The sequence below is a fragment of the Bos javanicus genome, chromosome 6 (assembly GCF_032452875.1).
Source record: "Bos javanicus breed banteng chromosome 6, ARS-OSU_banteng_1.0, whole genome shotgun sequence".
NCBI classification, from domain to species: Eukaryota; Metazoa; Chordata; class Mammalia; order Artiodactyla; family Bovidae; genus Bos; species Bos javanicus.
The window spans coordinates 74,745,545-74,889,723 of record NC_083873.1 but is presented as its reverse complement, the minus strand read 5'-3'; positions in this window follow the sequence as shown (position 1 = coordinate 74,889,723).

Here is a 144,179-nt window from a genome sequence, read left to right as displayed (position 1 = left end):
AGCATAAAGGTTTCTCAGGGACAGGTAAGATGGTCTGGTTTTCCCATCTCTTTTAAGAGCTTTACACAGTTTTTTTTTTTTTTTTTTTTATGATTTAACAGTAAAGATTTAGTGCAGTCGATGAAACAGAGGTAGATGCTTTTTTGGAATTCCCTTGCTTTCTCTATGATCCAGCAAATGTTGGCACTTTGATCTCTGTTTCCTCTTCCTTTTCTAAACTCAGCTTGGACATCTGGGCATTCTTGGTTCACATAATCCTGAAGCCTAGAGTGCAAGATTTTAAGCACAACCTTATTAGCATGGGAGAAGAGTGCAATGGGAGTTAACACATTCTTTAGTACTACTCTTCATCGGAATTGAGATGCGAATTGACCTTTTCCAGTCCTGTGACCACTGCTGGGTCTTCCAGATTTGCTGACATATTGAATGCAACACCTTGATGTCATTATTCTTTAGGGTTTTGATTAGCTCTACTGGAATTCCATTGCATCCACTAGCTTTATTAACAGCAGTGCTTCCTGAGGCTCACTTGACTTCGCTGTCCAGAATATCTGGCTCTAGGTAACTGACCACACCATAGTAGTAATCCAGTCCTTTAAGATCTTTGTTGTGCAGTTCTTCCATTTATTCTTTCCATCTCTTCTTATTCTCTTCAGAATCTACTAGATCTCTACCATTTCTGTTCTTTATTGTTTCCATCTTTGGGCCAAATATTCCCTTGATATTTCCCATTTCCCCGAAGACATCTCCAGTCTTTCCTCTTCTGTTGTTTTCTTCTAGTTTTAGGTACTGTTCATTGAAGAAGACCTTCTTGTCTCTCCATGCTTTTCTTTGGAACTCTCCTTTTAGTTGGATGCAGCTTTCCCTTTCTCCCTTGCTTTTTGCTTCTCTTCTTTCTTCAGCTATTCGTAAAGCCTTCTCAGATAACTACTTTGTCTTATTGCTTTTCTTCTCCTTTGGGATAGTTTTGTTCTCTGCCTCCTGTACAATATTATGGACCTCTGTTCATAGTTCTTCAGGCACACTGTTAACTAGATCTAATCCCTTGAATCTATTCATTGCCTCCACCATATTCATAAGGGACTTGATTTAAGTTGTACCTGGCTGGCCTAGTGGTTTTCCCTACTTTCTTTAGTTTAAGCCTACCTTTTGCTATGAGAAGCTGATGATCTGAATCACAGTAACTATAGGTCTTATTTTTGCTGACTGCATATAGCTTCTCCATCTTCAGCTACAAAGAATCTAATCAATTTGATTTCAGTATTGACCATTTGGTGATGTCCATGTGTAAAGTGGTCTCTTGTGTTGTTGAAAAAAATTATTTGCTATGACCAGTGCATTTTCTTGGCAGAATTCAGTTGGCCTTCACAGATCACTGCCTCATCATGGTGAATGCATTTGCATATCTCAATGAAGCTACGAACCATGCCATGCCATGTAGGGCTACCCAAGAGACAGACGGGTCACAGCAGAGAGTTCTGACAAAACGTGGTCCACTGGAGGAGGGAATGGCAAACTACATCAATAATCTACCTGTGAGAACCTCATGAACCGTATAATATACAAGTTATACAGAATCAAACATTACTAAACTCGAAAAAAATGAAATTTTGCAATTTGCAACAACATGGAGGGACTTGGAGGGTATTATGCTAAGTGAAATAAGTCAGAGAAAGACAAATACTGTATAATATCACTTATATGTGGACCTTAAAAGATACAACAGATAGTAAATACAACAAAAAAGAAACTCACTCAACATAGATATCAAAGTAGTGGGGAGAGAAAAGAGGAGAGGAGAAACAACATAGGAATAGAGTACAAACTGTTGAAGTACAAACTGTTATGTATAAAATAAGCTGTAAGGATATATTGTATAAAATAGGGAATACAGCCAATAAGAAATAACCACTATTTTATAATAAACATAAATGGAGTATAAACTTTGTGAGTCACTATATTGTATACCTATAATTTATATAATATTGTACATCAACTATATTTGAATAATAAAAATAATAATAATGCTACTATAATAATGATAATATATTCCATTTATTAAATATTTCTTCATCTAAGTTGGCAGATATTTTCTTGTTAATTCATCAAAAAATCATCTGATAAAAATAATTTCCTACTTTATAGATAAAAGTTAAAGTTTAGAAATGCTAAGCAAATTGCCCAAAGTTACATGATAAACTAGAAATTCAAACCTATGTATATCTACCTTAAAATTTAATTCCTCCATCCAAAGAGCTGTATTCAGTCTTTAAAGAAAACTCTGAATATTAATAAAGGATCAAAACAAATAACAACTGGATAACTGTCAGAATGCATTAAGTATAGTATAGATAAAGGAACACAATGCTAATTCAAAAGAAAGGTGAATATGAATGGAATTTGATGATAGTTCCTGCACAAAGCCAAATTTTAAATTCATTTATTTAACTGAAAATATTCATTAAATACCCTGTGTACTGTTTTTGGCACTCAGGATTTACAAAGGAACAAAATTTTAAAAAGTACCTCAGTTCAGTTCAGTTCAGTCGCTCAGTCATGTCCATGTCCACTCTTTGCGATCCCATGAATCGCAGCATGCCAGGCCTCCCTATCCATCACCAACTCCCAGAGTTTACCCAAACTCATGTTCTACAACTGGAAGAATAGAACTGCTATTTACTGAAATGAGAAGACTGTTTCACATTACATGTGGAATAAAGGCTTCATTTTCACCATGGCCTCCAAAAACCTCAAGGATATGTCCTGGTCTGCCCATCTTTGCACCCTCAACATATGCCTTTATCTTCCCTTGTTTTCAGCCACAGTGACCTTTGCCTCATATCCTCAAAAGTGCAATGCTCTTGTCTGTCTTTAGGGTGAAACCAACATTCTGTTCCCTCCACCTGGCGTATCATTTCTTTTCTTTTTTAAAAATATCTTTAAGGACACAGTATAGATATTCCTTGTGCTTCCCTGGTGGTTCAGACAGTAAAGAATCTCCTGCAGTGCAGGAGACCTAGGTTCAATCCCTGGGTTGGGAAGATTCCCTGGAGGAGGGCTTGGCAACCCACTCTAGTACTCTTGCCTGGAGACAGAGAAGCTTGCTGGGCTACAGTCCATGGGGTTGCAAAGAGTTGGCCATGGCTGAGCAACAAAGCACAGCACAGCATAGCATAGATATTTCTTATCATTACAAATTTGATTTTTTAAAATAGATGTAAGACTACTCTGGTTATCTATTTCTTATCAGGTAAATTTGGTTTGAGTTTTCTAAGGAATCGTCCCACTTTTGAGTTTGTGGATATAAGTTTTGAATATATAATTATCATTGTAAGGTCTTAAGGTCTATTGAAATTTCCTCTCTTCTATTTCGTATATTGGTAATATATGTATTCTCTTTCCTTGGTAAGTCGTCCTAGGAGTTTATACATTTTATACATCTTTGATTGTCTGTTTATAATGCCATTGGTTTTTGTTCTTAAGCAATTTTTTCTGTTTGCTTTGGTTTTAATTTTTTCTCTAGTTTTATGTTTGTTTCTGTTTAAGTTTTTAAGATGAAATTTTAGCACATTTATTTGAGCCAATATAGCTTCACTGGTGAATTCAATCACACATTTAGCAAAGAAGTAATACCAATTCATTACACATTCTTCCAGGAAATACTAGAGAAGGAAGTAACCCCTGATTCATTTTATAAGGTGTCATTACCTTGATTCTAAAATCAGAATCATTTCACTAGATAAAACCATATATATATATATATATATATATATATATATATATATATATATATATATATATATATATATATTTTTTTTTTTTGGTGGTGATATTTAGTAGCTCAGTCTTGTTTGACTCTTTTGTGGCCCCCATGGACTGTAGCCTTCAAGGCACCTCTGTCCATGGGATTTTCTGGGCAAGATTATTAGAGCAGGGTGCCATTTCCTTTTCCAGGGGATCTTCATGACCCAGGGATGAAACACATGTCTCCATGTTTCCTGCATCGCAGAAAGATTCTTTATTGCTAAAGTCACTAGGAAATCTTTAAACCTTGCATAACCACAAGCCTAAACAAACCAGAAATGAGTAGAGAGGTAGGAGTCTACCTGGGTTGAACTTCTGGAAAAAAAGAAAAAAAAAGCATAAAGAAACAGTTTGTGAAAAAATCATCTACAGGTAACATAACACTCTAATGTTAAAGACTGAATGGCTTCCCCCTAATTGCAAGAATAAGAGCATCCACTCCAACCACTTTTAATCAGCATAGTACTGGAAGTTCTAAGCAGTTCAATAAGGCAAGGAAATAAATAAATAAAATGCATACAGTTTGGAAAGAAAGAAATAAAAGTGTCTTTAACTACAGATGACATGACTGTCTATATAGAAACCTCAAAGATTGTTTACATAAAAACCATTTTTATTCAACAATTATTTGTAGACTAGCTTCTATATTTAAGAGCTTGTTAAGCTGGAGTTTTAGTAGTTAGTCCTCATGCCCATGGAAATTGTATCCTAAAGGAAAGGATAAAGACAATTATCAAGAAATTAGAAGTGTTTTTTTTTTTTTTTAAGAAAAATAAGTTGGAGAATACACATAGCAGAGAATTGGAAGGCGGAAAAAGTTCTGAATGTAGTGGTAAAGTAAATTTCTCATTGAGAGGAAAATATTGAAACATGGAGATGAAAAAGGAGAGGGAGCAGACTAGGCACTTATTTGAAAGAGGCACTTCCCATATAATGGGACCAGAACTTGTAAAGGCACGGAGGTGAGAATAAGTCTTATAGACAGATCAGTGGGAGTCCCCACATTCTATTTCTTATTCTCAGTAAGATGACTGCCCTCAGGATTGATGATGATCAAACAGGATTATGAGGGACTCCAAGTAACTAATACTGTTCCTAAGAGAGAGGAAGGGAAGAGTCACAGTGAAAACCAGAGGACAAAATAGAAGCCTACAGTCTCATGACTCAGACCAACTTTAACCCTATTCCCTTGCCTTGTCTCAGAAATGCCTGCAGCCAGGAATATGTTTATTAGGCAGAATAGGAGAACTATTTGTTGAAAGAAATTAAGAGTCATAGAGTAAAATCTTCAAAACATTGACATTAGAGTCCATAATAAAAGAGTTTATTACTATTTTCTCATATTACAGTGTAGCCCACATGTAAATTTTCTCTACTTAGACATGCAGAACTGTCAATCAATCATTAGTGTCACACCCTTAATGATGAATTGACCATAACAAATGCCAGTCATGCAAACAAAGTCTCCAACTCAAAACACAATGATAAGGGAAGGGCTCTATCCCAAATGAAACAAAGGTAATGAAAAGGGAAAAATCTACAAATTTTATCTAGGGATAAAGGAAATGAAATATTACATTTATAAAGCAATAATAAGAATACATGAAAAGTGACCAATCACTAAAGAATAATGAGATCTGAGAATTTAAATTTTAATAGCACAAAACTATTGAACAATAGAATTAGAAATAATGTATAAAGAATCTGAGAAAATTTTTAAAAAATCAAAATGAAAAGAAGACTAAGAAATTTAAAGAATCAACTTAAAAATTTTCATTTGTGACAGAGAAATTTAACAAAGTAAGAACAAATGACAAACACTGAAATTGTTATAAAAGGCAACATTTTCAAGTTGCCAATCAAAGAAATTCTTATATAGAAAGGTATATTAAATTGTGTACCTAACTGCCCAACACAATGCATAAAATAATATGCAGGACATACTCTACCTAAAGAATCTGATCATGAAATGTACACAACAAAGCATAAGGAAAACACCAGCGAAAAAATAATATTGCAACGATACAAAGAGAATTGAAATTATAACAGGTTTCTTACTAGAAACATGGCTAAAATTTTTGAAGGAAAGCAATTTTCAGCTTAAAGTTATATGCCAAACCATTTATCAGTCAAGTGTATGAGTTAAAAAGAAGACATTTTCTCTAAAACAATATTCCTGATATGTATTTACTTTCCATACTTTGATTTGGAGCTATAACACGTAATGTCTAGAAAAGAGGAAGAAACCCAATGATAAAAAGAAGCAAAAGATGACCTAGAATCAGATAAGGAAAGTAAATTAGCTCATTAACTGTGCCATCAGCTTTGAGAACAGCCAGAACTTCATGTAGCAGGATTAAGGGAGCTTCCATGGGAAAAAAACAAAAATAAGAAACTTCTGATTGATAATCTCACATGTTTAGACATCTTTAAAATGACATTGGTAAGTATCATATCTAATGGAATATGCAGAAGCAATGAGATTAAAGTACAAAAAAAGAACACATCATGACACAAGCTAGTATTTAATTTCAGAAAATCTAGTGGTTTTTATATCACAGAAGCACAAATATGCTTTAACACTGCTGTAGAAATAAAAAACTTAAATATATAGGCAATATAATAAAAAACATAGCTGTATTTTAAACAAAAATTCTAATATAACTATATATTGTAATACATAGGGAGCAGAAATTGAGGGAATAGAGAGATAGTAAAAATGTAACTTCCTTAAAAGGATATTGATAGCTCATGTAAAATATTGTTACATCAAATTGCTAATAGAGTGTGGTGGTGTTGGTTTAGTAGCTAAATCATGTCCAACACTTGTCACTTCATGGACTGAAGCCCAGCAGGCTCCTCTATCCATAGGATCTTCCACCAAGAATACTGGAGTGGGTTGCCATTTCCTTGTCCACTACTATAGTGTGGGTACTATAGTTCAGTGTGTGTTCAGTTCAGTTCAGTTCAGTTGCTCAGTCGTGTCCAACTCTTTGCGACTCCATGAATTGTACCACGCCAGGCCTCCCTGTCCATCATCAACTCCCAGAGTTCACTCAAACTCATGTCAGTCGAGTTGGTGATGCCATCCAGCCATCTCATCCTCTGTCATCCCCTTCTCCTCCTGCTCCGAATCCCTCCCAGCATCAGAGTCTTTTCCAATGAGTCAACTCTTTGCATCAGGTGGCCAAAGTACTGGAGTTTCAGCTTTAGCATCATTCCTTCCAAAGAACACCCAGGACCAATCTCTTTTAGAATGGACTGGTTGGATCTCCTTGCAGTCTAAGGGACTCTCAAGAGTCTTCTCCAACACCACAGTTCAAAAACATCAATACTTCGGCTCTCACTTTCTTCACAGTCGAACTCTCACGTCCATATATGACTACTGGAAAAACCATAGCCTTGACTAGACAGGCCTTTGTTGGCAAAGTAATGTCTCTGCTTTTGAATATTCTATTTAGGTTGGTCATAACTTTCCTTCCAAGGAGTAAGTGTCTTTTAGTTTCATGGCGCAATCACCATCTGCAGTGATTTTGGAGCCCAAAAAATAGTCTGACACTATTTCTACAGTTTCCCTATCTATTTGCCATGAAGTGATGGGACCAGATTCCATGATCTTCATTCTCTGAATGTTGAGCTTTAAGCCAACTTTTTCACTCTCCTCTTTCACTTTCATCAAGAGGCTTTTTAATTCCTCTTCAATTTCTGCCATAAGGGTGGTGTCATCTTCATATCTGAGGTTATTGATATTTCTCCCGGCAATCTTGATTCTAGCTTGTGTTTCTTCTAGCCCAGCGTTCTCATGATGTACTCTGCATATAAGTTAAATAAGCAGGGTGACAATAGACAGTCTTGATGTACTCCTTTTCCTATTTGGAACCAATCTGTTGTTCCATGTCCAGTTCTAACTGTTGCTTCCTGACCTGCATATATATTTCTGAAGAGGCAGGTCAGGTGGTCTGGTATTCCCATCTCTTTCAGAATTTTCCACAGTTTATTGTGATCCACACAGTCAAAGGCTTTGGAATAGTCAATAAAGCAGAAATAGATATTTTTCTGGATCTCTCTTGCTTTTTCAATGATCCTGTGGATGTTGGCAATTTATCTCTGGTTCCTCTGCCTTTTCTAAAAGAAGCTTGAACGTCTGGAATTCCACGGTTCACATATTGCTGAAGCTTGTGTGTACTGTAGTTCAATATAAAAGTAAACACCATGAGTAATAATTAATATTTGAAAATAGTTAGCCCTAGTTTGTGGGAGTAGGGACTAGGGAAGGATGATGCAAAGTAACACTATTTTCACTTGAGCACCTCATATATATTTTAATTTATTTTTTCAACTCAATTGCTTCTATTTCTTCAACACAATTATGACTTAAAGTGCTATATATAATAAAATAATGACTTGCATTATCCTGAAAGCAGCTCATTGAAAGAAAATAAATATTTTAAATGAAAAATTTAAAAGCAGAAATCAAAAGCCTGTGATTGTCAGAAGACAGAATGAGGGAAAGTAGGCAAAGACAGGCACAAAATGTTTTTAAATATAAAAATAATTGCATATGAATGAATCCAAGTATCATATTTATGCCCTGCCATAAACATTTCAATTTTTATTTCTCTAAGTGCTCACATTTTTGGTAGAAATATTTTGAGTAAGTATAATATAGAAATTTCTTCCTCTAAAGCTTCTTTGCAAACTGTTTATGTAAGTATTACAACCCTATGCTAAAATAATCAGTATTAGTACCCTTCAACATGCTTTTACAATTTCCCACAAATTAGTTGTCTAGTTTTCTTAAGAATGACTTTATTAACCTTGAAGAAATCTTATTGTCAGAATAAACTGTCTATATTTCAACAAATTGGCAGGAGATTTACAAAAGGCAAAGGAAGCAGAAGTTGAATTGCCAATATCTGTTGAATTACCAAAAAAGCAAGAGAGTTCCAGAAATATATCGACTTTTGCTTTATTGAGTACGCCAAAGCCTTTGACTGTGTGGATCACAACAAACTGTGGAAAATTCTGAAAAAGATGGGAATACCAGACCATCTGACCCGTCTACTGAGAAATCTGTATGCAGGTCAAAAACCAACAGTTAGAACTGGATATGGAACAACAGACTGGTTGTAAATCAGGAAAGGAGTACGTAAAGCCTATATATTGTCACCCTGCTTATTTAAGTTATATGCAGAGTACATCATGAGAAATTCTGGGTTGAATGAACCACAAGCTGGAACCAAGATTGCTGGGAGAAGTATCAATAATCTCAGATAAGCGGATGACACCACCCTCATGGCAGAAAGCAAAGAGGAACTCAACAGCCTCTTGATGAAATTGAAAGACAGTGAAAAAGTTGGCTTAAAACTCAACATTCAGAAAACTAAGATCATGACATCTGGTCCTATCACTTCATGGCAAATAGATGGGGAAACACTGGATACAGTGAGAGTCTATTTTGGGGGGCTCCAAAAATCACTGCAGATGGTGACTGAAGCCATGAAATTAAAAGATGCTTGCTCCTTGGAAGAAAAGATATGACCAACCTATACAGCATATTAAAAAGCAGAGACATTACCAACAAACGTCCGTCTGGTCAAAGCTATTGTTTTTCTTGAAGTCATGTATGGATGTGAGAGTTGGACTACAAAGAAAGCTGAGTACCAAAGAACTGATGCTTTTGAACTGTGGTGTTGGAAAAAGCTCTTGAGAGTCTCTTGGACTGCAAGGAGATACAACCAGTCCATCCTAAAGGAAATCAGTCCTAAATATTCATTGGAAGGACTGATGCTGAAGCTGAAACTCCAGTACTTTGGCCACCTAATGGGAAGAACTGACTCACTGGAAAAGACCCTGATGCTGTAAAAGATTGAAGGCAGGAGTATAAGGGGATGGCTGAGGATGAAATGGTTGGATGGCCTCACCAACCCAATGGACATGAGTTTGAGTAGGCTCCGGATTTGGTGATGGACAGGGAAGCCTGGTGTGCTGAAGTCCATGGGGTTGCAAAGAGTTGGATACAACTGAGCAATTGAACTGACTGACTGTCTAATAGGCAAATAAACTACAATCAAAGAGTAAAGAACCCGATAAGTAATCATTACTTGTTTGCTAAATGAACAAATGAATAAGTTTTCCATAGCAACTTAAAAAACAAAAGCAAACAAAACAGAGCATGAATTGCATTGCACTCTATGATCCAATTCTAGCATTTTCGTTTGGAAACTTGGCAACCAGTTCAGCAAGTTATCTTAAGAGCAGAGGCTGCTTTTGAGGGAGATAATTGCCAAACCTAGTATAGAGTGCCAAAAAGGGAGCCATTTGGTTTTCAGTGGCTGAATAAAAAAATCATGACCATAAGAAAATTTTGCCAACTTTCCAGAAGACAAGTTGCTTTGGAAGAAAGAATATAAAATTAACTCTTTTGTCTACCACTGTGTTATATTCAGTTTTCCAATAATACAATGATTTTTTGACTGTATTACCTTTTAATGGTATGGTCAAGATGGCACAGTAGAAAGAAACTGAGCTCATCTCCACCCATGGGCACACCAAAATTATAACTATTTATGGAATAACTATCAGTGAGAATGACCTGAAGACTAGCAGAAAATGCTTTCCACAACTAAAGATATAAAGAATAAACCACAATGAGATGGATGTCGGTTTGTGCTCCTGTGTGTGCTCAGTCATGTCCAACTCTTTGTGACCCCATGGACTATAGCCTGCCAGGCTCTCCTGTTCATGGAATTTTCCAGGCAAGAATATTGGAGTGTGTTGCCATTTTCTTCTTTAGGATATCTTCCTAACTTAGGGATCAAACTCATGTCTCTTGCATATTCTGCATTTTCAGGCAGATTCTTTACCACTGAGCCAACTGGGAAGCCCTTGTGGGATATGGAGGAAGCTATGTAGTCAAGATGCACAACTCCAGGTCAGTGATCTGAAAATAAGAGGATAATTACAACTGCAAAAGTTCTCCACAATGAGGGAGGGATTTTAGCCCCAAGTAAGACTCCCCCACCTAAGGAATATGTGCCAGGAAGATGAGCCCCCAGAACATCTGCTTTGATGGCCAGCAGGGCTTGGATATGCTTCCCTGGTGACTCAGCAGTAAAGAATCTGCCTGAAGTTCAGAAGACATGGAGATGTGGGTTCAAACCCTGGATCTGGAAGATCCCCTTGAGAAGGAAATGGGAACCCACTCCAGTTTCTTGTTTGGCAAATCCCATGGACAGAGGATCCTGGTGGACTACAGTCCATGGAGTCACAAAGTGTCAGACATAACTTAGTGAATAAACAGCAGGGCTTGCACATGGGACAGCTGAAGAGCTAGAGTAAACAAAGATGCTGCTCTCACAGGGTAGGACACAGAATCTACATGCTCCAAATCTCAGCAGAGTAGCAGTAATTTGAAAGGAAACTGGGTTAGATGGACTTGCTGATCTTGGAGAGCATCCCAGAGACACCAGAGGCAACTGGAATTCGTTCTAAGGACACAGACACAGACACAGAGCAGTCGTTTTGGGGAATTCATTCTACCATGAGGACACTGATGCTGGCAAATATGATATTGCAATCCTCCAGCCTATCAGTGTCAGGGGCTTATGTAGTCAACAGTGTGCATGCACAAGACCCAGAATCCCCAGAGCCACACAGCCAGTCACCCTAGGAGGCAATTCAACCCACTAGCAGGCTGCAGTCACTGCACAAGCCAAGGCCTGGTAACAAACCAGATTAGAGCCAGTTGCAACTACCAGAGTGGCCAGAATAGTCAGTCCTGCCACAATAGAAGGGCCCATTCAGCCCACATAAGGAGCTTTGGTGACCAGAAGGGAGAATGTTGCCGAATCCCATAGGATGCCTTCTCTATAAGGCCATTTTTCCAACATTAGGAAAAGCATCCGACCTACCTAATACATAGAGAATGCACACACACACACACACAATGGAACATTATTCAGCCACAAAAAAGTAAATCATGCCACTTGTGACAACATGAGTAGATCTAGATGATATTATGTTAGCCATAACAGATCAGACAAAGACAAATACCACATAATTTTACTTACATGTAGAATCTAAAAAATAAAACAAACTAAAGAAACAAAATAAAATGAAATAAAATAAAAACAGACTCATAGATGCAGAGAACAAGCAGATGATTATTAGAAAAGAGGGGTTGGAGGGTGAGCAAATAGGAAAAGAAAATTAGTAGGTATATACATACTTTACATAAATAATGTCACACATATTATTCAGCATGAGGAATATGATCAATAATAGTATAGTAATTTTTCATGATGATATATTTTCATAAACTTATTGTGATCGTTTCACAATGTTTGCAATATCAAATCATTATGTAGTAAACCTAAAACTAACATAATATTTTATGTCAACTATATCTCAGTTAAAAACAAATATATTTTCTTCAAATATATTTACCTTAACCTCCCATGGACAGAGGAGAGTGGAGGACTATAGTCCTTGGGGTCGCAAGAATCAGACAGGACAGGGACTTCCACAAAATTAGGAGTAGAAATTCTCATTGTTCTCTTCTGGACCGTATTTTACCTATAGGTTTAATGTGAACCCTCACAACTTATCTGAATTTAATTTTTACTTCTCTGTGCATGACTGTCAAATCTTTGTTTCTAGCCTTGCTTTAACTGTTTTCCAGTCCTAAATTTTCGGTCCCTTCTTCTAGATAGCTTTAGATATCCTATGACTCTATAAAATATGAAGCCTTTTTCATCTCAAGTTTCTGTAGTTTCATATTTTCTTATCTTTACATCTGTCCAGTCACCTCAACTCAAAATCTCAGGATCATCCTGTTTGACACTACTTTGTGTTCTCATATTTTATATCCCCTCAACAACATTTTCACATATTTCCTCATATTGTTCCCATTCCTTCTCTCCTAGTTCACACATTACCCTTCATTTTGAAGTTAACAGTTGTCATCTAACAAGTCTCCAATGACTTAATTATCATCTTATCAAAAATACCAATGCTTCTTCAGAATTTAAAGAATAAACACTGTTTCCTTGCTTGTAATTCAAAATTTTCTAGGTCTTGATTCTAATTATACTCAATATCGATGCTTACCCTGGTGGTTCAGAGGGTAAAATATCTGCATGCGATGTGGGAGACCTGGGTTCAATCCCTGGGTGGGGAAGATCCCCTGGAGAAGGAAATGGCAACCCACTCCAGTACTCTTGCCTGGAAAATTCCGTGGACAGAGGACCCTTGTAGGCTATAGTCCATGGGGTTGCAAAGAGTCAGACACAACTGAGCCATTTCACTTCACTTCACTTCACTTATACTCAATATCATTCATTGCTTATCTGCTAGCATGATTTTTCCCTGTAAATACTTTAAATACTTGTACCTGCTGGATGCATTTCAATCACATATTCATATTGATATTCTGTTTACTATTGTCTTTCACCTTTAACTGCAGCTGGTGGGGGTGGTTCACTAGCTAAGTCATGTCCAACTCTTTGCAACCCCATGGACTGTAACCCTCCCAGGCTCTTCTGTTTGTGGGATTTCCCGGGAAAGAATACTAGAGTGGGCTGCCATTTCTTTCGCCAGGGGATCTTCCTTACCCAAGAACTGAACATGTGCCAGGTTCAATTGGCATTGCAAGTAGATTCTTTACCACTGAGTCACCAGGGAAGCCCTAACTGCAACTAGACAAACTCATTACATCTTTTCATAAACATTATGATATCAACTGTAACGAAGATTTTCAAGTTCACCACCAAGAAATAATTTCACGCACATTTTAGTTCTCACAATAATGTTGTGTGCCTACACTTATTGCATAAGGGTATAAAAGACCCTGATGCTGGGAAAGATTGAGGGCAGGAGGAGAAGGGGACAACAGAGGATGAGATGGTTGGATGGCATCACCGACTCAATGGACATGGGATTGGGTAAACCCCAAGGAGTTGGTGATGGACAGGGAGGCCTGGTGTGCTGCAGTCCATGGGGTCGCAAAGAGTTGGACAAGACTGAGCAACTGAACTGAACTGACACTTATTGCCCAATGTAAAAAAAAAAAAAACTCTGAAGGTCATGATTTATACTAATCTTCCTTGTATTATTTATTTATATAGAAAGCACCTGTTAAATATCTGATATTGTTCTTGGTATTATGAATACAGAGATTGATAAGACAAGATCCCTAATATCATAAGCTTTTATCTTTATGATGAAGATGAAAGAATGAGAGAAACAGATATTAAATAAGAATGTGAATACAAATAAAGTAATTTAGGAGATTGAGCAGCATTCTGAGGAAAATAATGCAGATTGATAGAGAGTATGTATAGGCATCTGTTATGGAAAAGTTGGCTAGCATAATTAATATGATAATATAATATAACTTTCCTGGTGGTTCCGATGGTAAAGAACCTGCCTGCATTGCAGGAGACCTGGGTTTGATCCCCAGATCTGAAGATTCCCTGGAGAAGGGTTTGGCAACCCACTCCAGTATTCTTGCCTGGAGAATTCCACAAGCAGAGGAGCCTGGTAGGCTACAGTCCATATGTTTGCAAATAATCAACAAACACTTTCACTTTCACTTTCATGAAAGTGATAGAAGGGGACAAAAAAAGAAAGGACAGATGCAAAAACTGTACTTATATCAAACAATGTGTAGGATAGTTAATTTACTTATTCAAAAATGTACAATGGGTAGATAAAATGTGCCTGACCTACTATAACCCTTGGATGAAAAAGACATGATACAGACTCACATAGCTCATGTTGTGAGGAGGCAGGTACCTAAGATTGCATGCTGTGTGTGTATGAGTGCTCAGTCGCTCAGTCATGTCCGACTCTTCGCAACCCTAAGGACTGTAGCCCACCAGACTCCTCTAACCATGGGATTCTTTGGGCAAGAATAATGGAGTGAGTTGTTGTGCCCTCCTCCAGGGGAACTTCAAGAACCAGAAATTGAACCTGAGTCTCCTGCATTGAAGGTGGATTCTTTACCACTGAGTGACAAAGGAAGCCCCAGATTGTATGATGCTATGTGATAATTTTGATAATGGCATTTTGAGTATGAATGAATTTCTATATGGAACATGAAGCAAGTAATAATTAATGCAGTTTTGAAAAGTCTGATGAACATGGTTTTAATTGCAGACCTTAAAAAAAATTAATGCTCACAACTTTTCCCTCCTTTCCAGTTAATGAGAATGCCCTCCTTCCAACAACTTAATGATTATGGCAACTTCAGTATTTTTTTGTATTTTTTAAAAAAATCTATGCTTTCCTATCCTCAATGGATGCCCTACAAATTGGCTTGTATCCCATACCCTTAGGTCATAATGGATTAGTTTAAGGCTGGACACCTAACCAAATTTGAACCTTGTTTATAGAAACCCTAAATTTGGGGTAAAAGATAAGAATACATAGTTTCCTTTAATTATAAAGCTGTCAGGAATTCATCAAATGCTGCAATTTATTTTCAGATGCAGGGAGAAGGCCAATTAGAAAAATGAAAAAGACATGAAGAAAGAAATAGATAGTCATCCAAAGAAAATCAAATTTTTCCAAGATTCTGTTCATTCCTGAAATCTAGTTTAATTCTTAACCTTTCACTGGTTTTTATTTATTTATTTTAAATTAAATTTATTTATTTTAATTATAGGCTAATTACTTTACAATATGGCTTTTTAAATTTATATTTTAGCAGGTGCTAATTAGAATCTTAGTTGAGCTATTTCAAATCCTAAAAGATGATGCTGTTAAAGTGCTGCACTCAATATGCCAGCAAATTTGGAAAACTCAGCAGTGGCCACAGGATTGGAAAGGGACAGTTTTCATTTCAATCCCAAAGAAGAATGATGCCAAAGTAAAACTACCACACAATTGCACTCATCTTATGTACTAACAAAGTAATGCTCAAAATTCTCCAAGCTAGGGTTCAACAGTACATGAACTGTGAACTTCCAGATGTTCAGGTAGGATTTAGAAAAGGCAAAGGAACCAGAGACCATGTTGCCAACATCCATTGGATCATTGAAAAAGAAAGAGAATTCCAGAAAAAAAAATCTACTTTTGCTTTATTGATTACACCAAAGCCTTTGACCATATAGTTCACAACAAACTACACAAAATTCTTCAAGAGATGGGAATACCAGATCACCTGACCTGCCTCCTGAGAAATCTGTATGCAGGTCAAGAAGCAACAGTTAGAATTGGACATGGAACAACAGATATTCCAAATTGAAAAGGAGTATGTCAAGGCTGTATATTGTCACCCTGCTTATTTAATTTATATGCAGAGTACATCATAAGAAACACTGGGCTGGATGAAGCACAAGCTAGAATCAAGACTGCCAGGAGAAATATCAATACCCGGTATACACAGATGACACCACCCTCATGGCAGAAAGCAAAGAAGAACTACAGAGACTCTTGATGAAAGTGAAAGACAGTGAAAAAGCCGGATTAAAACTCAACATTCAAAAAACTAAGATCATGACATACGCTCCCATCACTTCATGGTGAATAGATGGGGAAACAATGGAAACAGTGAGAGACTTTAAATGTTTGGGCTCCAAAATCACTGCAGATGGTGACTGCATCCATGAAATTAAAAGACACTTGCTCCCTGGAAAATCCCATGGATGGAGGAGCCTGGTAGGCTGCAGTCCATGGGGTCACTAGGAGTCGGACACAACTGAGCAAGTTCACTTTCACTTTTTTTTATTTTTTATTCTTTAACTTTACAATATTGTATTGGTTTTGCCAAATATCAACATGAATCCGCCACGGGTATACACATGTTCCCCGTCCTGAACCCTCCTCCCTCCTCCCTCCCCGTAACAACCCTCTGGGTCATCCCAGTGCACCAGCCCCAAGCATCCAGTATCGTGTATCGAACCTGGACTGGCAACTCATTTCATATATATTATCGAACCTGGACTGGCAACTCGCTTCATATATATTATACATGTTTCAATGTCATTCTCCCAAATCATCCCACCCTCTTCCTCTCCCACAGAGTCCAAAAGACTGTTCTATACATCAGTGTCTCTTTTGCTGTCTCTTATACAGGGTTATTGTTACCATCTTTCTAAATTTCATATATATGCGTTAGTATACTGTATTGGTGTTTTTCTTTCTGGCTTACTTCACTCAGTATAATAGGCTCCAGTTTCATCCACCTCATTAGAACTGATTCAAATGTATTCTTTTTAATGGCTGAGTAATACTCCATTGTGTATATGTACCACTGCTTTCTTATCCATTCATCTGCTGATGGACATCTAGGTTGCTTCCGCATGCCGGCTATTATAAACAGTGCTGCAATGAACATTGGGGTACATGTGTCTCTTTCCCTTCTGGTTTCCTCAGTGTGTATGCCCAGCAGTGGGATTGCTTGATCATAAGGCAGTTCAATTTCCAGTTTTTTAAGGAATCTCCACACTGTTCTCCATAGTGGCTGTACTAGTTTGCATTCCCACCAACAGTGTAAGAGAGTTCCCTTTTCTCCACATTCTCTCCAGCATTTATTGCTTGTAGACTTTTGGATCACACCATTCTGACTGGTGTGAAATGGTACCTCATAGTGGTTTTGATTTGCATTTCTCTGATAATGAGTGATGTTGAGCATCTTTTCACGTGTTTGTTAGCCATCTGTATGTCTTCTTTGGAGAAATGTCTAGTTCTTTGGCCCATTTTTTGATTGGGTCATTTATTTTTTTGGAATTGAGCTGTAGGAGTTGCTTGTATATTTTTGAGATTAGTTGTTTGTCGGTTGCTTCATTTGCTATTATTTTCTCCCATTCTGAAGGCTGTCTTTTCACCTTGTTTATAGTTTCCTTTGTTGTACAGAAACTTTTAAATTTAATTAGGTCCCACTTGTTTAATTTTGCTTTTATTTCCAATATTCTGGGAGGTGGGTCATAGAGGATCCTGCTGTGACATCAGGAAGTTTACGGTTCACGTATTGCTGAAGCCTGGCTTGGAGAATTTTGAGCATTACTTTACTAGCGTGTGAGATGAGTGCAATTGTGCAGTAATTTGAGCATTCTTGGATTTGCCTTTCTTTGGGATTGGAATGAAAACTGACCTTTTCCAGTCCTGTGGCTTCTGCTGAGTTTTCCAAATTTGCTGGCATATTGAGTGCAGCACTTTCACAGCATCATCTTTCAGGATTTGAAATAGCTCAACTGGAATTCCATCACCTCCACTTGCTTTGTTTGTAGTGATGCTTTCTAAGGCCCACTTGACTTCACATTCCAGGATATCTGGCTCTAGGTCAGTGATCACACCATCGTGATTATCTGGGTCATGAAGATCTTTTTTGTACAGTTCTTCTGTGTATTCTTGCCACCTTTTCTTAATATCTTCTGCTTCTGTTAGGTCCATACCATTTCTGTCCTTTATTGAGCCCATCTTTGCATGAAATGTTCCCTTGGTATCTCTAATTTTCTTTAAGAGATCTCTAGTCTTTCCCATTCTGTCATTTTCCTCTATTTCTTTGCATTGATCGCTGAGGAAGGCTTTCTTATCTCTTCTTGCTCTTCTTTGGAACTCTGCATTCAGATGGTTATATCTTTCCTTTTCTCCTTTGCTTTCACTTCTCTTCTTTTCACAGCTATTTGTAAGGCCTCCCCAGAAAGCCATTTTACTTTTTAAATTTATTTTCCTTGTGGATGATCTTGATCATTGTCTTCTGACAATGTCATGAACCTCAGTCCATAGTTCATCAGGCCCTCTATCTATCAGATCTAGTCCCTTAAATCTATTTCTCACTTCCACTGTATACTCATAAAGGATTTGATTTAGGTCATACCTGAATGGTCTAGTGGTTTTCCCTACTTTCTTCAATTCAGTCTGAATTTGGCAATAAGGAGTTCATGATCTGAGCCACAGTCAGTTCCCGGTCTTGTTTTTGTTGACTGTACAGAGCTTGTCCATCTTTGGCTGCAAAGAATATAATAAATACAGCATATTATAAAGCAGAGACATTACTTTACTGACAAAGGTCTGTCTAGTCACATCTACGGATTTTCCTGTAGTCATGTATGGATGTGATTTTTGGACTACAAAGAAAGCTGAGTGCCAATGAATTGATGCTTTTGAACTGTGGTATTGGAGAAGACCCTAGAGAGTCCCTTGGACTGCAAGGAGATCAAATCAATCAATCCTAAAGGAAATCAGTCCGGAATATTCTTTGGAAAGACTAATGCTGAAGCTGAAACTGCAATACTTTGGGAACCTGATGCAAAGAACTGACTCATTTGGAAAGACCCTGATGCTGGGAAAGGTTGAAGGCATGAGGAGATGGGGATGACCTAGGATGAGATGGTTGGATGTCATCAATGACTCTATGGTCATGAGTTTGAGCAAGCTTTGGGAGTTGGTGATGGACAGGGAAACCTGGCACGCTGCAGTCCTTGGGGTCGTGAATAGTCTGACATGACTGAGCGACTGAACTGAACTGAATTACAATTTTGTTGCTTAAAGCCAAACCATTTCCAAATTAATAGAGCATTCTAGTAGAGAAGGTGACAATATACAGTTTTGACATACTCTTTTTCCTATTTGGAACCAGTCTGTAGTTCCATGTCCAGTTCTAACTGTAGCTTCCTGACCTGCATACAGATTTCTCAAGAGGCAGATCAGGTGGTCTGGTATACCCATCTCTTTCAGAATTTTCCACAGTTTATTGTGATCCACACAGTCAAAGGCTTTGGCATAGTCAATAAAGCAGAAATAGATGTTTTTCTGGAACTCTCTTGCTTTTTTGATGATCCAGTGGATGCTGGCAATTTGATCTTTGGTTCCTCTGCTTTTTCTAAACCAGCTTGAACATCAGGAAGTTCATGGTTCACGTATTGCTGAAGCCTGGCTTGGAGAATTTTGAGCATTACTTTACTAGCATGTGAGATGAGTGCAACCGTGCAGTAGTTTGAGAATTCTTTGGCACTGCCTTTCTTTAGGGTTGGAATGAAAACTGACCTTTTCCAGTCCTGTGGCCACTGCTGAGTTTTCAAAATTTGCTGGCATATTGAGTGCAGCATGGGCTATGGCTTTTCCAGTGGTCATGTATAGATGTGAGAACTGGACTGTGAAGAAGGGTGAGCACCGAAGAAACAATGCTTTTGAACTGTGCTGTTGGAGAAGACTCTTGAGAGTCCCTTGGACTGCAAGGAGATCCAACCAATCCATTCTGAAGGAGATAAGCCCTGGGAATACTTTGGAAGGAATTATGCTAAATCTGAAACTCCAGTACTTTGGCCGCCTCATGTGAAGAGTTGACTCATTGGAAAAGACTCTGATGCTGGGAGGTATTGGGGGCATGAGGAAAAGGGGACAACAGAGGATGAGATGGCTGGATGGCATCACTGACTCGATGGACATGAGTCTGAGTGAACTCTGGGTTCTGGTGATGGACAGGGAGGCCTGGCGTGCTGTAATTCATGGGGTCGCAAAGAGTCAGACACAAATGAAGGACTGAACTGAACTGAACTGAACTGAGTAGAGAAGGTAAAATGAGCAAAGACAAAAACTAAGACACTTTCATGAGTTTTATTTGTTTAGAAAGTATAATATCAATATGCTTATACTAGAGATTTTAAGACTAGTCAGGACAAGGAAGGTAGTAAATGATTAAAAATAAGACGTCATGTGTCTATATTTTAATGATCATGATAAGAAAATTTGTATAAATTAGCAACACTAAATTATATTTGCTGTCTGGGTTTGACAATACAATATGCTTTGTTAAACTTACTAAAACTCTTTCATGATTCTCTTTTACTCATTTCAGACACATTTTCAAAAATATTACCAATACCAAAGGAAAAGTATTAACATCCAATTGATTTCTGGAAAAAGAAAGGGAGAAATGCTGAATTCCAACAAGAAAAGCAAAAATATTTTCTCCATTACAATGTTAAGACATTGATTATAAAGTAAAAGGTAAGGAAAATACTGGCAAAGAAAACCCATTTCTACAGAGGTCAGTCTATGGGTGGATGTGTTGGGTTGGAATGTAAAAGCACATTTTATTTACATTAGAGTCAGTATGAAGTGATAGTAATAATTTTTCAACTAATTGCAACTTGTAGAACTTAAAAAATTAAGAATCATTCTTATGTATGATGAGAGTCAAAGACATCACATTATTTTTTGCTTTTTTTTTTTTAATTTCACAAACATAAAGCAGAGTCATGAGATATCCATAATAAGCAGTCTAACAAAATTTTGAGTTGAATTTAAATTCAAATTGAGCATAATGCCAAGATGCCAATACTGATCCTTCAGTTTTATTCTATTGTTATCTGACTAATGGAAAACTGTTATCTGTCTGTTTTGTCTTGAACAATAGATGTCAAATAGAATTGTTGAAAAATAAAGACTACTGAAGCTTTTGCTTGAACATAAATTGTTAAAAAAATTTTTAAATTATCATTAAGGTACATTTTCATAGTTTTGTACAATATAAAAAAATGTAATACTTCTGGAAATCTCAAACATTGAAGAAATAAGTTTGCTTTCAGTAATTAGTAATTAGTGATTAGTAATTGATAATTAGAAATACTTATGGAAATAAAGCAGTTTAAGTGCAGAGAAGAAATATTTCCAGGAATGGAAAGATGAAACAAAAGATATTGGAATCTAATGTAAGAACCCTTTATTTTACCAATGCACATGAAGGTACACATCATTATTACCTTCCATTTATAGCTGGAAAAGCTGTGGATCTGAATATATGAGTAACTTTCTCAAAGCTGCACAAAATGTAAGTGATGAAATAGGGTTCAAAGCCAGACCCCTGAACTCCACAGAGACTATATTCTTAAGCACAATTGTATTATACTATTATCCAAAAATGAAACTGGGGCAAACAATATATCTTATTGAATAGGAAGAACAGAGATAACAATAATACCTAAGTATAAAAGGAATATTTTCCTGAAGTGTTTATCTTCGACTGTTACAGATTCATTAGCAAATCGAATTAAAACTTAGAACACTGTCTAAAGGAAATATAATTATTTCTATAAGGTAGTATGTATAGTCTCCTTAAAGAAAAAAAAAATGAAACATTTATCAAAATTATAGGCACATAGAAAAAACTATGCAATTTGAAACATTTGGACAAAATACTTAATACTTTGCAACACAGGAGATTTGTCTATGAATCTACTTACATTTTTTATAGTCACTTTGGGCTTTAAAGATTTTAAAATATAGTTGTGATAAGAATTAATGAGCCCCAGTTGACAGAGTCATCCATAGCATTATGATATTTTTTTATGTGAGACATGAAAATTCTAAACATCCTGTACTTTACTAAGGTTCTGTCTGGCAAGGGATTACCATGAGACACCTTTATGAGTTGTTTGAAAATTTCTTTGCAAAGGTCAGTTCCCTACAGGATTGATATTGGTAATTGGTTCAAAAGCAAACCACCTCTTCAAAATGTACCGCTTTCAGTCTGATTAGAGCTTAGAGGCCAAAACAAAAGAGGGTTTTAAATTATCTTTGTTTCTAAAGCAGACTTTTTCAGAGTCGGTTTCAAGGGCATAGGAATCCACACTCCTCAGCATATTGTTACGAATTCTGTGGTGAGGCAGGCTTGTGAGAATTACAGATTTCTTTTTAGATAAAATTGGCATTTTTAGAGCTTATTATTTGCTTCCCTCTGGCAGCTGCCATATTGTTGTGAACATTTCTGTGTCTGCCATCATTTGTGACACACTCCGTAGGAGACCCGTCAGGAAACTTTGCTCTTGCACTCTATCCTAATGCAGATTCATCAGTCATAAGAATTCTATACTTTAAAAAAACATTAAAAATATTCTTGGGAGCATGAGGACTGAAAGCAAGACAGTGGTAAACTCTGAGCTGTCTGTGGCATTCCGAGAGGATCAAGACGAGAACACTCCACTGATTTTGTAGCCCCAGATATGCTCACATCTTTGTGTAACTGATTTGTGAAAATATAGAATGACCAAAATGGTTCATGTATTTAAAATAAATCATAGATAAAAACTGTAAGGAAGAGGTCAATCCTCCTGTCATTTGTTCCCGAAGAATAAAAGAAAGGGAAATAATAGAAATACGTTCTCCTACTTCTTTTTGTATTCTATAAATTATACAATTTTTCCTGGAAAGTAGTACATTCCTGTCTTATCTTCAAAAAGTTTCTGGGGAAATCATAAGAAGAAGAAAATAAAATGGATAGAACCAGATTTGAACATGAGAACAAAGAAACTAAGCCCTAGAGAAGGGCTGAATCAGAAACAAATTGGTCATCTACTTGTACACAATACAACACAGCATTACTAGCTGTGTAGTTTACTGTGGAGTCCCCTAAGAATGTGAAAAATATAGGAACTAAACTAGTTTTTAAGAATGAAACCAGCCAAGTTTATTTATTCATTCAGTTATAAGCAACAAGTGAAAATAGAATAATTTAGCCTAAGTATCTTTTTAAGACATTTATTAAAAAAAAAAAAAAAAAAACAACAGGCTATATGGAACTATTACCTGAAATTATAATTTAAAGTAATTATTGTACTTCAGAGTAATAGTAATTAAGTATCAGAAATTTAATCATTGATATGGACTCTATTTAGGGAAACTCCAATAATTTGGCCACCTGATGCGAAGAGCTGATTCACTGGAAAAGAACCTGATGGTGGGAAACATTGAAGGCAAGAGAAGAAGGGGGTGACAGAGAATGCAATGGTTGGGTGGCATCATTGACTCAATGGACTTGAGCCTAAGCAAACTCAGGGAAATGGTCAAGGGAAACCTGGTGTGCTGCAGTTCATAGGGTCATGAAGACTCGGACATGACTTAGCGACTAAAATATAGGGAAATACTAGGTCAGGAGTTGGTAACATGGTCTTATACAAAAGGATAATTCAGCCACCCAGAGATTTCATTATCCTCATTCATGGATTTTCAAAACTCAAGTGACCTGGCCTGAAAATATGAAAGCTTTGTTCCTTAGGTGGGTTATGATATTATTATTGCTTATACTGGGTTACTCTATTAACTTCTGTTGCTTTATTTATATGTTCAAGTTCTGATTATAATAAGCATGACTGTGAAGCTTTCCTTGGGTAGGTAATGTACTGATCTCATTATTCAAACATTTTTAGTGTCCTAGGCTAAGATGGGAGAAAGCAATGGCACCCCACTCCAGTACTGTTGCCTGGAAAATCCCATGGATGGAGGAGCCTGGTGGGCTGCAGTCCATGGGGTCGCTAAGAGTCAGACACGACTGAATGACTTCACTTTCACTTTCCACTTTCATGCATTGGAGAAGGAAATGGCAACCCACTCCAGTGTTCTTGCCTGGAAGATCCCATGGACAGAGAAGCCTGGTAGGCTGCAGTCTATGGAGTCGCACAGAGTCGGACACGACTGAAGCTACTTGGCAGCAGGCTAAGATGAGATTGTTGATTTTTCTCACTGCAAATTACTGGATTATAATTCTGTCTAGATTACAATATCATTTTATTTGAAATTGGGTAGTATGATTTTGCTCTTTTAGAATCATTTACAATTTCCATTTCTGGAAAAAAGAATGGAAAAAGATAATGTTTTGTGCTTAGAGGGTTCAAGTCAGATTCCTGGAATATGGTTAATTTAATAAGGTATACCCCTTGTTGAGAGGTACATGGCCAGGAAGCCTAGAAAGTCTGTTGATATCATATTTCCTTCATGGCACTCAGCCTTTGTGAACTAAACTAAGTCAGTTTATTAGTGGCTCAGTAACCAAGTCATGTCTGACTCTTACCCGTTTACAATATTAGGTTCTTTTGGTAGCTAGTCATAGGCTTCAGAAGTTATATGGGAGGGCTCTAACTCAACTCTATTACAAATTTGCTACCAGATGAGAGTAAGTTTGCAAATGAATTCTATACCAACAAGCAGGCAAAAATTAAGTCACATAACGTATTCTCATGAGTTCAGCAAAGCTGCAGACACTCCTGAGTACTCTGTATGATTGATTCAAGGCACGTGCAATGATATTTTAGCAGCAGGAGTCAGCCAGCCTTTAGTTGGAATCTTATTACAGAATTTTCCATTGTGTGATAAACAAAAACAAACAAAAAAAAGGATCAGATGAATGTCCTATGTGTAGAGCACCAAGACAAGAGATATGAAGTGAAATGAAGTGCAAGTCTCTCAGTCATGTTTGACTCACCCATCAGGCTCCTCTGTCCATGGAATTCTCCAGGCAAGAATACTGGAGTGGGTATCTGTTACAAGAGTAAATGTTTTTGAAGACTATTTAGAGCCAATTCACATGTTTAGAAGAGGAAAATCAAATTATGCCCAGTATTTCTTATGCTGCTACAATGTCTCTTGCCATCAGCCCAGCAATCATGACACTATTATTGATAATCATTTTGCTTGGGAAAAGGGTGAGTTTTAGGTTTTGCCTAAGTCATCACCTTTGTAGTCTTTTTGTATACAATGTCCATTAAGAAGTTGATAGCCAATGAAATTTGGTTGAGACTCAGTGTTAGAGGGTATAGTCCAAAAAGACCCCTGAGTACAATAGTACTTGTCCAAAATCACCTGTGTCCTTTGGGAACATGAGAGGGAAGTGACTGTAATGTTGCTAGAAGGTATCCAGTGCATTTCTGTTTTGTTTCACTTCAGTGGACTGGCAAAGTGGGAAAGGCGCATCTCATAGGACAGACCCTTCCACCAACCTCAAAGAGATGACAGATGGCTGATGGATGAGCCAAAATGCCAGCAGTTTAGGAGATAGTGACAGCCTTAGGATCACTTGTGTCTAGCTGGATAAAAGCACAATGATCTAGAGCAAGCATGTAGCTGTTGATACTGCTGCTATCTTCATCACTGTCAGCCCCTAGGCAGAAGACTGGGAGCTGATTTGGACCTTTGATTATCCTTATTTAGCATGTCAGAGAACAACACAGTGAACTGCGAATAAACAAATCACTACCCTCTAGCATAGAGAGATGTGCTGACACAGTAAAGCTTTTTCTTCCTTTTAGGAATAAACTCTCTATTAGTGCTCCTGCAGCCAACCCTAGGTGACTAAGCAGGTTCCTCATTAAGGCCCCCCTACCTTCTCCTGCTCTTGTCCCAGGTTGGTGAAGAAGAAGGATCTCAAATGTCCCCACCATCATCATCTTCAATTTCACTGACAGATACTGGGATAACATCTTTACAGTTTTTCATTCTTTTTTGTCTTGTTTCTTACTTCATTGGGAGAAAAATGTAGTTTATAAAATTAAGGATTGGTGGGGAAAAAGGCAAATTTTCTTGCTCCAAAAATCACTCTCCCAAACTTGTGGGAAGTGCTTCCACAGTTATTAATAAACTAGGAACTTCAAACTTAGACCCTTGGACCTTGGATTCTGTCCAGCAGAAACTTCAGCTTCCCTCTCTTATGATATTTTTGGCTGTCATTGGTTATTTTTCCTCTCTAACTTTACTCCCCAACCCATTCTGCTTCTTTATTCTGGGCAGCTGCTACTTTCTCAGGTCCTAGCCTCGTAGAATGGGTTAACGCAAAGCAAAAGAGAAAAAGCAGAGGAGGTCCTCCCTGCAACTCCAGCCTCCACACCTCTTCTGTCACTCTTTCTTCCTTCTCAACAACCTGCCACCATAAATGAGACTAAGGAAAAGTATGGATTGTAAATCAGAATTGCTTTAATAACAAGTCACCATTTTTGGAGTGTGCATTCTACTGAGTAAGCTCTTTGAGAAGTGTAAAGTTGCCACATAGACATTTATCTTGAACACTATATACTCAAGCATTCAGAATGAATTAAGGCAATATAACACTCATTACACATGCTTCTTTCAGTTTTCAATGCATATTATAACACATTAATATTGTACAACAGCACACTGTTTTAACAGTTGCAACAAGATGAAAAATAATGCAAAAATGAGATTAAGAAGCTAAGTCAAATCATTAACAGTTGTGACTGAATCAAATTCTACCCTTGCCAACTTACTCCAGAGTCCAAACATGAGATTGTTATTGTCATGTCCTCTATTTTGCAAAATAAAGTATAAGCATTAGGTAAGTCAAATGCCTAAAACAAAAAGTCACATTTTTAGTGGTAGAGACATTGTGTAAAAACATATTGTCTGATTCCATATTTAGGGGCTTTCTACCTCTGTTTTAAATACTTTCAGAACACTCTAAATCAAACTAATAAAAATATTTATGTTCCTGTTTATAAGCCTGAAATTATATTCAATAGTTTTGCTATGATTAACACAGTTCATTTGTCAGGGTGCTGCTTGCTATACACTGCAAGAATATCTTGTCAATTCTACATGTAACTTCAGAGGGTATTAATCAATGAGCTTATTCAGTAAATAAAATAATCCCATAAAACACTAAAAAAAGGATCAAAAGCAGATTCTTCTATATACTCCTATAAAATATGTGGAGCTATAACTAAATAAAGACATTTATTAATCAAAAATTTTATATAACTTTAGAACAGAGAAAAGGCAAATAAGTAATCACCTATCTGTTGGTAAGGAATTTTCCATGAATCCCTTTCTTTTTATATACATTGACAGCAATAACACTGATAGCTTTGGGGCTTTCCTTTTAGGGTTGTTTGCATAGTTTCATACTGGAGCAGATGGCACATTTATTGATAATCTAGTATACTAAAGATGATGTCTCCCTGGAGCAGACATTGGACAGTTTTTGTTCAAGTCCATTATAAAAAAATTGGGGTTTCCTAAGTTTCAGATTCCTCAGCTATGATGCAAACCTATTGCATGCACAGCATATGACCTGGGTCTCCTCATGTCACCTCGTTAGACTTGGAGGTTGAGGGGGACAATATAGACATAAAACTCAGAATGATCAATGTTCACTAGTAATCAACTCTTCTTGTCTTTGACCCAGGAGTCTTGACTTCTGCCAGCATCCATGAAACTATATAAAGCTAATCTGTGAGCTTGTAAGTAGTGTATAGTCACATTGTAATTGTTAATTGTTGACATTAACATGACTAAATCTCTATTCTTTCCTTTAACATAAAAGAGATATACTATATCTGTGGCAAAAAAGTGTGAATTTGCCAAAGAGAAGAATGTACAACAATGGAAGTATTTAAAAGTGTATAAAAAACATTTTAGATTTTTTACTAAGATTTCATTAAAGTGATAGTTCATAAGACAAAAATGAAATCTTCACTTGTTTCTGACTGCTTAAAATTTAGAAAATAAAAAAAAATGCTGCTTGTGTTGAGTATATCCAGGAGTAGAATTCTGGGTCACAGGACAGGCTTATGTTTAGATATGATCACTATTGCCAACCATTTTTCCTGGCTGGTTTTATAAAATTACACTCCCATCCAATAGCAATGTATGAGAATTTATTTATGATACTTTAAAACTGGAAACAATTCAAATATGTTTTAAATTGGAGAAAAGTAGAGCAAGGCCATATTTCTGTTATAAATGAATCAACATCCCCCAGAAAGTAAGAAACATTACAAATCTTAACTTGTAATCAGAAATCATGTCTTCCTATCTAACTTCACACATTTACATTGTCATAGAGTAAGTATAAATGCACAGAATGACACATTCAAGAAATATTATATGACTTGAGGGAAAATAAGCATGTATTTAAAAAAATAAAATGTTACGGAGCTTAAATTTTCATGAACACACTTCAATAAATGTTATTAAAATGTGTGGTTGCTCATCTCCAAAGATGGCCCCAGAAATTAATACTCTTTGAGAAACTGTGAATGGATTTGATTAATAGGATGCAGTGAAAGTAATATTCTGGACACCAAGCCTGGGCCTTAATAGGACTAGCAACTTGTGCACTTGTCTCTTCAAGTCGAGCCTACATGCTCTGAGAAGCCCAAGCCAAATAAAGAGACCACATAGAATATATGTGTGAGGGTGTAAGTTGCTCAGTCATATCTGACTCTTTGTGACCCCATGGGCTACACAGTCCACAGAATTCTCTAGGCCAGAATACTAGAATAGGTAGCTGTTTCCTTCCCCAGGGGATCTTCCCAACCCAAGGATTGAATCCAGGTCTCCTGCATTGCAGGCAGATTCTTTACCAGCTGAGCCACAAGGGAAACCCAAGAATACTGGAGTGGGTAGCCTATCCCTTCTCCAGAGGATCTTCCCAACCCAAGAATCAAACCAGGGTCTCCTGAGGCGATTCTTTACCAACTGAACTATCAGGGAAGTCCTACATGGAACATCAGTTCAGTTCAGTTCAGTTCAGTTCAGTTGCTCAGTCATGTCCGACTCTTTACAACCCCATGGAGTGCAGCACACCAGCCCTCCCTGTCCATCACCAACACCTGGAATTTACCCAAACTCATGTCCATTGAGTCAGTGATGCCATCCAACCATCTCATCCTCTGTTATCCCCTTCTCTTCCTGCCCTTAATCTTTCCCAGCATCAGGGTCTTTTCAAATGAGTCAGCGCTTCCCATCAGGTGGCCAAAGTATTGGAGTTTCATCTTCAACATCAATTCTTCCAATAAACACTCATGATTGATATCCTTTAGGATGGACTGGTTGGATATCCTTGCAGTCCAAGGGACTCTCAAGAGTCTTCTCCAACAGACACAGTTCAAAAGCATCAATTCTTTGGCACTCAGTTTTCTTTATAGTCCAACTCTCACTTCCATACATGACTACTGGAAAAACCATTGCCTTGACTAGATGGGCCTTTGTTGGCAAAGTAATGTCTCTGATTTTTAATATGTTTAGGTTGGTCATAACCTAGACAGCATGGAACATAACCATGAAGTATATTCAATAGCTCTAGATGAACTCCCAGCCAAAAGCCATATGAACCATACAGTTGAGTCATTTTGGATGGCCTAGTCCAGTTGAATGCCTGGATGAGTTAAGTTCATCTGGCTTCACTTATTTCATAAGAATTACTGGGCCAAACCCAGTCATTCTACAAAAAATCATGGAGGATAAGAATAGATTCTTGTTTGAAGCTGTTTTTTTTGTTTGTTTGTTTGTTTTGTTTTTAATTGAAGTATAATTTTCTGTATCTATATCTATATCTGTATATATACAATTTTTAAAAGTTACTTTCCATCTACAATTATTCCACAAAATATTGGCTATATTCCCTGTGTAGTACAATACATCCTTAAATCTATCTTACACCCAATGGTTTGTGCCTCCCATATCCCCACCCCTGCATTGCCCTCCACCTCCACTGGCAACTCCTCGTTTGTTCACTATATCTGTGTGTCTAAGCTGCTAAATTTTGAGGTAGTTTATTATTCAGAAATAGATAACCAAAATAACATACATATATGTGTTTCTCAAAACAGAGAAATAAAGGACTGACAATACCATTATATGTGTGTACATACATATACCAATTTTGGCTTAATGTTTCTTTTAAGGTTCACTTTGAGTCTCTTACTGGCAACATAATTAAGGATCACTGACAAGAGCCCATGTGAAGGCAGTATGATTACTCCTAGCATGATAAAAAGTAATTTTTTTCATGCCAATATCTCCCTTCCCAGTTGCCAATTATACCACATTATATGCATGTGCTAAAATTGATCTATGTACACTCAGATGTTTCATAGTTTTAAAATAAGATCAGAACTGGAAATATATGTCAGATCTGCTGGGCATGAAGCTACAGAGTCTGTAGTGGCATTACATTTTGAGACAATAATGGATACTTCCTTCACTGGTATTCTGTTTCTTTATTTCTTTCCATCACTGGGTAGTTTGAACTACAGTATTCATTTATCTCAAGAAACAACCAAGTCAAACTCTTGATCTCTGATATTTAAACCCCAAATTATACACATAATGTAAATCACTGAGAATGTTTGATATCTAAGAAGATAAGAGGGGACAAAAGACAAAAAGGAAAGGGAAGAGAAGGGGAGGAAAAACAGGGAGTTCAACTGAAAGTTAGATCCTGGCATATCTCTTTGGCTGCTGCTGCTGCTGCTGCTAAGTTGCTTCAGTCGTGGCCAACTCTGTGCGACCCCATAGACGGCAGCCCACTAGGTTCCTCCGTCCCTGGGACTCTCCAGGCAAGAACAATGGAGTGGGTTGCCATTTCCTTCTCCAATGTATGAAAGTGAAAAGTGAAAGTGAAGTCATTCAGTCGTGTCCGACTCTTAGCGACCCCATGGACTGCTGCCCACTGGATTCCTCTATCCATGGGAGTTTCTGGCAAGAGTACTGGAGTGAGGTGCCATTGCCATCTCCATATCTCTTTGGCATGAAATCCTAATTTCTAAGAACCTCAAGTCCTACCAACACAAATACAGAGTAGGGTAAAGGAGAGATCTGAGGGTTCAGATTTAGAGGAGATTTATACTCCCAATTCCCAGAGAAGAATTCAGGTTGATGACCAGGTCTCAGAGAGTTCTGTCACTGAACTTGTGAGGAGCCATAGAGAATCAGTGGAGGCAGAAAAATCAAATTCATCCTCAAAAGTGCAGTGGTCCTCAACTGGATGTGACTACCATGTCTGGGAACTTGTTAATTATAAAGACCTGTGTAGGGGAGCAGGTGGACTCTAGTGCTTATAGGTCAGGGATAGTGCCAATCGCCCAATAGTGCATGGGATCACAAAGAGATATCTAGACCAGTGTGTCAATAGTATCATGGTTAAGAAACATTAAATCTTAACCGAATTCCCTTAATTCCTGAGGGAATTCATCTGACCTGTTCTCATCTTCTCCTGCAAGAACTTCAAAATTACAACTCTCTGCTGAATAACCATCGACAGGAGAATGGTGGGTTCCATGAAAAAAAGATACCCCACATTCAAGGGCAAAGGAGAAACCCCCAAAAGATGGTAGGAGGGGCAAAATTGCATTTATAATTAAACCCCATACTGACCAGAGATGATTGGAAGGCTCACACAAACCTTATGTGCACTAGGACCCAGAAACCCCATAGCGGCTGAGACAGAACTGGGTTTGAGTGTCTCCTGCAGATATGGGTCATTAGTGGACTGCTGCAGGGGCAGGAGCTCTGGGTGCAATAGGCCTGGGTATGGCATAAGCCCTCTTGGAGGAGGTTGACAAAAACCCTACCATAGAGCCACCAGAACTTACCCAGGACTGGGGAAACAGACTCTTGGAGGGCACAAACAAAACCTTGTGCATACCATGACCCAGGAGAAAGGAGCAGTCATCCCACAAGAGACTGACCCAGACTTGCCTGTGAGTGTCCAGAAGTCCCTGGAAGAAGTGTGCTTTGGTGGTGGCCTGCTGCAGGGTTGGGGCCACTGAGTGTAGCATTGCCTGCATAGGATCTTTTGAATGAGGTCACCATTATCTTCATTACCTCTACATAGTTTGAATTCAGGTCAAACAACAGGGAGGGAACACAGCCCTGCCCATCAACATAAAATTGGATTAGAGATTTACTGAGCATGGCCCTGCCCATCAGAAAAAGACCCATTTTCCCCCTCAGTCAGTGTCTCACATCAGGAAGCTTCCATACATCTCTTATACTTCTCCATTAGAGGGCAAACAGACTTAAAACCACAATCACAGAAAACTAACCAATCTGATCACATGGACCATAGCCTTGTTTAACTCAGAGAAAATATATGAGCCATGATGAGTAGGGCCATCCAAGATGGACAGGTCATGGTGGAGAGTTCTGACAAAAAGTGGGCCGATGGAGAAGTGAATGGCAAACCACTTGAGTGTTCTTGCCTTGAGAACCCCATAAACAATACTAAGAGGCAGAAAGATAGGATACTGAAAGATAACTCCCCAGGTTGGTATGCGCTCAATATGCTAATGGAGATCAGTGGAGAAATAACTCCAGAAAGAATGAAGAGATGGAGGCAAAGCAAAAACAACACCTACTTGTGGATGTGACTAGTGATGGAAGTAAAGTCCAATGCTGTAAAGAGGAATATTGATTAGGAACCTGGAATGTTAGGTCCATGAATCAAGGCAAATTGGAATTGGTCAAACAAGATGGCAAGAGTGAACATCCACATTTTAGGAATCAGCGAACTAAAATGGACTAGAATGGGTCAATTTAAGTCAGATGACCATTATATCTACTACTTTGGGCAAGAATCCCTTAGAAGAAATAGAGTAGCCATGATAGTCAACAAAAGAGTCCAAAATGCAGTACTTAGATGCAATCTCAAAAATGACAGAATGATCTCTGTTCGTTTCCAAGGCAAACCATTCAGTATCACAGTAATCCAAATCGATGTCCTGACCAGTAATGCTGAAGAAGCTGAAGCTGAATGGGCATTCTAGAAGGTCTTTTAGACCTTTAGACCTTTAGAACACCCAAAAAAGATATCCATTTCATTATAGAGGACTGGAATGCAAAAGTAGGAAGAGTAGAGATACCTGGAGCAACAGGCAAATTTGGCCTTGAAGTACAAAATGAAGCAGGCAAAGCCTAGCATAGTTTTGCCAAGAGAATGCACTGGTCGTAGCAAACATCCTCTTCCAACAATGCAGGAGAAGACTTTATATATGGACATCACCAAATGGTCAATACTGAAATCAGATTGATTATGATCTTTGTAGACAAGGATAGAAAAGCTCTAGAGAGTCACTTAACACAAGATTGGGAGCTGACTGTGGCTCAGATCATGAACTCCTTATTGCCAAATTAAGACTTAAATGGAAGAAAGTAGGGAAAACCACTAGATCATTCTGGTATGACCTAAATCAAATTCCCCTTACGATTATACAGTGGAAGTGAGAAATAGATTCAAGGGGTTAAATCTGAGGGAGTGCCTGAAGAACTATGGACTGGGCTTCATGACATTGTACAGGAGGCAGGGATCAAGACCATCATCAAGGGGTGGGGAAATGTAAAAAGGCAAAATAGTTGTCTGAGGAGGCCTTACAAATAGTTGAGAAAAGCAGGGAAGTGAAAGGCAAAGGAGAAAAGGAAAGATATATCCATTTGAATGCAGAGTTCCAAAGATTAGCAAGAGATAAGAAAGCCTTCCTCAGTGATCAGTGCAAAGAAATAGAGGAAAACAATAGAATGGGAAAGACTAGCGATCTCTTCAAGAAAATTAGATACCAAAGGAATATTTCATGCAAAGATGGGCACAATAAAGGACAGAAATGGTATGGACCTGACAGAAGCAGAAGATATTAAGAGAGGGGGCAAGAATACACAGAACTGTACAAAAAAAGCTCTTCATGATTCAGTTAACCATGATGGTGTGATAATTCACCTAGAGCCAGACATCCTAGAGTCTGAAGTCAAATGGGCCTTAGGAAGTATCACTACAAACAAAGCTAGTGGAGGTGATGGAATTCCAGTTGAGCTATTTCAAATCCTAAAAGATGATGCTGTGAAAGTGCTACATTCAATATGCCAGCAAATTTGGAAAACTCAGCAGTGGCCACAGGACTGGAAAAGGTCAGTTTTCATTCCAGTCCCAATGAAAGCAATGCCAAAGAATGCTCAAACTACCACACAATTGCACTCATCTCACACTCTAGCAAAGTAATGCTCAAAATTCTCCAAGTCAGCCTTCAACAGTACGTGAACTGTGAACTTGCATATGTTCGAGTTGGATTTAGAAAAGTCAGAGGAACCAGAGATCAAATTGCCAACATCTGTTGGATCATCAAAAAAGCAAGAGAGTTCCAGAAAAACATCTATTTCTGCTTTATTGGCTATGCCAAAACATTTGACTGTATGGGTCACAAGAAACTGAGGAGAATTCTGAAAGAGCTGGAAATACCAGACAACCTGACCTGCCTCCTGAGAAATCTGTATGCAGGTCAGGAAGCAACAGTTATAACTGGACACAGGAAAGGAGTACATCAAGACTGTATATTGTCATCCTGCTTATTTAAAATCTATGCAGAGTACGTCATGAGAAATTCTGGGCTGGATGCAGCATATGCTGGAACCAAGATTGCCAGGAGAAGTATCAATAACCTCAGAAATCCAGATAATACCACCCTTATGGCAGAAAGTGAAAAAGAACTAAAGAACCTCATGATGAAAGTGAAAAAGGAGAGTGAAAAAGTTGGCTTAAAGCTCAGTATTCAGAAAATATGATCTTGGTATCCGGTCCCATCACTTCATGGCAATTAGATGGGAAAACAATGGAAACCGTGAGAGACTTTATTTGGGGGGCTCCAAAATCACTGAAGACGGTGACTGCAGCCATGAAATTAAAAGACGCTTGCTCCTTGGAAGAAAAATTATGACCAACCTCGACAGGATATTAAAAAGTAGAGACATTACTTTACGAACAAAGACCCATCTAGTCAAAGCTATGGTTTTTCCAGTAGTCATATATGGATGTGAGGGTCTGACTATAAAGAAAGCTGAACACCAAAGAATTGATGCTTTGACTTGTGGTTTGTGAGGACTCTTGAAAGTCCCTTGGAGTGCAACTAGATCCAATCAGTCCATCCTAAAACAAATAAGTCCTGAATATTCATTGGAAGGACTGATGCTGAAGCTGAAACTCTAATTCTTTGGACACCTGATGCCAAGAACTGACTCATTTGAAAAGACCCTGATGCTGGGAAAGATTGAAGGTGGGAGGAGAAGGGACAACACACATAAGATGGTTAGAGGGCATCACCGGCTCTATGGACATGAGTTTGAGTAATCTCTGGAGTTGTTGATGTACAGGGAAGCCTGGCATGCTGCAGTCCATGGGGTTGAAAAGAGTTGGACACGACTGAGCAACTGAACTGAACTGAACTGAACTAAGAAATCTGTCATAGAACTCATTCACATCCTTGTGTGATGTAAATAGCAGGGAACTATATAGCACTGCCCATAAGATGAACAGGAAGGAAATCAACAGCTTATACGACTTCATTCTTTCATTAGCTCCCAAGTAGATTGACGGGAATTCAGCTTTCTTTTGTATCTAAGAAGGTAAGAAAATATTGAGAAAGAAACAGTCCTGAAATGATGTGTTTTTGAATAAGGCAGAATGTGGCACCCTATTGTATAAAACAGCACTTGAGACCCAACAGCTAACAGCACAGAAAGTCCAACAATAGGGTTATCAGACCCTCTCCATCACTGACTGCTGCACAGTATAAGTCCCTCATTTTTAGCTGTGGCCTAAAGAAAAGGAGAGGGTTCAGAGAAATTCTTTCCCAAACTCAAGTTTTTAGACCAGCAAAACAAGGGTTTGATTGGGAGATTCAGTTCAATTTCATAAAAACTAAATTTCTAGCACCTCTGAATTTGTAGAATGAGTATCATACATTCATGTTAAGTTGCTTCAGTCGTGTCTGATTATGTGACCCCATGGACTGTATCTCACCAGGCTCTTCTGTCCACAGGATTCCCCAGGCAGGAATGCTGGAGCAGGTTGCCATGCCCTCCTTCAGATGATCATCTCAACCCTGGGACCAAATCCATGTCTCCTGAATTGGCAGGCAGATTCTTTTTTTTTTTTTTTAATATAAATTTATTTATTTTAATTGGAGGCTAATTACTTTACAATATTGTACTGGTTTTGCCATATTTTACCATTAGCACCACATGGGAAGCCCTATGAGTATCATATCTGTTCCTAAACTATCATCTTTAGAGTTAAAATGGAAGTTATCAGCTGTGTTGAGTCACTTATCTGTGCTACATCTTTCACCTTGTTGAAAACAGAGTGAGGGGTATTGATGGTTAAACATTAAGATAAGAAATGCTAAATCTGGGGTATTGTTGAGTGTGAAAAACTTAACAATAGCTTTTCTTCAAAAGAAGACATGAAATATTAAAATAAAATTAAAATATATATATATAGAGAGAGTGAGTCATGTTAATGCCATGTGGCATTTGATTAAAACTCTCTACATGAATTTCTTTATTCCACAAAATATTCCATATACCTGTCTTAGGCCATATATTTATTTACTATCATGTTACACATAAAACAAGAAAGGATAGGATTAAATTGCCTTCAACCAAGTGGGCCATATTTTGTTAGTGTTCATATATTTCTTTTTTTTTTTAATTTTATTTTATTTTTAAACTTTACATAATTGTATTAGTTTTGCCAAATATCAAAATGAATCCGCCACAGGTATACATGTGTTCCGCATTCTGAACCCTCCTCCCTCCTCCCTCCCCATACCATCCCTCTGGGTCGTCCCAGTGCACTAGCCCCAAGCATCCAGTATTGTGCATCAAACCTGGACTGGCAGCTCGTTTCTTACATGATATTTTACATGTTTCAATGTCATTCTCCCAAATCTTCCCACCCTCTCCCTCACCAACAGAGTCCATAAGACTGTTCTATACATCAGTGTCTCTTGCTGTCTCGTACACCGGGTTATTGTTACCATCTTTCTAAATTCCATATATATGCGTTAGTATACTGTATTGGTGTTTTTCCTTCTGGCTTACTTCACTCTGTATAATAGGCTCCAATTTCATCCACCTCATTAGAACTGATTCAAATGTATTCTTTTTAATGGCTGAGTAATACTCCATTGTGTATATGTACCACTGCTTTCTTTATCCATTCATCTGCTGATGGACATCTAGGTTGCTTCCATGTCCTGGCTATTATAAACAGTGCTGTGATGAACATTGGGGTACATGTGTCTCTTTCCCTTCTGGTTTCCTCAGTGTGTATGCCCAGCAGTGGGATTGCTGGATCATAAGGCAGTTCTATTTCCAGTTTTTTAAGGAATCTCCACACTGTTCTCCATAGTGGCTGTACTAGTTTGCATTCCCACCAACAGTGTAAGAGGGTTCCCTTTCTTCCACACCCTCTCCAGCATTTATTTGTAGACTTTTGGATCGTAGCCATTCTGACTGGTGTGAAATGGTACCTCATAGTGGTTTTGATTTGCATTTCTCTGATAATGAATGATGTTGAGCATCTTTTCATGTGTTTGTTAGCCATCTGTATGTCTTCTTTGGAGAAATGTCTATTTAGTTCTTTGGCCCATTTTTTGATTGGGTCGTTTATTTTTCTGGAGTTGAGCTGTAGGAGTTGCTTGTATATTTTTGAGATTAGTTGTTTGTCAGTTGCTTCATTTGCTATTATTTTCTCCCACTCTGAAGGCTGTCTTTTCACCTTGCTAATAGTTTCCTTTGATGTGCAGAAGCTTTTAAGGTTAATTAGGTCCCATTTGTTTATTTTTGCTTTTATTTCCAATATTCTGGGAGGTGGGTCATAGAGGATCCTGCTGTGATGTATGTCAGAGAGTGTTTTGCCTATGTTCTCCTCTAGGAGTTTTATAGTTTCTGGTCTTATGTTTAGATCTTTAATCCATTTTGAGTTTATTTTTGTGTATGGTGTTAGAAAGTGGTCTAGTTTCATTCTTTTACAAGTGGTTGACCAGATTTCCCAGCACCACTTGTTAAAGAGATTGTCTTTAATCCATTGTATATTCTTGCCTCCTTTGTCAAAGATAAGGTGTCCATATGTGCATGGATTTATCTCTGGGCTTTCTATTTTGTTCCATTGATCTACATTTCTGTCTTTGTGCCAGTACCATACTGTCTTGATAACTGTGGCTTTGTAGGAGAGCCTGAAGTCAGGTAAGTTGATTCCTCCAGTCCATTCTTCTTTCTCAAGATCGCTTTGGTGATCGAGGTTTTTTGTATTTCCATACAAATTGTGAAATTATTTGTTCTAGCTCTGTGAAGAATACTGTTGGTAGCTTGATAGGGATTGCATTGAATCTATAAATTGCTTTGGGTAGTATACTCATTTTCATTATATTGATTCTTCCAGTCCATGAACATGGTATATTTCTCCATCTATTAGTGTCCTCTTTGATTTCTTTCACCAGTGTTTTATAGTTTTCTATATATAGGTCTTTAGTTTCTTTAGGTAAATATATTCCTAAGTATTTTATTCTTTCCGTTGCAATGGTGAATGGAATTGTTTCCTTAATTTCTCTTTCTGTTTTCTCATTATTAGTGTATAGGAATGCAAGGGATTTCTGTGTGTTGATTTTATATCCTGCAACTTTACTATAGTCATTGATTATTTCTAGTACTTTTCTGGTGGAGTCTTTAGGGTTTTCTATGTAGAGGATCATGTCATCTGCAAATAGTGAGAGTTTTACTTCTTCTTTTCCAGTTTGGATTCCTTGTATTTCTTTTTCTGCTCTGATTGCTGTGGCCAAAACTTCCAAAACTATGTTGAATAGTAATGGTGAAAGTGGGCACCCTTGTCTTGTTCATGACTTTAGAGGAAATGCTTTCAATTTTTCTCCATTGAGGATAATGTTTGCTGTGGGTTTGTCATATATAGCTTTTATTATGTTGAGGTATGTTCCTTCTATTCCTGCTTTCTGGAGAGTTTTTATCATAAATGGATTTTGAATTTTGTCAAAGGCTTTCTCTGCATCTATTGAGATAATCATATGGTTAGGAGCCAAGATGGCGGAGGAGTAGGATGGGGAGAACACTTTCTCCCCCACAAATTCATCAAAAGAGCATTTAAACGTTGAGTAAATTCCACAAAACAACTTCTGAATGCCGGAAGAGGACATCAGGCACCCAGAAAAGCAACCCATGTCTTCAAAAGGAGGTAGGAAAAAATATAAAAGACAAAAAAAGAGACAAAAGAGGGAGGGACGGAGTACCGTCCCGGGAAGGGAGTCTTAAAAAGAGAGAAGTTTCCAAACACCAGGAAACCTTCTCACTGCCAAATCTGTGCCGAGCTTTGGAAGCACAGAGGGCAACATAACAGGGAGAAAAAATAAATAAACAATTAAAGCTCTCAGATTGCGAGCCCTACAGTAACTCCCCCAGTGGAGAAGCAGCGCAGACACGTGCATCCGCCATTAGCAAGAGGGGGCTGGGCAGGGAGGCGTGGTGCGGGCTGCATTGCTGAGAGTAAGAATCTGGCCTGAATACCCTGAGCGCTATCTGAGCGAAATAATTTGGGCTAGCAGACCAGACTGTGGGATATCTACCACGCGAAAAGCCAGCCCCAACCTAAGACACCGCCAGGCCCACACATGGAACAAAGGACTGAACAGAGATAGCCGGCTGCAGACCTTCCCCCTCTGGTGACAAGCAGCCAGAGCCAGAAGGGGGCAATTGCAGCCCCAGAGAGGCATTATCTATAAAATTGTAAGCAGACTTCTTTGCTATCTAAAACTTCTTGGGGGTCTGGACGGTCAACATCTGCCTGAGAAGGTGCGCCGGTTTTACACCCAGATAACCGAGTGGCAGGGAGGCGATAAGTCACAGCATTGGCGCTCGCCAAACACCTCATCACCTGAGCTGCTCGGACCTGAGAAGAGCACAAAACGCTGGCCCAACTTAGTCTGCGCCTCTGAGGACTACCCGAGTGCCTGAACCTGAGCAGCTTGGACCTGGGAGGTGCATGCAGCCCAGGGCTGGCCTCGGATTGTTCCCGGCGGAACAACCTAGAGCCCGAGCAGTGTGGGCAGGGAGGCTACATGTGCCGTGAGCGGGGGCAGACCCAGTGTGGCTGAGGCACTGCGAGCCCACGCCAGTGTTATTTGTTTGCAGCATCCCTCCCTCCCCACAGTGCGACTGAACAAGTGAGTCTAAAAAAAAAAAAAAAGTGTCCTCCACCGTCCCCTTTGTGTCAGGGCGGAAACCAGACACTGAAGAGACCAGCAAACAGAAGAAGTTATAACAGAGGGAAACGCCTTGGAAGCTACAGGCAATAGATTAAAACCCCGTGGTTACTACGGAGTACATAGGAAGGGGCCTATAGATCTTGAGAAATATAAGTCGGACCAAGGAACTAGCCAAAAATGAACTGAACCCACAATACTCACAACAAAACCAAAGAAAGTTCTAGATATATTTTTACTATTTTTACGATCATTCTTTCTTTTTTTTTGTATTTTTTTACATTTTAAGTCCTCTATTGTTCAATTTTCACTTTTATAACCTATTACTTTGCAAAAAAAAAAAAAAAGACCCTATATTTTTCTTCTTCAGCAAACTTCATATATATATATACATATTTTATAATTTTTTGACCTTGTTTTTTTTTTTTTTTCCCTTCTTTTCTTTAACATTGTATTTTTGAAATTCCAAACTCTACTCTAGATTTTTAATTTTAGCTTTTTGGTATATGTTATCAATTTTGTACCTATAGTTTTTTTTTATAATTTCTGTGACTTCTTTTTTTTTTTTTTCCTTTTCTCTGTTTCTTTCTCTTCTTGTTTTATATAACATTGTATATCTTAAATTCCAAACTCTACTCTAGATTTTTAATTTATGCTTTTTGGTATTTGATATCAATTTTGTACCTGTATTTTCTTTATAATTTTTGCAACATTGTTTGTTTTTGTTTGTTTGTTTGTTTTCTCTCTTTATTTTTCTTCTTCTTTTTTTTAACATTGTATTTTTGAAATTCCAAACTCTACTCTAGATTTTTTATTTTTGCTTTTATGTATTTGTTACCAATTTTGTATCTTTAAGAACCCAATCTTCAGGATCCATTTTTCACTAGGGAGCGAGATTACTGGCTTGACTGCTCTCTCTCCCTTTGGACTCTCCTTTTTCTCCACCAGGTTGCCTGTGTCTCCTCCCTAACCCCTCTCTACTCTACCCAACTCTGTGAATTTCTGTGTGTTCCAGACGGTGGAGAACACTTAGGGAACTGATTACTGGCTGGATCTGTCTCCCTCCTTTTCATTCCCCCTTTTATCCTTCTGGCCACCTCTGTCTCCTTCCTCCTTCTTCTCTTCTCTGTATAACTCCATGAACATCTCTGAGTGGTCCAGTTGTGGAGTGCACATAAGGAAGTGACTACTGGCTAGCCCACTCTCTCCTCTATTGATTCCACCTCATCTCATTTGGGTCACCTCTAACTCCCTCCTCCCTCTTCTCTTCTCCATGTAATGCTGTGAACCTCTCTGAGTGACCCTCACAGTAGAGAAACTTTTCATCTTTAACGTAGATGTTTTATTAATAGTGCTGTATAGAAGGAGAAGTTTTGAAACTACTGTAAAAATAAGACTGATAACTGGAAGCAGGAGGCTTAAGTCCAAACCCTGACTCCAGGGAACTCCTGACTCCAAGGAACATTAATTGACAGGAGCTCATCAAATGTCTCCATACTGACACTGAAACCAAGCACCACACAAGGGTCAACAAGTTCCAGGGCAAGACATACCAAGCAAATTCTCCAGCAACAAAGGAACACAGCCCTGAGCTTCAAGATACAGGCTGCCCAAAGTCACCCCAAAACCATAGACATCTCATAACTCATTACCGGACATTTCATTGCACTCCAGAGAGAAGAAATACAGCTCCACCCACCGGAACACCGACACAAGCTTCCCTAACCAGGAAACCTTGACAAGCCACCTGTACAAACCCACACACAGCAAGGAAATGCCACAATAAAGAGAACTCCACAAACTGCCAGAATACAGAAAGGACACCCCAAACTCAGCAATTTAAACAAGATGAAGAGACAGAGGAATACCCAGCAGATAAAGGAACAGGATAAATGCCCACCAAACCAAACAAAAGAGGAAGAGATAGGGAATCTACCTGATAAAGAATTCCGAATAATGATAGTGAAATTGATCCAAAATCTTGAAATTAAAATGGAATCACAGATAAATAGCTTGGAGACAAGGATTGAGAGGATGCAAGAAAGCTTTAACAAGGACCTAGAAGAAATAAAAAAGAGTCAATATATAATGAATAATGCAATAAATGAGATCAAAAACACTCTGGAGGCAACAAATAGTAGAATAACAGAGGCAGAAGATAGGATTAGTGAATTAGAAGATAGAATGGTAGAAATAAGTGAATCAGAGAGGATAAAAGAAAAACGAATTAAAAGAAATGAGGACAATCTCAGAGACCTCCAGGACAATATTAAACGCTACAACATTCGAATCATAGGGGTCCCAGAAGAAGAAGACAAAAAGAAAGACCATGAGAAAATACTTGAGGAGATAATAGTGGAAAACTTCCCTAAAATGTGGAAGGAAATAATCACCCAAGTCCAAGAAACCCAGAGAGTCCCAAACAGGATAAACCCAAGGCAAAACACCCCAAGACATATATTAATCAAATTAACAAAGATCAAACACAAAGAACAAATATTAAAAGCAGCAAGGGAAAAAAAACAAATAACACACAAGGGAATTCCCATAAGGATAACAGCTGATCTTTCAATAGAAACTCTTCAAGCCAGGAGGGAATGGCAAGACATACTTAAAATGATGAAAGAAAATAACCTACAGCCCAGATTATTGTACCCAGCAAGGATCTCATTCAAGTATGAAGGAGAAATCAAAAGATTTTCAGACAAGCAAAAGCTGAGAGAATTCTGCACCACCAAACCAGCTCTCCAACAAATACTAAAGGATATTCTCTAGACAGGAAACACAAAAACGGTGTATAAATTCAAACCCAAAACAATAAAGTAAATGGCAATGGGATCATACTTATCAGTAATTACCTTAAACATAAATGGGTTGAATGCCCCAATCAAAAGACAAAGACTGGCTGAATGGATACAAAAACAAGACCCCTACATATGTTGTCTACAAGAGACCCACCTCAAAACAGGGGACACATACAGACTGAAAGTGAAGGGCTGGAAAAAGATTTTCCATGCAAATAGGGACCAAAAGAAAGCAGGAGTAGCAATACTCATATCAGATAAAATAGACTTTAAAACAAAGGCTGTGAAAAGAGACAAAGACGGTCACTACATAATGATCAAAGGATCAATCCAAGAAGAAGATATAACAATTATAAATATATATGCACCCAACACGGGACCACCACAGTACGTAAGACAAATGCTAACAAGTATGAAAGGAGAAATTAACAATAACACAATAATAGTGGGAGACTTTAATACCCCACTCACACCTATGGATAGATCAACTAAACAGAAAATTAACAAGAAAACACAAACTTTAAATAATACAATAGACCAATTAGATCTAATTGATATCTATAGGACATTTCATCCCAAAACAATGAATTTCACCTTTTTCTCAAGCGCACATGGAACCTTCTCCAGGATAGATCACATCCTGGGCCATAAAGCTAGCCTTGGTAAATTCAAAAAAAATAGAAATCATTCCAAGCATCTTTTCTGACCACAATGCAGTAAGATTAGATCTCAATTACAGGAGAAAAACTATTAAAAATTCCAACGTATGGAGGCTGAACAACACGCTGCTGAATAACCAACAAATCACAGAAGAAATCAAAAAAGAAATCAAAATTTGCATAGAAATGAATGAAAATGAAAACACAACAACCCAAAACCTGTGGGACATGGTAAAACCACTCCTAAGGGGAAAGTTCATAGCAATACAGGCACACCTCAAGAAACAAGAAAAAAGTCAAATAAATAACCTAACTCTACACCTAAAGCAACTAGAAAAGGAAGAAATGAAGAACCCCAGGGTTAGTAGAAGGAAAGAAATCTTAAAAATTAGAGCAGAAATAAATGCAGAAGAAACAAAAGAGACCATAGCAAAAATCAACAAAACCAAAAGCTGGTTCTTTGAAAGGATAAATAAAATTGACAAACCATTAGCCAGACTCATCAAGAAACAACGGGAGAAAAATCAAATCAATAAAATTAGAAACGAAAATGGAGAGATCACAACAGACAACACAGAAATACAAAGGATCATAAGAGACTGCTATCAACAATTATATGCCAATAAAATGGACAACATGGAAGAAATGGACAAATTCTTAGAAAAGTACAACTTTCCAAAACTCGACCAGGAAGAAATAGAAAATCTTAACAGACCCATCACAAGCACGGAAATTGAAACTGTAATCAAAAATCTTCCAGCAAACAAAAGCCCAGGTCCAGACGGCTTCACAGCTGAATTCTACCAAAAATTTAGAGAAGAGCTAACACCTATCCTGCTCAAACTCTTCCAGAAAATTGCAGAGGAAGGTAAACTTCCAAACTCATTCTATGAGGCCACCATCACCCTAATACCAAAACCTGACAAAGATCCCACAAAAAAAGAAAACTACAGGCCAATATCACTGATGAACATAGATGCAAAAATCCTTAACAAAATTCTAGCAATCAGAATCCAACAACACATTAAAAAGGTCACACACCATGACCAAGTGGGCTTTATCCTAGGGATGCAAGGATTCTTCAATATCCGCAAATCAATCAATGTTCATATATTTCTAATGGAGAGGATTTGCAAAGATACATGACTTTCTCTATTAAATGAAGGAAAGAGGTAAGTGTGTCTATGAAGTTATGGTTCCATGTGGAATAAGAAGGAAAATAAAGTTATAAAAGGGTAGCAGACTTTCAAAATAGAAAAATAACTAAAACCAGCAGCTGTAGAAGAGTGAGATTGTTGGAAGGATAGTAGGCTGTGGACTGAGATAATAAGTCCAACACTGGGGGATAGTTCTTATGATAGATCTTGACTGTGTATAAGGACATCTGAAATAAAATGAAGGGAAAATATGTTAGAGAAAAGAAGACCAAGGAGAGTTAATTTATGAGAATGTCTCTGCTTTCTGTAAAAACATGGTTAATTCTGACTGCATGGCTTTATCTACATTATATAAAGATGTGTGAGTTCTCTTAAAACTTTATATCATAACAATTTTTTTGCTTTTGTCTGTTTGAATTGTTCAAAGAGGGGACACTATATCATAAAAACATTGTGTTTCTTTTTCTCTTTTACTACAGCACTCCAGAGAAAAATGCTAGAAGTAAATGATCAAGAAAGAGGGGAAGGAAGAGAAAGATAAAGATTAGAAATAGTTATCTGCCTTCTCAGGAGCTCATAGTAGGCTTAGATAATGGCATGATAACCCTTCCCTCTGAGCCTGAGTGCAGCTGTGATTTTTCCTCAAGTCAGTACTCCAGAAAATCATTACCAATTTATTGAAGGAGGCAAGTGAGATAAAATACATTTTATATCCTTATTATAGATGGATCAATTTTCTTTCCTGTTGAGAAACTATCACACAAAAACTGATACACAACTATAATTATTAGCATATTAGTTCATACTTTCCTCCTTATAGGCCATTAACATCTATGAATTCTTTTGCATATTCAAGACATAATATGCCAAAATTCACTGTATCATATGCTTGAGATACAAAGAATAACATGATTCTTCTGATCACTGAGGAGCTCAATAACCAGTATAAACAAGAGATGGTGAAAAAGACAAAGGAAAATAAAAGAAGAAATATGAAAACAGATGGAATTACTACAGAAGGTGAAAGAGTAAGACGAGAAGGTTGTTATCCTTGAGCAGAAGTAGGTTTTTGCAAGTTGAACAATGCGTTAATAACACAGCAGTATGTGCAGGGGTGAGGTGATGGAGGAGAGAAGAGAACAACTGAGAGGCAATAAGGGGAAAATACTGCAACTTCAGCAAGATTCAGGAGTTTTCTTACCATGCTATTTTTCACTCCTGTGCCTCCAATTTCTAGAATAGTGCCCACCACATAATAGGTGTTCAATAGTATTTCATGACTAAAATATCTTCTCATATTCTTCTTTTCTGATGTTTTTGCAAGGGTAAAGGGAGATAGAAGTATAAAAGATGGCTTTTCTTTGTGCATGTAGTTTTACATGATGAATTTAATGCTATTTTTTACACTTGCAAATTTCAATAGGTATGAATTTTAACTTGTTAGTTATGCAAAACTTTCACAATCATTTCATAACATTGTCAAGCGGTTGCGGAAGGAATTTACTTTGCCTGAGGCCTGGCTTAGTTCTGTTCGTGTATTCTGCTGCTGGGTAGTCAAGCATATTTTTTTATGCTATTTTATAGTGTTCTTCAGAATTGAGCAATACCCTAGGGAGCTGTCAAAGCATTGCCTGAGGTGATTTCATATGTTTGTGCCTATAATTGTAAAAATGTAACTGCAGTTGCACAGTATGAATTTGTACTGGGACAGGTCTGCATAGTTTTACATCTGCTGCAGAAGTACTCTGCCATCCAGGAGCAAGAGAAGAGGGGGTGAGTATGCGAGTCATGGCAGCTGGGTGGTTATTGCTGTGGGCAGAATAGAAATTCACTTGGGAGAAAGAGAGTAGTGCTGAGGACAGCATTTCAGTTCCAACCAGCAAGCACCAAGAAGGAAACAAAAGGTCTTGAGGAGTTTGGGCCAGTGGTCCCCACTTTTTTGGCAGAAGGGACAAGTTTTGTGGAAGATAATTTTCCATGAACCAGCGGCCGGGGGATGGCTTGGGGGATGATTCAAGCACATTCCAGTTATTGTTCCCTTTATTTCTATTATGACTACATCATTTTCACCTCAGATCATCAGGCATTAGATCCAACAGGTTGGGGATTCCTGGTGTAATGGATTGAGCCCCGCATCACCTACCTGCCTCAGGTTTAGTGGATGATGGCCACTCAGCTAAATACCTCCAAGGCATAAATTCTCCAGCTAAGAGTTTCTAATCATTTTCCAGAGGAGCCCACATCTTAAGACTGCTAGGAAACTAGGATGGTTCTTGGAAGCAAAATGCAGGTGAGAAGACAGTGACAACCTTGCTTCAAGGCAGGTCAATCTAAAAGGACATCTCAGCTTCCCATGGGATTAGCTAAGGCCTTTGTGAACTGTATCATAATTCAATGCCTCCCTCTACCCAGTCCTATTTCTTTACTCATCCACTATGTACTGAGGCTAGTGGCAATCCTCAATATTACTTCTCCCCATAATAATCTTGGGGGTTTCCCTGGTGGCTTACCTAGTAAAGAATCCGCCTGCAATGAGGGAGACCTGGGTAAATTCCTGGGTTGGGAAGATCCCCTGAAGAAGGGAATGGCTACCCCACTCCAGTATTCTGGCCTGGAGAATTCCATGCACTGTATTGTCCATGGAGGTTACACAGTCCGACACAACTGAGTGACTTTCACTTTCCCTTTCATAATAGTCTTGCATGCATATCTCCGTCTCAAAGACTGTTTTCCAAGGAACTTGAACTAATATATTTGATGACAAAAACTATCTGATGAATCAGTCTGTAAGAATATTTTCAAAACTGGCTGGAAATTAGGACTTCATCACTGGTAGTAGGTGGAGCCCTAGGAACCCTTGGCATGCTATACAGTAAGATTGTTATAACATCAATAAATGTGGGAAATGGATATAGGACAGCAGCAAAACATACTGGTCACTGCAATATCTTAGGCCTTTAAAAGGTTTAGGAAATTCTAATTAAAAGGATAATGGAACTGGACGACTATGTTGAGAGCCACTGATGCTTTGGAGGAAGAAAATGAAAGGCGGGGGGTGATTAATCATCAATTATAGCTGCTTTAGCAATATTGGCTAAAAGTCAAAATGACTCCTTGGCAGCATGCAAAGAGAAACTTATCTCCTGCAGTCAGAGGAAGAACATAGGGATAACAGAGCTCCAGAGAGAGATGAATTTTCTATTCCAGCCAGTCTGCTTTGTCAAGGTCAGTTTGAGAAGTGGGCCACTGACACTTCGACTGAGATACGGACATTTGACTTGGTATTCTCAGAAACACTGAAAATCCATATCTCCATGAACCTAGTAAATATGCAGAGGTGGTTCCCTCTTTTCTCTCAGAGGCTGCTGCTGCTGGTGCTGCTAAGTCGCTTTAGTCGTGGCCGACTCTGTGCGATCCCACAGACAGCAGCCCACCAGGCTCCCCCGTCCCTGGGATTCTCCAGGCAAGAACACTGGAGTGTGTTGCCATTTCCTTTTCCAATGCATGAAAGTGAAAGTGAAGTCGCTAAGTCATGTCCGACTCTTAGAGACCCCGTGGACTGCAGCCTATCAGGCTCCTCCGTCCATGGGAATTTCTAGGCAAGAGTACTGGAGTGGGGTGCCATTGCCTTCTCCACTCTCAGAGGCTAGCACTACTTGGAGATGATGCAAAGGCTTCAGGACCTAACCCCCTTTATTTTCCCGATCACTAGACTGTTAACTATGGTCACATTTCTTGCTTGCTAAATCGCATCAGTAATGTTTGATTCTTTGCAAACCCATAGACTGGCCCACCAGGCTCCTCTGTCCCTGGAAATCTCCAGGCAAGAATACTGGTGTGGGTTGCCATGCCTTTCTTCAGGGGATCTTCCCAACCCAGGGATTGAACTCTGATCTCCTCCATTGGAGGTGGATTTACCATCTGAGCCAATAGGGAAGCCCATAGCAATGCAGTTAGCTAGGGAACTGCTAAGAAAGGAAAGGATCTGTACTCCAAGGAGCTGCAGAACCAAGTCCACATAGTTTGTGAGAAGCTCTAAAAGTATATATAATACCAGATTCCCCAAAAGCTATAGTAAGGTATGTAGGAAATAAGGATGGAGAAAGGAAAGCTTACTGATTTGGGAGTATTCTTCCAGTATACAGGATTTAACACCATGGGAAAGTGATGCTAACACTGTTAGCATCAGTGAGGCCTGTTGGAATCCTGGAGAAACCAAGGCACCATAGTAATTTCACCACTGGTTACCTTGACAGGCAGTGGGAAATGGAGCTAGGAGGCTTAGAGAGACAGACATGTGAGAGTACCCACACTTTGGGAGCCTAGAAAATACATCAACAGATTATTCCTCACAGAGGAGCCCAGATGGCATTCCATTTTGTAAGGTATTTATAAAGCATATGCTGGTGACAGTCACATTGTGGGGATATTTGTGAAGCTCAATAACAGTTGTCCTCTTGTAGGTCAGACCAATGGTAGGGAAAGCTATAAAAGAACTGAGTTTTCCAAGAGCAGTGGTGATGATAGAACTATGATATAATAGAAGCCAAATAAGGGAGGCTGCTGCTGCTGCTGCTAAGTTGCTTCAGTTGTGTCTGACTCTGTGCGACCCCACAGATGGCTACCCACCAGGCTCCTGTGTCCCTGGGATTCTCCAGGCAAGAATATGGGAATGGGTTATCATTTCCTTCTCCAATGCATTCATGCATGCTAAGTCTCTTTAGTCATATCCGACCCTGTGTGACCCTATGGACAGCAGCCCTCCAAGCTCCACTGTCCACAGGATTCTCCAGGCAAGAATATTGGAGTAGGTTGCCATTTCCTTCTTCCATAAGGGAGGCTAAATGTCGGAAAAAGGCAGGAATAATTTTCATAAAGGACAGGAAAGATGCCCTGCCAGCCAGAAGAGCCTGATCTTCAGATAATTAGAAAGGTAACGAAAATAATCATCAATAGGGGCAAGAAAAATGAGCAGAGAATAAGGATATTATCCAATTCATAAAATCAAAGTAAATAAGGATTGGATAATCAGGAAAATGACAAAATGCCCCAAGTAAAGTCACAATCCCTAACCCAAATTCTGGATTTAAGCCAGTTGTTAGTCCTGAGACCCACTGAAGAAACAAGAGTCTAGATTCCCAGGAGGAGGGACCCTGTAACTTTACAGCAAGTGTATACTGTCTAACTTCCACCAACAGGCACAAAAGCTGAGAACTTCATGTGGCACTATACCTCAAGTAGATCAATAAGCTACGGGGTGGCAAGTAGATTAAATTGGACACCTTCCAAACTTGAAAAGATACCAATTAATCATGAATAGAATTGACATATATTTTGAAAGTAGATTCATATTTCTCTTTCAGCCTCAGTCAGCAGCACCACTATCCATGCTGGTATGTAATGCACCAAGATATAATCTTGCATAACATGTGTTTGAGCTAAGGAATCCACCTATAATACAAAGAAGTATGAGATGAAATCTAATAATCCTACTGCATAACTTACAATTAGAAGCTGCAAGCCTTACAGAGTGATGGAATGTGCAGCTGAAGCTCCAGTTTAGTTAATAAATTGTGCAAAAATGAGAAGCTATCCTCCAAGAGGGAGAGAGAGACACATGCTGCTGTTGTGCTGTCGTTCAGTCATGTCAGACTCTTTCCAACCCCATGAACTGCAGCATGTCAGGCTTCCCTGTCCTTTACTGTCTCCTGGAGCTTGCTCAAACTCATATCTATTGAGTTGGTGATGGCATCAAACCATCTCATCCTCTGTCATCCCCTTTTCCTGCTTTCAGTCTTGCCCAGCATCAGAGTCTTTTCCAATGAGTTGGCTCTTTGCATCATGTGGCCAGAGAATTTGAGCTTCAGCTTCAGCACCAGCACTTCCAATGAATATTCAGGGTTGATTTCCTTTAAGATTCACTGGATTTATCTCCTTGCATGCCAAGGGACTCTCGAGAGTCTTTTCCAACACCACAGTTCAAAAACATAGATTCTTTGGCACCCAGCCTTCTTTATGGTTCAATTCTCACATCCATACATGACACTGGAAATACCACAACTTTGACTATAAGGACCTTTGTTGGCAAAGTAATGTTTCTGCTTTTTAAGATGCTGTCTAAGTTTGTAATAGCTTTTCTTCCAAGGAGCAAGGATTTTTAATTTCATGGCTGCAGTCACCATCTGCAGTGATTTGGGGCCTAAGAAAATAAAATCTGTCATGGAGAGACATGTGTTTTTATAAATGTTTGTATTTATAAGTTATATATGTATTTATAAATTACATAATTGTAATATTTATATTATATACTTCATATAAATACACATATTATACATTACTTATATTAGGTTGGCAAAAATTTTTGCTTTTTTTTTAATATCTTACTTTTTGGACAGCTCAATATATTATAAATCAACCAATGGTAATTATTTAATTTTCACTTTATTTTCATAAAATCTTTAGACTTATACCTTAATCAGAAACCATTATTGAATATATATGTAAAAGGAAATAAATGCATAACTGATTAAGCCATACCTAAAATACATTTTTATCAGACTTCTGATTCAGTGTTTGGTACAGTCATCACTGCTCACATTTCCTTGCATAGTATTCTATTCTATGCTATCACCAGACTAGCATTGCTCAGAGGTATGTCCCTCTGCTCTCTCTCAGATTCACTTATAAGCCACTGACATTCATGATAGAGGTGTTTATGCTAGTGTTACACATCTACAATCCATTTAACATCTGAGGAAAGAAATGTTTATTGAAAGTAAGTGAAATACAAAATTCCCAAAACTTTAAGAAGTAAGAAAAAATTTGGAAAACCTTTATACTGTAGGTCATTAGAAGGAACATATGCATACCTATAGTTTATGTCATAAGTTATTTACAGGGAATCACTTCAGTCGTGTCCAACTCTGTGCGACCCCATAGACAGCAGCCCACCAGGCTCCCCTGTCCCTGGGATTCTCCAGGCAAGAAAATCGGAGTGGGTTGCCATTTCCTTCTTCAACGCAGGAAAGTGAAAAGTGAAAGTGAAGTCGCTCAGTCGTGTCCAACTCTGTGCGACCCCATAGACTACAGTCCACCAGGCTCTTCCGCCCATGGGATTTTCCAGGCAAGAGTACTGGAGTGGCTTGCCATTGCCTTCTCCACAATTAAGAACAGAGAATGCCTTAAATCTGCATTCTTAAAGAAAAGTGAGCACCAAAGAATTGATACCTTTGAACTGTGGTGTTGGAGAAGAGTCCCTTGGACGGCAAGGAGATCAAACCAGTCAATCTTAACAGAAATCAGTCCTGAATATTCACTGGAAGGACTGATGATGAAGGTGAAGCTCCATAACTTCAACTACCTGATGTGAAGAACTGACTCATTGGAAAAGACCCTGATGCTGGGACAGATTGAAGACAGGAGGAGAAGGGGACGACAGAAGATGAGATGGTTGGATGGCATCACTGACTCGATGGACATGAGTTTGAGCAAGCTCTGGGAGTTGGCAATGGACAGGGAGGCCTGGTGTGCTTCAGTCCGCAGGATCACAAAGAGTCAAACAGGACTGAGCAACGGAACTGAACTGAACTGAACTAAAGGAATGCTCTGCTCCATGAAGAACACTTAGTTTCCTTCACTTAAATTAGAGATGTTTTGTCTGTTTCTTTCTACTCGTACTTATCTGTGTGTTATGATTATAGGAAGTTTTAGTTCAGGTACGACTTGGTTGAAGCAAGTCCAAACTAGCTAAGGACTTGGTTTAGAATCCACAGACATATATTGAGGATGGAGCCTAGACTGAAAACATTGGGTGTGAAGTCAGTTAAAAACACAGCCAATTATTAAGATTAAATAAAGAAAAAGGAGAAATAGAAATAGTTCAATGCACGGCACCAAGGAAGAGATAAGAGAAAGGATTCCAAAGATGGGATTCCAGGAGCTGAACAGGGTTCAAATAGCCAAAGGAGCCTAGATACTGGTTTGAGCCAAACAAGAGGCAGAGTAAATGGGGAGGTGCTTCAGGAAAGATAAAGCAGAAACTCATTTCCTGGAGCACAGACAGAAACAAAATGTTAGGGAGGAGCACCCTTTCTGGTATTGTTTCTCTGGACAACTGTCTAAGTGCCTACTCTTTCAGTGAGATATTGGAGGCTTCTGACAAGGGAGACTGATAGGGGCTATAAAACAAAGACTATTACTATTAATGCTTCGAGTGTTAACAATATTGCAGCTTAAGCAGTAAGTAACCATGGCAACTAGGAAACATAATTCCAGATGCCTTCAGAACTCAGAGAGCTTTGATGGATGGGAGAATGTCTTCTTCAGAGGGATTCACACTCTCTTATTTTTTTCATTTGTTAAATATTGATTGAACACCTATAATTTGCCACATACTTTCTAGATGCTTACAATAAGAATAAAAATAAATAGACTTTTGTCTAGAGCCATACTGGTGTAGCTTTAAGGATTCACAGAAAACAGCAATTCCACATACATTTTAAATGTTGTACATGAATGGTCATTTAACTGTAAATTATATAGGACATTAATCATAACCAAATTCCTAGTATGTGTTTGGAATTGTTTTGCAGTGTTCACTAATTGTTTCACGTTTATCTATATTCTTCTCCAGTAATTTTACAAGTTACTTGAGAGCAAGGCCTCTAACTCATTCTTTTATCTTTGTCTCTCACTGAATAAGGATAAGAAATTAAAAATGTCTCAGGGAACTCAAACAGGAGTTTGAGTTTGTATCAACCTAGAGGGGTGGGATGGGGAGGAAGAAGGGAAGGAGGTTCAAAAGGGAGGGGATATATGTATACCTATGGCTGATACATGTTGAGGTTTGACAGAAAATAACACAATTCTGTAAAGCAATTATCCTTCAATTAAAAAATGAATAAATTTAAAAAATGTATCATCAAGTATTTGACTATGGAAAAAGTAAAAGCAAACAAATCTTTACAAATGTAAAGTGATGGGATGTTTCTAATGATAATATGCACTGAAGAACTAAGGAAGCAGATATCTGATTATCAGTTTCTTTTCTAGTGGTTCAGTACATAAAGTTCTCAATTTAAATATGTAGACAATTATTACACATGACTCATTTATATGGAATAGTTTTATGTGTTCTGCAGCTGATCCATTCATATGGATTACACTGTAATTTAATCAAGACCAGAAAACCAGATGGTCTGAAATTTATTTCATTAATAATTCTTTTCAAACTGTTGACTCATATGTACATAATCTTTTCCTATTTTTGTTTGTTCTAGTTAATTTTATAATTAGACACATGTATTTATTTAATTAAATTTTAGAAGAATAGAGAAAAATATATCACTGTTATTTTTAAACCGAATTTCACAAAAAGCCTTCTTCAGGTCTTTTGATGATTTCTCCAACAAGGAAAAAACATGAGGCCAAAGACTGTGTCAAACCTAAGCTTGTAAGTTTATTTTCCTAGGAGAGTTTTTCCTAGAGCCTTGTTATCAAGGGCTTCTGGTTAAAACCAGTTTCCTAGAGGAACAAAAACATATCAGCATTCCTCTTTTATTTTCTTCATACCCAGAGCAATATTATGCTATGGTTCACAACTTAATCAAATTTATTTTTAATAATCTAGAAATATTGAGATTTGAGGGAGTAATATGACTGCCTCCAATGGTTATTATCAGAAGTTTTCTTAAGGAGGACAGAACCAATTATGGAGAGCAAGAAGAAAAACAGATTGCATGCATGTACCCATTCTGAAGGTCTTTGTATAAAGGGTATATTATTTCAAAATGCATGGCTTCTACAAATGTTCCCTCAAAAGAATTTATTTGGCTACTAAAAAAAAGGCAAAAAAAGAGGAAAACTGCCAGTAAATATAAACAAATGCTGAATTTGGTTATTTCACTTTTAAGACATTATTTTTTCAATGTTTTCCTGATGCATGGTTTGGTATTAGTCTTTGAGAAGTTACAGACTTTTTAAATGGCATAGTCTGTGAGTTCTAGGTGAGTATCGGGCTTTAGATATTCATTTAGATTTTACTTTTCAGGAGAGCAGTGTGACTATCATATTCTGGTTGACTAATTCAACATCTTTTTGTTCTATTTTTTTTCTAATCTTGCACTTTAAGTTGTGTTGTAAATGATTTTCTTTATTTAAATGGCTCAAGTTCTCTGAAATGGATTCTAATATTGTAGAGTCTTGAAGATCATCACTTGAAGTATCTGGCATCCTTAAGTGGAAATATATTGATCAGACAACATCTCGTACATAATCATAATGCTCTCAGGAAAAGGCCTTTCCTTGGCAGGTATGGAGATGGATGAGGAAGTATGCCCTCCTGGAGTTCTTTAAATGCTTATCCTTGAGGAGAGCTTCAATAACTAAGGGACCAGTAAGACTGTATGAGCATACTAAAAGCTACCTTTATAGAAATGCAATTTATTGCAACAAAATAGCTAAAGATGTTCCCTATCAACATGTCACTAAATTTGTTTCATTTCCTAAAACCAGAAAACACTCTGGTTTTCCTAAAAGTAGTTTACTCACTTTTAGACAGACCTTCCCACTGTATGATGTACATTTCTGGGCATCTATATAAAATAGATGGCATATTAAAATTAGGATTATTACTACCATGTTTCAAAAGGAACTGTTTAGGAAAGTGTGGTTGGGTATAAAGAAACAAAGGAAATAGTACTGCAATCTTCCATGCAACACCAAAGCAGTGGTTGCTAGAAACTGAAAGAAAAGTGCCCTGTAGAGAAAACAGTCTTGAGAGGAGCACATACCTTCAGGGAGAGCTAGCTAGGCCTCCTCTCAGTGAGGGAATTAGTGCAACAACTAGTTAACCTGATCTCACCATGTCCTCTGGGGCTGCTTAAGGTGGTGCTAGTGGTAAAGAACCTGCCTGCCAATGCAGGAGATGTAAGAGTTGCAGGTTCAATCTCTGGGTGGGGAAGACTCCCCTGGAGGAGGGCATGGCAACCTGCTGCAGTATTCTTGCCTAGAGAATTCCCATGAACAGAGAAGCCTGGTGGGTTACAGTCCATAGGATTGCAAACAGTCAGACATGACTGCAGCAACTTAGCACACACACCATGTTCTCTCCTTCCGTCTCTGCCTGGGCTCACCACTGGCCTATCCTAACCTGAAGCCAGAATGCAGGTACTTGTTCACACAATCCTGGAAGGTCATTGCCCCAGCACACACAGCAGAGTGGAGAAAAGTGGAGAGTGGTTGTGAGAAATACCTAGAATAAACAGTAACAAATGGAGGCAAAATGGGACACCTTAACAGCTTTAAATTAAATCCCTACATAATTAATCCTTGGGGAAAAAAATGGCAACCCACTCCACTGTTTCTGCCTGGAAAATCCCATGGACAGAGGAGTCTGGCAGGCTACAGTTCATGGGGTCACAAAGTGTCAGACATGACTGAGTAACTGAGCACAATCCTTGGTTTGTTTTTGTGGTATCAGACCCCAGGTGAGCTTAACGACACTTCTTCAGTCAAAAGAGTGTAGTCTTGGGAAATTATGGAGGTGAAAGAGGAATATTCCTAGGTACCCAGCAGAACATATTTCTATTTTCTTAACAGAGAAATAGGAAACATAAGAATATAACTGTGTACAACATGCCATAGTGGACACGACACTGTGCATGTACATGTCATTGTTCAAAATCAGATGGAATATCAGGAAGAAACTCGATTCTATAGTATATAGTATAAATTAAACTATAGTAGCAAACTAAAAGCCATCATCTTTAAAAACGAAATAGAAAAAAAAATAAGTTCTATTAAATTGAATCTGAAAAAGAGTTTGGCCTTAAATTCCTATTACTTCATAAATAGAATCACTGCTGCTGCTGCTGCTAAGTTGCTTCAGTTGTGTCTGATTCTGTGCAACCCCATAGATGGCAGCCCACCAAGCTCTCCCGTCCCTGGGATTCTCCAGGCAAGAACACAGGAGTGGGTTGCCATTTTCTTCTCCAATGCATGAAAGTGAAAAGTGAAAGTGAGGTCACCCAGTCGTGTCTGACTCTTAGCGACCCCATGGACTGCAGCCTACCAGGCTCCTCTGTCTGTGGGATTCTCCGTTGCCATTGCCGTCTCCAAAATAGAATCACTAGTTTACTTTTATTCTCAGTTTTCTTGTGTGTATGTTAGTATATTTAAGCTTTACTACAGAGACAGTTGTCTTCCAATGGTAAAGCAGGTAGACAAGATGGGCTGTGCATGTATTCCTGCTAAGTTGCTTCAGTTGTGTCTGACTCTGTGCGACCCTATGGACTGTAGCCTGCCAGGCTCCTATGTCCATGGGATTATCCAGGCAAGAATACTGGTGTGGGATGCCATGCCCTCCTCCAGGGGATTTTCCTGACCTAGGGATCAAACCCACATCTCTTACATCTACCTGCACTGGCAGGCAAGTTCTTTAACACTAGTGCCACCTGGGGAGCCCTAGATGGGCTGTACCATATGCAAATTCCCAACTCTCATTTCTTGCACTGAACAATGTCAGAACCTGATTTCAATAATCACATGAGTCCTGATCACATTTCAGAGATCAGAAACTCAAGTTGTGGCCTTACACAAAGAGGTGCAATATATTTTATCAAAAACAAACAAAGAGAAACAGGGCCATTGTTTTTTAAAGGAATAAACCATAAAAATAGGTGGTGCATGCTAAGTGGCTTCAGTCGTGTCTGACTCTGTGTGACCCTATAGATTATAGCCTGCTCTGTTCCTCTGTTCACAGGATTCTCCAGGCAAGAATACTGGGTTGCCATTCACTCCTCCAGGGGATCTTCCTGATCCAGGGATGGAACTTGAATCTTGTCTCTTGTGTCTCCTGAATTGGCTTGTCAGGTGGGTTCTTTACCAGTAGAGCCACCTGGGAAGTAGATGTAGAAAAATAAGTGAATAAAATGAGCACAATTTAAGTTGAAGAAGACAAACTTTAAGGACCTTTGCCAGAACATTGGTCTGTATGCCTTATTTTAAAAATGCTTTAAAAACATATACACTTATAAGCACAGGAGTACTAGAAGAATTAAAACAAACTGAAGAAATGTAGGGTTTAAAACATGAGGCAAAAAATGATTTCTTTAAGATAAAGTGTTATTAAAATGAAATAAATGAGTAAAATCTCTGGTTTTTAACTGATCTTAAACTATTAGGGAAAGAGAGATATTATTATTGTTACTAGAACAGAAAGAAAACAGAATGCAATGAAACCTAATAAAAATATGATTAAGATGTCAGAGAACTGGCTTATAAACTAGCATCAAAGGGAATCAGTTTCTTGGTGGGAGGGAAGAAGTATTTTCTTAAAACTGCAGATCAAGTGTCCCTTGTTATACTATGTGGGAACCAATACTTAAGAATCAAGACAGATAGAACAAATAGTTTCAAAAGTTGGACTTATTTGAGAGGAACAATTCAGAAAGATTGATGTAAAACAGTCAAAGAGTAACTGGGTGAGTTTCAAGGAGGAATAGTTACTGAAGGGTTGCTTCCCTGGTGGCTCAATGGTAAGGAATTCGGCCTGCCAATGCAGGAGATGTGGGTTCGAACCCTGGGCCTAGAAGATCACTTGGAGAAGTAAATGGCAACCCAATCCAGTATTCTTGCCTGGAGAATTCCATGGACAGAGGAGTCTGGTGCACTGTATAGTCTATGGGATTGCAAAAAAGTCTATTATGATTTAGTGACTAAACAACAACAACAACAATGTAAGTATTACAAGAATGTAAGTTTGTTCTTAGGGAATTGCACATAAAATTTGTAGAACTGAAGACTAACACATAAGAATACAAAACATTATAAGAAGCCAAGAAGGACTTTTTTAGAAATGTGTAACTTTCTATACTTACAATCAGTCATAAGGCTGATTTGAAAACCTTAGCAAAATAATGCTACAAATCAGAGAAATTTACACTAAGAAAATTAATCCCTACTAAGAAAATCTAACAAAAAATTAACAGACTGTGATGTTAAATTTTATATTGTCCTGTATGAATTTATTTATATTTTATCTAATCAGTGATTTTAAGTGAATTAAGTATATAACACATGATAAATTTCAGAAGGTCAGATACTAGAATATATATTAGTGAAGAAGGATACACAAAATGAAATGCTGCTAATTACAAGCAAGGCCATAGGTAAAATCCAACTCTTCATCAAGGTTCAGACAAAATCACAAATATTGAAACTTTGAGAAATAAACTGTAAACTCATAAAATTTGTATTATTAAAGACATTGCTCTGGCAATTATGAACATAATAAACTAATTGGTTATTCATTGTGCTTCTTAAATTTTTTAATACAACTTGCAATCAGATCAGATCAGATCAGTCGCTCAGTCCTGTCTGACTCTTTGCGACCCCATGAATTGCAGCACGCCAGGCCTCTCTGTCCATCACCAACTCCCGGAGTTCACTCAGACTCAGGTCCATCAAGTCAGTGATGCCATCCAGCCATCTCATCCTCTGGCGTCCCCTTCTCCTCCTGCCCCCAATCCCTCCCAGCATCAGAGTCTTTTCCAATGAGTCAACTCTTCACATGAGGTGGCCAAAGTACTGGAGTTTCAGCTTTAGCATCATTCCTTCGAAAGAAATCCCAGGGCTGATCTCCTTCAGAATGGACTGGTTGGATCTCCTTGCAGTCCAAGGGACTCTCAAGAGTCTTCTCCAACACCACAGTTCAAAAGCATCAAGTCTTTGGCGCTCAGCCTTCTTCACAGTCCAACTCTCACATCCATACATGACCACAGGAAAAACCATAGCCTTGACTAGACGGACCTTTGTTGGCAAAGTAATGTCTCTGCTTTTGAATTTGCTATCTAGGTTGGTCATAACTTTCCTTCCAAGGAGTAAGCGTCTTCTAATTTCATGGCTGCAGTCACCATCTGCAGTGATTTTGGAGCCCCCAAAAATAAAGTCTGACACTGTTTCCACTGTTTCCCCATCTATTTACCATGAAGTGATGGGACCGGATGCCATGATCGTTTTCTGAATGTTGAGCTTTAAGCCAACTTTTTCACTCTCTGTTAATGTGTATTCACAATAACATGACTCTATTTGTTTTCCAATTATGTAAAAGTGATAACTGCCTTGCTTGTATCTTGCCCCATCACCAGGAATGGATGCTTCTAAGCTGATCACAAATAATATATTCTGTAGCTTATTTCTTCTGTAATTGGTCTTCTGAATACTTGCCATTTCTATGACTATGATTCTTTTCATGCAAAGATGCTAGAAGTTTTTAGATACATTCCTATTTTGTCATCCTGTGTTTTGAACTTGATTAAGTAACTGTGATACTATGTCAAGTTTTCTATTAAATGATAAAAATGAATTCTTGTTCACTATTCTATTTCTAAAAAGAAAAAATAATAAGGAAAAATTAAAAAAAAAAAACTTCTTTTGTTTCTTCTATTCCTGCTTTAGAAGGCAGTTTCTGAATTTCTTAAGTATTGTTGCAAAGCTAAACAATGATTATGAAAGAGCGCATCCTTTCATAGTGTCTCCTTCCAGATCTCCCTCTGTAATCATGTGTCTTGAAAAAAAACTAAACAAAACATCTTTTTATTTTGTAAGCCACTTTTTCACCCAAGTCTCACAAATCCAGTCAGCTTGGAAAATATTCCTAGTATTAACAACTAAACTTCAATTGGTTATGCTGTAAATCTCTTTTATTTTTCAATGTATTACAATAATCTTCTTTCTTAGTCTGTTTATAGAAAAAAGCATCTTTTATATTCAAGGACATGCCTTAAATCAATCTTAGCTGGGAATATGTGTGCTTGAGATTTACCTGTGGCTGTCACACTTAAAAGGTTTCTCCTAATGAACTTCATATTAGTACCAGGACAGAAAATAATCCTTGATATTATGGAAGGTTTTTTGAAATTAGCTCTAGTTTGTTAGGCTAAAATTCATGATAGGAGCATTACTGAATGCACTGTCAAATTTAAGGCCTTGTGATATATGTACTAGATTATTTTTCCATTGTTATGTAGTAAAACATCCACAGATTTAGCAGCTTGAAACAGCTTACATGTATTATCCTGTGGTTACCATGGAATAGACATCAGAGAATAGCCTAGTGGTGTCTTCTGCTTAGGATCAACATGGCTGCAACCAAGGTGTTACCATGTCTCATCTGCAGTCCAGGGTCCTTTCCCCAGCATTCATTATTCTAAGCAGAATCAATTTTCTGAGAGCTGTATATCTCCTGACACCTTTCTTCTTCAAGATAGTAGGGTAGCTTCCTCTCCTGCTTTAAGTTTTTATAAGGAGCTCAACTGATTAGGTCAGGCCCCCCAGGGATAATTTCCTTTTGATTAAAGTTAGCCAATTAGCCTTCTATCTATCAAATTCCTTCACATCTGCCAAATAATGTAACCTATCACAGGAGTGGGGCTTCCCTAGTGGCTCAGACAGTAAAGAATCTGCCTACAATGAGGGAGACCCAGGTTCAATCCCTGGGTTGGAAAGATCCCCTGGAGAAAAAAATGACTCTATTCTAGTATTCTTGCCTGGAGAATTCCATGTACAGAGGAGTCTGGTGGGCTTTAGTCCGTGGGGTCACAAAGAGTCAGAAACAACGGAGCAACTAACACTTTGGCTTTTCACTTTTCATCATAGGAGTGGCATCTATCAAATTTACAGTTCACTTCCACACTCCAGGGGAGGGACTTCCAATCATCCCTCGATGCCCTTGAGGAATTGGTTCCAGGACTCACCAAGGATGTCAAATTACAAGATGCTCAAGTCCTATAGCCAGCCTTCCCTATTCTTAAATTTCACATTGTCGGATTCAACCAACCCAGGACTGTGCATTGTTTGCCACCTGTGGTTGGTTGAATCCTCAGTTGCAGAACATGCAGATATGGAGGGCCAGCTATATATTTATCAAAAATATCTCTATATAGGTGGAACCACACAGTTCAAACCTGGTGTTGTTTGAGAATCAGCTGGAGAATGCATACCAGAGCGTAGAGACTTTGGGACCCATCTTGGAAATCTGCCTATCACATGTATCTTGCTTACAGTGGGCAAAGTAACCGCAATAAATGTTTTTCAGAGTTGCAGTAAGAATTCATATCTATATACACATATATAGCAGGTTCGTGCACAGCCCCAATTTGAGAAATTTAGGAAAACAAGTATGCATAAATTTCTGTTAGATATATATAAGCCCAACAATACCGAATCTGCTTATGTATCTAGTGAAAATATATTTTTATTTTAAAACAGTGAGAAATATAGGGATGAATTATGCAAGCATCTGGATCCCCTTTTTCTCACACTAGACAGTTATAAACAACCAGATGTTCTCTTAAATTAACTCCTTGTTTGTCTAGTCAAGTCAGACCACCTGTATTTCAAAGATTTGTATGTTTCAATAAATGAAAAATATTAGAGTTAAGTAATAAATTATTCTGACAAAGTGATTTAAGTATTTCCTTTTAATTTTATCTTCAACTGATGGTAGAGAATATAGTAACATAAAAAGTGAACTAATGAGGAAAATAATTTTGAAGACAGAGCCAGTGGAAGATATACTCAAAATTTATCTTGTGTTATCATAAATTGAATTCAGTGTATAATTATTTAACACCTGGCATGTTAATGATAATACCACTTTTCATTCATATGTTATTTCAGGCTTACAAACTTTTTAAGAAACAGTACATTATTTTTCACAGAACAAATTAGGAATTAACTTTATTGAGACAGAAAGTTTTAAATGACCAACATTCCTTATTTTTTAAATCTTCTTACAAAAGTGAAATTAGAATAATATTTTCAAAGGCTTGCTTGGTTCAAGCAATATTGTCTTTTCACTATGAGCATGTTTCTGAATTTGAAATGGATATTTCTGATAGTTAGAATCTTAGAATCAACAAGCGTTCAGTCCCAGAAAGCTATTTGGTTATTTTTCATTCATGATACCCCAGACAAAATGATCATTGTGCACTGTGCAAATCAAAGTGCTGCTTAAATATATATGTCTAACTTAATGAGCTGATCCAATATTTCCTCTCATCTCCACAATTTTTTATGTAATTTGTTAAAACTTTTCAGTGAATCAAATATGTTCTAACCTGTGGAATATATGAAAAATTTTAATGATTTGGAAGAAAAATGAGTTTCTTTAAATTCTGTTTATCCTGGTGTATTGTAAGATCATGGGTTCTGTTGTCAAATGGACTTTGGTGTGAATCACAAGTTTATCATATTCTGATAGACTTTAGAAAGTTATTTAAGTTTTCTAAGATTCAATTTATTTTTATACAAACTGAAAGAGAGCAAAACCTATCTTGTTTGTCATGAGCATTACAAAAATCAATGCATGTGAAAAGTCCAGCACACTATCTTGTCCCTGGTATGTGCTTGAAAAACAACCTTCTTCTCTTATTTCTTTTTCTTCCTCCGTCCATTGTTACTTTCTTTTCATTTTTATTAGCTAATTTATTAAGATATAACTCGTGTCAGGAAATTCACCTGTTTAAAGTGTGCAATTAAATAATATGTTTGTATAACCACAAAACTTGGCAATCATCACAGCTATTTAAATTTTAAACCAATTTTTCACCTCCCAAAGTAACTCTGATAATCATTAGCAGTTACTCATTACCCCTCCCTAAATCAGCTACTAACTTCCTTTTTGTCTTTGTAGATCTGCCTTTTATGGATGTTTCATATAAATGAAATCATACAATATGTGATCTTTTGTGACTGGTTTCTTTCACATAGAATAATGTTTTCAAGGTCCATCCATGTTGTAAAATGTATCAGCACTTCATTACTTTTCATGGTTGAATGATATTCAGTTCTATGGTTACAGCATTGTTTTTTTAATCCACTCATAAGGTGATGAACATTTGGGTTCTACATTTGGGCTATTATGAAAACTGCTGCTAGGCAAAGTCATGTACAAGTGTTTGTATGGATATGTTTTCCTTCTTCTTGTGTATATAACAAGGAGTAAAATTCCTGGATCATATGGTAACCGTGTGTTTAATTTTTGTAGAAACTGTCAAACTTTTTTCCAAGTAGCTAAACCGTTTTATATTCTAACCAGCAATGAATGAGAATTTTAATTTCCAACATCCTCACCAACACTTGCTATTATCTATCTTTTTGATTGCAGCCTCCTAACTAGGTGGCAAGGTAATATTTCATAGTAGTTTGATTTCCATCTCCTATTTTTAATCAGGTTGTCTTTTCATACTGCATTGTAAATGCTTTTTTTTGTATTTTGGATATCAACTTTTTCCTATTATATAAGTTGCATTTTCAACTTTTTTGAAGTATTATTTGTAACAAAAGCATTTTTAATTTTTTGAAATCCAATATATCTATGTTTTTCTTTTACTGCTTATATTTTACTTTGGTTGTTATACCTAAACAATTCCCATCTAATCTAAAGTCATGAAAGTTTACTCCTATACAGTCTTCTAAGATTTTTATCATTTAGCTCTTATATTTAGGGGTACAATATGACGAGTTAATTTTTGCACATGGTGTGAATTTGGTCCAAATTCATTTATTTGTATAGGAATATCTACTTGTATCAATACTGTTTATTAAAAATATATTATTTCCCCTTTGAAAGTGAAAGTGTAGTTACTCAGTCACATCTGACTCTGTGATCCCATGGACTGTAGCCTGCTAGGCTCCTTTGTTCATGGAATTCTCCAGGCAAGAACACTGGAGTGGGTAGCCATATTCTTCTCCAGGGGATCTTCCTGACTCAGGCATTGAACCCAGGTCTCCTGCATTTCAGGCAGGCTCTTTACCATCCGAGTCACCAGAGAAGCTCTATTTCCCCATTTTATATACTTATTTATACTGGTATTCTTAGAAATCAATTAACCACATGGGTTTATTTCTATTCCATTGGCCTATATGTTGGTCGTGTCAGTGTCATACAGTTTTATATTGCTATTTCTTTATAATGGATTTTGAAATCAGAACTGCCTGATCTTCCAATTTTGTTCTTCTTTCCTCAAAGTATTCTTGGCTATGTAAAAATGAGTCTTTAACATGTTTATTTGAATTTTAAGATCAAAACACCAATTTCTGCCAAGATGCCAATTGGAATTTTGATAGAGATTGCATTGAATCTGAGGGCTGGGAGGAGCTACTCCACGTTAAAGGTCAGGAAGGGTGGCCATGAGGAGATATCCCTCATCCAAGGTAAGGAGCAGTGGCTGTGCTTTGCTGGAGCAGCCGTGAAGATATACCCCATGTCTAAGGTAAAAGAAGCCCAAGTAAGATGGTAGGTGTTGCGAGAGTGCATCAGAGGGCAGACACACTGAAACCATAATCACAGAAAACTAGTTAATCTGATCACATAGGCCACAGCCTTGTTTAACTCAATGAAATTAAGCCATGCCATGTGGGGCCACACAAGGCAGGTGGGTCATGGTGGAGAGGTCTGACAGAATGTGGTCCACTGGAGAAGGGAATGGCAAACCACTTCAGTATTCTTGCCTTGAGAACCCCATGAACAGTATGAAAAGGCAAAAGGATAGGATACTGAAAGGAAATATCCCCAGGTTGGTAGGTGCCCAATATGCTACTGGAGATGAGTGGAGAAATAACTCCAGAAAGAATGAAGGGATGGAGCCAAAGCAAAAACAATACCCAGTTGTGGATGCAATTAGTGATAGAAGCAAGGTCCAATGCTGTAAGAGCAATATTGCCTAGGAACCTGGAATGTCAGGTCCATGAATCAAGGCAAATTGGAAGTGGTCAAACAGGAGATGGCAAGAGTGAACGTCGACATTCTAGAAATCAGCGAGCTAAAATGGACTGGAATGGGTAAATTTAACTCAGATGACCATTATATCTACTACTGTGGGCAGGATTCCCTTAGAAAAAATGGAGTAGCCATCACAGTCAACGAAAGAGTCTGAAATACAGTACTTGGATGCAATCTCAAAAGTGACAGAATGATTTCTGTTCATTTCTAAGGCAAACCATTCAATATCACAGTAATCCAAGCCTATGCACCAACCAGTAATGCTGAAGAAGCTGAAGTTGAAAGGTTCGATGAAGACCTAGAATACCTTTTAGAACTAACACCCAAAATAGATATCCTTTTCATTATAGGGGACTGGAATGCAAAAGTAGGAAGTCAAGAAACACCTGGAGTAACAGGCAAATTTAGCCTTGGAGTATGGAATGAAGGAGGGCAAAGGCTAATAGAGTTTTGCCAAGAGAACCCACTGGTCATAGCAAACACCCTCTTCCAACAACACAAGAGAAGATTCTACACATAGTCATCACCAGACAGTCAACACTGAAATCAGATTGATTACATGCTTTGCAGCCAAAGATGGAGAAGCTCTATATAGTCAGCAAAAACAAGCCCAGGAGCTGACTGTGGCTCAGATCATGAACTCCTTATTGTCAAATTTAGACTTAAATTGAAGAAAGCATGTGAAACCACTAGACCATTCAGGTATGACCTAAATCAAATCCCTTATGATTATACAGTGGAAGTGAGCAATAGATTTAAGGGACTAGATCTGATAGACAGAGTTCCTGATGAACTATGGATGAAGGTTCATGACATTGTAAAGGAGACAGGGATCAAGATCATCCCCATGGAAAAGAAATGCAAAAAAGCAAATTGGCTGTCTGGGGAGGCCTTACAAATAGCTGTGATAAGAAGAGAAGTGAAAAGCAAAGTAGAAAAGGAAAGATATAATCATCTGAATGCAGAGTTCCAAAGAATAGCAAGGAGAGATAAAAAAGCCTTCCTCAGCAATCAATGCAAAGAAACAGAGAAAAACAACAGAATGGGAAAGACTAGAGATCTCTTCAAGAAAACTAGACATACCAAGGGAACATTTCATGCAGAGATGGGCTCAATAAAGGACAGAAATGGTATGGACCTAACAGAAGCAGAAGATATTAAGAAGAGGTGGCAAGAATACACAGAAAATGTACAAAAAAGAGCTTCACGACCCAGATAATCATGATGGTGTGATCACTGATCTATAGCAAGACATCCTGGAATGTGTAGTCAAGTGGACCTTAGAAAGCATCACTACCAACAAAGCTAGTGGAGGTGATGGCATTCCAGTTGAGCTATTTCAAATCCTGAAAGATGATGCTGTGAAAATGCTCCACTCAATATGCCAGCAAATTTGGAAAACTCAGCAGTGGCCACAGGACTGGAAAATGTCAGTTTTCATTCCAGTCCCAAAGAAAGGCAATGCCAAGAATGCTCAAACTACTGCACAATTGCACTCATCTCACACGCTAGTAAAGTAATGCTCAAAATTCTCCAAGCCAGGCTTCAGCAATACGTGAACCGTGAACTTCCAGATGTTCATGCTGGTTATAAAAGGCAGCAGAACCAGAGATCAAACTGCCAACATCACTGAATTATGGAAAAAGCAAGAGAGTTCCAGAAAAACATCTATTTCTGCTTTATTGACTATGCCAAAGCCTTTGACTGTGTGGATCACAATAAACTGTGGGAAATTCTGAAAGAGATGGGAATACCAGGCTACCTGACCTGCCTCTTGAGAAACCTGTATGCATGTCAGGAAGCAACAGTTAGAACTGGACATGGAACAACAGACTGGTGCCAAATAGGAAAAGGAGTATGTCAAGGCTGTATATTGTCATCCTGCTTATTTAACTTATATGCAGAGTACATCATAAGAAATGCTGGACTGGAAGAAGCACAAGCTGGAATCAAGATTGCCAAGTGAAATATCAATAACCTCAGATATGTAGATGACACCACCCTTATGGCAGAAAGTGAAGAGGAACTAAAAAGCCTCTTGATGAAAGTGAAAGAGGAGAGTGAAAAAGTTGGCTTAAAGCTCAACAGTCAGAAAACTAAGATCATGGCATCTGGCCCCATCACTTCATGGAAAATAGATGGGAAAACAGTGGAAACAGTGAGAGACTTCATTTTTTAGGGCTCCAAAATCACTGCAGATGGTGATTGCAAGCATGAAATTGAAAGACACTTACTCCTTGGAAGGAAAGTTATGACCAACCTAGATAGCATATTCAAAAGCAGAGATATTACTTTGCCAACATAGGTCTGTCTAGTCAAGACTATGGTTTTTCCAGTGGTCATGTATGGATGTGAGAGTTGGACTGTGAAGAAAGCTGAGTGCTGAAGAATTGATGCTTTTGAACTGTGGTGTTGGAGAAGACTCTTGAGAGTCCCTTGGACTGCAAGGAGATTCAACTAGTCAATCCCAAAGGAGATCTGTCCTGGGTGATCATTGTAAGAACTGATGCTGAAGCTGAAACTCCAATACTTTGGCCATCTCATGCAAAGGGTTGACTCATTGGAAAAGACCCTGATGCTGGGATTGATTGGGGGCAGGAGGAGAAGGGGACACAGAGAATGAGATAGACTGATGGCATCACCAACTTGATGGACACGAGTTTGAGTGAACTCTGGGAGTTGGTGATGGACAGGGAGGCCTGGCGTGCTGTGATTCATGGGGTTGCAAAGAGTTGGACACACAGAGCAACTGACCAGAACTGAACTAATTTCTTAATATATTTTCTGTACAGAAATATTACACCTCTTTGTTAAATTTATTCCTTAATTTTTTTATTTTTGATGCTATAAATATTTACTTTAATTTCATTAATTTTCACATTATTCATTGTGGCACACACAGTACCAATGAGTTTTACAGATTTATATATTATGCTCATTGATTAATTTTTAAATTTTCCTTTTCTTTTTTCACTTTTTGAAGATTCCTGATGTTCTGTATGCAGGGTCATGTTATCTCCAAATAAATGTAGTTTTACTTTTCTTTTTTTCTAATCTGTATTCTTTTTCTTTCTTTCTTATCTAATCACCCTGGCTAAAATTCCGTGTTTCTATTCATTTTTTTTTTTTTTTTTTAGGAGAAGGCAATGGCAACCCACTCCAGTACTCTTGCCTGGAAAATCCCATGGGCAGAGGAGCCTGGTGGGCTGCAGTCCATGGGGTCGTGAAGAGTCGGACATGACTGAGCGACTTCACTTTCACTTTCATACCCTGGAGAAGGAAATGGCAACCCACTCCAGTGTTCTTGCCTGGAGAATTCCAGGGACGGGGGAGCTTGGTGGGCTTCCGTCTATGGGGTCGCATAGAGTCGGACACGATTGAAGCGACTTACCAGCAGCAGCAGCATTCATTTTTTAACAAAACCTAAGTATTTGTTATATGTTACAAACCGATATAATTTTTAATCATATGCGAAATAAATAATTTTGATTATCTTGATGAAGTGCTGGGAACTGTAGACCACTGTGATAGTGAGAAAATTCCAGAGGTGGCAGTTTTAGGGAGACCGCCACACCTCTGAGGGTTTTTACTTCCAGGAATCTAAAAAGGTTCTCATAGTGAAGAATCATTTAGGGCTCCTCCATGTCAGGACTCCTGTTTCAGGGGAGCAAAAAGTAATTGGAGCATTCTCCATAACAAAGTCTTACTCTTCAGTTCAGTTCAGTAGCTCCGTCATGTCTGAATCTGCAACCCCATGGAAGGCAGCAGGCCAGGTCTCCCTGTCCATCAATAACTCAACTCATGTTTACTCAGACTCATGTCCATTGAGTCGGTGATGCCACCCAACCATCTCATCCTCTGTCATCCCCTTCTCCTGCCTCCTTCAGTCTTTCCCAGAACCAGGGTCTTTTCAAATGAGTCAGTTCTTCCCATCAGGGGGCCAAAGTATTGGACTTTCAGCTTCAGCATCGGTCCTTCCAAAGAATATTTAGGACTAATTTCCTTTAGGATGGAATGGTTGGATCTCCTTGCAGTCCAAGAGATTCTCAAGAGTCTTCTCCAACAACACAGTTCAAAAGCATCAATTTTCAGCTTTCCTTATAGTCCAACTTATATATCCATATGTGACTACTGGAAAAACCATAACTTTGACTAGATAGAACTTTGTTGGCAAAGTAATGTCTCTGCTTTATAATATGCTGTCTAGTTTGGTCAAAACTTTTCTTCTAAGAAGTAAGCATATTTTAATTTCATGGCTGTGGTCACCATCTGCAGTGACTACGGAGCCCCCCAAAATAAAGTCTGTTACTATTTCCACTGTTTCCCCATCTATTTTCCATGAAGTGATGGGACCAGATGCCATGATCTTAGTTTTCTGAATGTTGAGTTTTAAGCCAACTTTTTCCTCTCCTCTTTCACTTTCAATAAGAGGCTCTTTAGTTTTTCTTTGCTTTTTGCCATAAGGGTGGTGTCATCTGCATATGTGAGGTTTTTGATATTTCTCCCAGAAACCTTGATTCTAGCTTGTGCTTCATCCAGCCCAGAATTTCTCATGATATACTTTGCATATAAGTTAAATAAACAGGGTGACAATATACAGCTTTGACATACTCCTTTCCCTATTGGGACTAGTCTGTTGTTCCATGTCCAGTTTTAACTGTTATTCCCATCTTTTTCAGAATTTTCCACAGTTTGTTGTGATCCACACAGTCAAAGGCTTTAGAAAAGTCAATAAAGCAGAAATGAATGATTTTCTGGAACTCTCTTGCTTTTTTGATGTTCCAATTGATGTTGACAATTTGATGTCTGGTTTCTCTGCCTTTCCTAAATCCAGCTTGAACATCTGGAAATTCTCAGTTCATGTACTGTTGAAGCCTGGCTTGGAGAATTTTGATCATTACTTTACTAGCATGTGAGATGAGTGCAATTGTGCAGTAGTTTGAACATTCTTTGGCATCACCTTTCTTTGAGATTGGAATGAAAACTGACATTTTCCAGTCCTGTGGCCACTGCTGAGTTTTCCAAATTTGCTGGTATATTGAGTGCAGCACTTTCACAGGATCATATTTTAGGATTTGAAATATCTCAACTGGTATTCCATCACCTCCACTAGTTTTGTTCATAGTGATGCTTTCTAAGGCTCACTTGACTTCTCCTTCCAGGATGTCTGGCTCTAGAATTTACCAGAACCTTCTCCAAACTGGTAAAAGTACATTTCTACTACCCTACCCTCTCTGTCCTCCCTTTCTCATCTAAAGGTGTGAGAAACCTAAACACTTATGGAAGTCTTTAAGAAGTACTTGTGAAAGTTTCAGCCCAAGGACACAGGCCTAGCAAAAGACTAAGATTTAACCATTATTATTCTTTTCCTACCACCAACCAATAGATCTCCACTAAAATAACAATGGAGTACAAATGTAAGATCTGCAAGACACATACTGTCTGAGGAATCATACTCAGGGAAGATCAAGGTCAAAAAGGAAGACAAACACAAGGATATAAGAGAAAGCTATGGTTTTTCCAGTGGTTACCTATGGATGTGAGAGTTGGACTCTAAGGAAAGCTGAGTGTCAAAGAATTGATGCTTTTGAACTGTGGTGTTGGAGAAGACTCTTGAGAATCCCTTGGACTGCAAGGAGATCCAACCAGTCCATCCTAAAGGAAATCAGTCCTAAATATTCATTGGAAGGACTGATGCTGAAGCTGAAACTCCAATACTTTGGCTACCTGATGCGAAAAATTGACTCATTTGAAAAGACCCTGATGCTGGGAAGGATTGAAGGTGGGAAGAGAAGGGGATGACAGAGGATGAGATGTTTGGATGGCATCACCAACTTGATGGACATGAGTTTGAGTAAGCTGTGGGAGTTGGTGATGGACAGGGAAGCCCGGCATGCTGAAGTCCATGGGTCGCAAAGAGTCTGAGCAACTGAACTGAACTGAAGAGAAATCTGAATTTACAGTCACTTATATCCCAGACCTCTAGCCAGAGTAACATAAATCTTCAAACTAGGCTTTTTTATCTAAGATATTTTACCTGATATAATATTTTCTATACAGCATTTTTTATTAGAAAAATGTACATGTCAAAACATAAGAAAAATCATGATCTTAAGAGATAAAACAAGCATCAGAAAGACATAAGATAGTACGTGAATGTTGGAATTGTCATGGAGGAAATTTAAAATAACTATGATTCATAGGTTAAGAACTTTCATGGAAAAAGTATACAACATGTAAAAACATAGCATAATATAAGCAGAGAGTTTGCAACTCTAATGAAAAATCAAAATAAATGTTAGAAAGCAAAAACACTGCAACTTGAGTAGACTTCAGCGGTTAAGAATTCACCTGTCAATAAAAGAGACACAAGAGACATGGGTTTGATCCCCGGGTCGGGAAGATCCCATGAAGGAAGGCATGGCAACCCACGCCAGTATTCTTGCCTGGAGAATACCACGGAAAGACGAGTGTGGTGGGCTACAGTCCATGGGGTCACAAAGAGTCAGACACAACTGAGTGATTGAGCACATACACATATATCCTGTAGACAGAACACAAAAGAGGAAAGAATCAGTGAGTCTGTCAATAGAAATTTCACAAACTGATATGCAAAAAGAAAAACAAAACACTAAGAACTAAGAACGGAGGTATTCAAAGAGACACAGAAACCAACTGAAAAATCTCCCAAAGGCTAAAGCTGGAATATTTCAAACAATAAGTAATTGACCACATGTGTTAAGTCCCTTCAGCTGTGTCCGACTTCCTGCGATCCTATGGACTGTAGCCCACTAGGCTCTTCTGGTCATGGGATTCTCCAGGTAATACTACACGAGTGGGTTGCCATGTCCTTCTCCAGGGGATCTTCCTGACCCAGGGATCGAACCTGGGTCTCCTTCATTGCAGGTAGATTCTTAATGATCTGTGTGCCATGAGGGAAGCCCTAATTGACCACATACAGGATTGGAACCAAAAGTATAAAATCAGTGCTTCCATATTTACTGATTAACATAAACAAATGATTGAAAAAAATCTTCAGGTAAAGGATGGAGCATAAGTCCTCACTCTTTAAATGTGTATTCTGCAAAGTGACTTCCCTCCAAAGAGAAAAATATGCAAAGTGAGATTAAAAGAGATTAATTTAAAGAGATTAAATTAAAAGATTAACTTCAGTGGGGAAATCTGATAAAAACTGCCTTGGTCATGTGATCAAAGTTCATTTGTTTTCCCCTGCTCCATACCAAGTTAACACAAATTTAGCAATGTAAATAAAACCACATACACTTATTCTATCTCAGTTTTCCTGAGTAAAGCATCTGGGCATGATTTAGCTAGATTTTTAGGATTTAGCTTCTTATTAGGTCTCATCAGGAAACAGAAATGTTATACAACTTTCTTGGAAATTTGTCTACTTCAGATGTCAAAAAAAAAAAAAAAAGTGCAAATAAAAATCCCAAGGATATTCTTTATGTCCTTTGGGGCTCTACTCACACTGTATTTATTCTATGGGTTCTTATATTAAGCACCACATCATTTATGTGGTTCTCAGTCTTTAGCTGATCAGTTAGTTCAGTTCAGTCACCCAGTCATGTCCGACTCTTTGCGACCCCATGAACCACAGCACGCCAGGCCTCCCTGTCCATCACCAACTCCCGGAGCCAACCCAAACCCATGTCCATCAAGTGAGTAATGCCATCCAACCGTCTCATCCTCTGTCATCCCCTTTTCCTCCTGCCCCCAATCCTTCCTAGCATCAGGGTCTTTTTCAATGAGTCAACTCTTTGCATGAGGTGGCCAAAGGATTGGAGTTTTAGAATCAACATCAGTCCTTCCATTGAACACCCAGGACTGATCTCCTTTAGGATGGACTGGTTGGATCTCCTTGCAGTCCAAGGGACTCTCAAGAGTCTTCTCCAACACCACAGTTCAAAAGCATCAATTCTTCAGCACTCAGCTTTCTTCACAGTCCAACTCTCACATCCATACATTACCACTGGAAAAACCATAGCCTTGACTAGATGGACCTTTGTTGGCAAAATCAAGTCTCTGCTTTTGAATATGCTATCTAGGTTGGTCATAACTTTACTTCCAAGGAGTAAGTGTCTTTTAATTTCATGGCTGCAATCACCATCTGCAGTGATTTTGGAGCCCTAAAAAATAAAGTCTGACACTGTTTCCCCATCTATTTCCCATGAAGTGATGGGATCAGATGTCATGATCTTAGTTTTCTGACTGTTGAGCTTTAAGCCAACTTTTTCACTCTCCTCTTTCACTTTCATCAAGAGGTGTTTCTTTTTTTTTTTTTTTTAATTTCCTCTTCACTTTCTGCCATAAGGGTGGTGTCAACTGCATATCTGAAGTTATTGACATTTCTCCCGGCAATCTTGATTCCAGCTTGTGCTTCATCCAGCCTAGCGTTTCTTATGACGTACCCTGCATATAAGTTAAATAAGCAGGGTGACAATATACAGCCTTGACGTACTCCTTTTCCTATTTGGAACCAGTCCGTTGTTCCATGGCCAGTTCTAACTGTTGCTTCCTGACCTGCATACAGGTTTCTCAAGAGGCAGGTCAGGTGGTCTTGTATTCCCATATCTTTAAGAATTTTCCACAGTTTATAGTTATCCACAGAATCAAAGGCTTTGACATAGTCAATAAAGCAGAAATAGATGTTTTTCTTAGCAGATCAGAAGTATCAAATTCACAAAAGTGAGAAATAGAATATGAAAATCTTATGAAGTGATGAATGTAGCATGGGAGAATGAAATAAAATCATTTTCAGGAATCCAATAAGGTAGCTACTCTGGCATTCAGTGGTATGTGTCAACAGCCTTTGGGATTAAATCTGCTCATTAGGGCTTCCCTGGTGGCTCAGATGGTAAAGAATCCACCTGCAATGCAGGAGACCTGGGTTCAATCCCTGGGTCAGGAAGATCCCCTGGAGAAAGGAATGGCAACTCACTCCAGTATTGATGCCTGAAGAATCCCATGGACAGAGGAGACTTGCAGAATACAGTCCATGAGATCACAAAAGGTTGGACATGACTGAGAAACTAAGCACATTTTAGGACAGGTCAAAAATTTCTATTAGGTAGGGACTTCTAAGTGGGCTTCAGTGGTCTGGTATGGGAAGCTATGGGGTGATGGAACTCGATTAATTGCTACACAAACATTAATTAATGCATGTGATGAATTGTAATAATTGGAAATTGATGGAAAAATTATAAAATAAAGGCTAAACTGTTTCTGTTACAACCTCTTAAAATGCAACGACTCTTAACATTTACTTAATAAGTTCTTGCTATGTAGAAGAAAATAAAGTATCATTAGCCACACACACACAAAAAAAAATCCTGAGGTAGATTTTATTATTCATATTTTAAATGTAGGGCTACTGAGTTTTAGGATATTTACTTCACCCATTCAAGCTCACACAGCTAGTCACCTGGGTGCCCTGTCTCAGTACAAGCCATCTCTTTCCTACAACAAAGCCATCTCTCTTTGAGGAGGCATAATGTTACACAATTGAGATGTCAGTACACAAAAGCATCATAGGTGTCTCCTATTGTAGACAAAAAAGAGCAGCTAGGCAATGTAGATAGCACAAGCAGACTGATTGTAACTAATTATGAAGCAGACACTTGTTCTTTTGAATGCCTTAACTAAGTGCTTCTAGTTTTCTAATTGAAGTGTGAAGGGGCCATGTGCATTCACTCTTAACACTAGCTCCTTTTCACCTTCTTATTCATAGCTTTGAAATTTTTTTTTTCTTTAAGAGGCTTATTTCTGATGTTCATGTATTTGTTTTTTGCTTTTAAATAATTCCATATCTCTAAAATAAGACTAGATGGTGATATTTTTAGGGTGGCAAAACAGTATAAAATATTGAGAGCTGAGAAAACTAATTCTAAATGTAATACAAGTGGTAGACATATATATTAAATTTCCCCAAATATCTTACATTTACTAAGGTAGACTCTTAAAGAGAATTTAGTTGACAAAGGATATAATTGGAAGACAGAGTAAGATTTAAAATTTATGCATTAGAGTTAATTTTTTTGTAATTATTGCAATGACAGAAAGTACTTATAGATGCATCCTGCCATAATAACAATGCATAATTGGTTAGAAACCACTCCACCACTGCTTTTTTGTTTCAAGGTGCATGAGGAGTAAAGACTGGACTATCTTATTTCCTTCAGTTCTCTGCTGCTGCTGCTAAGTTGCTTCAGTTGTATCCGACTCTGTGTGACCCCAAAGACGGCATCCCGCCAGGCTCCCCCATCCCTGAATCTCCAGACAAGAAGACTGGAGTGGGCTGCCATTTCCTTCTCCAACGCATGAAAGTGAAAAGTGAAAGTGAAGTCTTTCAGTCCTGTCTGACTCTCAGCGACCCCATGGACTGCAGCCCACCAGGCTCCATCCATGGGATTTTCTAGGAAAGAGTACTGGAGCGGGGTGCCATTGCCTTCTCTGTCAGTTCCTTAAGGAGTACTTAAGAACATGGTCTTTGTTTTCAGAGTTGGAGTCTAGTCTCAGCTCCATCCTCTGTAGCTATATCACCTTGAGGTCACCTTGGGAATCTTCTTTTTTTAATCTCAAATTCCAAATAGCTTCAGTTTCCTCATCTGTAAAATTTGAATACCAGTAATGATTAATAAATTTGTGGCAAAGAGATATAAAACAAAAGTGCATATAAATTTCACATTACAGATCAAACTGGAAGATATGGTTTTGTTTGTTTACTTATTTCATTTCAGAAAACGGAGAAGGAAGAATAAGAGGAGGGAGGACGAGGTCTTGATTTTGAGTCCAAAGACTATGGCAAATGACTATTAGTACTAATATTTTCCTGTGTATATGCAGATATACTGTGCTTAGTCACTCAGTCATGTCTGACTCTTTGCAACCCCATGGATGGCAGGCTCCTTTGTCCATGGGATTCTCCAGGTAAGAATACTGGAGTGGGTTGCCACGCCCTCCTCCAGGGGATCTTCCCAACCTAGGGATCAAACCCAGGTCTCCCACATTGTAGGCAGATTCTTTACCAACTGAGCCACCAGGGAAGCCCCAAAATACTGAAGTGGGTCTCCTGAATTGCAGGAGGATTCTTTTCCAGCTGAGCTACCAGGGAAGACTCTAAATGCAGATACAGCACCTTAAAACACTCACTCTTCCTGAGGGATGGTATGGGGAGGGAGGAGGGTGGAGGGTTTAGGATGGGGAGCACATGTATACCTGTGATGGATTCATTTTGATATTTGGCAAAACTAATACAATTATGTAAAGTTTAAAAATAAAATAAAATTAAAAAAAAAAAAAAACACTCACTCTTCTTAAGTATGATATGCTATATTCAGAATGGAATTATAGGGCTATCTAAGAATTAGTTGTTCATGGGGAAAGCCCAAGTACCTCATGCCTAATCAAAATGACTTGACTATTCAGATCCTATCTTTTCACTGAGCTGTGTTTCTGTCCCTTCACAGTTGAAAGCCTTTAAACTTATCTTCCCAAGGTTTTCAGAATGAGGTGATTTGATTACTTTAGCTTAATGGAACTGAAACAACCAAGTAACAAAGAGGGTTAATTAATTTGCTTGGAATCCAAGTTTTAGTTTTGAATTGAGTGTAAAGGAAATAAGCATAAAAGATAAACTGCTTGATCAGCAGAGGACAATTTTAAGAGTACTACGGTTTAGATTATAAACCTGTTAAGACTGTGTTAGTTTGTTGCAATCTCTAAACCCCGTTGTACAGTAATAAACCTTAATTGTATGCCTGAATGCATAGTCTGTAGTCAGTGGTTGACTAGAAATATGTTGTCAGTTATGTGCATTCTCATGTTTTATCATAGGAACTTTGGCCATTTACTTGTTGAATCTATATTTTATAACTTATGGTTTTAAAGTTCCTCCAACAGCCTCTGTAAGTCTTATCAAAATTTTCCAAACATTTCTATAAGAAGTAATCTCATTTAGTTGGATATTTATGTCAAGTACACATTGGCAATTGCCATGGGCACTTGCCATCTGCCTCTACAAGGATTAAACCATGTGCTGCGGACCTTCAACAGTCCCTGAAGGGAGTTCAGGGTGGAGGTTAGGGATGAGGTACTCTGCTCTGAGAACAAGCAGAGCTGGCAGAACAAGTCTTCAGATAGTTAGATATTTTCAGGAGCTGATTTTATGAGCCCAATCCTTGTATCTTCACATATCTAGAAAAACACTTAAATCCTTCATGCTAACACCAACTTCTTGCAAGTAACAGAAAACTTTTGCAATGAAGTCCCCTTTCACCAAAGTCACATATATTGGCTTTCCCCACCTACCTCTCTGGGGCAGTTTCTCAAAGTTATCTGAGGTGATACCTTCCAGGCTACAGTCATCATTTTGTCCCAATAAAACCTAATTTGCACTCTCACATTGTACAATTTTTGTAAGTCAACACTTAAAATAGACTTTGAATGGAAAATAAGAAAGCTAAGCAAAATTTATTCAGTAAATATTCAAGAAGTCCATTAAATTATTTTAAGTTGTATACTTTATCCTAATATTCTACCTCCTCTGTGACATGGTGTGAAAACTGGAACAGTTCTTTGCCCACTTATCTATCTTGGGATTAATAATAGTAGCACAATTTGACATTCACTGAAACAATATACTGCAGAGTGAAGATACAACATCACCTATGACATATTCTTGACAAAACATTTAGCTTGAATCTAACCAGCTTGTTAGATCTAACCTCCAACCGACACTAAATACAAGAGAATAAGAACACTTTAAAAGACATAAGAAATCAATCAGACAAACACAGAAGGTGGGACTCTCAACAGGAAAAATTGATTTCTTTCTTCATTAAGCTTAATCATAAAAAAAAATGTGGTACTGTTTCTATCAAAGGGGTTTCAGTGACATAATAGTCAAATGCAATGTATAGATTTTGTCAGATACTGATTTGAACAAGTAACCTGAGAAAGGCATTTTAAGAAAATCTGGAGGAATAATATACACTGGGAGTTAGATAATACCAAAGAATTATTATTTTCTTAAATGTCATTCTGATTAATTTATATAGGAGAATGTCTTGATTTTTAATATTCTTATTAAAGTATTTTGGAGTAGATAACATAAGATTCTTTTTAAATGTTAGAATAAGAAATATTTAACATTTACCACTAGCCCTTCCCAGGAGGCGCTGGTAGTAAAGAACCCACCTACCAATGCAGGAGACATGAAAGTCACAGGTTCAAGCCCTGGGTCGGGAAGATCCCCTAGAGGAGGGCATGGCAACCCACTTCAGTATTCTTGCTTAAAGAATCCCATAGACAGAGAAACCTGGCAGGCTATAGTCTGTGGGTTTCCAAAGAGATAGACACAACTGAAGTGACTTGGCACACAGAGTAAAAAAGATGAAATAAACATAAAATATACTGACAAATTGTTAGATTGATGATGGGAATTCGGTGTCCAGCATAATTCCCTTCTATATTTCCATATTTTTGAATTAATTAAAAAGTAATATGAAGGTACAGTATACCCAATAATAAGTTATATATGAAAAAATAGTTTAGCCAACAACTATTCATTAACTATCTATGTACCATGTACTGGGTTCCATGCTATCCATGGGGGTTGTACAGTGGACAGGTATGATTCAGTGCTTGCTGTCATGGGACTTATTGCATAAAGGGAATGATAGATACTGCCCAATAATTATAAGGGGTCTGAATAAAATGTCAGCTACTATAAATGAGTATAACAGTTAAATCTGCCTTATCCAGAGGGAAAGTAAAAATTCCAGGAGGAGATGCCTATAGGAAGAGCTTGCAAGAGCAGATAAAGAAGCAGTGGGTGGTGGACAGACTTAATGCCTCTAGGAAAATCCCCTGTTTAAAAAAGTATATATTTAAAAGCATGCTTTATTAATACAGACAAATACAGTATGGTGGGAAAAACAAGGGAGAAAAAGAGAAATGAGACAAAATTAAAACATTAAATAACAGCTAAGATACTTACAAGTTAGCTTAAGGGTCTGGGTGTTTAATTCTGAGAAAAACAGGAAATTGAAGGGCTTTAAAAATAAAGTAGAATTGAATGATTATGTCAGAGATCTCATTCTTGCTGAAATGAGGAGAATGGAATAAGAGTTGACAAATGTGACTTTGACAGGAGAGTTAGAAAAACACTGTATCTAGCCATACAAACACATGAAAAGATGCTCAACATAACTCATTATCAGAGAAATGCAAATCAAAACCACTATGAGGTACCATTTCACACCAGTCAGAATGGCTGCCATCCAAAAGTCTACAAATAATAAATGCTGGAGAGGGTGTGGAGAAAAGGGAACCCTCTTACACTGTTGGTGGGAATGCAAACTAGTACAGCCACTATGGAGAACAGTGTGGAGATTCCTTAAAAAACTGGAAATAGAACTGCCTTATGACTCAGCAATCCCACTGCTGGGCATACACACTGAGGAAACCAGACGGGAAAGAGACACGTGTACCCCAATGTTCATCACAGCACTGTTTATAATAGCCAGGACATGGAAGCAACCTAGATGTCCATCAGCAGATGAATGGATAAGAAAGCAGTGGTACATATACACAATGGAGTATTACTCAGCCATTAAAAAGAATACATTTGAATCAGTTCTAATGAGGTGGATGAAACTGGAGCCTATTATACAGAGTGAAGTAAGCCAGAAAGAAAAACACCAATACAGTATACTAACGCATATATATGGAATTTAGAAAGATGGTAACGATAACCCTGTGTACGAGACAGCAAAAGAGATACTGATGTATAGATCAGTCTTATGGACTCTGTGGGAGAGGGAGAGGGTGGGAAGATTTGGGAGAATGGCATTGAAACATGTATAATATCATGTATGAAACGAGTTGCCAGTCCAGGTTCAATGCACGGTACTGGATGCTTGGGGCTGGTGCACTGGGACGACCCAGAGGGAGGGTATGGGGAGGGAGGAGGGCTCAGGATGGGGAACACATGTATACCTGTGGCGGATTCATTTCAATATTTGGCAAAACTAATACAATATTGTAAAGTTTAAAAATAAAATAAAATTTAAAAAAAAAAGAAAAACACTGTAGGCATCAAGAGATGATGGCGTTTCATGAAGTGAAAAGGTTTAGAAATGGTTCCAGGGTTCACACTTCTGGGGCCTGAACTTGGAGTGCTTTCCTTATAATGTTCTTTATAATGTGCTAGGGTTGGCAAGATAGCAGTTCCCATTCAAGCAGGGCATCCTGAGCTTATATCATGACTTACTGTGAGCGCTGGGACTCACAGTGCCTTCAGGACTCCTTCAAATCTTGATTCTCTGCACAAAATGGATGGACAATAAGCGGTGCTGGGAAAACTGGACAGCTACATGTAAAAGAATGAAATTAGTCTACTCTCTAATACTACACACAAACATGAACTCAAAATGGACTAAAGACCTAAATATAAGACTTGAAACTATAAAGCTGTTAGAGAAAAATAGGCAGAATATTCTTTGACATAAATTGCAGCAATATCTCTTTGGACCCACTTCCTAGAATAATAAACATAAAAACAAAGACAAAAAAATTTAAAAAACTTTGAACAGCAAAGAAAACCATGAAAAATATAGAAGACAACCTTCAGTATGGGAGAAAATATTCGGCAAACAAAGAAGCTGACAAGGGATTAATCTCCAAAGTATGCAAAGAGTTCATGAAGCTCAATATAAAAAACAAACAAACAAACAATATTCCCTACCCAGGAGTCTAACTCAGGTCTCCTGCATTGTAGGTAGATCCTTTGCCATATGAGCTACCAGGAAAGTCTGAAAGATGTTTAACATCACTGATTATTAGAGAAATGCAAACCAAAACTGCAATGAGGTATCACTCACAGTAGTCATAGTGGCCATCACCAAAAACTCTACAAACAATAAATGATGGAGAAGGTATGGAGAAAAGGAACCCTCTTACACTGTTGGTGGGATTATAAATTGAAACAAGTCACTATAGAGAACAGTATGGAGGTTCCTTAAAAAACTTAAAATAGAACTCCCATATGACCTAGCACTCCCACTATTGGGCATTCTAAATTGCTTCAGTCAAGTCCAACTTTTTGCAACCCTATGGACTATAATTCACCAGGCTCCTCTGTCCATGGAATTCATCAAGCAAGAATACTGGAGTGGGTTGACATGCCCTCCTTCAGAGGATCTTCCTCACCCAGAGATCAAACCTGCATCTCTTACATCTCCTCCCCTGCATTGGCAGATGGGTTCTTTACCACTTAGTGCCACCTGGGAAGCCCACTCTTGGACATATACCCTGATAAAAGCACAATTCAGAAAAAAATACATGCAATGCCGATGTCCACTGCAGCACTATTTACAATAGCCAGGGCACAGAGGCAACCTATATGTCTGTCAACAGAGGAATGGATGCATGCATAGAATGGAATGTTACTCAGCCATTAAAAGAAATGAAATAGTGTCATTTGCAGAGATTTATGTGTACCTAGAGATTGTCATAGAGAGTGAAGTAAGTCAGAAAGAGAAAAGCAAATATTGTATAATATTGCTTATATGTGGAATCTATAAAAATGATACCAATGAAATTATTTAAAAAGCAGAAACTGAGACACATGTATCTGGAGAACAAACATATGGATACCAAAGGAGGAAGTGCAGGTGGATTGAATTGGGAGATTGGGATTGACATATACATACTATTATGAATAAAATATATAATTAATGAAAACCTACTGTATAGCAAAGAGAACTCTACTCAGTGTTCTCTGTGGTACCTAAATAGGAATGAAATCCAGAAAAGGGGGGATATATGTTTATGTATAGCTAATTTACTTTGCTGTAAGTAGAAATTAACAGAAATTTGTAAAGCATCTGCTGCTGCTGCTGCTGCTGCTAAGTCGCTTCAGTCGTGTTCGACTCTGTGTGACCCCAGAGACAGCAGCCCACCAGGCTCCCCCATCCCTGGGATTCTCCAGGCAAAAACACTGGAGTGGGTTGCCATGTCCTTCTCCAATGCATCAAAGTGAAAGTGAAAGTGAAAGTGAAGTCGCTCAATCATGTCTGACTCTTAACGACCCCATGGACTGCAGCCTACCAGGCCCCTCTGTCCACGGAATTCTCCAGGCATGAGTACTGGAGTGGGGTGCCATTGTCTTCTCCGGTAAAGCACCTATACTCCAATAAAAATTAATTACAAATTTTTTTTAAGAGTTACATATATTTAAAAACTCTACAGACTTAGAAGAAATATCATGTTTAGTTAAATCTTCAGTCGTGTCTGACTCTTTGCCACCCATGCACCAGAGCACGCCAGGCTTCCCTGTCCATCATCAACTCCCGGAGTTCACCCAAACCTATGTCCATCGAGTTGGTGATGCCATCCAACCATCTCATCCTCTGTCATGACCTTCTCCTCCTGCCCTCAGTCTTTCCCAGCATCGGAGTCTTTTCAAATGAGTCAGCTCTTTTCATCAGGTGGCCAAAGTATTGGAGTTTCAGCTTCAACATCAGTCTTTGCAATGAAAACCCAGGACTGATTTCCTTTAGGATGGACTGGTTGGATCTCCTTGCAGTCCAAGGGACTCTCAAGAGCCTTCTCTAACACCACAGTTCAAAAGCATCAATTCTTCAGTGCTCAGCTTTCTTTACAGTCCAAATCTCACATCCATACATGACCACTGGAAAAATCGTAGCCTTGACTAGATGGACCTTTGTCGGCAAAGTAATTTCTCTGCTTTTTAATATGCTGTCTAGGTGGGTCATAACTTTCCGTCCAAGGAGTAAGTGTCTTTTAATTTCATGGCTGCAATCACCATCTGCAGTGATTCTGGAGCGAAAGAAACAAAGTCTGACACTGTTTCCCCATCTATTTCCCATGAAGTGATGGGACCAGATGCCATGATCTTAGTTTTCTGAATGTTGAGCTTTAAGCCAATTTTTTCACTCTCCTCTTTCACTTTCATCAAGAGGCTTCTTTAGTTATTCTTCACTTTCTGCCATAAGGATGGTGTCATCTGCATGTCTGAGGTTATTGATATTTCTTGTGACAATCTTGATTCCAGCTTGTGCTTCCTCCAGCCCAGCGTTTCTCATGATGTACTCTGCATAGAAGTTAAATAAGCAGGGTGACAATATACAGCCTTGACATACTCCTTTTCCTGTTTGGAACCAGTCTGTTGTTCCATGTCCAGTTCTAACTGTTGCTTCATGACCTGCATACAGGTTTTTCAAGAGGCAGGTCAGGTGGTCTGGTATTCCTGTCTCTTTCAGAATTTTTCACAGTTTATTTTGATCCACACAGTCAAAGGCTTTGGCATAGTTAATAAATCAGAAATAGATGTTTTTCTGGATCTCTCTTGCTTTTTTAATGATCCAACGGATGTTGTCAATTTGATCTCTGGTTCCTCTGCCTTTTTTTTTTTTTTTTTCCCTCTGCCTTTTCTAAAATCAGCTTGAACATCTGCAAGTTCATGGTTCACATACATTTAAATTCTGATTTGGAAAATTTTGATCATTCCTTTGCTAGCATGTGAGATGAGTGCAATTGTGTGGTAGTTTGAGCATTCTTTGGCATTGCCTTTCTTTGGGATTGGAATGAAAACTGACTTTTTCCAGTCCTGTGGCCACTGCTTAGTTTTCCAAATTTGCTGGCATTTTGAGTGCAGCACTTTCACAGAGTCATCTTTCAGCATTTGAAATATGTCAACTGATATTCCATCACCTCCACTAGCTTTGTTCATGGTGATGCTTTCTAAAGCCCGCTTGACTTCACATTCCAGGATATCTTGCTGTAGGTGAGCGGTCACACCATTGTGATTATCTGGGTCGTGAAGATCTTTTTTGTACAGTTCTCCTGTATATTCTTACCACCTCTTCTTCATATCTCCTGCTTCTGTTAGGTCCCTACAATTTCTGTCCTTTATTGAGCCCATCTTTGCATGAAATGTTCCCTTGGTATCTCTAATTTTCTTGAAGAGCTATCTAGTCTTTCCCATTCTATTGTTTTCCTCTATTTCTTTGCATTGGTCACTGAGGAAGGTTTTCTTATTTCTCCTTGTTATTCTTTGGAACTCTGCATTCATGTTTTAAAGATTCACAATCAGGAGTATACCCTACAGCAAGGACCTGCCATTCCCAGATGTCTCCTTTAGAATTCTTTTAATTTAATTTGCTAACATTTTGCTGCTTTGATTGAGACAAGATGAAGAAATAATAAAACTCAACAGAAGTAAATTAAAAAAGAGCCATTGTAGCAATGGACTTGCTAGTTATTCCTCACAGGGACAGATAAGACATCAGCCAAGAAATACATATTTGGCAACAGAGAAAGTACATGAAGAGATGGTTCCTGGACCTGAATGGGAAGATATGGTACCTCACTATAAATAAGTTTCACATGAGCTGATGAGAAAATTATTAAAAATGTAAATACCATGAACCATTCAAAATATTCACTGATAAATCATTATACTTGTCATGAGATGATGAATAATTTTTAAATCAAATGCTTACATAAATAAGGACCTCACAATAAGTAAGTACTGATACAGCATACATACTTATTTAACTCAGATGACCATTATATCTACTAATGCAGGCAGGAATCCCTTAGAAGAAATGGAGTAGTCATCATAGTCAACAAAAGAGTCAAAAATGCAGTACTTGAATGCAATCTCCAAAATGACAGGATGATCTCTGTTCGTTTCTACAGCAAACCACTCAATATCATGGTAATCCAAGTCTATGCCTCAACTAGTAATGCTGAAGAAGATGAAGTTGAATGGTTCTATGATGACCTACAAGATCTTTTAGAACTAACACCCTGAAAAGATGTCCTTTTCATCTTTTCATAGGGGACTGGAATAAAAAAGTAGGAAGTCAAGAAACACCTGGAGTAACAGGTAAATTTGGCCTTGAAGTACAGAAAGAAGCAGGGCAAAGGCTAATGGAGTTCTGCCAAGAGAACACACTGGTCATAGCAAACACCTTCTTCCAACAACACAAGAGAAGACTGTACACATGGACATCACCAGATGGTCGACACTGAAATCAGACTGATTATATTCTTTGCAGCAAAGAAAGAGAAGCTCTCTACAGTCAGCAAAAACAAGACTGGGAGCTGACTATGGCTCAGATCATGAACTCCTTATTGCCAAATTTAGACTTAAATTGAAGAAAGTGGGGAAAACCACTAGGCCATTCAGGTATGAACTAAATCAAACCCCTTATGACAATACAGTGGAAGTGAGAAATAGATTTAAGGGACTAGATCTGGTAGACAGAATGCCTGTTGAACTATGGACAGAGGTTCATGACATTGTACAGGAGAAAGGAATCAAGACCATCTCCAAGAAAAAGAAAGGCAAATAAAACAAAATGGCTGTCTGAAGAGATCTTACAAATAGCTGTGAAAAGAGAAGAAGTGAAAAGCAAAGGAGAATAGGAAGGATATACCCATTTAAATGCAGAGTTCCAAAGAATAGCAAGGAGAGATAAGAAAACCTTCCTCAGTGATCAGTGCAAAGAAATAGAGGAAAACAACAGAATGGGAAAGACTAGAGATCTCTTCAAGAAAATTAGAGATACCAAGGGAATATTTCATGCAAAGACGGGCTCAATAAAGGACAGATATGGTATAGACCTAACAGAAGCAGAAGATATTAAGAAGAGGTGGCAAGAATACACAGAAGAACTGTACAGAAAAGATCTTCATGAACCAGATAGTCATGATGGTGTGATCACTCACACTCACCTAGAGCCAGACATTCTGGAATTTGAAGTCAAGTGGGCCTTAGGAAGCATCACTATGAACAAAGCTAGTGGAGGTGATGGAATTCCTGTTGAGCTATTTTATCCTAAAAGATGATGCTGTGAAAGTGCTTCATGCAATATGCCAGAAAATTTTGAAAACTCAGCAGTACCCACAGGACTGGAAAGGAAAGTTCCAATCCTAAAGAAAGATAATGACAAAGAATTTTCAAACTACTACACAATTGCACTCATCTCATATGCTAGTAGAGTAATGCTCAAAATTCTCTAGCCAGGCTTCAGCAATACATGAACCATCAAGTTCCAGATGCTTAAGCTGGTTTTAGAAAAGGCAGAGGAACCAGAGATCAAATTGCGAACATCTGCTGGATCATCAAAAAAGCAAGAAAGTTACAGAAAAAACATTTATATTTCTGCTTTATTGACTACACCAAAGCATTTGACTGTGTGGATCACAATAAACTGTGGAAAATTCTTCAAGAGATGGGAATACCAAATCACCTGACCTGCGTCTTGAGAAATCTGTATTCAGGTCAGGAAGCAACAGTTAGAACTGGACATGGAACAACAGACTGTTTCCAAATAGGAAAAGGAGTATGTCAAGGCTGTATATTGTCACCCTGCTTATTTAACTTCTATGCAGAATACCTCATGAGAAATGCTGGCCTGGAGGAAGCGCAAGCTGGAATCAAGATTTCCGGGAGAAATATCAATAACCTCAGATATACAGATGACACCACCCTCATGGCAGAAAGTGAAGAGGAACTGAAAAAAAACTCTTGATGAAAGTGAAAGAGGAGAGTGAAAAAATTGGCTTAAAGCTCAACACACAGAAAAGTAAAATCATGGCATCTGGTCCCATCACTTCATGGCAAATAAATGGGGAAACAGTGTCAGATTTCATTTTGGGGGGCTCCAAAATCACTGCAGATGGTGATTGTAGCCATGAAATTAAAAGACGCTTACTCCTTGGAAGGAAAGTTATGGCCAACCTAGACAGCATATTAAAAAGAAGATACATTACTTTATCAACAAAGGTCCATCTTGTGAAGGCTATGGTTTTCCAGTAGTCATGTGTGAATGTGAGATTTGGAGTATAAAGAAAACTGAACACCTAAGAATTGATGCTTTTGAACTGTGATGTTGGAGAAGGCTCTTGAGAGTCCCTTGGACTGCAAGGAGATCCAACCAGTCCATTCTAAAGGAAATCGGTCTTGGGTGTTCATTCGAGAGACTGATGTTGAAGCTGAAACTCCAGTACTCCAATTTGGCCACGTGATGCAAAGAGCTGATTCATTTGAAAAGACCCTGATGCTGGGAAAGATTGAGGACAGGAGGAGAAGGGGATGACAGAGGATGAGATGGTTGGATGGCATCACTGACTCAATGGACACGTGTTTGGGCAGACTCCAGAAGTTGGTGATGGACAGGGAGGTTGATGTGCTGTGGTTCATGGGGTCGCAAAGAGTCGCACACGACTGAGCGACTGAACTGAACTGAACCTAACTGACCCTGCATACCCAAGAGTCAGCTTGGTGTAAAATAGTGGACTGAAAAGATATTTTGAAGTAGAATCTAGTTGATTCTTGGTGATTGATCAGATACAGAAAAAGAATTAAATGGCTTCCAACGTTTCTGACTTGAAAAGTTAAGAGCTAAAAAATTATAATGTTTCTCCACAATGTTGTGATTGTTTTTTAAGTATTATCTAACTCATAATTTTATATTTTTAGCTTGACAGAGGTATCCATTTGTGTGTGTACACTCAGTTGCTTCAGTCATGTCTGACTCTGTGTGATGCTTTGAACTGTAGCCTGCCAGGCTCCTCTGTCCATGGGATTCCCTAGGCCAGAATACTGGAGTGTGTTGCCATGCCCTCCTCCAGGGTATCTTCCTAACCCAAGGATTGAACTTGGGCATCTCCTGTGTCTTTTACATTGCAGGAAAATTCTTTACTACTGAGCATCCCAAGAAGCCCTTACTGAGGTATATTTGACATCTAATTCAAAATTTTGTTTCAATAAGTGTGTTTTCTCAATTTTCAAAAAATTGATGTCATTATAAATTTGTTTTTAAAATAAAGTTTAATCTTTATCCAAATTAATATCCACATTGGAATAAAGCAACACCATTTACATGAATTTTTTTCTTTCCTCTATTCACTTAAATATGATCCTTTTATATCTAATCTATTTTTATGAATCAAAGTGTATTGTATAAATACTCTAATAAAATACCTTAAGTCATAAACCCTTCAGTTTTTCCAAATGTACTGAATCAGTGTAGAGCAATCCACACAACTGAAATAAAAAGTAGGGAATTGTATTCCCCTGTCTTAGTTTTTAGTAGTATAGTGCATTGAATTATATTTGAGAAATGTAGATTTAGTGCTTTCTCTCCTGAGAGGATAAGAAATTGCCTCAGCATCAATAACATCCATTTCTATATAACTAGGCTATTTTGTCACCCTCATTCTCAAAAAGTTGCATTTTGATTTAAGTTTGAGTTAAATATGAAAGGGGTCCTATATTTAAATGACATGCAGTGTTATTTTAAACATTTCAAGTTGTCTACCAAGTTTTTAGAGATAATTTAAAAATTTATAATCAGTTGAACGTAATAGCATCAAAAGTACCCTACATTACCAACTCAGGGAACCATCAAAAATATCTTACAGCATCAGCTCATGTTTCTATTATTAAAGTCACTCTATGTGTATTTGAATGGAAGGAAGAATGACTAAAATTCACCTTCTTTCATTTTAATACCTGCTAGTGACTTTCACAATACTCTGGATTTTTTTCTTTCTGTGATTTTCCAGCTGGTGATTAGTCTGAGCTCTGAGAGGAAAGCATTTCATTGCCTTCTACTACCCAGTGCCATCCTAGATCTCCTTCATTTTTGTTACTTGTAAGAACAACAAGTATCCACCTGCCAATGCAGGGGATTTGAGTTTGAGACCTGAGTTGTGAAGATTCCCTTGAGAAGGAAATGGCAACCCAGTCCAGTATAATTGCCTGGGAAATCTCATGGACAAAACAGCCTGATAGGTTGCAGTCCATGGAGTCGCAAAGAGTAGAACATGACTGAGAGACTAAACAATGACAAAATCAAGAACGATGTAGTGAGAATTTATCATGTGCAAAGTTCTATGTTAAGCATATGGCAAACGTTTTGTCCTTTAATTTCACAAATATCCTGTGAGGCAGGACATTATAGATGAAACTAGTTTATAGATGAAAAAACATGTTCATCAAGATCATGTAATCGGACCCAGGTCATATGGCATGTAGGAAAATGCTCAAAACTTCACATTTAGGCCCCTCTGCTACTAAGTGACCATGCTCTCTATTATTCCCAAATTCCTTGTATGAGTGTTAGCTTTATCAGAAGTTGAGGGGAAAAAAACAACAACCATTATTTGGAATTATTATATATTTTTATCAGCATTGTGAAGATTGACACTGACATTGGAAGTGTCAATATAATAAATTCTCAGAATGACATGGTACATTCCAAGGAATACATTCAGTTCAGTCGCTCAGTCATGTCCGACTCTTTGCAACCCCGTGGACTGCAACACTCCAGGCCTCCCTGTCCATCACCAACTCCCGGAGTTTACTCAAACTCATGTCCCTTAAGTCACTGATGCCATCCAACCATCTCCTCCTCTGTTGTCTCCTTCTCTTCCTGCCTTCAATCTTTCCCAGCATCAATGTCTTTTTAAATGAGTCAGCTTTTCCCAGGAGGTGGCCAAAGTATTGGAGTTTCAGCTTTTCAGGTTGACTAGACAGACCTTTGTTGGCAAAGTGATGTCTATACTTTTCAATATGCTGCCTATGTTGGTCATGATTGGAAAAGAAATATCAATAACCTCAGATATGCAGATCAAACCACCCCATGGCAGAAAGTGAAGAATAACTAAAGAACCTGTTGATGAAAGTGAAAGAGGAGAGTGAAGAAGTTGGCTTAAAACTCAACATTCAAAAAAGTAAGATCATGGCATCTAGTCCCATCACTTCATGGCAAATAGATAGGGAAATAATGGAAACAGAGAAAGACTTTATTATTTTGGGGGGAGGGAGGGCTCAAAATCACTGCGGATAGTAACTGCAGCCATGAAATTAAAAGATGCTTGCTCCTTGGAAGAAAAGTTATGATCAACCTAGACAGCATATTAAAAAGCAGAGACATTACTTTGCCAACAAAAGTCCATCTAGTCAAAGCTACTTTGGCCACCTTATATGAAGAACTGACTCATTTGTATGAGTCAATTGTATGATGCTGGGAAAGATTGAAGGTGGGAGGAGAAAGGGATGACAGAGGGTGAGATGGTTGGAGGGTGTCACCGACTCAATGGACATGAGTTTGAGTAAATTCCAGGAGTTGATAATGAACAGGGAGGCTTGGCGTGCTGCAGTTGAAGGGGTCCTAAATAGTCAGACACGACTGAGCAATTGAAATTAACTGAGGTTGGTCATAATTTTTCTTCCAAGGAACAAGCATCTTTTAATTTCATGGCTGCAGTCACCATCTGAAGTGAATTTTGAGCCCCCAAAGTAAAGTCTGTTACTGTTTCCATTGTTTCCCGACCTATTTGCTATGAAGTGATGGGACCAGATGCCATGATGTTAGTTTTCTGAATGTTGAGCTTTAAGCCAACATTTTCACTCTCCTCTTTCACTTTCATCAAGAGGCTATTTAGTTCTTTTTCACTTTCTGCCATAAGGGTGGTGTCATCTGCATGTCTGAGGTTATTGATATTTCTCCCAGCAAACTTGATTCCAGCTTGTGTTTCATCCAGTCCAGCATTTCTCATGATGTACTTTGCATATAAGTTAAATAAGCAAGGTGACAATATACAGCCTTGACGTACTCCTTTTCCTATTTGGAACCAGTCTGTTGTTCCATGTCCAGTTCTAACTGTTGCTTCCTGAACTGCATACAGATTTCTCAAGAGGCAGGTCAGGTGGTCTGGTATTCCCATCTACTTCAGAATTTTTCACAGTGTGTTGTGATCTACACAGTCAAAGGCTTTGGCATAGTCAATAAATCAGAAATAGATGTTTTTCTGGAACTCTCTTGCTTTTTAGATTATCCAACAGATGTTGGCTATTTGATCTCTGGTTCCTCTGCTTTTTCTAAATCTGGCTTGAACATCTGGAAGTTCACAGTTCACGTACAGTTAAAGCCTGACTTGGATAATTTTGATCATTCCTTTGCTAGCACGTGAGATGAGTGCAATTGTGCAGTAGTATGAGAATTCTTTGGCGTTGCCTTCTTTGGGATGGGAATGAAAACTGACCTTTTCCAGTCCTCTGGCCACTGCTGAGCTTTCCATATTTGGTGATATATTGAGTGCAGCAGTTTCATAGCATTATCTTTTAGGATTTAAAATAGCTCAACTGGAATTCCAGCACCTTCATTAGCTTTTTTTTTAGTGATGTTCCTAAGACCCACTTGACTTCAGACTCTAGGATCTAGAACAGGTGAATTATCACACCATCGTGGTTATCTGAATCATGAAGATCTTTTTTGTATAGTTCTTCTGTGTAATCTTGCCCCCTCTCTTAACATCTTCTGCTTCTGCTAGATCCATGCCATTTCTGTCCTATATCTCTAATTTTCTTGAAGAGATCCTTAGTCTTTCCCATTCAATTGCTTTCCTCTTTTTCTTTGCATTGATCACTGAGGAAGGCTTCCTTATCTCTCATTGCTATTCTTTGCAACTCTGCATTCAAATAGGTATATCTTTCCTTTTCTCCTTTGTCTTTCACTTCTCTTCTTTTCATAGCTATTTGTAAGGCCTCCTCAGACAACCATTTTGCCTTTCTTCATTTCTTTTTCTTGGAAATGTTCTTGAACACTGCTTCCTGTACAATGTTGCAAACCTTCGTCCATAGGTCTTCAGGCACTCTATCAGTTCTAGTTCCTTAAATCTATTACTCACTTCCACTGTATAATCATAAGGGATTTGTTTTAGATCATACCTGAATGGTCTAGTGTTTTCCCCTATTTTCTTCAATTTAATTCTGAATTTGGCAATAAGGAGTTCATGTTCTGAGCCAAAGTTAACTCCCAGTCTTGTTTTTGCTGACTGTATAGAGCTTCTCCATCGTTGGCAGCAAAGAATCTAATCAATCTGATTTCGGGGTTGACCATCTGGTGACGTCTTTGCTGGAGCAGCCGTGAAGAAATACACCAGGTCCAAGGTAGGGGAAACCCAAGTAAGATGGTAGGTGTTGTAAGAGGGCATCAGAGGGCAGACACACTGAAACCATACTCACAGAAAACTAGTCAATCTAATCACACTAGGACCACAGCCTTGTCTAACTCAATGAAAGTAAGCCATGACCATGGGGCAACCCAAGACAGGCGGGTCATGCTGGAGAGATCTGACAGAATGTGGTCCACTGGAGAAGGGAATGGCAGACCACTTCAGTATTCTTGCCTTGAGAACCCCATGAACAGTATGAAAAGGCAAAAGGATAGGATACTGAAAGAGGAACTCCACAGGTCAGTAGGTGCCCAATATGCTACTGGAGATCAGTGGAGAAATAACTCCAGAAAGAATGAAGGGATGCAGCCAAGGCAAAAAGAATACCCAGCTGTGGATGTGACTGGTGATAGAAGCAAGGTCCGATGCTGTAAAGAGTAATATTGCATAGGAACCTGGAATCTCATGTCCAGGAGTCAAGGCAAATTGGAAGTGGTCAAACAAGAGATGGCAAGAGTGAATGTTGACATTCTAGGAATTAGCGAACTGAAATGGACTAGAATGGGTGAATTTAACTCAGATGACCATTATATCTACTACTGCAGGCAGGAATCCCTCAGAAGAAATGGAGTAGCCATCATGGTGAACAAAAGAGTCTGAAATGCAGCACTTGGATGCAATCTCAAAAATGACAGGATGATCTCTGTTCGTTTCCAAGGCAAACCATTCAATATCACGGTAATCCAAGTCTATGCCCCAACCAGTAATGCTGAAGAAGCTGAGGTTGAACGGTTCTATGAAGACCTACAAGACCTTTTAGAACTAAGACCCAAAAAAGAATGTCCTTTTCACTATAGGGGACTGGAATGCAAAAGTAGGAAGTCAAGAAACACCTGGAGTAACAGGCAAATTTGGCCTTGGAATACAGAATGAAGCAGGGGAAAGACTAATAGAGTTTTGCCAAGAAAATGCACTGGTCATAGCAAACACCCTCTTCCAACAACACAAGAGAAGACTCTACACATGGACATCACCAGATAGTCAACACCGAAATCAGATTGATTATATTCTTTGCAGCCAAAGATGGAGAAGCTCTATACAGTCAACAAAAACAAGACTGGGAGCTGACTGTGGTTCAGATCATGAACTCCTTATTACCAAATTCAGACTTAAATTGAAGAAAGTAGGGAAAATCACTAGACCATTCAGGTATGACCTAAATCAAATCCCTTATGATCATACAGTGGAAGTGAGAAATAAATTTAAGGGACTAGATCTTATAGATAGAGTGCCTGATGAACTATGGAATGAGGTTCATGACATTGTACAGCAGACAGGGATCAAGACCATCCCCAAGGAAAAGAAATGCAGAAAAGCAAAATGGCTGTTGGGGGAGGCCTTACAAATAGCTGTGAAAAGAAGAGAAGTGAAAAGCAAAGGAGAAAAGGAAAAATATAAGCATCTGAATGCAGAGTTCCAAAGAATAGCAAGAAGAGATAAGAAAGCCTTCCTCAGTGATCAATGCAAAGAAATAGAGGAAAACAACAGAATGGGAAAGACTACAGATCTCTTCAAGAAAATTAGAGATACCAGGGAATATTTCATGCAAAGATGGGCTTGATAAAGGACAGAAATGCTATGGACCTAACAGAAGCAGAAGATATTAAGAAAAGGTGGCAAGAATACACAGAAGAACTGTACAAAAAAGATCTTCATGACCCAGATAATCACAATGGTGTCATCACTCACCTAGAGCCAGACATCCTGGAATGTGAAGTCCAGTGGGCCTCAGAAAGCATCACCACGAACAAAGCTAGTGGAGGTGATGGAATTCCAGTTGAGGTATTTCAAATTCTGAAAGATGACGCTGTGAAAGTGCTGCCCTCGATATGCCAGAAAATTTGGAAAACTCAGCAGTGGCCACAGGACTGGAAAAGGTCAGTTTTCATTCCAATCCCAAAGAAAGGCAATGCCAAAGAATGCTCAAAGTACCGCACAATTGCACTCATCTCACATGCTAGTAAAGTAATGCTCAACATTCTCCAAGCCAGGCTTCAGCAATATGTGAACAGTGAACTTCCTGATGTTCAAGCTGGTTTTATGTTGGGCAAAACTAATACAATATTGTAAAGTTTAAAAATAAAATAAAATTAAAAAAGAACTGAAAGAAAAAAAAAAAAAGAGGAACGAGAGATCAAATTGCCAACACCCACTGGATCATCAAAAAAGCAAGAGAGTTCCAGAAAACATCTATTTCTGCTTTATTGACTATGCCAAAGCCTTTGACTGTGTGGATCAAAATAAACTGTGGAAAATTCTGAAAGAGATGGGAATACCAGACCACCTGACCTGCCTCTTGAGAAATCTATATGCAGGTCAGGAAGCAACAGTTAGAACTGGACATGGAACAACAGACTGGTTCCAAATAGGAAAAGGAGTACGTCAAGGCTGTATATTGTCACCCTGCTTATTTAACTTATATGCAGAGTACATCATGAGAAACACTGTACTGGAAGAAACACAAGCTGGAGTCAAGATTGCCGGGAGAAATATCAATAACCTCAGATATGCAGATGACACCACCCTTATGGCAGAAAGTGAAGAGGAACTAAAAAGCCTCCTGATGAAAGTGAAAGTGGAAAGTGAAAAAGTTGCCTTAAAACTCAACATTCAGAAAACTAAGATCATGGCATCCGGTCCCATCACTACATGGGAAATAGTTGGGAAAACAGTGGAAACAGTGTCAGACTATTTTTCTGGGCTCCAAAATCACTGCAGATGGTGACTGCAGCCATGAAATTAAAAGACGCTTACTCCTTGGAAGGAAAGTTATGACCAACCTAGATAGCATATTCAAAAGCATAAACATTACTTTTCCAACAAAGGTCCATCTAGTCAAGGCTATGGTTTTTCCTGTGGTCATGTATGGATGTGAGAGTTGGACTGTGAAGAAGGCTGAGCACCAAAGAATTGATGTTTTTGAACAGTGGTGTTGGAGAAGACTCTTGAGAATCCCTTGGACTGCAAGGAGATCCAACCAGTCCATTCTGAAGGAGATCAGCCCTTGTATTTCTTTGGAGGGAATGATGCTGAAGCTGAGACTCCAGTACTTTGGCCACCTCATGCGAAGAGTTGACTCATTGGAAAAGTCTCTGATGCTGGGAGGGATTGGGGGCAGGAGGAGAAGGGGACGCCAGTGGATGAGATGGCTGGATGGCATCACTGACTTGATGGACTTGAGTCTGGGTGAGCTCTGGGATTTGGTGATGGACAGGGAGGCCTGGTGTGCTGCGATTCATGGGGTCGCAAAGAGTCGGACATGACTGAGCGACTGAACTGAACCAAACTGAACTGTTGTGTAGAGTCTTCTTTTGTGTTGTTGGAAAAGGGTGTTTGTTATGATAGCTGTATTCTCTTGCAAAACTCTATTAGGCTTTGCCTTACTTGCTTGAACAAGTAACAGGCCAAATTTGTCTGTTACTCCAGGTATTTCTTGACTTCCTACTTTTGTATTCCATTTCCCTATAATGAAAAGGATATCTTTTTTGGGTTTTAGTTCTAGAAGGTGTCGTAGGTCATCATAGAACCGTTCAATTTCAGCTTCTTCAGTATTACTGATGAGGGCATAGGCTTGGATTACTGTGAATGATTTGCCTTGGAAATGAATAGAGATCATTCTGTCATTTTTGAGATTGCATCCAAGTACTGCATTTTAGAATCTTTTGTTGACTATGATGGCTACTCCATTTCTTCAAATGATTCTTGCCTACAGTAGTAGATATAATGGTCATCTGAGTTAAATTCACCCATTCCAGTCCATTTTACTGAGCTGATTCCTGAAATGTTGATGTTCACTCTTGCCATCTCCTGTTTGACCACTTCCAATTTTCCTTAATTCATGGACCTAACATTCCAGGTTCCTATGCAATATTATGCATTCCATACAGGTTCCTATGCAAACTAATATGCCTTTACAGCATAGGAGTTTACTTCTATCACCAGTCACATCCACAACTGTGTGCTGTTTTTGCTTTGGCTTCCTCTCTTCATTCTTTCTGGAGTTATTTCTTTATTCTTCTCCAGTAGCATTTTGGGCACCTACCAACCTGGAGAGTTCATCTTTCAGTGTCCTATCTTTTTGCCTTTTCACACTGTTCGTTGAGTTCTCAAGGCAAGAATACTGAAGTGGTGTGTCATTCCTTTCTCCAGTGGACCACATTTTGTGTACTAAAGTTTATGTAATTTATTTAGATAGTATGTCTTATGAATAACTAATGATAGGTACAATTTAACATTGAAAGGGATGGTAATAAAGAGAATGGAAGAAGAGAATGACATATAGCTTTCTATTTTTGCTTGTCACTTTTGTACTAATTCCATGAAAACATAATTAGAAAATATTGAATTCTCCAAAATACTCTAAATTGTTACAGACAAGGGATAAATTGTTCTCTATATCATTATTGTATAGCCAATATTTTAACTCATTACTTATGCAGTAATTACCCAAGTGCTATAAATGATAGCATTATTTGACTAAATGTAATACTTTTTTCATAAAGAAATATATTTCTTTGAAAACCCTTTCTTAAATCATATTATTTTGTAAAATGAATTTTCTACTATACAACCACTTCAAAATTTTTTTCCAAATTTGTTATTTGGGGGAAAAGCCTTTTAAAAAATATTCTGTTAAAAAATGCTGTTCTGTAGGAAGATATACATAGCATTGCATTTAAAATTATTTTCTGAACAGATGTAGGATAAGATATATTCTGGAAGATTTATAGAAAAATAGGTACGTGCAATCAGAGTTTGTTGTAATAAATGACAAAATTTTATATACCAAGGATATTCATTGACACTTCAGAAAAGGCAGAAGGAAACTACTGTAGAAAACAGTAGACATGACTTGAAGATATGATAGACAGATGGGAATCATAATGAAATATAAATGGAGTATAATGTTGCAGAAAAATTAAATATTAAAAACATATGCAGTGATTAAAAATAGAAAAGCCTATAATAAAGTAAAATCTTAGGGAGGTTCTGGTAGATTCTAACCAGATGGGATAGAGATAAATCCATCAGAGAGCATATGGGATTAATGAATCCAATCAGAGTTTAGGATGTGTTTAATTTTATGTGTTCATCACTGTATTCAGGACTACTAACTTTCTCTGTGTTTTGGGACACAGAATCTGTGCTTATGTAATGAATGTATCAGAGTGTATGGAGATTGCCAAAGAATGCCTAAGACAACTTCATGTAGAAGTATGAAAGGTAACTTTTTGGCTGAAGACATATTTCTAGCTAAAGTAAGCACAATTTGAAATACTTGTTTTTGTCATTGTCATGGTTAGTGTGGCATTTGGTTACTAGAAATCAGTAATGCTATATTAAATCTTTGTAATGCTATCTTATAGAGTGGTTTTCTTCCACTATCTCTAAGATATTTCCAACCTGTAAAAAATGAACAGGATATTCAAAACAGTTTCTTTCTACCTCCTTTCTTAACAATAAACCAGTATCTGTCAATTTGTGAACCCAGTTTTTCATAGCCCGTTCAGCAAGGCTTGTCTTTCAGGAGCTTTTACTTGCCTACAGAAGTTTTGCTCACTGGGTTTTCAGGATCTGGGGCTCTGGTTAGGAGCTCATATAGATTAAGAGGATTCAATGTGCTTTGAATCCTACTGATCTTTAGAAATTACACATTCCAGAAGAGCAGAAAAACTCCTCATATTCAATCAGATTTATTGAAATTATTTTAAACTAGAAAATGTTGTAATGATACTTCTTTAAACTCTAAGTACTTATATAAATGAAAGGTTTTTTCATTATTAAATATTTTTTTCTCTGGAATACAGTTATGGCTCCATATCAACTAAGAAGATATCATGAAGAAATTTTGTACTATGAAATTAAAATGATTTGAATTTGGTTCTGCATGAATTTGAGTAAATTATTTATAGTTTACTGCCTTTAGTTTTATTTTCTGTACAATGAAGAAAATTCTGAGGGCTTTAAGTATATGAGAAAAATTGTCAAATGAAAACTAAATTAAAAATACTTTGACATTTAATCATCATGTTTTTCACACACTTTCTTAAAGAACAATTTCCAAATACAAATTCACTTAAATTCCTTTTGTTATTATAAAATAACTATGTGGTAAAATCGTAATTACACATTACCTTTCATAGCCAAAAAAGTGGCACTTTCATGGTTGTCAAGGCATAAGTAAGATCACCTGAAATGTTATTTAAAGTAATGCTTAAAATTCCCGAATGCTATTTTGTAGCACTTTCTTAAAATTATTTTCTTATTAATTAGTTTCAGGAAATTCAGCTTGCTAAATAATAGTAAATTATGTGCAAATCCTGCTTTAATAATTTCAAGAAAAATTATGTTATTAAAGAGGTGTATTTCATTGCTTATATAGTAACTATTCACATACTTTTTAATTCAAAAACTAATGAGCAAGTTTTAAGTATAGAGCTGAAACATCTGCTCACCCCATTTTAGGGTCAACTTTAGACATTGTTTTGGTAAAATAAACCTGCTCAAGTAAAGTAAATAAATGAGAAAGATGCATATCAAGGAAGTTTATTATAAATATAAAGGATATGTCATTGAAAACAATGGCAGAAACTTTATTTGGTGAATTCAAGGCTCAAGAGAAACTAGACACTGAAACTGAAATATTTCAAGAACCCAAATAGCTGTCCATGTCATTTATCTCTTTTTCTATGAACTGGTATGGTTTCTTTATCTCTTCATTCTCCACATGCTTACTTAGAATACTGACTGACATATAGCAAGTGCAATATGTGTGTTTGCTAAAACAAAAATATATATCCTGTAAATATGACGTTTTTAAGTACATAAGGATTCACAGAATACAAGTTTCATTTTGAGAGATTAAAAAATAGTAACCTGACATATCTCTGAATCCAAATTTCTAAGGGGAAGAATTAGATTGGCCTAGAATGACTTCTGGGTTCACACCTGGTTACATACAGTGATTAGGGGGCAGAATCAAGAAATATATACATAGACAGACAAAGCAATGAGAAATGTATATACTCTGGGCTAGAAATTCAAGGGATGCTTACTATGGAATGTTGGTGATCTCCTGTCTATATCCTCCATTAGTACCCATGAGCCATGCAAAAGAGAACAAAATGCAGCAGGCTCTTCCTTCCTTCTTTCAAGGTGGCCTTTAGTTCACCTCCTCTCTCAAGAAAACCAAAATTACAACTAACTGCTGTATAACTATCCATAAATAAGATTGGAACTTACCAAAAAAAGAGATATTCTACATCCAAAGACAGGTTTTCTGGATGGCTCAGTGGTAAAGGATCTGCCTGCCAATGCAGACGCAGGTTCAATCCCTTGGAGAACAAAATGGCAACCCACTCCATTATTCTTGCCTAAGAAATCCCATGGACAAAAGAGCCTGGTGGGCTATAGTCCATGGAGCATCACAAAAGAGTCAGACACAAATAACGACTAAACAACAACAGACATGAAGAAGAAACCTAATGAGATGATCGTTGTTGTTTTTTAGTTGCTAAATCATGTCTGACTTTTGTAACCCCATGGACTATAGCCTGTCAGGTTCCTCTGTCCATGGGATTTCCCAGGCAAGAATAATGGAGTGGGTTGCCATTTCCTTCTCCAGGGAATCTCCTGACCTAGGGATAAAACCTATGTCTACTGCATTGGCAGAGGGGTTCTTTACCAATGAATCACCAGGGAAGCCCTCAAAGAGATGCTGCTGCTCCTGCTGCTAAGTCGCTTTAGTCGTGTCCGACTCTGTGCGACCCCAGAGATGGCAGCCCACCAGGCTCCGCCGTCCCGGGATTCTCCAGGCAAGAGCACTGGAGTGGGTTGCCATTTCCTTTTCCAATGCATGAAAGTGAAAAGTGTAAGTGAAGTCACTCAGTCCTGTCCAACTCTGAGCGACCCCATGGACTGCAGTCTACCAGGCTCCTCTGTCCATGGGATTTTCCAGGCAGAAGTACGGGAGTGGAGTGCCATTGCCATAGGAGCCCATAATCAAATCTCAAGAGAGAACTGTGTTTTATTGTTTTTTTTTTTTTTTAATGACATCTTTTTGGTTTTTAGGAGAAATATCTGAGCAATTTTTCTACAGTAAGATTTGACTCTTATCAAACAATTTGGTTTGGTTGTTTTTCTCTCCCATTAAACAATCCGCCTCTTAAATCTCCTCTACATATTATCTGCACGTAATTTTTTCCTTTAAGTTTTCTTTGTTTTCTCATATCAATGTGATTTATGGTGAACACTTTAGTTCCACCTGTTTATGATTTGTGACTCTATGTCACGTCTGGAGACAAGAGTGAGGCTAGATAACAGCTAGCTGCCACCTCCACTGGCAACAGCTACCAGTGGTCCCCAACCTTTTTGACACCTAGGACTAGTTTTGTGGAAGACAATTTTTCCACAGACCAAGGAGAGAGGTGTTTTAGGGATGTTTTAAGCACATTACATTTATTGTGTGCTCCATTTCTGTTATTATATCAATTCCACCTCAGATCATCAGGTATTAGATCCTGGGGGTTGGGGACCCATGACCTAAGGGAGATGGCAAGGCAGAAGAAAGCACTCAGGGATAGGGCTTTATATTAATAAATTGCCTCTAGAAAATTATACACCTATTTATAATCCCATTGGCTATGGATAAGGATACCTCTTTTCTTAATTCTTAGACTATTGTGGTTAGTTTCAGCCTTAAAATGTGTCATTTCATAAGGAGGAAACTAGCAACTCATTTTATGTCTTGATCATTTCTCTAATAGAATACATCTTATAAGTTTACACGTTTGTCTGTTTCCTTTTTTTGTGTTTTTCTTAAATGATTTATTTCTTGTAATATTTGTCTTAGTTCTTACTACTTTTAATATTTACATTGGAGCTGGAGTCACCATTGAGAAGCTGGCTTCAAACTGAGAGTTGAGACCACTGTATATCTTTTGTATTTCTAGTCTTATTTACTGGTTTATCTTACTGCATGTCTTTAGTATCGGAGCCTGAAGAGATGAAGACATGAAAAGGTCCCTGCACTGTATGTTTAGATACTGAGCTGAGGCTGGTACAGAGTAACCTTGCCAATTAACACCTGGGACTGCAGCTCAGAGCTGACATAGAGTGCTATTGAATCATTTGGGTAGAAAGTTGAAAACAGATTAAACATTTCATTCTCAAAATTACACTGGGCTTCAAAAAAATTGAAGGCACTATGAGGGGTATAATGCTTTGTTTTCTTCAGGGATTCACAATCTAGTGTTTACTTTTGGATATCCATTAGATGGATGCTTAGGTTAAATTTTTTACTTAAAATGAAGTTCAAGTTACACCACTTGATGTGGCACAGGGTTTCATCTGAAGTGGTGAGAACTTTCACTGTGTACAGTTACCTGGAAGAGAAGCAGGGTTTTTAGAGGGAGTGTCTAGTCAGACTGCATCCAGGTAAACTCACTCTGTGGATGTGTGTCACAAACCCATCAAGGGAGAGGGCAAAGAGATGCTACAGAAGCTAGGCAAAAGAAACTTTAAAAGACAGGAGGCTATGACAGCTCTTTGAGGCACCAACAAAGTTCCTGTGTCCCGATAAGAAATGGAACATAACCATTCAGCCTTGATACAAGCTCTCTGTGGTGGTACAGTCATTACACTTGTATTTTTAAAGCCATTCTATATTTTTATACTCTCTTTTATTTTTATCTTGCTTTCTTAATATTTATTAAAGCATGAATTTATTTATTTACCTTTATAGGCTACTTGTGTTGAGCTAAATCTGAACTAAGTGTAGAATTGGGGTACAAATTTATAAGGTAAAATTATAAAATTATAGAGTGGAAATGGGATACCTTAATGTTGTAGTACAGGATATCAAAGTATAAGAACTCCAATGAGAGATAATTCACTCTGGGAAGTACTAGATTAATTAATGATAGGTCCCTTCTCCCCTAGAGATTCATCTTCTGTGTTTAAGGAACAAAATGCTGTCTTGCTGTAAAAACCGGGGCAAGTGTCCTAACACACATAGACATGTATAAAAACAGAACAAGGAACTTTGTGGTAATTGCTATAATCTGAATTACATTTTAGTGAAATACACTTACAACTTCTAATCAATTAATACCCAGTGGATTTAATCTCACATGTTTCATTCCATTTCTTTGCAAAAAATGATTAAGTGGAATTTTATTCATTCTCTAATAATGATTAAACTAGGCTAAGTTATCTGTTTATTATGAGTTTGATAATTTCAAGATCTATCCCTAAGGGCAATATTGGCCAGTCCAATTTAGTTCCTGAAACACATACTTAAATTGCATAGATATGCCCTTGATACATCATATATATTGATTCCAGGGATTTATGCATAAATACTGCAGGTGATAGAAATAAGACAGCAAAAATCTCAGTAGGGGTAGGTATAGTGTGTGTGTGTGTGTGTGTGTGTGTGTGTGTGTATACATATATATATGATGACAGGCCAAGGGAGGTTGATGCAAAGAGCTAGGTCTTCTACAGATAATTGTTGGGTAAAGTCTGGGTTCTCTGAGGATCAGATACCAAACTGAGAGTAGAGATGCAATGATTTTAAATATGGGGAATCAAAGAGATAAATCAGACTACTTGTAAGTCTGATGCTGAGGAAAGAAGAAAGGGAGAAAAAGCTGGTAGAAAAATGATAGACTTCCATGCAGCCTAAGGAATGTTGGGTAAGGGCTTCAGAAGCCTTCAAGCCAAGGTCAGCTTTTAAGAGTCATGTCTCCCAGGAAGGCCTTACCTTAGTGACCTGCCAACACTCAGTCTGTGCTTTCAATGCTAGCATGGCTGTGATTTCAGAACACAATAGCTGGGGCCCTTGGCTATGATCTTCCCTATAGATGGAGGTCTGTAAGGTACTTTTTAAGGGCATCACAATAAAAAGGCAAAGTGGACAAATTATCTAAGAGTTCATTAGGTATTTATCAAATGCTTGTGATAAGGGTTACATGTGAATTCATGTTTAATGCATACAATAATTACTTAAGTAAAGAGCTACTATGTCACAATTTATAAATGAAGAATTAGAACATGGACAGGTGTAACAATTGGCCCAAGACCACAGGCTTTTTGGTGAAACATAAGCAGGAGTCAACTCCCCAAATGATCCCTGTAACTTCCAGAGTCAAGCTGTTGAAAGACAATAAGGAAAACAAATGAATGAATGGGAAATTTTAGGGAAAAATAAACTACACAAAAGAAATTTATGTCCATTCTTACAATTGCTACAGCTGTTAGCTAGCATAGGTTCTTGCGTAAGAAAGGCAAAAGTGAATGAAATAACAGAATAATGATTTGCTACTGATTCTTTGGAACTCTCTAGTATATTTTTGATAATAAAGAGTGGTACTCACTAGTATCCAAATTAAATTGTAGTTAAATGAAAGCCATACATGTTGAGTAGACTACAAAATTTTGAGGACATTCCTGAAATGTGCAAAGTATTGAAACGTTTCTGGATGATGAGACCAACAGTTTTCTGTGGTCATCTCCTATTTTCAATGTTATTGCCTCACACACACACACACACAAACCATCTCTAAAAACATTTAAAAGTTTAATAGCTGAAAGGAGTACTAGAGTATTAGTTTACCCAAGGTAAAACATGTTTCAGGTAGACTTTCCATTGAAGGGTGATCATAACACAAAAAATATGCCCCAAACACATTTTGAGAGGTAGAGATATTCTTTCTAATTTATAGACTTATAATTGAACAGATTATAATAAAAAAGGACATTTTCATTTTACTTTTCTTAAAGTATTACCTATATAAGACAATCTTTTAACTTTCACAACCTCTATTTTGGTCTACTTGATGCATTTAAAACATCAAAAATAAATGATGATCTAATTTTTTCATGATTCAAGTTTGTCACATTCACCAATCCTTTAATTAGACATTGAAAGGCTGAGATATGAATAACTGTAGGCAAATGAAAACACATTACCTGTAACCTTTTAAAATGTAGAGTTATTCTAACTAAAGAAAGAATAAATATGCAACCAATCAAAATGAATTAACAGTCAGAGTTGCAATGGCTAATTCTTAGAAAACCTGAGTCAGGAAGAAGCTGTGTAGGGTACAGTGATTAAAGTGAACGAGCTTGCACAAGTTTAAGCTCTGACTCATACCTTCAAGTACTTGTATAATGCTTTTAAATGTTCTATCCCTCAGTTTAATCAACTGTGAAACTTAAATAATAATACTTCATAAAATTTATAAGATGATTAACTTAGCATTTAAAATGGTGCACAGCACATAGAGACAATCAATGAATATTATTAAAAAATTATTAGCAATGTAATTTAACAAAAAAGGAAATAGAATTAATATTCAATAGTAAATAATAGTGAAAATGAGAGACTAGTCAATGAATAATGACTTTTAAAAAGCTAAAATGATAATATTTTGTGGAGTATTTCTTAATAAGATTATATTTTTTGAAGAGAGTTAGCAATAGTAAAGTAATAGATAACAAGAAAGTAGGTCTCCCAATCTCCTAACTTGAATATTTAATGGTTTTTTCTATACATTTTGGTGTACTTTTTATATCAAGATATTTTCCCCCCCACTGGTTCTCAAAAAACATATTTAAAAAAAAAAAAAAGGGAAAACATACTCATTGTTGAAAAAAGTATGTGCGTGAGTGTGTACTAAGTCACTTCAGTCATGTCTGATTCTTTGCAACTCCATGGACTATAGTCTGCCAGGCTCCTTTGTCCATGGGATTCTCCAGGCAATAATACTGGAGTGAGTTGCCATTTCCTCCCCCAGGAGATCTTCCTGATTCAGGGATGGAACCCACAACTCTGGTGGCTCCTGCATTGCAGGCGGATTATATTGCCAAGCCCCTGGGGAAACCCTTACAAAAAGCATCACTAATCATTTATTCATAGAATATTCACTTCTGGGCTTATGAAGCCAAGTTATCCATCAATGTAATGAGTAAAGGCAAATGCTAATTATTATTGAATAGATGGCTGTTTTTAAGATCTTGTCAATGGACTTCAGGAAAAAGATAACTAGGTATACATCTGTAACCAAACAAAGTTGAGTTTATTACTTGCTTAAATGAGGACACCATAAACTATGAGGAACCATGGATCATCTCAGTTTCAAGGCACCACAAAAATTGCTACAGATTGACATTATGACAAGTAATTATGATAAGCTATTTGAGTATGAGCTCTTTACTCTGAATGTTAGGCAACAGGTGAAATTTTATGTCTTAAACTGTAACTTCTATAAGACAGGGGGAATGTGAAAAAGCTAAGTTTACAATTAGTAAATAAGCGGTAATTACTCCTTCTATCCAGATAGGGATAGTTTGGTACTTTAGCACTTTATATGATGACCTTGCTTTTTTTTTGTACTTAGACAAAACTACAGAGTGACTTTGTTTTTTCAATTAATTTCATCTTTTCTTTTTTTTAAAGACAGTGTCTTTTTAAAATTTTTCTTGCTCTATGAGTTTGTTCACGTACAAAAGGAGAACACTACAGTCCATCTGTGGGTGCCAGGCCAAATTCTAACAAAACAAAGGTGCAGGTATTGTATCACATCATTCTCCTGGTGTAAGAGGAAGCCTTCTTTCTTCCTCAAACCAAACAGAAAAATTACAACAGCGTATATCTAAGTGATCCATTTGTATTAATTGCCTATTGCTTTGGAACAGGAACACTATAATTTAGCATCTTAAAACAACAAATTTTTTTTTTTTAATCTCCAATTCTGTGGATTTGGAATTTAAAATGTGATAGGTATTTGGTTATGGCTCAGGGTCTTTTAGGATGTTACAGTCAAGATGTGGGTTAAGGCCAAAGTAATGGGAAGGTTTGACTGGGGATAGAGGGTCTGCTTCTAAAATAAATCAAATACATGGCCTTTTGACAGACTGTCTCAGTTTCATATCACATGGGCTTGTCCATGTGTAAGAGAAATCCAAGTAAGACAGTAAGTGTTGTGAGAGGGCATCAGAGGGCAGACACACTGGGTCATGGTGGAGAGGTCTGACAGAATGTGGTCCACTGGAGAAGGGAATGGCAAACCACTTCAGTATTCTTGCCTTGAGAACCCCATGAACAGTATGAAAAGGCAAAATGATAGGATATTGAAAGGGGAACTCCCCAGATTGGTAGGTGGTCAATATGCTACTGGATATCAGTGGAGAAATAACTCCAGAAAGAAGGAAGGGATGGAGCCAAAGCAAAAACAATACACAGTTGTGGATGTGACTGGTAATAGAAGCAAGGTCCAACGATGTAAAGAGCAATACTGCATAGGAACCTGAAATGTTAGGTCCATGAATCAAGGCAAATTGGAAGTGGTCAAACAGGAGATGGCAAGAGTGAACGTTGACATTCTAGGAATCAGTGAACTAAAATGGACTGGAATGGGGGAATTTAAGTCAGATGACCATTGTATCTACTACTGTGGGCAGGAATCTCTTAGAAGAAATGGAGTAGCCATCATAGTCAACAAAAGAGTCCAAAATGCAGTACTTGGATGCAATCTCAAAAATGAATGAAGGATCTCTGTTCATTTCCATGGCAAACCATTCAATACCACAATAATCCAAGTCTATGCCCCAACCAGTAATGCTGAAGAAGCTGAAGTTGAAAGGTTCGATGAAGAACTACAAGATCTTTTAGAACTAACACCCCAAAAAGATGTACTTTTCATTATAGGGGACTGGAATGCAAAAGTAGGAAGTCAGAAACACCTGGAGTAACAGGCAAGTTTGGCCTTGGAATATGGAATGAAACAGCGCAAAGACTAATAGAGTTTTGCCAAGAGAATGCACTGGTCATAGCAAACACCCTCTTCCAACAACACAAGAGAAGAATCTACACATGGACATCACCAGATGGGCAACACCAAAATCAGATTGATTATATTTTTTGCAGCCAAAGATGGAGAAGCTCTATACAGTCAGCAAAAACAAGACCAGGAGCTGACTGTGGCTCAGATCATGAACTCCTTATTGCCAAATTCAGACTTAAATTGAAGAAAGTAGAAAAAACCACTAGACCATTCAGGTATGACCTAAATCAAGTCCCTTATGATTATACAGTGGAAGTGAGAAATAGATTTAAGGGCCTAGATATGATAGATAGAGTGCCTGATGAACTTGGGAATGAGGTTCGTGACATTGTACAGCAGACAGGGATCAAGACCATCCCCATGGAAAAGAAATGCAGAAAAGCAAAATGGCTGTTGGGGGAGGCCTTACATATATGAAAAGAAGAGAAGTGAAAAGAAAAGGAGAAAAGAAAAGATATAAGCACCTGAATGCAAGAAGAGATAAGAAAGCCTTCCTTAGTGATCAATGCAAAGAAATAGAGGAAAACAACAGAATGGGAAAGACTAGAGATCTCCTCAAGAAAATTAGAGATATCAAGGGAATATTTCATGCAAAGATTGGCTCGATAAAGGACAGAAATGGTATGGACCTAACAGAAGCAGAAGATATTAAGAAGAGGTGGCAAGAATACAAAGAAGAACTGTACAAAAAAGATCTTCACGACCCAGATAATCACAATGGTGTGATCACTCACCTAGAGCCAGACATCCTGGAATGTGAAGTCAAGTGGACCTTAGAAAACATCTCTATGAACAAAGCTAGTGGAGGTGATGGCATTCCAGTTGAGCTATTTCAAATCCTGAAATATGATGCTGTGAAAGTGCTGCACTCAATATGCCAGCAAATTTGGAAAACTCAGCAGTGGCCACAGGATTGGAAAAGGTCAGTTTTCATTCCAATTCCAAAGAAAGGCAATGCCAAGAATGCTCAAACTACTGCACAATTGCTCTCATCTCACAAGCTAGTAAAGTAATGCTCAACATTCTCCAAGCCAGGCTTCAGCAATATGTGAACCATGAATTTCCTGATGTTCAAGTTGGTTTTAGAAAAGGCAGAGGATCCAGAGATCAAATTGCCAACATCCACTGAATCATTGAAAAAGCAAGAGAGTTCCAGAAAAACATCTATTTCTGCTTTATTGACTATGTCAAAGCCTTTGACTGTGTGGATCACAATAAACTGTGAAAATTCTGAAAGGGATGGGAATACCAGACCATCTGACTGGCCTCTTGAGATACCTATATGCAGGTCAGGAAGCAACAGTTATATCTGGACATGGAACTGGACTCATTCAAAATAGGAAAAGTAGTACGTCAAGGCTGTATGTTGTCACCCTGCTTACTTAACGTATATGCAGAGTACTTCATGAGAAATACTGGACTGGATGAAGCACAAGCTGGAATCAAGATCACTGGGAGAAATATCAATAACCTCAGATATGCAGATGACACCACCCTTATGGCAGAAAGTGAAGAGGAACTAACAAGCCTCTTGATGAAAGTGAAAGTGGAGAGTGAAAAAGTGGGCTTAAAGCTCAACATTCAGAAAACAAAGATCATGGCATCTGGTCCCATCACTTGATGGGAAATAGATGGGGAAACAGTGGAAACAGCGTCAGCCTTTACTGGGGCTCCAAAATCCCTGCATATGATGATTGCAGCCATGAAATTAAAAGACGCTTACTCTTTAGAAGGAAAGTTGTGACCAACCTAGATAGTATATTCAAAAGCAGAGACATTATACTGGCAACAAAGTTCCGTCTAGTCAAGGCTATGGTTTTTCCCGTGGTCATGTATGGATGTGAGAGTTGGACTGTGAAGAAGGCTGAGCACCGAGGCATTGATGCTTTTGAACTGTGGTGTTGGAGAAGACTCTTGAGAGTCCCTTGGACTGCAAGGAGATCCAACCAGTCCATTCTAAAGGAGATCAGCCCTGGCTGTTCTTTGGAAGGAATGATGCTAAAGCTAAAAGTCCAGTACTTTGGCCACCTCATGTGAAGAGTTGACTCACTGGAAAAGACTCTGATGCTGGGAGGGATTAGGGGCAGGAGGAGAAGGGGTCGAGAGAGGATGAGATGGCTGGATGGCATCACTCACCTGACGGACGTGAGTTTGAGTGAACTCTGGGTGTTGGTGATGGACAGGGAGGCCTGGCATACTGCAGTTCATGGGACATGACTGAGCGACTGAACTGGGCTTGTCCACAGGATTGCTTGGATATCCTAAAACAATGGCAGTTTGCTTCTCAAAATACATGACAGAAGCTGCCACATCTTTTATGACCTACCTTCAGAAGTCACACTCACAATTTCCACAATGTCTTAATGTTTATTGCTATGGACTGTATGGTGGTAGTGATTTAGTCACTAAGTCGTGTCCAACTGAATGTCTTTCAAAAATTTGTATGTTGAAGTTCTAATCCCAATATGACAGTATTTGAATGTAGAACTTTTGGGAGGTAATTCTGTTTAGATGACATCTTGAGAGGGCTTCCTAGGTGGCTCAGTCAGTAAAGAATCTGCCTGTAATGCAGGAGACCCAGGTTTGGGTCCTGGGTCAAGAAGATCCCCTGGAGAAGGAGATGGCAATTCACTCCAGTATTCTTGCCCAGAGAATTCCATGGACAGAGGAACCTAGCAGACTATATAGTCCATGGGGCCTCAAAGAGTCAGACATGACTTAGGAACTAAGCCAACACCACCAAAGTCATAAGATTAGTGTTCTTAAAAGTAAAGAAAAAGACTAGAACTTTCCTTCTCTGACATGTGATAATCCAGCAAGAAGTTGGCCATCTGCAAAGCAGGAAAGGAGCTCTCCCTAGAGCTCTGCCAGCACTTTGATCTTGAACCATCCAGTCTCCAAAACTATGAGAAAATAAATGCTTGTGGTCTAAGCTACTCAGTCTATGCTATTTTAACATCCTAAACTAAGACAGCCATCTATATCAAGCCAAATAATTGTGAGGTGGAACTACATAAGCATATGAATACTGAGGGGCAAAGGGACATGATTGGCTATTTCAGTGTGGTTACTACACACATTCCAAAGTAAATACTAGAAGAAATTTGCACTGTATGATTTCTGGCATAGAGCAATACATAGATGCTTCCCCTTAATAAAATGACTAAATAGAAATCACAAACCACTTGGTTTGATGCCTTGGCACCAAGCACAGTAGAGAAACATTTGAACAAGCAATACCGAAAGGATATATCTATAGTAATTTTGTAAGTAGCATTAAAGATTCAGAATGTACAGAATGATGATATTTTCTATGTGCTAAAATGAAAACTAGGACAGACAATAAAGGAGGCTATGCAGGGATATTGCCTTTACTATTGAATTTATTATGCCAATAATAAGCAAAGCAAAACAACTTACTTCCTATGAGAAATCGAAAGCTACCAAAGTACTTATCCAAGTAACTTAAAGAGATACAAAGTTTTCTGATGATGTTAACCATTCTTTCACCAGTGCCAGAGACATGTGAATAGTATGAATATTCAGCATCAAATTCAGGCAAAGGAATACTGGGCAACTTCCTACTACCTCCACAAAACTGAAATTGTTGTGCAAATGGTGCAATTTGCTGCCCAGAAGCAAAGAAATATTTTAAAAGAGAGTATAGTTGAACAGAGAGCTTATCTGAAATGACAATGAGAAATCTAATTTTACAATTAAATGGGGAATGCACTTTCCTACTAAACATATTAACTCAGACCAATATTGTTCAAACTTGAATAACAGAAAAACCCTATTCAAATGAGGAAAATAATTTTCATGAATTCCTGAATGCTGATTTAGATTATTTTTAATATAATTCTATTTAAATATGTAAAGCCACAAAATTTGGTATCAATCCATAGCTAATATAAAAAGGTAAAAATAAGCACACATTTTTATAATCAACATGAAAATGCACTTAAGATAACCTTTAAATTAAGAGATGATGTTCATAAGTGGAATTTCTTATGAAATAAATATATGGTATCCCATAGCATTTTTTTAAATTCAGCACATCTATAGAACTATGTGCCTCAGGATAACTCATATCTATCACTTATCTAAACTTAGGCTATTGGAGGGCACTTATTGTAGTCATGGCATCATATGACCTTGAGTTGATATGGATATTAAGTCATGAAATATTGAATCTATCTCATATTTTGACAATAGATTTGGTGTTATTATTACAGTAAATAAAATGCAAAGAAGATACTATAGTAGCATGATTTTAATTGACTGAAAAATGCTGATACAGACAATCCAACAGACACACACACACACACACACATCCTAGTATGTAATGTATATGTATTCACGTGCATATTTAAATTAGCATGAAATTAAATATAAAATTGGGAAAATAAACAAATAAACTTTTATAATTCCTAACTATTTTGGAGAAAAAGGGAAAAAAATGGATGAAAAACATTTTCTGCTGTTTGAATGGAAGTGAAGGTAGGAGTAGTTAAAAGATTTAAAATCTAGTTGAGGCACCAGCTACTATTAGGAAATTGTAATGGTGAGAGTTAGAAATATATGTTAAGAGAGTACTGCACACAAAAAAAGTGCTATGAATTTCTATGGCACCTGTGCCAGATAAATATAAGTATTTATACAGTTTTGGACTAAGGGCTAAGATGCTTGGTCCTTGGAAGAAAAGCCATGACAAACCTAGACAGAGTACTAAAGAGCAGAGACATCACTTTGCCAACAAAGTTCCATATAATAGAAGATAATGTTTTTCCAGTAGTCATATATGGATGTGAGAGGCGGACCATAAAGAAGGCTGAGTGCCAAAGAATCGATGTTTTTGAGTTGTGGTGCTGGAGATAACACTCGAGAGTCCCTTGGACAAGAAGGAGATCAACCCAGTCAATCCTAAAGTTAATCAATGCTGAATATTCATTAGGATTGATGTTGAAGCTGAAGCTCCAATATTTTGGCCACCTGATATACAGAGGTAACTCACTGGAAAAGACCCTGATGCTAGGAAAGATTGAAGGCAGGAAGAAAAGGGAGTGATAGAGTATGAGATGTTTGGATGGTATCACCAACTCAATGGACATGAGTTTGAGTAAACTCCAACAGATAGTGGAGGACAGGGAAGCCTGGTGTGCCACAGTCCATGGGATTGCAAAGAGTTGGACAGGACTTAATGACTGAACAAAAACAACATAGTTTCAGTACGAGAGCCTAGTTTCCATGTGTTTCTTTGGTGGGAATTGAACTAGTTGGGGAAAGAATTCTACAAAATTCATATACATTGTTATCCATTAAAAAATTTATATTGAGAGTTAAGTGTATAATCTGTAAATGGGGATTGTTTAAAAACTTATTAGGTTTATTGTTTAAAAGAAAACCAATTCCATTTAACACTGCTAGATACTGTAGATACAGAACAATACTATTATATCTGCTTTTTGAGAAGCTGTTAAATTCTGGGATTCTAGAATGTATTATGGTGCTTTGTTTCCATTTTAAACAAAAATATTTTACAATCTCTACACTTTCTTTTTATTTGCAGTGTCCTGCTAACAAACATTTCCTCACTATTCCACATAAGAATCTGGTTATAAAAACTGAGGAGAATTCACAGACTAGAACACCGGTCAGAATTATACCAAACAAGCGTCCTGCTCACTTACAGTGGGCAAAGAACAGGAAAATCAAGAGCAAATCTTTCCCTCTAACTTTATGGCAATTTCATTTGTAGAGCACTGTGAAAAAATGTGAAACTGTTTAAATGTATCATGAAATATTCTATTTACTTATAAGTTTTCTGATCCTGAAAGTCTAATTTGCATTCAACCAAATGGCTGTGATTATCTAAAGAGAAGAATTTAAAAGAGAAGAAAAGCCAAGTAAATGCAATTTTTATTGGCAAGCAGACACTGAAATCTGAAATATAAGTTAATATGATTGTTCTCATATTTAAATTGAAATCTCCCCATTGCTGAATAACATGGGAGTTGTGATTTAGGTAATCTTTTAGCCCTACCTGTTAGGGTGAATTGTTGCAAAGCGTATATTTTAAAGAGTGCACAAAGCAAATGATTCTATGTGTCAAAGAAATAAACTTTTGTATCAAGTAAACTTTTCTAATCAGTTGTCATGGCTCATTTTTAAGAAATTGAAAAAAAATTTTAAACTGTATAAATGTATGGATGTCTGAAGAGAAGATATTATACTTTAGCAAGCATATTAATTGCTGGAGAAGACTCTTGAGAGTCCCTTGTACAGCAAGGAGATCAAACCAGTCAGTACTAAAGGAAATCAACCCTGAATATTCATTGGAAGGACTGATGCTGAAGCTGAAGCTCCAATACTTTGGCCATGTGATGGGAAGAGCTGACTCACTGGAAAATAACCTGATGCCAGGAAAGACTAAGGACAGGAGCAGAAGTGGGTGACAGAAGATGAGATGGTTGAATGGCATCACCAACTCAATAGACACATGAGTTTGAGCAAATTCTGAGAGATAATGAAGGACAGGGAAGCCTGATGTGTTGTAGTCCATGGGGTCACAAAGAGTCAGACATGACTTAGAGACTGAATGAGAAGCATATTATAAAAGGCAATGATATTTTTAAGTAGATAATATGCACACTCATTTGTGTAATTCCTTACTTCTATAACGATTTCATGTAAAAGATTAATAGTTTTCTATATTCACATAATGTGCACTTAATACAGATTTAAAACCAAATTCAAGTATTCAACTCACCATTATTCACATTACCAGTATTGGGTCATAAAATCATTTTATACCCTTATTAACCAAATCAAATTTCATTGTAAATCAAGGAGTCAGTTTTAAAAATACACACTGAACTCTCTGAAACTCTCTTCAATTATTATTAAATCAATAATAAATATAATAATCATTCTTTGTCTTTTATGGTTCCTTAGATCATACCTAATTCTAAGTTTTCTGATACTTTAGCAAGTATACATCTTTTCAAGAGCACTTAATATATCAATAGGGAGAGACTCATGATCAGAAATCTGAATTAAATATTATACACATTTTCCCATGAATTATACTATTGGTGTTTACTGAATTAAGATAATTACTGATGATTATGTTTGAAACTAAAAAGTACAATTGCACCTCATTAACACAAAATTACCTGGAAAAATTTTAAAGAAATAAAATCTTACAATTTAAAGTAACAAAATTTTTTGTACATGTAGAAGCTTCTATATTCTCTTAATCTAGATAAAATGAATTCCAAGTAACATTTTATAAGCATAAAAGATTATTAGACCATGTGCCATCACCAAGAGCCATTATCTTTGGAAAGGACTATAACATTCCTGGATTTTATTTTCCTCACATGTAAACTACAATGGCTTTTATAATTTTTGTGCCTCTAAAATTATATATGATTTAGGTGACCTTCAGAAAAGTACTGAAAAGGTTCATTTTCTTGGAAAAAGTCAAAAGTAATATTGCTGTAGTGAAAATATTCCAGAATACTATAACATTATTGATAATAATGTTTGCTAAGATTTTATTTGTGCCAAGGACTTTCCATATATTAATTTGATTAATTTGCACATCACTATGAAGTAGGTGCTATTATTACTTCTAGTATACAGATGAGAAAATTGAGATCTACAGAGTTTATGAAACATGCCTGAACTCACACAATTAATAAAGGGAGGAACAATCTCACTTCAGAGCCATTTTTTATAACTTCATTATATTTAAAAAAAGACATGCCTGTAACTGATTTCTAATTATTTGTAGACAGTGATGGGAGACATAATGACCAAAAGCTATCTTTAACCTTCAAATAGCACATGAACTGAGTTATGAAAATGCTAAAATTGTGAAAAGAGATCTGTACTAGAAGGTAGATGATCTTTCTATGCTGGTTCCATTACTTGTTGTTTTAGTCACTAAGCTGTGTGTCCAACTCTTTTGCAACCCCATCGACTAGCCTGCCAGACTCCTCTATCTATGGGATTTTCCAGGCAGGAATTCTGAAGTGGGCTGTCATATCCTCCTCCAGGGGATCTTCGCGGCCCAGGAATCCAACCCATACCTCATCAGTGCTCACTGCATCCTAACTTTCAGATCTTTACACTTTGTCACTTACATAAAAACATGCTCTAACATCCACAATTTCTACTTAATTCCTATTACTGTACACTGTAGAAACATTGACCTACTTGTAATCTTTCTTTCACACCACACTCTTCATCCTCCACACTACAATAGTACAGAAAAGTTTGTACTGTACAGTCTAATAGTCATCATAGAACTAAAGACACTAACTACATAGAAAAATTTAGCAGATCTGGTTGCATTAAAAGATGGTGATTGGTTACTATCATAATGATAAGAAAGTATACATTTTACATATTTCTGTACCCACAGTGCAGTCAAGTAATACAGCCTATGACTTTGCCACAGATTCTCTATGTTGGTTCATGGAAAATGACCTTATTAAATTTAGGGTATAGCTATTTGTATGCAAGGGGCTTCCCAGGGCTCAGTGGTAGAGAATCTGCCTATAATGCAGGAGGTATGGGTTAGATCTCTGGGTTGGAAAGATCTAGAAGAAGAAGTGGCAACCCATTCCAGTATTCTTGCTGGAAGAATCTCATGGACACAGCAGCCTAGAGGGCTACAGTCCATGGGGTCGCAAAAGAGTTGGATACAACTGAGGAACTGAGTACAGCACAGTGTTTGTATACAAATCTGCAGGAAGTTGAAAGCATTCATGTAGCCCAAAGCCAAAATGTCAACCAGATTTTAGATATGGAATCAATTGAAGAAGTGACTATGTCATGATGAGGAAAGACTTTTCAATACCAAAAAAGTATATATTGTGATGATTGTCCCAGTCTTGGTGAAAGGGGAAAAATGAGTTATTTCAGGGTTGTTGCATTCAAGGTCTGAATTGACATTGGAACTAAGAGACTGTATTTCCACATGTGATTCTCTACTTATACATAAAAAGTATGTTCCATTTTTTAAAACAAATTGTAACAGGCAATGAAAAGTGGATACTGTATGCTAATGTGGAATGGAAGAGATCGAGGAACAAGTGAAATGAACCACCATGAATCACATCAAAGACCGGTCTTCATCCAAATAAGGTAATATTGTATATACAGTGGGATGGGAAAGGAGTCCTCTACTATGAGTTCCTTCTGGCAAATCAAATGATTAATTACAAATACTGCTCCCAATTAAAACAATGGAAAGCAGCACTCAACAAAAACCATCTGGAATTAGTTAACAGAAAACACATAATCTTCTATCAGGATAATGCAAAGATCACATGTTTCTTTGAGACCTGTTAAAAACTGTTACAGCCAGGCTGGGAAGTTTTGATTCATCCACCATGTTCATTAGACATTGCACCTTTGGATGTCCACTTATTTTGGACTAAAAAATTCTCTTAATAGATAAAAATTTCAATTGCCTGGGAGACTGTAAAAGGCACATGGAACAGTTCTTTGATCAAAAAGATAAAAAGTAGAGGAAGGTGGAATTATGAAGTTGCCTTAAAAATGGCAGGAAGCAGTGGAAAAAAGAAGTAAGTATGTTGTTCAATAAAGTTCTCAGTGAAAATGAAAACTGTCTTTTATTTTTACTTAAAAACTGAAGGAAATTTTTGGCCAACCCAATATATAATACTGTTACTTTTTTTTTAACCTCTGAAATTTTATAATGATGTTTATCCTTCTGCATTACTTCTATTTGCTTCTTGGCTTCCTCTTCTCTTCCGAGCTCCCAAGAGGTCACCACTTCTCTTGCTTATTTCATTTTGCCTACTTTAAACATATTTGTCCTGACTGATGATTTAGAGAGAGCCTCTTAATTTCATTTTTCTGCACTTTGTTGCCTTGTATTGTAATTCAGGGTTCTAATGTTGGGGAAATTTAAGATAATATCAAATAACACAAAATAACATAAAAAACGTTTATCCACTGTATGTATTTAAGCTATCAATTCTGAGATATTCCAATGAATTAACACAAAAAAATTCAGGGATAAATAAATGCACATTTGTATGATGTTTTTCCCTTTTTATAAATCAGGTCACCATGTTCCTTTATATGATAACCATTCATTTCCTACAACCTCTGTCAAGATGATTAAATAAACGCGTGCATGTGTCTTCACCCAATGCTGAGGATACATTCTTGGCAAATGCTATCCAACCAAAGGCAGCATTTCAAGCTTTCCGTTAGGAATTTGGCTTTGCTGCAAATATCTGAAACTGATTTCAAGTTCTTCTTAGCTTCAGAACACTTCAATAATTCATCTTCATTTTCATTGGCCACTGCCCTTTGTTTGACCCTGCATAAAAAACTACATTTTCTCTCTTCTTTCTGCTGAAAAAGGAACTCAAAAGACAAACATCAAAGTATTTCCAAAGTGCTTGTTATTTGTATTGTTGTATGAGACAATATCACCTCTTTTTCCATCACCCAGAGGAAATATGTTTAGGCCAAGCTACATCACAGTATCTACTTCAGTTATGCTTCAAAATCTGAATCAATACCACTTACAAGAAAATAGTCCCAGTGCTCTGAGTAGTACCAGATATATTTTAAGGCAGCCTATTATTTAATAGCTAACATATCAAAATAATGTGGCATTTTCTAAATTTCTATTTGAAATCTTAAAGCAGAATTTCCCAATTAAAATCCTGTTGTTGGTGGTAAACCATGTTATTCTAAATAAGTTCAGTTTATTCTTAACTTTCACCTAAAATCAGTTTTCACTATGTCATATTGAGGTTTTGATCTGAAACACCCAACTCCATTGTGAGAGAGCTATTCAGCAACATTTCTGGTTCCTCACTTTCTAGGCACACAATATAGAAGCTAAAGGTTAAAAATAGCCAGTGAAATGTGAGTTTCCAGGTGGAGTTTTTAAAGTTGGTGATACACAGTTCATGCCAGTCACTCCTTTTCTGTGCCAGGCCGTATTCTCAAGAATAAAGGCTTATTCAGCATAGTCCCTGTTTAAGAACACTGTGATGGATATGATCATGAGAAAAAAAAAAAAAAAAAAATTTGCTGTTTTGAGGCCCCAATATGTTGGGTTTTGTTTTGTTGTTGTTGTTTTCTATGGTATAATAATCTAATTTATCTTGGTGATTGCATTGGCTTCGTGGTCATTTGTGTCTGACTCTATGACCTCATGGACTGTAGCCTGCCAGGTTCCTCTGTCCATGGAATTTTCCAGGCAAGAATACTGGAATGAGTTGCCATTTCCTTCTCCAGGGGAATCTTCCCAACCCAGGGATGAAACCCTTGTCTCCTGCTATTCCTGCATTGCAGGCAGATTGTTTACCACTGAGCCACTGGGAAAACCCCATCTCAGATGATGCAATGGTAAAGAGTTTGCCTGCCAATGCAAGAGATGCAGGTTTGATCCCTGGGTCTGGGAAATCCTTTGGAGATGGAAATAGCAACTCACTCCAGTATTTTTGCCTGGAAAATCCCATGAACTGAGGAACAAGGCAGACTATATCCCATGGGATCCCAAAGAGTTGGACATGACCTAGAGACTGAGTGTTCACATGCATGGGCCCACACACACACACACACCACCTACTGGGGCTTCTCAGGTGTCTCAAGGCTTCCCAGGTGGCACTAATGGTAAAGAACCTGCCTATCAATGCAGGAGACTTAAGAGATGCGGGTTTGTATTGTGGGTCAGGAAGATCTACTACAGAAGGGTATGTCAACTCACCCCAGTATTCTTGCTTAGAGAATCCCATGAACATAGGAGCCTGGCAGGCTACGGTCCATCGGGTCACAAAGAGTTGGACATGACTGAAGCGACTTAGCACAATGGTGGCTCAGTGGTAAAGAATCTGCCTGCAGTGCAGGAGACTTGGGTTCGAGCCCCAGCGAGAAGATTCCCCGGAGAAAGAAATGGTAACCCACTCCATTATTCGTGCTGAAGAAATCCCATGGACAGAAGAAGCCTGGCGGGCTACAGTCCATGGGGTCAGAAAGAGTCGGACATGACTTAGCGACTAGACGGAAGCAGCAGTGGCGGTGGCAGCAACCATCGCCCGCTCTCCCTTTTCCATGTGTCACAGAGCCTCTCCATCATTTACACTGTCTTCTTTGTTTTAAATATTCAGAAGTATCACTGTGATGTTTTAAAATAATATCCATATGTTTTTACTCTCATATTTTAGTTTTGTTTGCTTCTTTGTTTATCCCATTCCTCCTCACACCCAAATTTTCCTTTCCTAAGATAATTGTAATGGTATTGAGAAAAATAGCAAAAGACCTAGATGGGAAGAAGAAAAGCAGTTTTCTAGTCCCATTTCCATTGTTTATTAGTGCTTTGTCTTAGGTCTCAATTTCTTCATCTGTAATATACAGCGCTTGCCCTCTATATTTCCCAGGATTGACAGTATAATTAGATAAACAGACTAACACAATTTATAAATACCTTTATAAATCAAGGGAATTAATTTTATTACTTTGGGGCTCTGTTTTGCTGTACCATCAAAAGTTGGTTCTAATAGATTAACTAGTTAATAATTCCTTTCTACAAATTCTTATATGCCTGAACCAATTATATATATATATATATATATATATATATACACACACACACATACACATATATATTAAAATAAAATTTAAAAAATGATTAAACAGGCAGATTTTTTGTTCAGGTAGAACATTAGGGAGCCCTCCAAATTGCATGATGCACATTTACTGTTTACTCATGATTCATTACTTTTTCTCTTTCCTTTTTATAGGAAACAGAAATTTATGTCTGAATTTATCTTCAGTACTAGTTTTACCCTTTCTGTATTTACATATTTTAATGGTATGAAAGAAAGTACTTTAAAACCAATTATTATATTTGTGGTTTTGTATGTCCTTCTTCAACCTTAAAGCCAGGTCCCACTGAAATATCTATAGTACTTGTCCCTTTCCTTCAAACTTTACTGACATCTGGCAGATGAGGACACTTCAGTAATTTCACAGAAAGGCTGCTAAATATGACATGAGAAAAAGTACAAAGCATATATCCTTTCCTGCTACAAAAAGCCCAAGGCCTAATGACATCCCTAAATGCCTGGAGAAAGCAAGTGAAAACATGACTGCCGATAGTGGTGTTGGCAGGTGTTAGACGGAATGGACTAAAGATGTCAAGAGGAGAAACGTCCCTCCTGAGCAGGGCACACTATTTTGCTTATACACTCATAAACACACCAGCTATTTTATATAATAACTACAACAGCAACACTCAGATGACATATCTTCTGTATTACACATAAATCACACTTAAATCACAGGAATGCCTTTTACCCACTAACTGACTAAAACAATAAAAAAATAAAATTTCTTGCAATTTCTTTTCATGAAAGTAAAATACTATTTTGTATTAAGTAAGTGATACTTTGTCCTTTTTCCTGAATTCTGTTATCTATTCTTTCCTGATTGTGATAGGAAGACTAAAACCTCCTTTATCTCCAAAGATGTCCAAGTCCTAATTCCTGGAACCTAAAATTCTGTTACATATGTCAAGAAGGACACTGCAAATGTGATTAAGGACCTTGAGATGGGAAGATTATCCCTGTATCATTTGGGTGGGCCCTATCTAAGTACATAAATTCTTAATGGAAAGAACCTTTTCTGGCTATGTTGAGAGGGAGTTGTAACTGTGGGAAGACTGTAAAAGGGATGAAACCTTGCTGGATTTGAAGAAGGAAGAGGTTTTGGGCAAGGAATGTGGAAACCTCTAGAAAATGGAAAAGGCAAGGAAAGAGACTTCAGAGAGTAATGCAACCTTGCCAAGACTTGCTGATAGCACAGTGAGACTGGTGTTGGGCTTCTAAACTACAGAACTATAGGAAAATAAACTTGCATTGTTTTACACCATTGGATTTATAGTACTTTGTTATACTAGCAATAGAAAATTAATACAACTAGAGAAAAGATGCATATCTACAAGCATGTGCTCAGTCTCTAAGTCATGTCCACCTCTTTGCAACCACATAAACTGTACACCATCAGGCTCTTCTGTCCATGATATATATCTATATCTATCCATATATAGAGAGAGAAAGTAAAAATATATGTTAGGAAGATGTTTGTAGTGGATGGCAAAGCCTATTAGAAAGCATACACCATAATGAGGCACTGGAAAACCACATGGGCAAAATGACTGGACCAGGTGATGACTAACCAGCTTGACCAGGTTAGTCAAGCTTCCCTGTCTTTTGTTTTCACCTTTATTTTTTTTCCCCTGTTTTCAACATCATCAGTATCTATTGTCTATATCAGTGGTCACCAATCTTTTGACACAAGGGACCAATTTCATGGTGGACAATTTGCTTTCAGGATGATTCAAGTGCATTACTTTTATTTTGCACTTTTATTTCTATTTATTATTACATCAGCTCCACTTAGAAACCAGGCATTAAATCCTGGAGGTTGGGAATCCTTGATCTATTGGACATATATCTTCATCAATTAATTATGCATTAATTTTCATAACACAAACCTGATACTTCTGTCCCAAACACTGCTAATTCCTTTCCTTCTTTTGATATTTTCATTTTCACATAAGAAACCACGAATGAACTATTTCTTGACCATGATTGTGATGTCTGAATGCTGTTGCTGGCTGAATATTTGAAATTTGTCATAGGAAATCCTAACTGGGGTTGGGGGGCAATAATGGCTTTAATGGGGAGAAGTCTTTTATTCTTAGTGAAGAATCACATAGGACTAATTCAGCATAACATTGTGTGAGAATTGATTCCCAATATGTTTTCCCTCCAAGCATTATTTTCCCCTTTCCCATAGATCTAGGGTTCACTACATCTAATTCATAAATCTGAAGTCTTTGAGAGTCTATGGTTTTATGACCACTTCCATTCATCAATTATCTTTTGGTTTTGTTGCCCTTAGTATTATTCTAAAGTATTTTTATTATTCTGTAAGTGCTTTCAATGATCTATGTCAGATTAATGTTTATACATTTTTGCTTTAATGTAAAATAAAATTTCATGTATTTCAAATGTTTATACTTTATTTTGGAGAATAAAGCTTCATTATTTTTACAGATTGTTCTATTGAAATGGGTCATATTTTATGTACATACTTTTTTCAACCACAAAAAAATGTAATTAGAGTGATAAAACATAACCATGTTAATTCCTTAGAATTTACAATTTTATCTTAATGGTATATGAAGCTATCAAAGGGTGTTGAATAGTGGAATTTCACAATCAAACATACATTTTACTAAAATCCATTTTGTTTACAGTGAAACACAGTGGGATGTCTTAAGCAAAAAGAGATCCACTGTACTGAAAGCTGCTAAGTGATCATATAAGATGACAAAATTAAATCTAACATAGATTATTAAGAACTTTACAAAGAGTTCTGGAAACAGGAAATAATTTCAAGTCAGATAAGAAAGAAAAGGGAGGTGAGGAAAAAGTGAACAAATGTCTAACTTGACTCATAAACACTAACGTTGACAAGCCCTCAGTCTGTTCCCAAACTTGAACCAGGTAACAGACTTGGAATCCCTTTAAAGAAAAGGAAATGTAGTTCCTTTGACAAAGGACTCCACAATACTGCTAAAACTGTACACTGTTCATCTTTCTGCCAGCCTTCCTTAGGTCTTCAAAATGACTGAAGACTTTTAACTGGAGTGACGATGCCTTGGGAAAAAGAAAATAATCAGAATTCTTGATTATTCCTGAACATTTACTCTGAACCAGCACTAATGCCAGGAGATCCAAAACATCACTGTGGGCTACCAGTCAGTCAGATGTAGGTCAGGTGATCGATGGAGTTTTAGCTCAAATCCATATCACGGTGGATCCAGTGGTTCCCTGACCCCAGAGCACAATTATTTTCCCGATTACAGAATGCATAATTGGAACAGACATACTCAGCAACTGGTGGAATACCACACTGGGAATTCTGTTCTTCACCTCTTCCCCACTTAAGCTTCAATTAAAATTTGAATTTTGAAGGATATTATCCCTGACTGTCTCTACCAGATTGTGTTAGATGGCTTAACAAAATAATCCCATAGTACCATCAAATTCTCATTTATGCCGCTTTCAGATTCATAATTTTATATTAATTAGCTGCTACTTTTAAGCGTGTCTTATCTGCTACATTGTAACCTCCAAGAGAGTAGAAATCTGTCTACTTTATTCATCAGTTCAGTTCAGTCACTCATTCATGTCCAACTCTATGCAACCCTGTGGACTTCAGCACCCCAGGCCTCCCTGTCCATCACCAACTCCTGGAGTTTACTCAAACTCATGTCCATTGATCAGTGAGGCCATCCAACCGTCTCATCTTCTGTCATCCCCTTCTCCTCCTACCCTCAATCTTTCCCAGCATCAGGGTCTTTTCAAATAAGTCAGCTTTTCACATCAGGTGGCCAAAGTATTAGAGTTTCAGCTTCAGCATCAGTCCTTCCAGTGAACACCCAGGACTGATCTCCTTTAGGATGGACTGCTTGGATCTCCTTGCAGTCCAAGGAACTCTCAAGAGTCTTCTCAAACACCACAGTTCAAAAGCATCAACTCTTCAGTGCTCAGTTTTATTGTCCAATTCTCACATCCATACATGACTAATAGAAAAAACATAGCCTTGACTAGACGGACCTTTGTTGACAAAGTATTGTCTCTGTTTTTTAATACACTGTTTAGGTTGGTCATAACTTTCCTTCCAAGCAGTAAGCATCTTTTAATTTCATGGCTGCAGTCACCATCTGCAATGGTTTTGGAGTCCAAAATAATAAAGTCTCCCACTGTTTCCATTGTTTCCCCATTTATTTGCCATGAAGTGATGGGACCAGATGCCATGATCTTCATTTTCTGAATGTTGAGCTTTAAGCCAACTTTTTCACTCTCCTCTTTCACTTTCATCAAGAGGCTTTTTAGTTCCTCTTCACTTTCTGCCATAAGGGTGGTGTCATCTGCATATCTGAGGTTGTTGACATTTCTCCCAGCAATCTTGATTCCAGCTTGTGCTTCATCCAGTCGAGCATTTCTCATGATGTACTCTGCATAGAAGTTAAATAAGCAGGGTGACAATATACAGCCTTGACATACTCCTTTTCCTATTTGGAATCAGTCTGTTGTTCCATGTCCAGTTCTAACTGTTGCTTCCTGACCTGCACACAAATTTCTCAAGAGGCAGGCCGGGTGGTCTGGTGTTCCCATCTCCTGAAGAATTTTCCACAGTTTATTGTGATCCACACAGTCAAAAGCTTTGACATAGTCAATAAAGCAGAAATAGAAGTTTTTCTGGAACTCTCTTGCTTTCTCGATGATCCAGTGAATGTTGGCAATTTGAACTCTGGTTCCTCTGCCTTTCTAAAACCAACATATACCTCTGGAAGATCATGGTTCACATACTGCTGAAGCCTGGCTTGTAAAATTTTGAGCATTACTTTACTAGTATGTAAGATGAGCACAACTGTGTGGTAGTTTGAGCATTCTTTGGCACTACCTTTCTTTGGGATTGGATTGAAATCTGACATTTTCCAGTCCTGTGGCCACTGCTGAGTTTTCCAAATTTGCTGGCATATTGAGTGCAGCACTTTCACAGCATCATCTTTTAGGATGTGAAATAGCACAACTGGAATTCCATCACCTCCACTAGCTTTGTCCGTAGTAATGCTTCCTAAGGCCCACTTGACTTCACATTCCAGGATGTCTGGATCTAGGTGAATGATCACACCATAGTGATGATCTGGTTCGTAAAGATCTTTTTTGTACAGTTCTTCTGTATATTCTTGCCACCTCCTCTTAATATCTTTTGCTTTATTCATAGGTATACTCTAAACATCTGCACAGTATGTTTCCATAAGGAGGATATTTAATCAATGTTTATCAACTTGATGTCAAAACAAAGCTAGTGGAGGTGATGGAATCCCAGCTAAGTTATTTCAAATCCTAAAAGATGATGTTGTTAAGTGTTGCACTCAGTATGTCAGCAAATTTGGAAAGCTCAGAAGTGGCTGCAGGATGGGAAAAGGTCAGTTTTAAGAAAGACAACGCCAAAACATGTTCAAAATACCAAACAATTGCACTCATACCACAGGCTAGCAAAGTAAGCTCAAAATTCTCCAAGCTAGGCTTCAACAGTACATGAAACGAGAACTTCCAGATGTTCAAATTGGATATAGGAAAGGCTGAGGAACCAGAGATCAAATTACCAACATCTGCTTGACCATAGAAAAAGGAAAAGAATTTCAGAAATCATTTCCTTCTGCTTCACTGACTACACCAAAGCCTTTGACTATGTTGATCATAGCATCACAGCAAACTGGAAAATTCTGAAAGACATGGAAATACCAGACCCACCTTACCTACCTCCTGAGAAATCTGTATGCAGGTCAGGAAGCAACAGTTAAAACCTGACGTGGAACAATGAACTGATTCCAAATTTGAAAAGAGTATGTCAAAGCTGTGTACTGTTACCCTGCTTATTTAACTTACATGCAGAGTACATCATGAGAAACATTGAGCTGGATAAAGCACAAGCTGGAGTCAAGATTGTCATGAGAAATATCAATCACCTCAGATATGCAGATGACACCACCCTTATGGCAGAAAGTGAAGAACTAAAGAGACTCTTGATGAAAGTTAAAGAGGAGAGTGAAGAAGTTGGCTTAAAGCTCAACATTCAGAAAATGAAGATCATGGCATCTGGTCCCATCACTGCACAGCAAATAGATGGGGAAACAGTGGAAACAGTGGGAGACCATTATTCTGGGCTCCAAAATCACTGCAGATGGTGATTGCAGGCATGAAATTAAAAGACGCTTACTCCTTGGAAGGAAAGTTATGACCAACCTAGACAGCATATTAAAAAGCAGAGAAGTTACTTTGTCAACAAAGGTCCATTTAATCAAGGCTATGGTTTTTACAGTAGTCATGTATGGATGTGAGTGTTGGACTACAAAGAAGGCTGAGCACCAAATAATTGATGCTTTGAACTATGGTGTTGGAGAAGATTCTTGAGAGTCCCTGGACTGCAAGGAGGTTAAACCAGTCAATCTTAAAGCACATCAGTCGAGAATATTCATGGAAGGACTGATGCTGAAGCTGAAGCTCCAGTACTTTGGCCACCTGATGGGAAGAACTGACTTATTGGAAAAGACCCTGATGTTGGGAAAGATGAAGGCAGAAGGAGAAGGGGACAACAGGGGATGAGATGGTTGGAAGCCATCACTGACTTGATGGACATGAGTTTGAGTAAGCTCTTGGAGCTCATGATAGACAGGGAAGCTTGGTGTGCTGCAGTCTATGGGGTTGCAAAGAGTCGGGCATGACTGAGCTACTGAACTGAACTGAACTATTATTTCAATCATTTCGTTTGATCTGCTACCACATATTTAGATATGTGTAATATATACAAATATATATATATATATATATATATTCCACATGTTTACTGCTTATCACCTCACTGTCTATTAAAAGCATCTATCACCTTTTCAATTCACTCAAGATGATTATACACTGTTCTTTGTCTCCATCTTATTTTTATGCTCTTATTTGTAATCAGCAGGTAGTTCTTCATATTAAGTCAGTCTTGGACTTCACTTTTTTCTCTTAAAGTATAATGGATTCTACGTTAGAGAACTTATATGACTAGAGTTTAGGAATCTTCAGTTCAGTTCAGTTGCTCAGTCGTGTCTGACTCTTTGTGACCCCATGAAAGGCAGCACACCAGGCCTCCCTGTCCATCACCAACTCCCAGAGTCCACCCAAACCTATGTCCATTGAGTTAGTGAGGCCATCCAACCATCTCTTCTTCTGTCATTCCCTTCTCCTCCTACCCTCAATCTTTCCCTTTCATCAAGAGGCTCTTTAGTACTTCTTCACTTTCTGCCATTAGGAATCTTGCAGGCTGGTAAAGAGGAAAACATCTAGGAAAATATACCATTCTGTACAAACATTTTACTTCCAGATAAATGAAAGATTCCTCAGCTAGGAGTCTTTGCAAAACAGTCTCTAACACTTTGAGTCCATTTCTTTTTTCCAGGACAAGAATTCTTTTTTGTTTGTTCACTTTAGCTTTTCTAATGATGTCCAAATTAAATTTTAACTCTAAGTCTTTTGTCATTCATCTTATACTCTCTCATCGTTTCCTATCAGTATTTTTTTGTGATTGACTGGAACATCACCCTCACTTTGATATTACCTTGCTGTTGTATCTTTCTCTCCTAATCTACTATGTGATAAATCCTGTGAGGAAGCCATATTCAGTGTTCAGTTCAGTTCAGTCGCTCAGTCGTGTCTGACTCTTTGCGACCCCATGAATCGCAGCACACCAGGCCTCCCTGCCCATCACCAACTCCAGGAGTTCACTCAGACTCAGTGTAAATATACAGTATTCCATACTCCTTCTAGAAAGGAACTTTTTCTTTGCTTCTTCTTTTCTTTGGATAATGAAGCAAACAAATATCTTACAAAGAAGAGATTCTTTTATTTAATAGCATGCATTCTGATTCAATAGCAAAAAACTGAATATGTTAACAATATAAATTTAAATCAATTCAAATAATTCTTCTCATTGTGCTACAGAACATTAAGACTGTGCTTCTGAATTCAGCTACAAAAGGTAATTTACATGCATTATCTATATTTCTATTTGCAGATTACACTATTATATAAAATGCTTCATATTTAGTTTCATAAACCAGCATGCTTAGCAAACTTCATTTGCTCCTGTACTCACTGCAATCAAAGGATGATGTATAATTATATTTCCATTGGAAGAAAACTCTGAACATCACTGATATTTGGGTTTCAAAAAAGTAGTAATGAATGTGTGGATAAATCTTACGGCAAATTTTGAAGATTTTGGTGAATTGGTCTGGTTGCTCTATAACCATAACTTCACTTTTTCCTAAACTTTAATGTAAACATAGCATCATACATATAACTATCCTTGAAGTTTAGCATTTCTAATTACAACACTTATAGATGAAGTATATATTCTTCAACAGGGAATATTCATCTTTTGTTGCTTGTATAGTATAAAGATAATTTATACACAATAACTGGTAAATGGCAGATTTTAATCTGGAGTTTATTTTTAAAAATAATTGTCCTTATTAGTTGAGGTATGTTTACCTATTATAAATGGCACTGTAACCTACTTTATAGAAATATAATTAATATAATGCAGGCAAATTCAATCTGGAATTTTTATAGAGGTTTAATATTGGTTCCAAATAGGAAAAGGAGTACATCAAGACTGTATATTGTCACCCTGCTTATTTAACTTAAATGCAGAGTACATCATGAGAAACGCTAGGCTGAAAGAAGCACAAGCTGGAATCAAGATTGCCGGGAGAAATACCAATAACCTCAGATATGCAGAGGACACCACCCTTATGGCAGAAAGTGAAGAGGAACTAAAAAGCCTCTTGATGAAAGTGAAAGAGAAGAGTGAAAAAGTTGGCTTAAAGCTGAACATTCAGAAAACAAAGATCATGGAATCTAGTCCCATCACTTCATGGGAAATAGATGGGGAAACAGTGAAAACAGTGTCAGACTTTATTTTGGGGGGCTCCAAAATCACTGCAGATGGTGATTGCAGCCATGAAATTAAAAGACGCTTACTCCTTGGAAGGAAAATTATGACCAACTTAGATAGCATATTCAAAAGTAGAGACATTACTTTGCCAGCAAAGGTACATCTAGTCAAGGCTATGATTTTTCCAGTGGTCACGTATGGATGTGAGAGTTGGACTGTGAAGAAAACTGAGCACTGAAGAATTGATGCTTTTGAACTGTGGTGCTGGAGAAGACTCTTGAGTATTCCTTGGACTGCAACCAGTCCATTGCAATGCAACCAGTCCATTGCAATGCAACCAGTCCATTGCAATGCAACCAGTCCATTCTAAAGGAAATCAGTCCAGGGTGTTCATTGGAAGGACTGATGCTGAAGCTGAAACTCCAATACTTTGGCCACCTCATGCAAAAAGTTGACTCATTGGAAAAGACTCTGATGCTGGGAGGGATTGGGGGCAGGAGGAGAAGGGGACGACAGAGGATGAGATAGCTGGATGGCATTACTGACTGGATGGACATGAGTTTGAGTGAACTCGAGGAGTTGGTGATGGACAGGAAGGCCTGGCGTGCTGCGATTCATGGGGTCGCAAAGAGTCGGATGTGACTGATTGACTGAACTGAACTGAGTATTTCTTAGGTTTCTACATTATGTATTAAATATTTGGTTTGTTAACCTGATATTTCTTCAAATTTGTTTCAGTAATTTCATATAGGAAACTTGTTCTGCTCTTCTTACATAATTAACATTCTTAAATTTGAAGAAGAAACAGCAACAACAATAAATTAGAGATAAACTACAAAATCTCTAGATGTTTACTACACAGATAATCAATTAATATTTTTATGTTTTACTTTGTTTTAATTCTAGCAAAGTAGAGGAGCAGCACCGTATGGGGTCTGCCCAGGACAGACCTCCCCCTCCCCATACATCCTCTGCCTGACTCTTCTTTGTAGAAAAGCTGTAATTTCCCAGATCTCCCCTGAGCCACAAAGGCCTCACTCAAGAATTAAGGAATGAAAGGATGTGAATATGTAATAACAAAAGTAGCAGCTAGGTCAGGAGAACTGGTAATAAACAGTATATCAATCATATGGCAGTCATAGAATCTTTAGTTTCTCCCTGAAATACCTAGATAACAGTATCTGATGCACATTTCCTGAGTTGTGTTATAGATGCTAAATCATTCTCACCAAATAGAAGATGTCAGCTACATGATTAACATGAGCATGTACCTCCCAAACTGACTGGAAGCTGAGGATTGATAATGTTAAACTTTGTGACACCATCCTGTTATCTCACCATTAACCAATCAGAGAATTGTGCATGAGCCCATCACATACCCTGTGACTTCCCTCCCCCACCATGCCTTTACAAATGCTTCCCTGAATCCCCTTCAGGAGTCTGGATTTTTTTTTTTTTTTTGGAACATTAGCTGTCCTGGATTCCTTGTCTGGCACCTTAAAACAAATGATTCATTTTCCTTCACCACCACCCTGTGTTGGTAGATTGGCTTTACTATGTAACGAACAAAAGATATAAAATGCATTATTTCCTGGAAATGAGCTTTCCAGAAGAGAGAAGGACAATAAATAAAAATAAATGTTTTTAAAAGTTAATGTATGTTAGAAGGAAAAAATAAAACAATACTAAAGTGATCTGAATAGTGTGGTATTTGAGCTAGCTCATAATTTAAACAAGGCATTCAGGTTGGAGCTCATTCAGAAGATAATATTTAAGGAAAAATGTGAAAGAGGTGAGGGAGTTAACCAAGCACATACTTAAGGAGATGACGTCTAGAAGGAGAGAAGAGCCAAAGCAATTCCGTAAGGTAGAAACATCCAAGAGGCCAATGTGATGGGAAGTAAGGGCACGTCGATACAGAATGAAGTCAACGAGGGAACAGCAAATGATGCAGGAGAATAAATGCAGGTAAAATAGATGTTTAAAATATTTACAGAACCAAATTGTATGCAGAGACAAAGCAAGATAACCCTAAGTAGGTTTCCTTAGGATATATTAAAAAAATTTAAATTTCTAACCTTTAGTATATTTAAAACATGGGATATATAATCAAAACTGGTACTTTTACCTTGGAATATGATCAGAAAGAAGTTCAAGAGCACTGGAAAATGAGGATCAAGTTCGCCAATGTTCTCAGTGCTAATATTTTATGATTTTCTTAAAGAAAACATTTACTATTGCTAGCTATCAGGATAGTAATAGATTAACAATTGTATCCAAATCTACCTTTTCTGAGTAGCACAATAAAAATTATAGAACAAAAATATTAAGCAAGACAAAGTAGGAGACAGTAGAACCATTTATATTTTATAATATAACCTGAATTATTTATGGTGTTTCTCTAGTGGAAGTATGTACATCTTTATTTCTATTTAGTAATACTTGATGACATAAATATGACTTCAGCTGAGTCAGATAAACTGACAATTGAATAGAAGGGCTAAAATGTGCTTTATGTGTAATTTTTACTTTTCATTGCTGTTTCTTTTTAAGGACTGGGATACACCTGAGGGTAAATTTTGTTGTTTCATGCCCATTACTTGATACCAGACTTAAAATTAGTAGACAGTCAACAATGTTTTATTATTAAAATAAAATATTAATCAAAGGCTCCCCAACTTCAGTATGCATCAGAATGACAGGTACTCTGTTTTAAAAATGAAAATTATCTACTTTCCCTTCCTATATTATACTTCTATAATTAAAGAAAAACACTCTTCATGACTTCATTGAAGAGAATCTAAATATTTGAATGTATATATAGAGAGAGTTGTTGATATTTGTTTATAATTCATTTGCAATACCCTTTCAAACTTTTCCTTATGTTTATTACTATCAAAATACTAATTCTGAGGCCTCTCTGAATCATTTATTTTAATTTCTAAAATATTTTAATATTTTGCTTCTGAATATGTATGAAGGGAAAGAAGAGACCTCACATCTCTATAAAGAATCTTATTGCAAACTAAGAGAATTAAGTTAGAATAGAAGTTCAGAAGAAAGGTTTTGGCATAATTTAAATCCAATGATACATGTATTCCCAAGACATCTGACATGACTTTCAATTTCAGTTTTTTCTACCTCCTGTTGGTACTGACACTAGAAACCACCACAGATCAGTATTTCAGAGACAATATGGTACAACAGTTAAGAACATTGCTCAAGTGATCAGAAGGCAAGGATCCCAAATTCTGGTTCTGACACTCACTAGGATGTTCCCTGGGCAGTTGCTCCTTGTCTCCCTCAACTTTGCAGCCACAGACTGAAGGAAACTCATCTCATTTTCTCATAGGGTTGTCAGAAGCATAAAACGAATTTGCAAGTGTGATGTGCCTTACATAATGTAAGCATAAAGCATGCTGCCTATTTTAATAAATAAAGTATTAACACACTTCATGGGAAATAGATGGGGAAACAATGGAAACAGTGTCAGACTTTATTTTGGGGGGCTCCAAAATCACTGCAGATGGTGACTTCAGCCATGAAATTAAAAGATGCTTACTCCTTGGAAGGAAAGTTATGACCAACCTAGATAGCATATTGAAAAGCAGAGACATTACTTAGCCAACAAAGGTCCGTCTAATCAAGGCTATGGTTTTTCCCGTGGTCATGTATGGATGTGAGAGTTGGACTGTGAAGAAAGCTGAGAGCCAAAGAATTGATGCTTTTGAACTGTGGTGTTGGAGAAGACTCTTGAGAGTTCCTTGGACTGCAAGGAGATCCAATCAGTCCATTCTGAAGGAGATCAGCCCTGGGATTTCTTTGGAAGGAATGATGCTAAAGCTGAAACTCCAGTACTTTGGCCACCTCATTTGAAGAGTTGACTCATTGGGAAAGTCTCTGATGCTGGGAGGGATTGGGGGCAGGAGGGGAAGGGGACGACAGAGGATGAGATGGCTGGATGGCATCACTGACTCGATGGACATGAGTCTGAGTGAACTCTGGAGTTGGTGATGGACAGGGAGGCCTGGCATGCTGCGAATCTTGGGGTCGCAAAGAGTCGGACACGACTGAGCGACTGAATTGAACTGAATGTCTGTTAGGCCAAAAAAAAAAAAAAAAGAAGAAGACTGACTGCAAATAACTTCCAGTTTGTATATTTTAAATAGATTTCATATGAAAGAAGAAACTTTGAGTATCCGAAGGCTCTTCCTATTCTCTTTGATAAGTTTATCCTCTCTCCCAATATGGAAGAGTATATAACCCACAGAAAGGAACAAACTATTTAGGTTAATCAACCCTAGCTTTGCCAGGACGGTTTTCATTCTCTCAAATAAATCTCTCTTCTGATTTTAACATAAACATTTTGTGTGGTTAAATACATAAATAAAAGGTCCACAAGCTTTTCCTCTCTTTCAAGTGTTTTAAGTATGTGAGACAGGGTTCTGTTACACAAGTGGAGACGAAGTTCTACTGAGCAACATCTTGAGGATTCAGTTGTCTCTAAACATCAAAAGGCCAAAGATACTAGACTTTGATTCTTGAACATTTTAAGTGTGTGTTAGTCATTCAGTCATGTCTGACTTTCTGAAACCCAATAGGCTATAGCCCACCAGGCTCATAAGTCCATGGGATTTCTCAGGCAACATAATAGAGTGGGTAGCCATTCTCTTCTCCAGGGGATCTTCCCAACCCAGGAGTCAAGCCTGGATCTTTTGCATTGGAGGCTGATTCTATACTATCTAAACTAGAAGCTCTGGTTCCTTATAGTTTTTCATTTATTATTTCATGTTAATATAGAGGGCAACAGTTTCCTCACCAATAAAAGTCAACTTATAAATAATTCTTGCCTACCTCATCCCTCACAAATGCTTGCTACACATTGCTATTTCAAGAGAATCACATTCTTTCATTTAAACATTTTGTGCTGAGGCTCATGAGAATAAAAGCAATATTGTAGGAATGTTGTCAACTTTGTCACCTTTAACTTAAATATTTCAATAAGAACTTAAAAGCAATTTTTAAATGTATAAATCAGTTCCTTCTGTAGATTTTCATACTTTTAAAGATTCATGTTCAGAATACATTCTATATCTTGGATAGCTTTGTGCTAAATTTTTTATTAGGATGACCAGGAAAATAACTTTTTTTACATCATTATAGATTCTTTTCTAATTTAATGCTTTATTATACTTAAATATGGTCATTTAATTTTTTAGAGTTCTTTTTTACTTATCATTCAGTTATGTTTTCCTTTCATCTTGGGTTAATAATTTGTTCTTTTTTTAAAAAATATTTTTCTGAATTACAATTTCTTGCATTTTATTTTATTATGATTTTAGTGCCTTTATTTTATAGAGTTTTCTTTTTTATTTTATCCACCAATGTTCAAGCACACACTAAATGCCTTAAAAAGAGAAGCCTGACACAGGAACTGCTTCTAACCAATGTGTAGTTTTTAATTTTTTTAATAAAAGATTGCCCAGAGAGACTTATAGTCATGATTGGGAGATAAATGATATTTATACCAATAAGAATCACTACTTATTGATAGAAAAGATCCAATATCATTGCAGCATTTTTTGAATATACTAGAACCTGCAAATCAGACTTCATCTGAAAGACTCTGCTATAAGCATTCCTGCTGCTGCTGCTGCTGCTGCTAAGTCGCTTCAGTCGTGTCTGACTCTGTGCGACCCCATAGAGGGCAGCCCACCAGGCTCCCCCATCCCTGGGATTCTCCAGGCAAGAACACTGGAGTGGGTTGCCATTTCCTTCTTCAATGCGTGAAAGTGAAAGTGAAGTCTCTCAGTCGTGTTTGACTCTTAGCAACCCCATGGACTGTAGCCCACCAGGCTCCTCCGTTCATGGGATTTTCCAGGCAAGAGTACTGGAGTGGGGTGCCATTGCCTTTTCCTGAGTTACAACTAAAATACAAAAATACATCCTAAATACTGTGTTCAAACCCTCTCATTCTTACATGTGCAAAATGAGCTTTAAAAAGTATATGTGATTTGCAGAAACAAAAATCAATTTTGAGTAGTCAAAGGAATTTAGACTTAGAACATTTAACAGATAATATCTTCACACTTAGGAAATGATCATAGGATGAAAGATCAAGTCAAGCAAGCAGGAAGAATGGGAAAGTACAAAAGGACATGATGATTCTTTTTCTTTAAAGGATTTTCCCATATATATCAACAGCAGTGTCTACCTACTTTAACTTGGTAAGAAATTAGTCACATAGTACCTACTAAATTAAAAAATCTGAAAAGAAATTCACACAAAGTGTTCAAGAATTATATTTACCCTAGTCTCTGCAATAATCCTCTTCCTACACGTCTTCCACCTCTTTTTTCTGTTTTCCTACTTCTATCTTTCTACACTATTTTGCTTAATTATTCTTTAACTTATTTTGTTCAGAGAATAATCATTTCTTGATTAAAGTCCTGTGCTTTTATTAAAAGTATCAGCATGCATAGAAATACTGAACAAATGTTTGAAAACTTCTCTATACCATGCAATACAGTAGGCAGCCTGCATTTAAGGTAAGTATAACCTTGTTTCCTTCTTTCACAAGCTTAGAATATAGTAGAGAGACATATGGGGCTTCCTAGGTGGCGATAGTGGTAAAGAACTCACCTGCCAATGCAGGAGACATAAGAGACCCAGGTTTGATTCCTGAGTTAGAGAGATCCCCTGGATGTGGGCATGGCAACCCACTCCAGTATTTTTGCCTTTACTTTAAAGAATTTTAGTTTCTTGTAACTAGTTCATAATGCTTAGATTCTCCAAGCTATGTTATTACCTATATTTAAATGTAAATTTGTTTAACACAAATGTAAATATTTGTGTTAAATTTTCAGATAGGTATCAATAACAGTACTGATACCTCTCCTTCATATCACCCTGTATTACATTGTACAATATATTTTCTTTTAATTTTAACATTTTAAAATCTTAGCCATAAAATTAACATTGTTTAGAATTTTCTTAATACCATAGGAAGTTATATATAAGATTCTCTGTGGCTTTTGCTTTCATCTTATTGCATACTCTATTTGACTCTTCATATGTTATAATCTTGCTTTTTAAATAAAACTTAAAACATCTAGTAACCTAATTTAGCTTTAATAACATTACATGAAAAGTATTTAATGAGTTACAAACTATTTACAGCTAAGTAATCCCTATTTTTCCCCCAAAATCAGCAATGATGTTAGCATAAAATCATATGGGAGAAGAAAGTGAACCTCATTAAATACCCTCATAAACACTCCCACACATAAATGCATCAACAAAAACAACCAAAATTATACTGAGCAAAGATTATACTGAACAACATAATGGCAAGACATCTCACAGTAAATATAATTCCTGTTCAGGAATGAATCAGAAACCAAAGTAAACCCAGCTTATTACTTCAAATACAAATTAAGACTTTATTCAGCTTTACATCAAAAATTTTAATTTAGGTTATACAGACACTTTCAGTGTAGCACTCACCCTTCAGAGAAGTAGGCAAGAAATACAACTATACTATGTGTAGAATGTGTTAGGGGCACAAACCAGAATATCTATACTTTTGGAAAGAAAAAAAAGTCTATTTATACACATACTAACCTAAGTCATACAAATAAACTGTCCACTACAGAGAGTGATTTCATTTGATGCACAGCACTGGTGAATTTTTCTCACAGACTTATCAGTCTATTAACTTATCTTGTTAATGTTAATATAGGGAAAAGGAGAAAAAACAGCTTTCCTAACAAACAACATTAATACTTACTTAGAAGAGAAAAGCTTTATCTATTTAGTGAGTCTCTTTTCAGGTTTTATTCTTTTAGTTCATTTTCTAACTAAAGTCTGTCATTTGTAGTCAGGATATGAAAGATAAATACTTTTTTTTAGAGTAAATTGTCAAATTTTAAAAACTCAGGTTAACTTTTAGAGTTATTTACAGTTCTCTAAATGTTAGTCAACCAAATATCACCATACATCAAAACCTGAGTCTAAAATATTGACAAAATCCATGTGCTTTATGAGCACTGCAAGTATTTACTGGAAGAAATCAAGCCACAGATGACTAAGACACTATTACACACTGAGATTATGTATAGAGTGTGAAAACTGTGATTGAAAAGTAATTCTGGAATCAGCATATTCTGCTATGGCAATACATCTCTTTATATCAATTTCTACTGTATATATCATCTCCACTATTGAAAACAAACCCCTCTGAGGCATGACAGCACCTGATACAATCAGGAAATTTGTGCTGGAGTAACAAAATTGCTTTGATAAATAAGTTTTCCATTTTAGTGATTTCTCCTTTCTACAGTTATTTTTTATATCTGTTTCTGACAGTAAACTTACTGTTGCATAATTAAAAAAGATTAAACTGCATTGGCTGATATGACTTTGAAAGACATTCAATGAGAACTTTATAGAGTTTCCTGAGCAAAGGAAAAAAAAAAAAATTTGATGCTGTGACATTGTTCAATGTGTGTGGTTCCCAAGCATTTGAAGAAAAATTGTCAGAATGTTCAAGGCTAGTAGACTAGAACTTTTGTAACTTTGGCAATTAGAAAGTAAACTTTCACTTGATTTAAAGTTAAGTGGTTTTGCCTGCCTGCCTTTTTCTCTTTCTTTCTCTCCTTTTGTTTTCCTCCTATTTGCTTTTGATGCTGAAAAGAGTTCAGACCTTTGACATAGATAGCTATGCAGTAATGAATATATTATCGTCTCTTATAATATCAAAGCAGTAAAAATTATGATAAATCAAGAAAATATTGTATCAGTCATAAAGAAACAAAAAAATTCTGTTTAGCTCATAAAAATAGAGTAGAATTCCTCTCCCTCTATGGCCACACTCAGTGATGATGATGATATTGAAAGGAGGAGGAGAGTGGAAGGAAAGGGGAAGAGGAAAATGAGGGAAAACATCAAATTTTAAAAATGCCAAAGGTCACCCTAGCAGGATTGACCACAAGTTTTAAAAAACTTTTTAAAAAACCCTATAAGAAAGGTAATGTCCATTATCTGTCCAAAATTTTGTGAGGAAGTTTTCTGAGGGGAAACTATAAAAAGCATTTTAAAATTGTGGTTATGATAAGTAAGTACAGGTAAGCTTAATTTTCTATTTGTTTATTCATTTTACATTATTATTAAAGTCTAACTTTACACCAGGTGTTGTATTCAGCACTGAGCATACAGTGGGTAACAAACAAAAGAAAATTTACTCATACTTAACTTACACTTCAGTGTAAAGGAATATAAAGTAAACAGGTAAAATAGACACATCAGGAGCTAGGGTATTTAGATAAATAGCTGATTCTAGATCTGGGGCAGAGAAAAGCCAAGATAAATTTGATGTGCAGGGGTGAGCTTGACAGAGTTCCAAAAGTGGAACAATGTCAGCAATAAAACAGGTAATAGTGCCTTGTGAAAGTGTTGGCCCCTCAGCTGTGTCTGACTCTTTGCAGTCTGAGCCACTAGGGAAGCCCTAAAATTGTAGCTTGTCAGGCTTATCTGTCCATGGGATTCTCCTGGCAAGAATACTGGAGTGGAGAGACATTCCCTTCTTCAAAACTCAGGGATTGAACCTGGGTCTCCTGCTTTGTCGGCCTTTTCTTTACCATATGAGTCACCAGGGAAGCCCAATAGTATCTTACCCAAAGAATAAAATAATAAGAGCCTTAACAACATCAATAAATGATTTAATAAGTAAAAAATGGAGGAAAAGAGACATATTTACCTTCAAAAGAATTTGAAAATCTAAATGTAGATCATCTCCTTTTCAGGAGCTAGAGTTTAATTTCCTTCCCCTTGAGTGTGGACAGAATGTAGATACTGGATAGAGTATATAAAGGGGAAAAGAGTGCCATTGCAATGAAGACACATGAGAAATCAAGTGTTCAAGGTTAACATCATCAGTGGTAAGTCATGTTTATATAATGTATATCTGATATGATGCCACAGAAGTACTCTTCACCTCTGTCGTATTCCTCCCCCAATTCCACAGCTCTCATCTAATTATGAGAAAACATCAGATAAGATCAAACTGAAGGGCATTCTAAAAAAAATATCTAATCTCTTCCAAAGAGTGAAGGTCATGACAAACAAGGGAAGACTAATCAGAGAGGGGAAGGACTAAGGAGACATGGTATTTAAAAGGGTCATTGGATGCTGGACTGGATCCTGGAACAGAAAGATGTGTATTAGTGGAAAAACTAGAGAAATCTGAATGAAGTCTGATGTTTAGTTAATAGTATTGTATCCAAGTTAGACTCATAATTTTAACAAAGGAAACCTTGTTACAAATGAAGCTAACATTGGAGGAAGCTGGGCAAATTCTCTACTATCTTTGCAACTTTTCTGTACATATTAAACTATTCAAAAATAGGAAATTTTAGTTTATTTTTAAGTGGATTATACATCACTTATATATATATATATATATATATTTATGGCATGTATATGGGCATGTATTATATAATGACATATACGACAATTGTTAAGTGAAACTGAAGAGAGTGTTAGGGAATGTTCATAAAAGCCTTCAGCAAGGTGACAAGGATGACAATGACAGAAAGAAGAGAAAGAACCACCTATATTCAGAATCCACCTATATTCAGCTATCTGCCATCCAGACACACAGAACAGCTAGAGCTAAGGTCTGGAGGAGAGAGCTTCTGGAGTTTTATTCATTTTAACTCTTCGTTGTTAATAAAATGGCATAATGAAAATGGTGGGTCTTAAAAAAAAGTTATGAACATAAAGAAAGTGATCAGTTTCACACCAATGCTTTCCATTTTATTCAATTTAATAGAAAATATAAATCAAATCATTTTCTTTGGTTTATATTTTTATTTGGGAGTTGGGATTAAACTTTTTAGTAAAATTTTGACACTTGAATGTTAAAATAGCAATAAAATCCTTTGGGTCACTCTAAAATATTTCTAAAGAAATCTGGCATGAAAGCATGTCCTTTACTTTCTGAGCCACACATACATATTTTAAATTATAATGCAAAGAGGTAATTATCCTTAAAATAATGACTGGGAATAATGAAACAATAAGCCATCTGATCTAAACATGAATTAGAAAGGCTTTTCATCTGAGTACTAATTGTTTCATAACTTTGTATACTTATTCTATTGCCTTTTCAAACATCTGCCTATTAGTATATGTTAGAAATAGCAGTCAGTGAATATAAGAACATTCATAGTGAGGGTTGGCTAGCATCTCATTTGATTAAATTAACTTGCCAGTAAATGAAGTCTTCTCTTGGTTTCAGTGGCTATTTTTAGTCTTTTTATTAATTGGTTATTAATTTGTTAATGAAATAATTTGACATATTCTTATCATAGCTATCTTTATAAACAGATTCTGTATTATGCTAGAAACTATGAAAAGGAAACCTGGAAAAGATCAATTTTCTTTCCAATCCCAAAGAAAGGCAATGCCAAAGAATCTTCAATCCACCGCACAATTGCACTCCTATCACACGCTAGCAAAATAATGCTCAAAATTCTCCAAGCTTCAACAGCACATGATTGGAGAACTTACAGATGTTCAAGCTGGATTTAGAAAGGGCAGAGGAAACAGACATCAAATCTCCAACATCTGTTGGATCATAGAAAAATCAAGAGAAGTCCAGAGAAACATCTACTTCTGCTGCATTGACTATACTAAAGCCTTTGACTGTGTGGATCACAACAAACCGAAAAATTATTAAAGAGATAGGAATACCATGCCACCTTACCTGCCTCCTAAGAAATCTGCATGAAGGTCAAGAAGCAACAGTTAGAACTGGACCGTAAAAACAGACTGGCTCAAAACTGGGACAGTACATCCAGTACAGTACATCCAGTACAGTATGTCAAAGCTTTATATTGTCATCCTACTTATTTAACTTATATGCAGAGTACATTGTGAGAAATGTCAGGCTGGAGGAAGCACAAGCTGGAATCAAGAGTCCCAGGAAATATATCAATAACCTCAAATATGCAGATGACACCACCCTTATGGCCGTAAGCAAAGAGAAACTAAAGAGCCTCTTGATGCAAGTAAAAGAGGAGAGTGAAAGGGCTGGCTTAAAGCTCAACATTCAGAGAACTAAGATCATGGCATCTGGTCCCATCACTTCATAGCAAATAGATGGGGAAACAGTGGAAACAGTGACAGACTTAATTTTCTTGGGTTCCAAAATCACTGCAGATGGTGACTGCAGCCATGAAATTAAAAAACACTTGCTCCTTGGAAGAAAAGCTATGACCAATCTAGACAGCATATTAGAAAGCAGAGACATTACTTTGCTGACAAAGGTCCATCTAGTCAAAGCTATGGTTTCTCCAGCAGTCATATAGGGATATGAGACTTGGACTATAAAGAAAGCTGAGTGAGGAAGATTTGATGCTTTTGAACTGTGGCATTGTAGAAGACTTTTGAGAGTACCTTAGACTGCAAGAAGATCAAACCAGTCATTCCTAAAGGAAATAAATCCTGAATATTCATTGGAAAGACTGATGCTGAAGCTGATGCTCCAAAACTTTGGCCACATGATGTGAAGAACTGACTCATTGGAAAAGACCCTGATGCTGGGAAGGATTGAAGGCAGGGGGAGAGGGGGACAACAGAGGATGAGGTGGTGAATGGCATCACTGACTTGATGGATATGAGTTTCAGCAAGCTCCAGGAGTTGGGGATGGACAGGGAAGCCTGGCGTGCTGCTGTCCATGGGGTTGCAAAGCGTCAGACATGACTGAGTGATTGAACTGAACTGAGAAACTATGAAACCTCCTAAATCAAAATATTAATATTCTTATTCAGTTTAAATCCCTGCTTCATCATAATTCTAAATAATAACGATAAAAAGAAGTCCATTGCTTCCTGAGTGGCTCAGATGGTAAAGAATCTGCCTGTAATGCAGGAGACCCAGTTTTGATCACTGGGTCAGGAAGATCCCCTGGAGAAGGGAATGGCAACCCAATTTCACATTCTTGCCTGGAGAATTCCATGGACAGAGGACCCTGTGGGCTACAGTCCATGGAGTTACAAAGAGTCAAACATGACTGATTGGCTAACACTTTCACTTTCACTTTTCATTGGCTAAAAAATTATAAATCTTCAACTAATAGTACGGAGACAACTGGATAACCACATATGAAAGAATGAAGTTGGACCCTCACTTCACTCATGCAAAAATTAACTCAAAATGTATCAACATCATAAATATAAGAACAAAAATTATAAAACTATTAGAAGAAAACATATGGGTGGATTTTCACGTCCTCAGATTGGACAATGGATTCTTAGATCTGATACCAAAAACACAAGTAGTAAAAGAAAAATAAACTGAAATTTATGTAAAAAGAAAAAAAAAAAAACTTTTGTGTATGAAAGAACATTATCAAGAGAGTTTAAAAAAGGAAATCTACAGAATGGAAAGATATTTTAAATCATGTATTTGATATGAATTTCTATTCTGAAATATATAAAGAAATTTTACAACTCAACAACAAAAAGACAAAAGAACTGGTTTAAAAAAATGAGCAAAGAATTCAACAGACATTTTTCCTAAGAACATACACAAATGTCCAACATTCACACTAAAAGATGTTCCTGCATAAACATACATCTAAACCGCAATGAGATACCACTTCATACCCACTAGAATGACTATTTTTCTGTTTGTTTTTTAATGGGAAAGTAGCAAGTGTTGATAAAGATATAGAGAAATAGGTACATTACTTGTGGAAAATAAAATGGTGTGATAATCATGGCAAATGGTGGTTCCTCAATAAGCTAAATATAGATCATGTTTAAACATTAATCCAACCATTTTACTTCTAGGCAAATACTTAAAAGAAATGAGAACAGGTATATTATACTCAAACGTGTTCATGTATGTTCACAACAGCAATATTCACATTAGTCAACAGGTAGAAAGAATTCAGGTGTCACTGGTGGAGGATAAAATAACAAGGTGTAGCTACTTCCACAGTTTCATGAACTGGAATATTTATTCACCTATTAAAAACAACTGAAGTAGTGATACCTGCCGTATCTTGAACGAACCTCAAAAACGTGGTTAGGAAAAGTCAAACACAAAAAATCACATATTATGGTTTCTTTTATGTGTGTGCTCAGCCACGTCAGTCATATCTGACTCTTTGTGACGCTATAGACTGTGGTCCCCCAGGCTCCACTGTCCATGGGATTCTCCCAGGGGTTGCCGTGCCCTCCTTCAGGGGATCTTTCCAACACAGGGATCAAATCCATGTCTCCTGCATTACAGGCAGATTCTTTACCATTGAGCTCAATGAAAGGACTGACTGACTGAAAGATAAGAGAGCTCATCACAGATGATAAAAAATTTTGAAGACAAAGTCGGTGGTTGCACAACACAGTATATGCAGTAAATACAAATGAGTAGTACAATTCAAAATTGTTAATTTTATGTTATGTAGCCTTCCAATTTAATTCAACATTGGAGATATTAAAATATTATTCTGAGTTATTTTATTTTGTGATTTATGAAAAAAATACTTTTCAATTAGAAATACTATCTGCATGATTTAGATATAATAAATAGCCAATATTCTATGAAAGCAATGGCATAAAATGATCGATTCAATGACTGATTTTTGTTGGACTCTGTTTGCATTGAAAATATTTTTAATATCTCAGTTTTGAAGTATGTGCAGAATGTTTATCTAAGCACTGATCATTGAAATCTAATCCATTTAAAACACCATCTTAAGTCTCTTTTTTCTGATGCCACTCAAAATAGAAATGAGCTTGAAGGAAAAAGTCTGTCTATAACAGATGAGACCCTGTGTTGTCGACGTAGCTTGAGTATCAATGAACAACTCGACCCAGACCAACCCAAAGTAT